The 102,133-nt window shown below is 49.1% G+C and overlaps 3 protein-coding genes across 5 annotated transcripts; 2 read left to right on the top strand and 1 right to left on the bottom strand.

Moving 5' to 3' along the window:
* Window positions 1-1,387: 1,387 nt before the first annotated feature.
* On the top strand, window positions 1,388-12,918 carry SNIP1 (Smad nuclear interacting protein 1). The gene is made up of 4 exons (XM_030325771.1): window positions 1,388-1,666; window positions 2,922-3,024; window positions 9,896-10,494; window positions 11,427-12,918. The coding sequence occupies exons 1-4, from the start codon at window positions 1,434-1,436 to the stop codon at window positions 11,689-11,691; spliced, it is 1,200 nt and encodes a 399-aa protein (XP_030181631.1). The 5' UTR covers window positions 1,388-1,433; the 3' UTR covers window positions 11,692-12,918.
* A 6,402-nt stretch (window positions 12,919-19,320) lies between these two features.
* MEAF6 (MYST/Esa1 associated factor 6) lies at window positions 19,321-47,582 on the top strand. Of its 3 annotated transcripts, none has more exons than XR_003970867.1 (8): window positions 19,321-19,428; window positions 20,639-20,754; window positions 23,569-23,656; window positions 23,806-23,851; window positions 40,126-40,318; window positions 44,697-44,754; window positions 45,378-45,411; window positions 45,997-47,582. XR_003970867.1 is itself a non-coding variant. In XM_030325471.1 (8 exons), exons 1-8 carry the CDS (start codon window positions 19,339-19,341, stop codon window positions 46,003-46,005), a joined length of 606 nt encoding a protein of 201 aa, XP_030181331.1. In that variant the 5' UTR covers window positions 19,321-19,338; the 3' UTR covers window positions 46,006-47,582. The 3 variants fall into 3 exon arrangements, 2 of the variants coding, with proteins under 2 accessions (XP_030181331.1, XP_030181332.1); XM_030325471.1 differs by lacking the exon at window positions 44,697-44,754 and adding an exon at window positions 44,562-44,591; XM_030325472.1 differs by lacking the exon at window positions 44,697-44,754.
* Window positions 47,583-55,193: 7,611 nt separating this feature from the next.
* Window positions 55,194-64,202, bottom strand: ZC3H12A (zinc finger CCCH-type containing 12A). Its single transcript, XM_030325786.1, has 6 exons — window positions 64,094-64,202; window positions 62,770-63,241; window positions 58,219-58,358; window positions 57,499-57,733; window positions 56,944-57,050; window positions 55,194-56,765 (listed from the first exon to the last, which is right to left on the bottom strand). Exons 2-6 carry the CDS (start codon window positions 63,159-63,161, stop codon window positions 55,891-55,893), a joined length of 1,749 nt encoding a protein of 582 aa, XP_030181646.1. The 5' UTR covers window positions 63,162-63,241; window positions 64,094-64,202; the 3' UTR covers window positions 55,194-55,890.
* Between the last annotated feature and the right edge of the window lie 37,931 nt (window positions 64,203-102,133).

Raw genomic sequence — 102,133 nt, 5'->3', positions numbered from 1 at the left:
ACCCTCTCAGCCCCCCAATTTTGTCATCTGCAAAATGGGAGTCATGTGACTCCTGAGTGAAGGGTTCAGGAGATTTCCAGAGGAAGCCATCTAGTGGGCCCAAGTTTTATTTATTTATTTAATTTTTTTTTAATGTTTATTTATTTCTTTTTTTTTTTAATTTTTTTTTCAACGTTTTTATTTATTTTTGGGACAGAGAGAGACAGAGCATGAACGGGGGAGGGGCAGAGAGAGAGGGAGACACAGAATCGAAACAGGCTCCAGGCTCCGAGCCATCCGCCCAGAACCTGACGCGGGGCTCGAACTCACGGACCGCGAGATCGTGACCTGGCTGAAGTCGGACGCTTAACCGACTGCGCCACCCAGGCGCCCCAAATGTTTATTTATTTCTGAGACAGAGAGAGAGCATGAGTGGGGAAGGGGCAGAGAGAGAGGGAGACACAGAATCAGAAGCAGGCTCCAGGCTCTGAGCTGGCAGCACAGAGCCCCACGCAGGGCTCGAACTCACAAACCGTGAGATCATGACCTGAGCCACCCAGGCGCCCCTAGTGGGGCCAAGTTTAAGAGACTCTTAAAAACAGAACAAACTGAGGATTGATGGGGGGGGGGGGTGATGGGTATTGAGGAGGGCATCTTTTGGGATGAGCTCTGGGTGTTGTATGGAAACCAATTTGACAATAAATTTCATATTAAAAAAACTAAAAAAATATAATAAAAAAAATAAATAAGTATTTCTTTTGCGGGGACGCCTGGATGGCTCAGTGAGTGGGGTGGAGCGTGTGACTTCTGATCGCGGGGTTGAGTTCGAGCCCCACCATTGGGTGTAGAGATTACTTGAAAAAAAATTTTTTTTAAGTATTTGTTTTTAACTAAATGGAGAAATGACAACATAACAGAAAGTTCAAGAACAGAGGGGTAAATACTAATGATTTGCCCACTGGCTGCCAGCTGCGACTGCATTTCCGTCTCTTTTTAAGTTCGTGTTTCCAAAGATAAACCTAATCACAGTTTGCGCACAATTTTTTATCCCGTTTCATTCGTTGAACAAGTCAGGGATTCCTGTCTGTCACAGTGTGTAAATAGCATTGCGAATGGCGACAGACCACCGATCGGCTGGCTAAACAGTTTCCTCCTGGTGGGCATTCAGATTGCCTCCGTGTTTAGTAATTACTAATAATGCCGCCACAAACAGCTTCGAGAGTAGTTTTTCTCCAGAAGTTTGCTTTTGACACCTTAAAACTCCCGCCAACGGGACCGGGCCCGTACAGCCCCGCCCTCCGCTGAAGAGTCGCGATCACGTGCTTAGCTCTCCGCCGCGAGGGTTTCTGGGAGAACACGGACCCGGAAGCGGAAGTCCAGGGGTCACCCGTCATTTCCTTTAGTGAGAGGAGCGCAACGGCTCTCTTTTTCCTTGGCTCGGCTGATATCTCAGCATGAAGGAGGTAAAGAGCGAGCGGGAGCGAGGGAGCCGACGGAGGCACCGCGACGGGGACATGGTGGCGGCGGCGGCGGCGGTGGTGGTGAAGGTGAAGCAGGAGCGCCTCAGCCCGGAAGCCGCGCCTCCCGCCCACCGCCGCCCAGATTCCTCTGGCGGTAGCGCGTCCCCGCCGGCCGGCGAGCCGGGCCGCCCTGGTCACCGAGGGAACCGAGCCCGAGGAGGTAGCCGGTAAGTGGGAAGGCGCCCGGGACGGACTTGGGTCGGGCTCATTGAAAAAGGACAGGGCTAGCTTGAGAAACACACCTTGAATGCTGAGCGCAGCAGCTTGGATTTAATCCTAAGGTGGTGGAAGTGACCCGGTCGTGCTTGTGCTAAAGAATGTTTACTCCGGTACGTGTCACTTGCGTTAAGCGCCTGATGCCTAATGGGCAGGATCCCCACCCCGTCCTTCATCCCTGTGCCCAGCACGTGTCCGAGTACGGCCCAGCAGATAGCATTGATCAAGTTGAAATAAAAGATTTGCCCCATCTGTCTACAAATGGAGTGCTGTCGTTGGCTTTCCACTGATCTGCCTCCAGATGTTTCCCGTCGAGAGCCTAAGCGACCTACCTGGTAGAGGTTTAGAAGAAAAATGGTCTCTTGATAGACCCGTTGATTTATTCCTTCAACATAGTTTTTACTGCCTGTTAAAGACTGCCCTGGGTACTGGGGCCTCAAAGGTGAAGGAGATGGGCCGTGTCTGCCCTGGCGAAATTGATGTGCTCTCGCCTTGAGACAAAGTAACAGAAAATAGTGTCAGTTAGTAACCAGTGTTAGGAAGAGGTTAAAACAGGAATGGGATAGAGCTTGAAGGCAAGTGAGAGAAGGCCTCTCTGAAAAGGTGCCATTTGAGTTGAGACCCAAATAAGAATAATCTAGTCTTGTAAAGATCCAGGCTGAGGAGACCCTACGTGCCAAGAACCTGAAGCAGAATGAACGTGATTGTTCTAGAAATAGAAAAAAGAGCACAAACCGTCTGGTGATCAAGGAGAGTGTGGTAGGAGTGAGGTGGGAGAGGGAGGAGATAGAGCCAGGGACTTGCTGACGGGTGGAGGTGATTGTGGGGGGGGGGGGGTAGGGAGCCGCTGGTGGTGACAGTAAAGAGAGTCAAGGGTGTCTTCTGGGTGTTTGGCTTGAGGAGCAGGGTGCATGGTGGTGCCAGTTACTGAGATGGCAGAGACTGAGGGAGGAAAGGGTGTCGAGGGGTTGGGACGCAAGGATTATGCTCTGTGAGGACGTTCAGCAGGCAGCTGTGTATGTGGGTCTGGAACGCCAGGAAGACGTCAAGGCTTGGAGAGTGGAGCCCCTGCCTCCTTTAGTGTGAAAAGCAGAGGCGTTCACAAATGTGCTGTTTGTGTTAGTAGGTAAGCTTGATACTTGAAGTGAATTTATATGGGGGAAGGGAAATTGAGATAAAACCCTGTGTGTGCCATGCTCTGAAAAGGTCCCCAGCCAAAAAGAAAAACAAGTCCTCAGGGAGAAGAAGCAAGTCTCCACGAAGTAAGAGAAGCCGAAGCCCTCACCACTCGACAGTCAAAGTGAAGCAGGTAAGTGCGCTGAGATGTTTTGCTACTAGGTGCAAATCTAGAGCCTCTTCCCATCATAACTACAGAGTGCTTTGTATGTGTTTTACCTGTACCTGTGATGGGCTTTTCTAGAAACTGGGTTTTTGTGCTTGTTTTCTGCTGGTTTATTAAGCTAAACTTTTTTGTTTTAAGATCCTTGTTGATTCACATTCAGTTGTAAAAAAGGAAACGCAGAGGTGCTCTCTACCTTGTTACTCCCGCTGGCACCGTCTTACGGAATTCTGGTACAGTGTCACAAGGAGAATGTTGACGTTGCTGTGGTCCAGACGCGAAACATTTCCGTCACCACAACGACCCATCCTGTTGTCCTTTTATAGTCCCGCCCACATCCCTCCCACCCTTAGCCCTCAAGTCCTGGCAACTTCTCATCTGTTCTCCAGTGTTGTCACTTCAAGAGCGTTATGTAAATGGAGTCATACGCATCACCTTTAGGGATTGGCTCTTTTCACTCAGCACGGTTCTTCTTCTTCTTCAGAGATCCGTTCAGGTTGTTGTATCTGTCGGTAGTTCGTTCCTCTTTGTTGCTGAGTGACACTCAGTGGTGTGGGTTTAACCATTTGCCCACTAAAGAACATCGAGGTTGTTTGCAGTTTGGGGCTATTACATAGAAGGTTGTGATGGCACATTTGTGTACGGGTTTTTGTGTGGACATGTCTTCATTTCTCTGGGATCAATGCCCACGAGTGCAGTTGTTAGATTGTAAGGTCGTTGCCAGACCGTGTTCCAGAGTGTCTGGCTGCATTAGTTTGCTGGGGCTCCCATAACAAAACACCGCAGGCTGGATGCTTGAAGCAACAGAAGTGAATTTTCTCATAGCTCTGGAGGCTAAAAGTCCAAGTTCAAGGTGTCAACAGGTTTGCTTTCTCCAGAGGCCTCTTTCCTTGGCTTGCAAATGGCTGCCTTCTTGGCTGTGTCCTCACATGGGCTTTCCGCTGTGGGCTCATCCCTGGTGTCTTCTCTTCGTGTAAGCATAGCAGTCATATTGGATTAGGGCTTTGCTGGCATTTTAACTTAACCATGTCTTTAAAGACCTTATCTCAAAAAAAGAAAAAGAAAGAGAGAGAGAGAGAAAGAGAGAAAAGAAAGAAAGAAAGAAAGAAAGAAAGAAAGAAAGAAAGAAAGAAAGAAAGAAAGAAAAAAAGAAAGAGAAAGAAGAGAAACAAAGAAAGAAAACAAGAAATTCCACAAAAATGGTTACATTCAGAGGATGGGGTTGGGACTCGACATGATGCATCTTGGGGGTACACGATTCAGTCCATGACCGTGGCCGTGCTGCTTCACGTCCCACCGGTACTGTGCGTGACCCACTTTCTCTGCATCCTCCCTGCTGCATTCTCAGCACGTGGTGTTGACGGTGTTTTTGTTTCAGCCATTCCAGCAGCCGTATAACGATATCTCATTGCGATTTTAATTTGCATTTCCTTGATGGCTAACGATGCTGAACATCGTTTCATGTGTTCATTTGTCATCTGTATATCCTGTCTGGTGAAATGTCCCTTCGTGGCTTTTGCCTGTTTTTTAGTTGGTATATTTGCTTCCTTACTGGTGAGTTTGTAGACTTCTTTGTATATTCTAGATACTAGGCCTTTTTGGGTATGTGATTGGCAAATACTTCCCTTCAGTCTTGTATCTTGTCTTTTTCTTCACACAGCAGGGTTTTTCTCAGAGCAAAAATGTTAAATTGTCATGAAGTTCAGCTTGTCAGCTTTTACTTTTTATGTTTTATGGATCGTGCTTTTGGCGTCATGTCTAAGAACTTTATGCCTCGCTCTGGATCCCGAAGACGTGTTTTTTTCCCTACAAGTTTTACATTTAAGTTCATGATTTGAGTTTGTTTTGATATAAGGTGCAAGGCCTGGGTTGAGGTTCATTTTTTGTCTTGCCTTCCTTGAATTGCTTTTGTTCCTTAATCAGTTGGGGGTATGTGCATGGATTTATTTCTGATTCTGTGTTCTGTTCCACTGATCTCTCTCATTCTGCCAATACCACACAGTCTTGATTATTGTCACTATATAGTAAGTTTTGAAATTGGGTAGATGGATTCCTCTTTGTTTGTTCTTCTTAAAAATGGCTTAGCTTTACTAGTTCCTTTGTCTTTCCGTATAAATTTTAGAACAATCTTGTCTGTGTCTAAAAAAAAAATCTTGCTAGGATTTGGATAGAAATCACATGAAGCTGTATTTTGGGAAGAATTGGCTTTTTACTAGATTGACTCTTCCAATCCATGAACACTGTACGTGTCATTTGTTTGGATTTTTTTTTTAATTCTTTTAAAGTATGTATGTATGTATTTATTTTGAGAGAGAGCGCATGCATGCACGTGCACATTGCACGAGCGGGGGTAGGGGAGAGAGGGTAGAGGAGAGAATCCCAAGCAGGCCCCACACTCAGCACGGAGCCCGACTCAGGGCTCAATCTCACAAACTGTGAGATCGTGACCTGGGCCGAAACCAAGAGTCATGTGCTCAACGGACTGAGCCACCCAGGTGCCCCTATTTAGATCTTTGATTTATTTCTTCCATGTTTATAATTTTCAGCATTCAAATTCTACGTAAATTTTGTTAGATTACACAAAGTTTTTTCTTTGGTGGAGTGATGGTGAGTGATACTTTAAACTGCAGTCCACATGTTCTGTTCGTTGCTAATATATAGAAATATAATGAGTTTTTGGGGTGCCTGTTTGGGATTCTCTCTCTCTGCCCCGCCCCCTGTTCACGTTGTGCTCTAGTGTTCTCTCTCTTTCTCAAAATAAATAAACTTGAAAAACATGTATGTGTAATTGATTTTTGTGTTTTTGTTATATCCTGTGACCTCATTGAACTCAACTTCTTTATTCCAGGAGGACTTTTTTGTAGATTCTTGGGTTTTTTTTTTTTTATATAGACCATCATATCTTCATATAGAGGCAGTTTTATTTGTTCCTTTACAATCTGTATGTGTTTTATTTCCTTGTCTTGCCTTATTGCATTAGCTAGGACTTCCAGCACTATGTCGAATGAGAGTAGTGAGAGCATACATTCTTGCTTTGCCCTCAATCTTGAGAGACAAGCATTCAGTCTTTTTATAAAGAAATTCTGTTAACAGCATGCTAATAGGCATTAAGAAAATGTATTTTCGTGTTGGGGCACCTGGGTGGCTCAGTTGGTTAAGCGGCCGACTTCGGCTCAGGTCATGATCTTGCGGTCCGTGAGTTCGAGCCCCGCGTCGGGCTCTGGGCTGACAGCTCAGAGCCTGGAGCCTGTTTCAGATTCTGTGCCTCCCTCTCTCTGACCCTCCCCTGTTCATGCTCTGTCTCTCCCTGTCTCAAAAATAAATAAAACGTTAAAAAAAAATTTTTAAAAAAATGTATTTTCGTGTTAATTTGACAGGCTATGGGTCAGCTTTCTGCTACCTTAAAGATATAAAGCCAGGCAGCCTTGATGGTCTGCATATAAATTGATCAGGCCCTGCCCTAGCTGTCTCAGGATACAGCCACGAGAACCACACCACCCATACTAGGCCTGTCAAACCACTTGTACTTTTTCAGGTTTTTGTTTTTTTCAGTGCACAACTGGCAGCCCTTTACCTGTGGTTTCTAAATGAACATTTTACAATAAGTCCTGAGACTTTCATTTATTTTTTATTGTTTTAATGTTTTTTATTTATTTTTGAGAGAAAGAACGTGAGGGGGGAAGGGGTGGAGAGAGAGAGGGAGACAGAATCCGAAGCAGGCTCCAGGCTCTGAGCTGTCAGCACAGATCCTGACGTGGGGCTTGAACCCATGAACCGTGAGATCATGACCTGAGCTGAAGTAGGACACTCAACCGACTGAGCCACCCAGGTTCCCCAAATCCTGAGACTTTTAGAATGGAACTTTGCTGGGGCACCTGGGTGGCTCAGCCAGTTAAGCGTCCGACTTTGGCTCCTGTCACGATCTCACAGCTCATGAGTTTGGGCCCGTGTAGGGCTCTGTGCTGACAGCTCAGAGCTGGAGCCTGCTTCTGATTCTGTGTCTCCATCTCTCTCTGCCCCTCCCCTGCTCATTCTCTCTCTCTCTCCCTCTCAAAAATACATAAAAACATTTAGAATGGAACTTTTCTGTGCTTATTGTTTTTGAAGTATCTTTATTTGCTTATCTGTGCTAACTTCCCTCCTGACCTTAAATTATCTCTTTAAAAGCTAATTTCTGTGTATTAATCAGCTGGAAACTTGGAAGTGACTTTCAAGCAAAAGGGCTTGACAGTTGAAACTAAATGACTTTCACATGGGTTAATCCTAAGGCGGAATGCACACAGCCTGTGACTTAGGCATGACTTGTGCTTGCAGGTATTCTTTTCTCCACCACTGAACGACCATTTAATAAATAAATTTATCGATTGCATGCTCATTGTAAGAACGCCCAAGTATGTAAAATGAAAGGTGAGAGTATGGCATACGTAATGTGTGGTTACTTCTCCTGTTATCCCCAATTGCAGCCCCCAACAGAAAAATCACCTGAGTCCCCAGAGGCAACCATTTTATTTCTTACTTATTTTATTTTCATTTTTTAACTTTTTAAATGTTTATTTAGTTTTGAGAGAGAGAGAGAGACAGACAGAGCGTGATCTGGGGAGGGGCAGAGAGGGGGGGGGGGGGGGAGACACAGAATTAGAAGCAGATTCAAGGCTGTGAGCTGTTAGCACAGAGCCCGACATGGGGCTCAAACTCCCGAACTGTGAGATCATGACCTGAGCCAAAGTTGGATGCTTAACTGACTGAGCTACCCAGGTGCCCCAGAGGCAACCGTTTTAATAGTTTGGTATTTATTCTTCAAGACTCCATTACTTTTTTCTTTTATGTTTTAGTATGTGTCTTAACATGCAGTTGTTTGGGGGAGGGGCATAGAGGATCAGAAGTGGGCTCTGTACAGACAGCAGAGAACCCGACATGGGGGCTTGAACTCATGAACAACGAGATCATGACTTAAGCTGAAGTCAGACACTCAGCTGACTGAGCCACCCAGGTGCTCCCATAGAGTTTTTTTGTCTTTTGTTTTCATGTTTATTTTTGAGAGAGAGAGAGAGAGAGAGAGAGAGAGAGAGTGTGTGTGTGTGTGTGTGTGTGTGTGTGTTTGAGCGGGAGAGGGGCAGAGAAAGAGGGAGACACAGAACCCGAAGCAGGCTCCAAGCTCTGAGCTCTCAGCGTAGAGCCCAGTGCGGGGCTCAAACCCATGGACTGCAAATTCATGACCTGACCCCAAGTGGGACGAAGTTGGATCATGAACTGACTGAGCCACCCAGGCACCCCGCACAATTTTTAATTAAAAAATGGAACCATATTATATATACTATACTGCTTATCAATAATTGAAATTTTAGTTATTTTGTATTATCTGGTTATGTAATTTGTCATATTTTTTTCTTTAGTTTTTGCTAATTTTGCTTGGTCCACACGTGTTTGAAATGAAGACTGAGAATTAGTCATTGGAATAGTGCTTGTATACAGCCTTATGGGAATTAGAATTCACAGGAGGTGGGGGTGATGACCCAGAGTCTGTGGCTTGTTGTGACTCATTTAATCAGGGATAAAGGACATAATGAGATTAGTCCTGGCAAATGTACTCAAGGTAAGTGGTGGTGGCAAGCTTGTGAATATCTTAAGGTAGGAGGGATAGGCATTGGAAACCCCCTCTTGATGCTTGTCTTGGAGGCTAAAAAGTCTCAAAAACCAGAGTCCTGCTCGGAGTAAGCAGGCCCACTCTTGAGAGTGGGCGGCCAGGAGAAGGCCTTGGGAGCCTGGGAGGCAGTGAGAACTCAGTGCTCAGGTGTACCTTTTTACCCTTTCCGGGTGGGGTAGCCTTGCTTATAGTGTGCGGGGCTCTGTCTTGAACTCTGATGCTTTGGTTATTAGTAAGGATAAGCTTGTTATATTCACGTGTTCATTAGATACTTATTTGTTATGAAAATTACGTGTTAATATCTTTTGCCTATTTTTTTCTGTTGAATTATTTGTGTTACTGATTTATTTTTATTTTATTTTTTTTAAATTTTTTTTTTTTCAACGTTTATTTATTTTTGGGACAGAGAGAGACAGAGCATGAACGGGGGAGGGGCAGAGAGAGGGAGACACAGAATCGGAAACAGGCTCCAGGCTCTGAGCCATCAGCCCAGAGCCTGACGCGGGGCTCAAACTCACGGACCGCGAGATCGTGACCTGGCTGAAGTCGGACGCTTAACCGACTGCGCCACCCAGGCGCCCCCTGATTTATTTTTTTAATGATATATTAATAGATGTTATATGTTTCAAACAGTTTATATCAGGCTGATTTTCAATACTGAGTCTTTTTCAAGAAACCGTGGTGTTTCTTCATTTTTTCAGGTTTTTAAAAACCATCTATCAGTAAATTTTTATAGGTTTCTTTTTACATGCCTTGCATATTTCTTAAATGTATTCCTGAGTATTGAATATTTTTTATTATTGTTGAAATGAGATCTTTTAAAATTATAATTACTTTTTTCTCATTTTTGACACAAGAGGAAACTGGCTTTCTTTCTTCACATGTTTATCTTGTACATGACTACTTAACTGTCTCTGTTAGTTGTATTTTCTGTATGTGCTTCCTTACAAGTTTGCCAATAGCTCCATTTATTTCTAGGGCTCTGAACTTGGGCTTGCAGTGTTAGAGCTGTAGTTGGTGACAGCATGGAAATAGTCTGTGTAGCCTTGCAAGGGAACATAACCACCGCTGCCCACCTTATTTCTGTGGGACATTTTGCTCTGAGTGCCAAAGTCCAAATCACAAATGGCTTTTTGAATGCATCTTGTTCACAGGTTGTGGGCTGCCTTTAATTTACTGGATCTTTTTGAATTTCAGGAACGCGAGGATCATCCCCGGAGAGGACGGGAAGATCGGCAGCACAGGGAACCATCAGGCCAGGAACACAGGCGAGCTAGGAATAGCGACCGTGACAGACACAGGGGCCATTCCCACCAGAGGAGAAGCTCTAATGAGAGGCCTGGGAGTGGGCAGGCTCAGGGACGGGACCGAGACATTCAGAATCTCCAGGCTCAGGACGCAGAGCGGGAGTTTTACAATGCCCGACGACGGGAGAATCGCCAGAAGAACGAAGTTAGTGCCGGCGGTAATGAGCCTCAGGAGTTGGCTCCCCGACCTGGTGGCAACAGTAAGGACAAAGAGGCGCCCGCTAAAGAAAAGCCAAGCTTTGAACTTTCTGGGGCACTTCTTGAGGATACCAACACTTTCCGGGGTGTCGTCATTAAATACAGTGAGCCCCCAGAAGCACGGATCCCCAAAAAACGGTGGCGCCTCTACCCCTTTAAAAATGATGAGGTGCTTCCCGTCATGTACATCCATCGGCAGAGCGCCTACCTCCTGGGCCGGCACCGCCGCATAGCGGACATCCCAATTGATCATCCCTCCTGCTCAAAGCAGCACGCGGTCTTTCAGTATCGGTGAGTGTTTGTAGGAAGAACCAGGAGTGTGGGTAGACGCCGACAGTGTGAGGATTACTAACATTTGTGTACACGTGCTTGCGGCAGAATGCCACACGCCTCGGATCTAATCTTTGTCTTAGATTATGAGAATGTGTGTGGCATCTGTGTTAGCCGCGTCTGTATTTGGCAGTTTGTGGAGTGCGTCTGTTACCGTTTGGTGCTCGTGACAATCCTGTGAGGAGGACAGGTCACACATCAATATCCCCATTTGACAGGTGTGAAGACTGAAGGTCAGCTTCAGAGTTAGCGCCCTTGATGCTGGAGTCAAAATGCACTGCTTTATTCCCGTTGGGACAGGAGATAAGATAGGTTGAAACATGGGTGAAAGAAGCATCGTAATTATAAACAGCACAAAAGTGTTTCTTCTTTTTCTTGTTCTTTTTTAATTTTTTAACATTTATTTATTTTTGAGAGAGAGAGAAAACGAGCAGGGGAGGGGCAGAGAGGGAGACACAGAAACCGAAGCAGGCTCCAGGCTCTGAGCTATTGGCACAGAGCCTGACACAGGGCTCGAACCCATGGACCATGAGATCATGACCGGAGTCAAAGTCGGATGCCCAACCGACTGAGCCACCCAGGCGCCCCTAAAAGTGTTTTTTCTTAATCACAACAAGAGGTCTTGGATTCTGATGTTAAACTTTCGATCTGCCATGAATTTCCCGGTCCACTCCCTCAGCAACCAGTTCCCACCTTTTCTACTAAGTATATTTATTAACTTGCTCGTAATTTCAAAATCCAGGGCCATACCATCCCCTTGATTTCCTGGAGTTGACTCGAACTGTGTTCAAGCCAGGTAATTGACATCCTGTGTGTAGGCTGTGTTAGGAAAATAACGGGAGGGCCTCGAGACGGGATTTTGCTCACAGGTTTCTCTCTTTTATCTCTGCTAGGCTTGTGGAATATACCCGTGCTGATGGTACAGTTGGCCGAAGGGTGAGGCCCTACATCATTGACCTTGGCTCAGGCAATGGAACATTCTTGAATAACAAGCGCATTGAGCCACAGAGATACTATGAACTAAAGGAAAAGGACGTACTTAAATTTGGGTTCAGCAGCAGAGAGTATGTCCTGCTTCACGAGTCCTCTGACACCTCCGAAGTAGACAGGAAAGAAGATGAGGATGACGAGGAGGAGGAGGAAGTATCTGACAGCTAGCAAACTAAGAACCAACCCAAACTCTGGAGAGACCTCTTCTTTCTTTGAAGGTTTTGGGATTGACTCAGAGAGTACAAGGGTGCTCTCTGTAATGCCTCTTATTGCCTTAAGTCTTTCCTCTGTTGCTGACCAGCGTATGTTCTAGTATAAGAAAACTGACCTATGTTTGGTTGAACTTTTTCCTGTGGCACATCAGCCACTCGCCTATGGGCATTTGTTTTCAGAACAGTCTCACCAACACATCGTGTTTCAGTAGAAGCATTGTGGCTTTAGTTGGTGCTTCCAGAACTGCTGCCTAGGAGACTATAAACCCTTGGATAAAGGGGAACTGTGGCTTGTTCTCTTTGTACAGTTACTTTATTTATATAGCTGTTAAGCTTCGTGGACTGGGTTTGTTTTTGTTTTGGGGGCAACCCCCTGAACAGAGAATCTTACTAAGCTTTGGTTGTCACCAAAACAGCCTCCAGTATATACCAAAGCTTTGACCTGGTTGAGCTCTTGAGTCACAGAAGTTGATTTTTGCACTTCATTTTGGGGGGGAGGGGTGGGAATGTACCACATGACCTCATTATTGATTATTGGACTTGAACAGATGCTTTATGGAACCTGCTTCAGCATGGACTGTATAGGAAGGTCCTGGCTTCTGCCAGTGGGTGCGGATGTAATGTCACAAGAAGCTGAACTGGAGCATAGATCTGTTTCTTGTGAAGAGTTCTGATTTCTCCATAGAGCATGTACAGAACAATTTTGATCATCTGTTCAACTTTGCATTTTCATTCAAATGTTATCTCCTTCCTTCTTTGCAAAACAGTGTCAGTTTCATAGCAGGGTCCTTGCTTTATTCTAACAACATATGTATATGTCTAAAGGAGGTTGTGTAGTTTACACATTTCATCTTTTCAAAAACTGTTCAGAGAGGTTGTATTTATCTTCCCAAGGCCAGAAAGCAAGGGAATTGCCCTGTTTCCTAATTTTCCACCAGAGGAATATGTGTAAGTAGCAGAGTCCTAACTACTTGCATATATCGTGTGTTTGTGCGTATGTGTGTATATATAACATTGCGTGTGAAAGAGCTGCATATTGATTTTCATATGGGAATGTTTTGTGACGTAAATGTAATACTACATTATAGGCAAAGGCCTCCCTGCATTTGAAGAGCAGGTTTTCATTTATATGTATTTTTGGGATAAAAAAATAATAATAATAAAATTTGTAAATACAGCCCCATTTCAAAAGGTTATCCTTTCCTAGCAGAGAGGGCCTTGTGTTTATAGGGCCATTGGCAGCTACGGGAATCTTAGTATTTGTGAGGTAAAAATAGCTAGTTGCAGGGGCTGACTTGGGAGGGGCAGGGGTGACACCAGGAAGAATGAACTTGGGACCAGCAGCAGCTCTGCAAGCCAGACCCTCACATGTCAGCGAGTGAGTGCTAGTCCTGTTGAAGCAGCAGTGTTTTCTGAATTGGCAGTGAAGGGGTTTTCCTTTCCAGAACAGTCCGTTGGGGCAGGTTATACATAGCAGGCCTTGCCCCAGTTGACCCCTGTCCCTGCTCTGTTGCCCTCAGGTGGTCACCTGGTGGGAGAAAGGAGCGGCAATGCAACTTGGTGCTGCCGTCTGCCTTCCTCTTTGAAAAGTATGATGTTGTTAGATTGTCTTCTTCACCATTGTTTTTCCGTTGAGGTCCCACCTACCCATGTGGACTTGGGGCTAAGTGCTGACTAGTGTGGAGGAGGGACAGCTGACTAACATTTATGCAAAAGAAAGGAGATGTTCCCTTTAAAGAGTGAATACGAAAGGAGGTCAGTTAGATGTAGGGAAGCTCTAACAACCAAAGAGCAGTTAGCATTCCCTCTGCCATGTGCTCCACCCTGGCCCCTGGCCATGGTAACTGCTACCTTCCCAACTTTCCTATCTGCCATAGACCCCTAATTGCACCTGTGCCCGTCTCAAAGGTAGGTTTTGTTTTGATGGATCCAAACTGATGGCTTTCTCTTGCTGGGATTAGGCAATAACCTGGCCTCTAGGGCCTCCTGTTCAGTTTGTGCTCCTACTACTGCTTCTAGGTAGCCTTGGGCTTCGCTGGAAACACCATCATGCTGGGCAACATGATAGATGGCCACTTTGCCTATGTTCTTCAAGAAAGGGTCCCAATTGTGAAGTAAACTTGCTTTAGCAGAGGAATAACTTTTCTGCATTCAGAGATTCTTGATGCCAAATATCTGGGCATCCTTTTGAATTTTAATTCCTTTAAGCCTGGGTGGCTTAGTTGGTTGTCTGACTCTTGATTTTGGCTCTGATCATGATCCCAGGGTCATGGGCTTGAGCCCCATGTCAGGCTCCACACTCAGTGTGGAGCCTGCCTGGGATTTTCTCTCTCTCTCAATCTCTCTCTCTTCCACTGCCCCTCTCCCCAGCGTGCTCTCTTCCCTCTCTAAAAATATACATGTATATTTTTTATCTCCCTCTCTCTCTCTTTCTGTCTCTCTCAAGAGACCCGGCCCATCTCTAAAACCAGATATCACCAGCGGACTTCTCATTTGAAGTTGACATAATCCTAAAGCTTTCCTCTTGCAACTTCTTTATTCTCCACCTTGGCTGCAAATCATCGCTGTCAAAATCAAGCCATCTGCAAAACAGCCCTTTGTTTCTGAGCCCCTCCCCTAAATCCTCTCTGATGATCTACAGTTCTGCTGTGGTGTAGGACAGAATCTGCAGATTTTCCCCATCAAGCCTCTCCCTAGGCCCCTAGTTCCCTATTAGTACATGGACAAAGGACCCCTTGCTCGTTGAGTGCACCTGGTGATGTAGCTTTCAAATACTTTGATTGTAACCTGGTGATAAGTAAAAGTAATCAATTCAGATAACTGGAGTTGTATTCTTGTATGGAGTATGCCAGTATACAATAGAGCTTGATTTTAAAAGGCTTACAACTGAAATACAGATTTCAGGTTGATAATTATTTGATACGGTGCACAGATGGTTATATTTTTTAACATCCTCCCCGTTGTGGAAATTAGTTGTGGTGTGGATGTGGGGAATGCGATGAGATGATGGCATGTTAGTGAAAGCCTAAGCGGGGCACGCATACAGCACGCCAGCAGTGCCTGCTTGTGTGATGGCGTTCTGAGCCCACAACATTCCTGCGTTTGTGCGTTTGTACAGGGGAGAAGCCTGCTTGACTTAAATTAAAGCTTTGCAAGGTAAAGCTTCATCTGGTCTCGGGTAAAGTTTCCATTTGTCAAATGGGAAACAATTGGAAAAGACCGTTGATTTGCTCACATTTACTCCAAAGTTGAAGTGAGTTAATCCAACAAACAATTGCATAAGCATACTATGCTAACAGTTGGTTTACAGTTGTGAATTAGAAACGGCAGTCATTTGGAGGTGGGCTGTACCTTGTGGGAGACTTGGCATTTGAGGTGTGCCTTAGAGCACAGGTTGATTTGGAACCCAGTAGTAGAGGTGGCATTGTTTCAGACCGAGCAGTCCAGGGGACAGCAGGACTGGAGCGGAGTATGTAGAAGGAGTCCTGTAAAATGAACCTGTTTACCTGAAGTCCCACAGCCAGGCAGGCAGGGGTAGAGCTAGGATAAGAAATCACCTCCGTCCTGGTTCAGTGGTCATTTTCTCTAGACTGTTCCTCCTGCCTCCCTAACAGTGCTTAGTAGATGGATTTGGAAAAGACAACTGGTTTATTAGGCTGCTTGATTCGTAGTGGGTTCAAAGATACCACAGTGGATGAGCCTTTCAGGGGTAGAGAGTGGCTCAGGAAAATCTTAACCTCACCACGTCAGAGCTGCTCAGAAATCCTCATGTTCATTCATAAAAATATACAGACATTCAATAATCAGGTGCCTAACAAGTGCCATGAGCCGATACTTCAATAAGGAGCACTTTCTATGTACAAGGCACAATTTTAACCATTTTCATAAGCATTAACACATACACTGACATCCTATAACCCTGTGATGCAGGCTTGTGTTATCCTATTTTGCAGATGCAAAAACTGAAGCACAAAGAGGTTAAGGTCGCACTGGGATTCAAACCCAATCTGGTTCCAGGTGCCACACTCTTAGCCACTGTGATACACTGCCTTTTGAATAGTTGTGAAATGTATAAAGTCTGGCCATTGCAGAGCAACATAACCAGCAGCTACAGGCTACTAGATAGGAGAAAATTGGGGATTGTGGAAGCATAGTGGAATGGGATTTAACAAAGCCCTGGGAGTCAGGGAGGTATGAGCAGTTAGCCAGAAGAGGTCAGTGGGGTTGAGGAGAGAAAGGAGTATTTCTAGGCAGACAGACTGGCACTTAGAACTGCCTGAGGTTATAAACTAATGAGGTTTTGGAAGCATTCAAAGTTCAATAGAGGAAACAGATTTCTGGTGTCTGTTCATGATGAACTAAGTTGTTTGTTTGTTCTTTAACTCTCCTGCTGCAAGAAGCCGAAACTTCTGGATAAAATATAAGCAAAAAAATTTCTGAAAGCATCCAGGAATGGACAAATTAGTAAAAATGTTTTCAGGCCGAAAGTGAAGAAAAACAAGAGTCCAGGGAAAAATGGAGCACAGGTGCCTGGAAACCACATTTGATCTAAAGGCAAAACACATTTGATTTCAGCAAATCAGACCTTACCCTAGGTTGAATGGGACAGAATCAAAATCCAGAGCCCACATACAATGGATAGACTGTTAGAAGATGTTTCCCCCAAAAAGCTGGCATGCCAAAGGGCTATCCTTGTCACAGTAAAAGAGGTGATCAGAAATCAAATCCTCCCAGGGACTTGCAGCCTGAGAGCTCAGAAAAATTCAAGCCTTGAACTTGGTTTAAGATGACCCTGTACTATTGATGCCTTCCGGTGTATGATAGAAGAAATGAAATTACTTTTTGGAGGAAGGGATTTTTTTCTTTATCTCCCCTCCCGTTCTTTCCACACTCTTTTCCTGCGGAGACAGAATTACTTTTTTAAAGCATAAAAGAAAAGGTACTGTAGGTGAGAACCAACAGGAATAACAAACTGGTTCTCAAAAGATTTTAGATACTTGATTTAAGATACTATAAAATGTTCATGGTTACTGTTTTCAAAGAAACAAATGGTAACTTGCAAATTCAGGGAATAAGAAATGGCAAAAAGTGAAGTGGAAAATTTTTGAAAGACCAACCAAAACTTTTAGAAATGAGAAATACAATCTGGAAACCCATCAGTGGATGGCTTTAACAGAAGCTTCAGGGAGAATTAGTGAACTGGAAGATAGAAATTATCCAGGCATATAAATTTAACAAATCACATGGGCCAATATCTCAAAAACTGTAAATTACCAAAATTCACCTGATATGAAATAGAGCATCTGAGGGGCGCCTGGGTGGCTCAGTCGGTTAAGCCACCGACTTCGGCTCAGGTCATGATCTCGCGGTCCGTGAGTTCAAGCCCCACGTCGGGCTCTGTGCTGACAGCTCAGAGCCTGGAGCCTGTTTCAGATTCTGTGTCTCCCTCTCTCTGACCCTCCCCCGTTCATGCTCTGTCTCTCTCTGTCTCAAAAATAAATAAACGTTAAAAAAAAAAATTTCAGAAATAGAACATCTGAATAGTCCTATAACTATTTAAGAAACTGAATTTATAATTTAAAAAGTTTCCAAAGAAAAATCCAGGCCTAGATGGTGATGGTTTCACTGAAGACATCTATCAAATTTTAAGAAGAATTAGCACCATTCTATACCATCTCTGCCAGAAATTAGAATATCAGGCAATACCTTCTTAACTCATTTAATGAGGACAGTATTACTTCGCTATTGAAGCCAGATAGGAGATACCAAAAAGGAAGAGAGAGAGGCAGAGAAAAAGAAAAAGAAAAAAAAAAAAAACCCTACAGACTATTCTCCCATAAATTTAGCCATAAAAATCCTGGATGTTCTATTAGCAAATTGAATCCAGCATACATAAAAAGAACTATACAACATGGCCAAGTGAGGTTTATTCCACGTATGCAAGACGGGTTCAACATACAGAAATAAATCTATATAATCCACTATCCCAAGAGGCTAGAGGAAGAAAATCATGATCATGTCAATTGGACGTAGAAAAAAGCATTTGACAAAATTCAATACCCGTTCGTGATAAAACTATCAGTAAACCAGGAGTAGAGGGGGAACTGTCTCAATAAAGAGCTTCTACAAAAATCCTACAGCTAATGTACTTAATGGTGAAAGACTGAATACTTTCCTCCTAAAATAGGGAATGAGTCAAGGATGTCCACTATGACCACTCTGGAAGTCATACTTCCACAACTGGAAGTCCTACCTAGCACAGTAAGACAAGAAAAAGAAAGAAAAAAGCATACAAATTGGGAAGGGAAAAATAAAAGCCCTTATTTGCTGATGAAATGATTGTCTATGTAAAAAATCCTAAGGAATCTACAATAAAACCCTCCTAGAATTAATAGGGGAGTCTGACAAGATTTCAGGTTACAAGATCAACACACAAAAGAAATTATGCATAATGCAGCAGAGAAAAAAGATGGGGAAAAACACAGTGGGTTAACAAAAATAAAGCATTATTAGGTTTAATCCGAGTTCCAGAAGGAGAGGAAAATGAGGCAGAGGAATATCTGAAGAAAACGAGCTGAGAATTTCCCAGAACTAGTGGAAGATACCAATCCACACAGACTGTAGACACCCAAAGACTCCCCCCCACCCCCCCAAAATCCCATTCATGATAGTGTAATTGCAGAACCTTGAAAAATGGGGAGAGTGGAGGCTGGTGAAGTAAGCAAGGGCCAAAGGAAAACAAAGTTAACGATACTGGAATTAATGATAAAAACGAGTATTTGCATTATCGTTGTTACTTGCCAAGCCCCTACGTGAAGGGATTTACTTCTCCCGTCAAGGGTACTGGGTAGGTACTATTATTACCTCCATTTTACAGATGAGGGATTTTGACTAGCGAAATGTAGTTACTTGCCCCAAATGGCACAGCTTATCAATGGTAGAGGCAGGATTCTGAACGAGGTAGTTCTGGCTTTGGCTTGTGATCTTAACCACTACACAAACTGGTCTCTCTAAAGGGCAACGGGAAGCCATTGAAAGATTTTAACCAGGGGAGTGACACCACACCTGCTTTCCAAACGCTGATCCCCTCGGCACCACTGTGGATAAGGATCAGAGAGCTAAGGGTGGAAACAGGAGGCTGTGGGGATAATGGGGCCAAACACAGGGCCTGGACGAGGGCGAGGTGGCAGACAAAGCAAGTGAGCTGCTGGCTCTTCCGGCGGCGAGTCCTCAGGACTCCGGGTTTTGCATGGGAGAGGACAGCGACGATGGTATTCACGTTTCCCACTTGGGCAGTTCGGCGGACAGTGAAAGTCATTCACTGAGGTGACTTGCCAGGAGTCTGGTTTTGGACAAAGTGAATTTGTGGTGTCTGTGACGCCCCGCCGGCCACCGAGGGGGTCAAGAGCGGCTAGGACCCAGAGCAAGGCCCACCGCCGTCTCGCCCAGGCGGGGCGCGCGCGAACCCGAGGCCCCCGACGCGGCGCGCCGCGCGGCTCCGGAAACCGCGCGCGCAGGCGCAGTGCGGCGCGGGCGCCCCCTGGCGGGCGGCGGCGCGCAGGGACCGCCCCCCGCCTGGCGCCGCCGCCCGCCTCAGCCCAACATGGCGATGCACAACAAGGCGGCGCCGCCGCAGATCCCGGACACCCGGCGGGAACTGGCGGAGCTCGTGAAGCGGAAGCAGGAGCTGGCGGTGAGAGAGCGACAGCGGGGGCGCCCGGTGGGGGCCCCGCGCCTGCCGCCGCCTCCTAGGGCCCCGCCCGATCGCTCCAGGCCGTTACTCCCCGGGCGCAACGCGGCGCCCGGGAGCCCGGCGGCCTGAGGCCGGCTGCGCGTCCTGCGGCCCGCCGGTGCCTCGGCTTCTCTGCTGCGCGGCTCGAGAGTCGGGAGCTGGGGCCGGGGGGCGGGGCAAGGAGCAGAGAGGGGGAGGGGGCCGGGACAGGCGGGGACGTGGAGGCGGGAAGGCACCTGAGCATGGGGGGCTTCAGTGTGGGAGCTCGAGAAAGGTGTCTGTGAGCTTTGGGGTTGGGAGCGGTTGTGTCCTTGGCCTTTGCGGGGTGGGTGAGGGCAGCAGGTCCGTGTTCTTTGAGGGGTGGGGTCGGGCGTGTCGGGGGGGCCGTAGGAGACCGGTTCGGGCTTGCCAGTGGCTTGGAGGGGGTGGCGTAGAGGCGAGTGTGGGAGGGGGACACGGTCATCCAGTCTGGCCTTTGGAGGATGGAGGGGCGCATGTCCTTTTGAGGATTAGGAGATCCGTTGGATGGGGTTTTTGATGGGCATGGCTGTGATGTTTTGGGGGAACATCCAGAAGCTGACAGGCGAGGGGAAGGGATTCAGCCCAGGTAATTGAGAACTGTGATATGCACCCTGGGTCCTATCCACCCTTGGTGGCCACCCCCTCCCCCGTGTTTTGGCTTGGGCACCGGGGAGGGCCATCTCACCTGAAGCTGCCCTTCCAGGTTTCCATGGCAACTGACAGCCCAGGGCCGGCCTTCTTTCTGAGCCCGCGGGGAGGGGAGCGAGTTGGCGCTGGAAGGCTGCTCACCCTTTCCTCTCTTCAGTAGCAATACCTTTGCGCGTGGGGGTGGAGACTGCCCGCGTTCTGCCTGAGCGGGGGTTCTTGACAACTGGGTTTCCATGAACCCTCTGAAGAATCTGCAAAATTTTGTGCATTTTCCTGGAGACAGGCTGTATCCCTTCCCTTCTGTTCTCCAAGGGTTCCAACAAGACAGGTCTAGATTGTCTTAATCTAAAACAGCTTTCCTCTCCCCATGTCATGTCTTTCCACCAGGGCTTAGCGTAATGGAGCTTGAGTGTCTAAGGCTAGTGTCAGAGAATTTGATTCTGTCGGAGTTAATGTTTGCATTTAAAAGGCATTATCCGTTTCCTTGTTTTTCCTCTCCCAGGAAACACTGGCAAACTTGGAAAGACAGATCTATGCTTTTGAAGGAAGCTACCTGGAAGACACTCAGATGTATGGCAATATTATTCGTGGCTGGGATCGGTACCTGACCAACCAAAAGTGAGTGTCAGAAGCCTGTGGTGTTTGTATGGTGCTCTAGTAATATTTGCGTTTGGGGCTATATGTGTTCTTGGTAGCAACTTTGCAGGGAGGCGGTAGCAAAGTGCTGGTGTGGAAGGCAGTCTGGGGTTGAACTTAGACTTTGGCTCGGTCACTTCCTCACTGAGTAATTGTAGACAAATCCTACGTCTGGGAAATAGGGAAAACCTGCTAAGCTTTTTGAAAATTTTCAGATTTGAAATATTTCAATTTTTTAATGTTTTTTTTTTTTAACCTTTTTTTTAAATTTATTTTTGAGACAGAGAGAGACAGAGCATGAACGGGGGAGGGGCAGAGAGAGAGGGAGACACAGAATCAGAAGCAGGCTCCAGGCTCTGAGCCATCAGCCCAGAGCCCGACGCGGGGCTCGAACTCACGGACCGCGAGATCGTGACCTGAGCTGAAGTCGGACGCTCAACCGACTGAGCCACCCAGGCGCCCCTAATGTTTATTTTTGAGACAGAGAGACAGATCGTGAGTGGGAGAAGGGCAGAGAGAGAGGGAGACACAGAATCCGAGGCAGGCTCCAGGCCCTGAGCTGTTAGCACAGAGCCCGACACGGGGCTTGAACTCACAAACCATGAGATCATGGCCTGAGCCGAAGTTGGATGCTTAACTGACTGAGCCACCCGGGCACCCCGATTTGAAATATTTCAAATTGAAATAGAACTGTGCACACTTGATATCCCTCACGTTCATTCATCACTTGTTAACATGTTGCCACCTTTGCCTCTCTCTTTTTTTTCTGATGCGTGTAAACATACACAAACCTATATCTTTATACTTAAAAGTTTTAAAAGTCTTGATATAATTACAGGCACATGGGAAGTTGCAGAAATATTAGAGAGGTCCGTGTACTCTTCACCCACTTTTCCCCAATGGTTGGGTTTTATGTAACTACAGCACAATAGCAAAACCAGGAAATGCACATTGGTACAACGTGTATGTGTAATTCCATCACTGTGTGTAGATTCCTGTAACCACCACTGCAGTCGAGATACAGAAGTATTTCATCGCTGGGAAGCTCTCCCTCCTGCTACCCCTTTATAGTTCCATCTTCCCTTTCCCCCATACTTTTTGTTGTTGTTAGCCATTCAAGCGGATATCATGACACTGTACCCCTAATTATGTCAGCAATTACCTCCTAAGAATATTTTTCTTACCTAACCACAGTTAACCACACATAGAAAATTAGCATTACATTAATAGTATCATCCCCTACAGCCTTTATTCACATTCTCCTAATTGTTCCCAGCATGCTTGGCTGCCCTTGTTTTGATCCAGGCAGTTTTCGTGTATTGTATTTGGCTGTTATGTCTCTTTAGTCTCTTGATAATAGGACAGTCTCCCACCCTTGTTAGTGGTGAAGTTGTTGTTGATGACACTGTCTTGCAGACTGTCCCAGTTCCAGATTTTTCTTTTCGTGACCTCATGAGGGAGCCGTTAGACGTTTCTGGCGAAAATGATTTGTGTGCCTCGTGTGTCATTTACCTCTGTTATATTGGGAGGCACATGATGTCAGATTGCCCCATTATTGGTACTGTTAAGTTTGAGCATCTGATTTCTCTGTTGTTAAAAATTTGTTTTTTCTTGGGGCGCCTGCGTGGCTCACTCGGTTGAGCGTCCGACTTCGGCTCAGGTCATGATCTCACAGCTTGTGGGTTCGAGCCCCACGTCGGGCTCTGTGCTGACAGCTCGGAGCCTGGAGCCTGCTTCGGATTCCGTGTCTCCCTCTCTCTCTGCCCCTGACCCCTCACATTCTGTCTCTGTCTCTCAACAATAAATAAACATTAAAAAAAATGTTTTTTTAATTTATTTTTCTCTCTGTAATTCGTAAGTAGTTTGGAGATTGTACTTGTACACGGTGTGAATATATTGCGATCCTCCACATTTTTATTCAGCAATGTTAGTATCTTTTGTTGATTTTTACTTGAATCACTTAACAGACTGCTGATTCTAATTTTATTCTTTGTGTACATGGCTTACTGGCATTTGGAAAGATGAATCTTCCCTTCTTATCTTCTCTCCCTTTCATTCTGTATCTCCAGACCTCTCTCTTTAGTATCACTACAGACCCATGGATTAAAACAACAACAAAAAAATCAGCGTATTGGAATTAGTACTGTCACTTTTGCATTGTAGAGGCTTTTTTTTTTAAATATAAACTTATTGAAATATATACAGAGGATTGCACACATCATACATACACAGCTTAGTGACTTTTCACAAAGCAAACACACCCACCATTATCCTCTTTGATGCTTAGTTTGTCCCAAATGTGGCCAGCGGGAACCTCCTCATGCTGATGCCTTTGTCCTTTCGACATGACCCTATCAGTCCTTGAGCATTTTGGTTCTTTTCTGTCCCAGTGTGGTGTCTCAGACTCACCTTTTCCTTATCCCAGAACTGGTACCAGCCCTTTCTTTAAGGAACCCTGGTCTGTTCTTCAGTTTTTAAAAATTAAGCTTATCTGACAGAAACATTTCATATCACTCATCTGTGCAGGTTGTTTTGAGTAAGTATTAAAGTAAATACATATTAAAATGAAAATGGTCGTGAACCACTGGAGCCTGTCCCGCGTTGGAAGCCATTGCTGTCCCTTCGGGCATTCAGGATAACGGACGTTTTGGTCCATCCACCTGGTGTGGAGGCGTTCCGTCCAGAGGCTGTCTCTCTTCTGTCTAAGAGAGACAATGAGAGAGAGAGAGTTCTTACACCTTACATCCAGGGCCGTCCCCCGCTTGCTGCTTACGAAGCTTCTTGTGTGTGTTTTAGAAACTCCAATAGCAAAAACGATCGAAGGAACCGGAAGTTTAAGGAAGCTGAGCGGCTCTTCAGTAAATCCTCAGTGACTTCAGCAGCTGTAAGTGAGGTGGGGGGACTCTTTCTGTGGCCCATTGTTGAGGGAAACCTCAGTTAAATTCCTGTGAGTTTTCCTTTTCCCTGCTGTCCGAGTGCTCTCCTGAGGGCTCTGATAATTTTTCTAGTAACGGGTGGTTTCTTGTCTTTTAGGCAGTGAGCGCGTTGGCGGGAGTTCAGGATCAGCTCATTGAAAAGAGTAAGTTTATTTATTTATTTTTTTACTGTTTTACTACTTTATTTTTAAGCTACAGGAGCCCTTGTATTTAACTCGTATCCAACTGTAGGTCTCAAGACTACATCTCTCATACTTTTGCCTCTCCTTTCTAGAAGATAAGCACCCTCTTGAGTCTCATTAATCGCGTCCTTTTGTTTATTTGTTGGCTTGTTTGTTTTTTGAGGAAGAAACTATCCTGTCCCTCCTGCCTCTTCTGTCATGCAGAGGGTGACTTCCCCTGCTCAAAGACACAAAGACAGGTCTTCCCCACTGCTAAGTGTTAGGGGAATTTTTTTTTTTTTTTAACTTAGAAAGAAAACCTTTTCTCATGGAAAATTTTGGATATATCTGATAAATCTCCATGTTCGCAATTTAATAATTCTTAGGAAAATCTGGTCGTGGGAACAGAATGTACCTGAGTGTTCTTAAATATAAAACAGAGAGTAGATAGTATTTACTTTGTGAAGAAATTGTATCATTCTCCAAACGTAAGCCATACAAGTCTAATTCTCTGCTGATGTCAAGTGATAGGATATAGATCTATACATTCATCTTTCCGAGTCAGACTCGGTGTAGCTGTATTGAACACTCTTCGGTGCACTGAATCACTCCAAAGCATAACCTGCTTTTTGTACTGTGGCTGTGTGCTTATTTCAGATGATGTATCTTGTAGGATCTGGTTCTTGTGTCTGTACTGGGCCAGTGATTTGGAGGAGAAGGGATTTTGGTAGTTTGGGAATTAGAAATACACTGTGACTTTGATTATTACCTCTGGGTCCAGATTTCTAAATATGTAGAAAATGCTAGAAAATGTCTGCGAGTCATTTCCACTCAGATTTTCAGGCTCAAACATTTTATCTAAGGTGGAACCGTTCTATTACCTTCAAAACTTGTCTGCCCAGTTTTTTTCCATTATAGTACTTCCATTCCCCCTCATTCAAAACTCTGTAGGTATCTTTGACTCCTTTCTGCCAGCCTCAACAATTATAGCAAGTCCTTTTGATTTTTCTCTTGCTATGGCTCAAATACGTTAAATCCTATTTCTTTTCAGTTAATGCCACTTCTAGGACATAGAGCTAGTGTTATCTGCTCTCTGAAGTCACAAGACTGGTTAAGGAACAGCCTGGACCCCACCGCTGTGAGCGGAGATGGAATGATTACTGACTGCTCAGTTTTCACGAGAGCCTACAATCCTCCTCCTGGCTTAGTGCGTAGTTCAGCATCTGGCCCTGTACTTCACTAGCCACACAAGTACACACCTAGGTACTCGTGAAGGAATGACGCTCAATGCCACTGCTTGCGGAAGCTTGGCTGAGACCAGCACTTACGTATTAAAGATTTTCGGAAACAGGTGCAGGCCATCCATTCCCCTGAGATCTTCCCCCTGGAACTGGGCCACGCCCCTGGGATAGATCCTGTTGGTCTTCCTTGGTCTTCCCTCTAAAGCTGCATTTGATGAATTACATTTTGGTCCCGTTAAATGTGCCACTGCATTTATTGTAATAGGATGTTGCAGATGTTTATTACCGTTACTAATTATTATGTCTTTTAGGACTAGTTGTTTTCCCCGAACAACTAGTTGGTTTTTACTGAAAATCTGATGATGGACTTGATTTGTGTAGGCACTAAAATGTTTTATTTTTTTATTTTTTTTTAACGTTTATTTATTTTTCAGAGAGGGAGACAGAGTGTAAGCAGGGGGAGGGGCAGAGAGAGAGAGAGAGAGAGGGAGACACAGAATCGGAAGCAGGCTCCAGGCTATGAGCTGTCAGCACAGAGCCCGATGCCGGGCTCGAACCCACAAACTGTGAGATCATAACTTGAGCCGAAGTCGGATGCTTAACCGACTGAGCCACCCAGGCACCCCAGGTGCTAAAATGTTTAAAGCCAAATGTGTGGTTCTCCTCTAGAAAGCAAATCCAAACCTAGACCATGTATTCTGGGAATGAATCTTTACTACTGCATCCAGCTTACGGACGTCTTCTGTCCTTCTGTGTTTTACTTGTCTCATTTTAAATTTATTGTATGGATTTTATTATACGAATCTTGGTAAGCGGCTTTGGCTTCTTTTTGGAATAGGGAATTACATAAATACTGGAGTTCATCAATTCAAATGGTCAGAGCCCCTTTATTATTTTTTTTTTAATTTTTTTTTTTCAATGTTTATTTATTTTTGGGACAGAGAGAGACAGAGCATGAACGGGGGAGGGGCAGAGAGAGAGGGAGACACAGAATCGGAAACAGGCTCCAGGCTCTGAGCCATCAGCCCAGAGCCTGACGCGGGGCTCGAACTCACGGACCTCGAGATCGTGACCTGGCTGAAGTCGGACGCTTAACCGACTGTGCCACCCAGGCGCCCCTGGTCAGAGCCCCTTTAAAGTAGTTCTGCTGTGTTCCGTCTCACCACCTGTCATTACCGTTTCCTCCTGCTAGCTATTTATTTATTTATTTATTTATTTATTTATTTATTTATTTATTTATTTTCTTAAATCTTTTTCACATTTATTTATTTTTGAGAGACAGAGTGAGACAAAGTGAGAGTGGGGGAGGGGCAGAGAGAGAGGGGGACACAGAATCTGAAGCAGGCTCCAGGCTCCGAGCTGTCGGCACAGGGCCTGACAGAATGCGGGCCCACAGAATGCGAGATCTCAAGAATGCTTGATCGTGACCTGAGCTGCAGTCGGACGCTCAACTGACTGGGCCACCCAGGCGCCCCCCTGCTATTTCTTTAAAAAAAAACTTTTTTTTCATGTTTATTTTTTTTAAGAGAGAGAGAGAGAGAGACCGAGAGACAGAGCTCAAGTGGGGGAGGGGCGGGGAGAGAGGGAGACACAGAGTCCAAAGCAGGCTCCAGGCTCCGAGCTGTCAGCACAGAGCCTGACGCGGGGCTCGAACTCATGAACCACGAGATCATAACCTGAGCCAAAGTTGGACACCTAACTGACTGAGCCACTGAGCACCCCTACTCCTGCTATTTCTTAAGAGTCTATTTCCATCTTGATTCTCTACAGTCAACTACAGTGTGTCTAAGTATGAATTTTTTAATTATCTGGCTTGGGTTTCGTTGAACTTCTTGTAGCTGTAGCTTGGTATTTTTCATCAGTTCTGGAAAATTCCCAGTATTCTTCAGATGATGCATTTGCTGCATGCTGTCTCCCCTCTCCTCTCCCACTCTACTTAACTGTATGTTAAACTTTCTCATTTTATCCTACATGGTCTTTTATTAGCTCCTCCGTGTCTTCTGTCTTTGTCTCTGGGCCGCCTGCCAGTTTACTAATTCTCCTTTCACTTGAGTCTGACTTGCTGTTAAACCTTTCCTTGATTTTTTTTTTTAATGTTTATTTATTTTTGAGACAATGCAACAGAGTGCAAGCAGCAAGGGGCAGACAGAGGGAGACACAGAATCTGAAGCGGGCTCCAGGCTCCGAGCTGTCAGCCCAGAGCCCGACGCGGGGCTTGAACCCATGATCCGTGAGATCATGACCTGAGCCGAAGTCGGATGCTTAACTGACTGAGCCACTCAGGCGCCCCAACCTTTCCTTGATTTTTAAATTTTTTATTACATTTTTAATTTCCAAAATTCCACTTAATTATTTCTAAAATCTGCTATGTAATTTTTCAGTAGTTTTCCCTGCAATTATTTTTAAACTTGTCTTTTGTTTCTTTAAGCAGAGTAAGTAAGCCTGCTTGTTGTACAAGATTCTGTTTTTAATTCTGTACATTCTGTGTTTAATGTGTAATTCTGTGGGGGCGCCTGGGTGGCTCAGTCCGTTGAACGTTTGACTCTTGATTTTGGCTCAGGTCATGATCCCAGGGTCGTGGGATCGAGCCCCACATTGGGCTTTGCACTGAGTGTAGAGCATGCATAAGATTCTCTGTCTCTCCCCCTTCCGCCCCTGCCCCACTTGTGCACGTGCATATTCTCTCTCAAAAATAAAACAATAATAACAATTTCAATCTGTGAAGTCTTTTTTAAAATTTTATTTTAATGTTTATTTATTTTTGAGAGAGAGAGAGAGAGACAGAGAGACAGAGACAGTGCAAGCAGGGGAGGGGCAGAGAGAGAGGGAGACACAGAATCTGAAGCAGGCTCCCGGCTCTTGGCTGTCAGCACAGAGCCCAATGCAGGGCTCGAACTCACGGTCCGTGAGATCATGACCTGAGCCAAAGTCGGACTTTTAACCAGCTGAGTCACGTAGCTTCCCCAACCTGTGAAGTCTTTAAAGACCTGTTTCTGTTGTAGTTTGCTTCCAAAGTCTAATTTCCCTGTGTGCTTATCTTTGACGGTGTACCGCTCACTGTAACTTAAACTATTTGTTGAGTAATTTGAGAGTGAGGGGGCGCCTGGGTGGCGCAGTCGGTTAAGCGTCCGACTTCAGCCAGGTCACGATCTCGCGGTCTGTGAGTTCGAGCCCCGTGTCAGGCTCTGGGCTGATGGCTCAGAGCCTGGAGCCTGCCTCCGATTCTGTGTCTCCCTCTCTCTCTGCCCCTCCCCTGTTAATGCTCTGTCTCTCTCTGTCCCCAAAATAAATAAACGTTGAAAAAAAAAAATTTGAGAGTGAGGATGAAGTTGTTATCTTCCAAAGATTTTGTGTTTTCTTCTGATGGGTGGCTGGATCATTTTTTTTTTTTTTTTTTTAATTTTTTTTTTTTTTCCAACGTTTATTTATTTTTGGGACAGAGAGAGACAGAGCATGAACGGGGGAGGGGCAGAGAGAGAGGGAGACACAGAATTGGAAACAGGCTCCAGGCTCTGAGCCATCAGCCCAGAGCCCAATGCGGGGCTCGAACTCCTGGACCGCGAGATCGTGACCTGGCTGAAGTCGGACGCTTAACCGACTGCGCCACCCAGGCGCCCCTGGATCACTTTAAACCAAGTTGAAGGTCCCTGAAAGAGCCAGGTGATTCAAACCAAGCTTTCGTTCCACGAGGGGAATGGTCTCCTTTGCCTTTTGCACTTCTTCCTTTGCATAGAAGCTCTCCAGTGTCTCCAGATTTCTGTATAACAGATCTTGTGGAATGACTCCTGTGTTCTTGTTTTTTGATGGTGATGAACTGAACATTTTTTCTGTCTTAGATTTTGAATTGCACATTCTTAGATCTCAAGGATTTTGGAGTTTTGTACTTTTGGCATTTTGTTTCCACACCATTCTGAAAATTTTCTTTCAAAATGCATTACTTTTGGGCTTCCTGGGTGACTCGGTTGGTTAAGCATCTGACTCGTGATTTCTGCTTAGGTCACGATCTCACAGTTTGTGAGATCAATCCCCACACTGGGCTCTGCGCTGGCATCAAGGAGCCTGCTTGGGAATTTCTCTTTCTGCCCCTCCCCCTCTTGTGTTGTCTCTCTCTCTCTCTCTCTCTCTCTCTCTCTCTCTCAAAATAAATAAACGTTTAAAAAAAAATGCATTCCTGTGGGGCGCCTGGGTGGCTCAGTTGTTTAAGCATCCGACTTTGGTTCAGGTCATGATCTTGTGGTTTGTGAGTTCTAATCCCGTGTCAGGCTCTGTGCTGACAGCTCAGAGCCTGGAGCCTGCTTCAGGTTCTGTGTCTTCTGCTTTCTCTGCCCCTACCCCGCTTGCACTCTCTCTCAAAAAAAAATAAAGAAAGAAACATTAAAAATAATAATAATAAAAAAATGCATTACTTTCTGCTTCCTTTGGCCTACCTACCCAAACTAGGATGATAGAGTGGATTAGCATGGTTCCCAAGGGGAATTTTAGGCAAATTAGCGAGGCGTTGTGTGTTTTTGTAAAAAGAATAAAGTAAAAGACAAGCAGGCAGATTTTATCCAGTTTCCTTTAAAGGATCAGCATAGTTGATACTGTTTTATCAGACTCTTCTGAAGCTTTCATCAAACCACATCTCCCCTGAGTGTTCTCATCATTCCAGTGGATAAGTAAAGGGCCGCATGAAGCATTATTTTGGGTATCTTTCTTGCCTCCTTTAAAGTTTTTGTGCTGAAAAGAAGTTTGTGCCTAGCACTATTCAGTAGGTGGTGGTGGTGTTGTTTTAATAAGTAAAGTGTCTCATTCGTAGGCTTATTACACTTAATCAAAATCTGGCATTTTTTTTTTTTTTTTTTTTTTTTTTTTTTTTTGAGAGAGAGTGAGCAGGGGCAGAGAGAGAGAGAGAGAGAGAGAGAGAGAGAGAGAGAAAGAATCTCAAGCAGGGCTCCACGCTTAGCACAGAGCCTGAGGTGGGCCTCGATCCCACAACCCTGGGCTCATGACCTGAGCTGAAATCAAGAGTCATCTAGATGCTCAATCGACTGAGCCACCCAGGCACCCCCAAATCTGGCATTCTTTACTCTAAAAACGAGTTGCCTTCTTCTGTGTCGGGGAGAAGCAAACAGGTGTCTTTTCTTGGTGACAGCACCACAGGGTTGCCTGACTGCTGCTGTACTTCGGGGTGCTCTAACCCAGCCCTTTTGGACTCACTCCTCCCCTGCTTCCGGGAGCCCAAAAAAGACCATGATTCTTACTCTGTGGTTGCACTTTGTGTTTTAGCGGTGTTCAATCTAGTCTCCCTGGCTACGGTCCCTATTATAAACCATTTGTAGCCTGATAATCCTAAAACATGGGTTTATACAGAGAACTCAGTAAACATTCACTGTTCAGTGTCACTTCTCTATTTACAAATGGCTCGATGACTTCTCCTTATGTCCTGGTAACAACTATTTTATGGCAAATTGTCTACTGTGTTAGAATTTGACTTGCCTATTTATGGATCTCAAGGATATTGAGATTGGAACACTTATTGTGTTCCAGACACTATGCAAACCCTTGCATTATCTCATTTATTCTTTAAAGCTACTTCTTGGGGATAAGTACAGATTATAGACTCCTTGAAAGTAGGGAACCTTGCTGGAACTCCAGTGTCTAGTCCAATGCCTTGTCCATAAGAGATACTCAGTATAGAGAAGCGTCCTATGTTATAGATGGAGGAACAGGGTCTGAAAGATTCAGCAACAAGTCACTATCTTAACCATCACCTCATACTGTCTCCCTAGATCAGATCCCTAAATCTGACACTCATGGCTCTTTTTTTTTTTCTTTTTTTAGGTTTATTTACTTATTTTGTGTGAGAGAGAGAGAGGCAGAGACAGAACCCCAAGCAGGCTCTGTGCTGTCAGTGCAGAGCCCAGTGTGGGGCTTGAACTCATGAACCATGAGATCATACGTAACCTGAGCCAGAACCGAGAGTTGGGTACTTAACCGACTGAGCCACCCAGGCGTCCCCCAGTCACGGCTCTTAACCTGTCTTTCCATTTCTCCTCTCATTTCTCAAGGGTCTGCTCAAGAGATACTTGATTCATTTGTCCAAAATGTACCTTATGTTTCCTCACCTCTGCACTTTTGCTTGTGCTATTTTTTGTACCTATTTTGGCTTCTCATTTTCCAAGGCCCAGTTTAAATTCCACCCCCACAGTGAAGCTTTCCCTGAACAATCCACTCTTTCTTCTCTGGCTCCCATGATACTTAATATCCAGATCAGTCCTTCGGGACATCTGTTACTCCCTGGGATGTTACCTCTTCAGAGAGGTAACACAGGTGGATTCTCCATTCATAGGGCTTTGATTTGATTTTCACTCTTTTGTATGTGTTTCCACACAGGTACTTATAGAATATGACCAACTGATCCATTTACCCAGTACTCCCGTAGCAACTGGTCCAAAATGAGTAAACAGTTGTTTTGCCCGTTAATCTCTCTTTTTTTAGACAGAGCTTCACTTCTTTTTTTTTTTTTTTTAAGTTTATTTTATTATTTATTTTGAGAGTGAAAGAGTGAGTTCAGGGGAGAGGCAGAGAGAGAGAGGAGAGAGAGAGAGACTCCCAAGCAGACTCTGCACTCACAGTGCAAAGCCCAGTGTGGGGCTCGAACCTACGAACCGTGAGATCATGACCTCAGCCATAAATAAGAGTCCGACGCTTAACTGACTGAGCCACCCAGGCGCCCCTATTAATGTCTTTTAATAGAATTGCAACATTGGCCAAATTTGCTCTAACTTGCCATTCTTTCTTGTCTCCCGCTTTTTGAGATAATCTTTCTCTCCCTGTGCCCAGCCCCTACTCAGTTAGTCCTGTGCTCCTTCTGTCATCCAGCCGTGAGCCAAAGCTTTTATGACCTCGTGGCCCAGCAACCCATTCCTGCCCTGGCCAGCACCTTTGCCATTTGCAGTTTGAGAGATGGCATTTTTTTTTTTTTCAACGTTTATTTATTTTTGGGACAGAGAGAGACAGAGCATGAACGGGGGAGGGGCAGAGAGAGAGGGAGACACAGAATTGGAAACAGGCTCCAGGCTCTGAGCCATCAGCCCAGAGCCTGACGCGGGGCTCGAACTCACGGACCGCGAGATCGTGACCTGGCTGAAGTCGGACGCTCAACCGACTGCGCCACCCAGGCGCCCCGAGAGATGGCATTTTTTACCTAAATAAAAATAGGACTGGCTCTGGAAGAAGAAGTCTGTCCTAATCATCTTTCTCCATTTTAAACTCATCTTTGTAGATTTCGTTAGATTTTTTTTTTTTAATTTTTTTTTTCAACGTTTATTTATTTTTGGGACAGAGAGAGACAGAGCATGAACGGGGGAGGGGCAGAGAGAGAGGGAGACACAGAATTGGAAACAGGCTCCAGGCTCCGAGCCATCAGCCCAGAGCCCGACGCGGGGCTCGAACTCCCGGACCGCGAGATCGTGACCTGGCTGAAGTCGGACGCTTAACCGACTGCGCCACCCAGGCGCCCCAGATTTTTTTTTTTAATTAGAAAAGTAATATATTCAACGTTTATTTATTTTTGGGACAGAGAGAGACAGAGCATGAACGGGGGAGGGGCAGAGAGAGAGGGAGACACAGAATCGGAAACAGGCTCCAGGCTCTGAGCCATCAGCCCAGAGCCTGACGCGGGGCTTGAACTCACGGACCGCAAGATCGTGACCTGGCTGAAGTCGGACGCTTAACCGACTGCGCCACCCAGGCGCCCCGAAAAGTAATATATTCAGATTGTACTAAGTCAAACTGTTTAGAGGTGAATATGAAACAGGTTAATTACCTCATGCTCTACTTCACCCCCAACTTTCTGAGGTAATCAACGTTAACAGCTTAACACTATTCCTAACACATCTGGGACACACACACACACACACACACACACACACACACACACACACAGATGCAGACTCACAGGGTTGGGGATTTTTTTTTTTAACTTGGAATTTTAACTATGTACATAAAGAGGATTTTTTTTTTAAAAGAAAAAATTGGCTCTCCCAGTGCATATTACCTGCTTTTTCCCTTAGCACATGCACTTCTGCAGGTTGAGTGTGCATAGAGCGAAACGGTAGAGTCGTGATGAAGAGCGTGGGCTTTGGAGCCAAACTGTCTTTGAGTGTGAATTCCGAATCTTCACCTTACGAGCTGTGTGACCTTGGGCAGGTTTCTTAACCTCTAGCCTCAATTCCCGTCTCTGTCAAATGGTCATCTTGGTTGTAGAGGTTTCTGTGAAGGTTGTAGATGTGATATATTTGAAGTGCGGAGGGAGTGCCTGGGTGGCTTGGTTAAGCGTCCCAATTCTCGATGTCGGCTCAGGTCATGATCTCACAGTCTGTGAGATTGAGCCCCATGTCAGACTCTGTGCTGACTCTTGTGGAGCCTGCTTGGGATTCTCTCTCTCTTTTCTCTGCCCCTCCCCACCCCCTGCTTGCTGTCTCTCTCAAAAATAAATAAATAAAGATTTAAAAAAATTTTTTTAAGTGTATAGAACAGTGCCTGGCTTCTAGTAGGGACTGTGTTAGCTATTGTTATAATCTCACCATTCTTTTTATTTATTATTATTATTATTATTATTATTACTTTAATGTTTATTTATTTTGAAGGAGAGAGAGAGCATGAGCAGGGGAGGGGCAGAGAGAGAGGGAGACAGAGAATCTGAAGACAGAGAATCTAGACTGTCAGCACAGAGCCCAACGCGGGGCTCGAACTCACGAACCATGAGATCATGACCTGAGCTGAAACCAAGAGTCCGATACTTAATTGACTGAGCCACCCAGGCAACCCTCACATTCTTTTTAAAAGCTGAAAAATACCAGGTACCTCCTCTGTGGGTGAGAATTCATATTGTCTCCATTTTCCCCCGCTAAACAAGGTTGCAGTAAACTTCCTTGTCTGCTTGCTTTTTTGTAATGGACTTTATTTCTACAGGCTAGTGCCCCAAAAGTGGCACTACTGTGTCAAAGGGTGATTTTCATGATATAGCACAGTTACTTTCTGTGGTGTGATGGGAAATATATATTTGGTGTTTGTCCCCTGTTCTGGCACACAGCTCCTAAAAGCCTTGGAATCTCCAGAGCGATAAGAATGACTAGCAGGTGGGGTGCCTGGGTGGCTCAATACGTTGAACATCCGACTTTTAATTTTGGCTCAGGTCGTGATCTCTCAGTTCATGGGATTGAGCCCCGAGTTGGGCTCTGTGCTGACAGCAGAGTCAGCTGGGGATTCTCTGTCTCCTTCCCCTTCTGTTCCTCTCCCACTTGCACATGTGTGCATGCATTCTCTCTCTCTCTCTCTCTCTCTCTCTCTCTCTGAAATAAATAAATTTTGAAAAAAAGAATGACTAGCATGCAAAAGAAATGTTTTTTAATGTTTATTTATTTATTTTTGAGAGAGAGACAGAGACAGAGCAGGGGAGGGGCAGGGAGAGAAACAGAGGTTCTGAAGTGGGCTCTGCACTGTTAGTGGAGAGCCTGATGTGGGGCTTGAACTCACAAAACTGTGAGATCGTGACCTGAGTTGAAGTTGGACACTTAACCGACGGAGCCACCCAGGTGCCCCCAAGAGAAATTTCTGTATGGCAATGAAGATGACTGATGGCTGGGGGCCCCTAGAGAGCTCCAGGATGGGGGCTTAGAACTTTAAGTTCTACCCCCAAACCTCTGAGAGAGGGGAAAGGAGAGGGGCTAGAGACTGAGTGAATCACCAGTGGCCAATGACTTAATTAATCACGACTGCGTAATGAAATCTCCATTAAACCCCTAAACGGTGGAGCTTTTCTTGGTGAATGGCAGGGTGGTAGGCCCAGAGAAGGCGTGGGTACCTTGCCCCGTGCGTCTCTTCCATTTCGCTGCTCCGGAGCTGTACCCCGTATAATAGACAACGTTAACAGTAAATAAATCACGTTCCTGAGTTTGTTTGGCTATTGTAGCAAATTATGGAAGCTGAGGGAAGGGGTTTAGGGTACCCCTGATTTATAGCCAGTTGGTCAGAAGTATGGGAGGCCTGGGAGTTGGGACTGGTGTTTGAAGTGGGGCACTCTTGTGGGATTGAGCCCTTAAGCTGTGGGTCTGCCCTAACTCTGGTAGTTAGTGTCAGAATGGAATCCAGTTGTTGGTGTCTGGAGAATCGGGGAATGGGATTTTGGTTTTGGAAAACACCCTAGACTTTCCAAAAAGAGTGTCACCATTTGCATTCCTAAAGGCATAGCTTGGGAAGGCCTGTTGTAGATACTATTGGGTAAAACTACGTGGAAAATGAGTACTTTATTTTATTTTATTTTTTTTAATTTACATCCAAGTTAGTTAGCATATAGTGTAACAATGATTTCAGGAGTAGATTCCTTAATGCCTCTTACTCATTTAGCCCATCCCCCCTCCCACAACCCCTCCAGTAACCTCTGTTTGTTCTCCATATTTAAGAGTCTCTTCTGTTTTGCCCCCTCCCTGTTTTTATATTATTTTTGCTTCCCTTCCCTTCTGTTCATCTGTTCTGTGTCTTAAAGTCCTCATGAGTGAAGTCATGATATTTGTCTTTCTCTGACTAATCTCACTTAGCATAATACCCTCTAGTTCCATCCACATAGTTGCAAATGACAAGATTTCATTCTTTTTGATTGCCGAGTAATACTCCATCGTGTGTGTATATATATATATATATATATATATATATATATACCACATCTTCTTTATCCATTCATCCGTTGGTGGATATTTGGGCTCTTTCCATCCTTTGGCTATTGTTGATAGTGCTGCTGGAAACATGGGGGTACATGTGTCCCTTTGAAACAGCACACCTGTATCCCGTGGATAAATGCCTAGTAGTGCAATTGCTGCGTCATAGGATAGTTCTATTTTTAATTTTTTGAGGAACCTCCATACTGTTTCCAGAGTGGCTGCACCAGCTTGCATTCCCACCAACAATGCAAAAGAGGTCCTCTTTCTCCGCATCCTTGCCCACATCTGTTGTTGCCCGAGTTGTTAACGTTAGCCATTCTGACAGGTGTGAGGTGGTATCTCATTGTGGTTTTGGTTTGTATTTCCCTGATGATGAGTGATGTTGAGCATCTTTTCATGTGTCAGTTGGCCATCTGGATGTCTTAAAAGTGAGTACTTTTCAACTCTTTATCAAAGTGAATTTTTGAATCTAGACCGATAAAAGACCGTAAAATGACAAACCCCTGTGTATCTAGCACATGGCCCCCAAATCATCAGAACACGGGCAGCGCCGTGTTCACACCCCCCGTACTCTCACTTCCACCCCCTGTGTTATATTGAAAATCCTAAACATCATACTATTTTTCTTGTATACATGTTTCATGGAGTTTTTTTTTAATTGTTGTAAGAACACTAAAAATGGGTTCCACAGATTTTTTTTTTTTTTTTTTAAGTAGGCTCAACGCCTAACTTGGGACTTGAACTCCAGACCTGAGAGTAAGAGTCACGTGCTCTACCAGCTGAGCCACACAGATTTTTAAGTGCCCGATACAGTATTGTTAACTACTGGTACAGTGTTGTACGGCAGATCTCTTAGAGATTCTTCGTGTTGTCTGGCTGAAACTTTCCGCTTGCCATTTCTCCTTCCCCCTGGAGGCTGCCAACATCCTGCTCTCTGCTTCTGAGTCTATTTTAGACCCCTCACCGGAATCGAATCATGCGGTGTTTGCCCTCCTGGGACTGGTTTACTTCAGTTAGCACGACGTCCTCCTAATTCATCAGCCTTGCAGCATATGTCAGGGTTTCCTTCTTTGTCTTAAGGCCAAATAATATATTCCGCTATAGGTATATACCACATTTTCTTTATCCGTTCATCTGTTGATGGACCTGAAGGTTGTTTCTACACCTTGGGTAATGTGAATGAATGCTGCAGTCGACTTGGGAGTGCAGGTGTCTCTTCAAAGTCCTGATTTCAGTTCTTTTGGTTAAGTGCCCAGAGGTAGGATTGCTGGATGATATGGTAGTTCTCTGTAAACGATAGGCTCTTAACACTATAACCACACCAAGGAAAACAAACAAGCAAACCCACAACAGAACGTGTATTAGTATTATGTTTCTTTTAATGCTGAATAATATTGCATTGTGTGGCTGTACCACATTTTATTTATGCGTTCATCAGTTAATGGTCGCTTGGCTACTGTTGAGTAACACTGCCATGAATATCCATGACAAGTTTTGTGTGAGCCTGTTTTCGTTCACACGGGACTTGTGGGACTGCCAAACTTTCCAATGTGGCTGCACCATTTTCTCTTCCCATCAGCAGTGTATGAGGGTTCCAGTTTCTCCACATCCTCACCAACACTCGTTATTGTTTATCTTCCTAGTATCTCTGTGGTTTTCATTTACACTTTCCTAATGGCTCATGACGTTGAGCATCTTTCCACGTGTTATTGACCACTGTGTATCTTCTTCTGACAAATGTGTGCAGATCCTTTGCCGATTTTTTAATTTGGCTTTTTCTCTTTTCATTAGTGGGTTCTAAGAGTTCTTATATATATTCTGGATATGAGGCCTCATCAGATTTGGTATATGTGCTTGGCTGAAGAGCCAACGGGGCGAAGCTACCAACTGCGGGACGGTGACTGAATGCCTCCAAATCCAGTGCGGAGAGCCTCTTGTCCTGGGAAACAGGGTGCAGCCAGAAAGGGGCTGCTCCCTCGCCCGTCACACGATATATGTTCATGGAGAGCCTAGAGCTAAGCCATTTGTAGACAGCCCATTTGTGGGTTGGGGTTTCGTTCCCGGCAGAGCACCTCCCTTGCTGCAATCTACTGAAAGTCAGCCCTCGGCATAAGGGTTTGTAAACAGAAGTAGAAACAAACAAAAAAAAAAGGTCTTATCACATATATGAATCGCAAATATTTCTCCCGTTCTGTGAATTGGTTTTTTTTTTACTTTCTTCAAATATTGCTTGCAGCTCAAGAGTTGTATATAATAAAACAGTATAGTTCAATTTACATTTTTTTTCCTTGTTATGCTTCCTTTTGCGGTCCTATCTGAGAAACCATTTATTTGCCTAATCAAATGAGTTCTGAGAGTTTTAGTTTTTAGCCCTTACTTACATTTAGGCCTGTGATACATTTTGAGTTAATTTTCGTGTTTGGTGTGAGACAGGGCTCCAACTTCATTCTTTCCTTCGTGGACATCCACTTGTCCCAGCATTATTTATCAGAAAGACGACGCTTTCTTCATTGAATTGTCTTGTCGCCCATGAAAATCATTGGACTGTAAATGTAAAAATGTTTGTAACTGGACTTTGAATTCTTTTGATCTGTAGGTCTCTTCTTATGCCAGTGCCCCCACAGTCGTGGTTCCTGCAGTTTGAAGTTTGTTTGCTAATTTTTACATGAAATGGGTTTCCCTGAACCTTAGAAGCACAGTTCACCAGCACGCTTTCTCTGGCTTCCTGGTTGTAGGGCTCCCTCTTCTGTTGCTCTCATGAAGTGTTCAGAAGTAGGGTTTCATGATTTCTGAGATCTGGTTCCATTTCTCCCTTCTGCTCTTTTGGGACCATCCCTTTCTTTTCTTCTTTTACCCATGGCCTACTCAATTTGAAATCCTTCCCAACAGTTTATAATACAAAGGTATAAAAAGAAGAAAACTGGGGTCTGGCTCTGCTATCCACAAGACTCCTCTTGACAGTTTTTACAAATGGATAGTGTACAAAAAATTTTAAAAAATTTAGGGGCGCCTGAGTGGCTCAGTTGGTTGAGCATCTGACTTCAGCTCAGGTCATGATCTCACGGTTTGTGGGTTCGAGCCCCACATCGGGCTCTGTGCTGACAGCTCAGAGCCTGGAGTCTGCTTTGGATTCTGTGTCTCCCTCTCTCTATGCCCCTTCCCACTTGCGCTCTGTCTGTGTGTGTCTCTCTCTCAAAAATAAATAAACATTAAAAAAAATAATAAAAAATTTAAAACAAGAAAACGTGTACATACTTAGGGTCCTTCAATAGTTGAGTAAAGTGAAAGTATTCTTCCGTCCTCATCTATTAAGGTCAAGAAATTCCTTTCAGGAAAAACCTAGGTATACATTTGCCAGAGTATATACAATTATTCTTAAAAGTATTTATTTATGGGGCACCCGGGTGGCTCAGTTGGGTAGATGTCTGACTCTTGATTTTGACTCAGGTCTTGATCTCACAGTTTGTCAGTTCGAGCCCTATATTGGGCTCTGTGCTGACAGCATGGAGCCTGCTTGGGATTTCTCTCTCCCTCTCTCTCTGTCGCATGTGTGTGTGCGCGGTCTCTCTAAATAAATAAATAAATAAATAAATAAATAAACAAACAAACAAACAAATAAATAAATGTTTTAAAGAGCATTTGTTTATGCAGAATGTTTTTTAATTTTTTATTTAATATATAAAGGATGTTTTAAAATTGGGAATATGTGTCAGCTGAAGAATATTACCACTTTATTTCTTTATAAAGTTATTTATTTTGAGAGAGAGACGTAGCTGGGGAGGGAGAGGGAGGGAGGGAGAAAGAATCCTTAGCAGGCTCCGCACTGTCAGCGCGGAGCCTGATACCAGAACCTGATGAGATCATGACCTGAGCTGAAACCAAGAGTCGGAGGCCTAACCGGCTGAGCCGCCCAGGCATCCCATGCCCCCTTTCTTGATAGACAGGATTTCTGTACAGTTTGGGGAAGGAACCCAGGCTTCTTGTATAATTATTAATCCCATTCGTGGATTCTGTGTTTAAATAACTCCTGGTTGTATGGTCCCACCTCCCAGCAGTGCTTAGAAAGGCTGCTTTTGGTTACGGTGTCTCAGAGGACTTCTAGTTCAGGAACACTGGTAACTCTGATGCCTTGAGGGTACATACCTTTTCTGTCTGCAAGTATTTTCCTGTCAGGTAAAATGCCTGGTCCTTGAGGATAGGAAATAGTCTCTTTTTCTGTGTATTAGTGCTTCGAGACATGTCTCCTGGCTGCCGGACAGACTGCCTGAGGAATGCTGACCTTGCTTCTGGGACCTGTGTTTATTCCCTCCAGGGGAGCCGGGAAGCGGGACGGAAAGTGATACTTCTCCAGACTTCCACAATCAGGAAAATGAGCCCAGCCAGGAGGACCCTGAGGATCTGGATGGATCTGTGCAGGGAGTGAAGCCTCAGAAGGCTGCTTCTTCTACTTCCTCAGGGAGTCATCACAGCAGCCATAAAAAACGAAAGAATAAAAACCGGCACAGGTCAGTGGCAGGGGCCTCCCCTCCCCGCCCGCCCCTGCCCCCCTGCCCCCCCCCCACCCCCCCAACCCCTCCGGCCTCCGTGACCATTGCTGTTAAGGGTCTGTACCAGAGTGAGAATTCTTTGGGATTGGTGCCCTCTTTGTGTTGCAGATGGGGAGAGATTGCTTTGATCCAAATGAAATAGAAGTTTTCTCCAGTGGAGGAATTGGTGGGCATTTAGAGTAACCATGAAGGAAGACATCCTTCCCACTGTTCTAGTGTAGAAGAATGGCATTCTAGGAAAACTTTGTTTAATGCGGTGAATTTGGAATCCTTTTAGAAGGGCAAAAGGGGAAGTAGAAATGGAATGTGTGTAATAGTCTTTGGAAAATGCCACGAGTACATGTCGGGAAGCTGGAAAAGTGGAGAAAGTCTTCTGCTCTTAATCCTGGTCCCTGCCTACAGTTATTCGCTTGTGGATGGAGAGAGCTGATCTGACATGCCTTTTTTCTCTTTAAATACAAGTTTTTTGATTGCTTGTGATTTGTTACATATCTCTCTAATATGCTGATTTCAGATATCAGAGAGGAGTAGTATAAAGTCTGTAAGATATGAGAGTGCCTTTCTAGATAATGTATGTCCACTGTGTATGTGGGGTGGGGGTTGTCTTTTGGTTTAGGTATCCACAGGCTGGCTTTTGTCCTGCTCCTCTTGGGAGCCTGCATATATGTGTGTGTGTGGATGTATACATAGATAGATAGATAGATAGATAGATGTGTGTGTATGTATATATATATATATATATATATATATACATATATACACACATATATATGTATGTATATATACGTATGTATGTATATATGTATGTATATACATATATGTACATATATATGTATGTATATATATATACACACACACACACATACATATATATGTGTGTGTGTGTGTGTGTGTATATATATTTAATGTTTTTATTTATTTTTGAGAGACAGAGACAGAGTACGAGTAGGGGAAGAGCAGAGAGAGAGGAAGACACAGAATCTGAAGCAGCTCCAGGCTCTGAGCTGTCAGCACAGAGCCCGACTCAGGGCTGGAACTCATGGGATCATGACCTGAAGGGAAGTGGACCGCTTAACTGGCTGAGCCACCCAGGCGCCCCAGGAGGCTGCACATTGAGAGGAAAGGGGAAGGGCAAGGAGGGCGGAGCTCCCTGTGCTCCAGTGTGCTTCTGGGCTGGCTTGTTCCACAGACGTGTAGGATGTTCCTTCACACGCACCCAAGGCATTCACGTTGTTAGCTTCGTGGTTATGGCACATGGGGATAATGTAGAATGAACTTAAACTGGTTTAAGCCTCCTAGGCATCAATAGATTCTTTAATTCTTTTAAAAATTTTTCTTGTCAATGGTGGTGGTGGTTTTTAGACTGCAGAAATAGTATTTCCTCCAAATGGTGACTCAAGACTGCTGCTCAGCACTTTCCTGCAAACCAAAAATCACTATGTCAATCTCGTAACTGCAGTAACAAATAGCAAAAATTGCTTATCTTTTTTTGTGTGTAGGTTATAGGCTATATAATCACTGTGGTAGGACTAATGCTAACTGATCACAAACAGTAGCAGGGAACCATGATCTTTTTTTTCTTTTTTTTAAGAGAGCACGTGAGTGGGGGAGGGGTGGAACAAGGGGCAGGGGGAGAGAGAGTGAGAATCTTAAGCAGGCTCCACACTCAGTGCAGAGCCTGATGCGGGGTGTGATCCCATGTCCCTGGGATCATGACCTGAGCAGAAATCAAGAGTCAGGCGTTCAACCAACTGAGCCACCCGGGCCGCCCCTCACCCCCCGAACGATGCTCAAAATATTTTTTTAAATTGTCGAGATAATTGTCATGCTCTGTGTTGCTTTTACTAAATTTACTCCAGTGTCATTTTAAAGTAATTACTCTTTTCCTATTTCACAGTGTCCTGAGTAGGGGGAACATTCCTTGAAAGTTTCTGGATGTTTCTTCCATTTGTGGTACAGTAGATAGCTACTGTTTATTATAGGTAATCCTTCCCTTTGAAAAAAAAATTTTTTTTAATGTTTTATTTATTTTTGAGACAGAGAGAGACAGAGCATGAGCAGGGGAGGGGCAGAGAGAGAGGGAGACACAGAATCCGAAGCAGGCTCCAGGCTCCGAGCCAACAGCCCAGAGCCTAACGCGGGGCTTGAACTCATGAACCGTGAGATCATGACCTGAGCCGAAGTCGGATGCTTAACCGACTGGTGCCCCAATCCTTCCCTTTTTTTAATGCCGTGATCAGCTGACCGATAAAAGGGAATTAATCATGAACTTAACTTTCCTCCTGCAGGCTTCTAGTACTAGTAGATTTCCATAGAAACAGCATTTCTTCCTGCCATTTTTATAAATACTAGGATTTATAAAGATCTTCGATGTTAGTTATTGCTTTCACAAATGACATTTTCTGTCTGGAAAGCTGGAGCCTTTTGTCACCCCCTGGTGTGGTATCTGGCCGGCCTCCTCCCTTTGGCTGTAGGCGCTTACCTGCCCCAAGGGAGAAGAGTGGAGCTGATTTGCCTTCTTTCTGTGTAAACAGGTTCAGTGCACTGCAGTGGCATCTCAGTGGCCAGTTAAAGTTCTCAGATTTCTGCCATCTTTGGTCAGGAAGTGTCCAGACCCCTTGCCCCCTTGCCCCCTGACTGATGTCTCTCCTAGTGGGCACAGGGCTGGGGCTGGAGTGCTTTTTGTTTGTACACATTTGAACGTTTGCACCCCGAACGGTACTTGTATCTCCCCCGCAATGTGCCACCCCCCCCCCCACCTATTTAGATGAAGTCAGTTGTAAATTATTTCAGCAAATGCCTGAGTACCCACTGTGTGCCAGGCCCTATTTATTGCTGAGTAAAGCAAAGTGGAAATAAATATGGAACTTGAGCAAAAAGGAATAACTTTTGGATTTGTCCTCCTTAGGAATATGAACGTTTATCAAATAATGTTTAGCATTCACAGATGATCACCCTGTTCTGAATTCTTATATTTTACAGGGTATCTGAACAATAAGTCCCAGCGGCTGTAAGGAAGAAAGTTGCAATAATAACTTACAGCTGTTCTTACAGGTCTTTACTAATATACAAAACCCTAGAATTCTTCCAGATAGCTTGCGAAGTTTTCATTAGGTGGGTGCAGTCTACTTTAATTTGCGAACAAAATTAAGTTAGGCCGAGAGTTAGGTTGTTGATAGTTCCTGGTTGGTACACCGTGTACCCTTTCCCAGATGCCGTAAGTGACACGGTTGCATAAGGGATACTGAAGTTATGTTTTCTTCCAGCTTCACTCTTGCAAACATGGGCTAGGAGGAAAATACAGCATTTTGCATATTGTTCCAGCACCTACCTACGGTGTAAAAGGTGTTACAACAGCCAAGGAGCCGGTGTCATGCTCAGGGTTCATGTTTGCCTTGGAGGTCTGCCTGGACTGTGGTCTGTTAGCAGCGATGGCCTACACAGCCTCCTCCCCTTCACCATTCCCTTGCAGATCCCCGAGGCTTGGGGGCTTGGGGAGATCGGCTCTCCTTTGTTTTAGTAGGGGGGGCCGTCGGTTTGGGTGTTCGAAGTCCTGGCCCTGACAGGAACAGTTAGCTGTCATCGCCAGTTCAGGGGCAAAGTGACTTGCCTCTGCAGTTTCTGGAGCAGGCCTAGCACTGAGGTGATTCGTTTGACCCTGGGCCTCTAGGATGAATGCTGTAGAAAGAGGACCGTGTTCCCCAGACATGCCTCCAACATAGAACTTGAGTTCAAAGTTGCAAAATGCTTTCTTTTTAAAAATGTATGATGTTTTTATCTCTTATGTTGGTCAAAGTATATTGTGCTGAATTGTTAGTACTGTCTTCGAAGCACCTTTTTCATTGTATGACTAAACCCTTCTTTCTCTATTTCTTCTAATGCCCTATTTATATTCTTCATGACAATTAAATATTTTACAAGTTCTAACTCTGAGTCTGGCAGCTAATAGAGGGCCTGCAGTGACCTCGTTTCCTAATGAAATAACTTTTCCTTTCATAGTCTGCTCTGATACAAAATCCAGGAGGGAAGGGACTCTCCCAACCACAAAATCTTGGGTGCTTTGATGTTTGAAACTTTATCGCTTAAGATTCTGAAAGCTGATTTTGTTTCTACAAATCTTGCTAGGGTGGCTAATCGACTAATTTATTCAATTAGTATATTAATTTCTATTGCTTTCTTCCTTTCAAATGCTGCCCCTCAGCCCGTCTGGCATGTTTGATTATGACTTTGAGTAAGTTTGATTTGAATTAGTATTTGTGCTGTGTTGTTTAGTGTGTAGAGACCGATATGCCTTTTTGAGACCTTTCTAACCCATAGTTTATCTGTTCAATTGTAGGTATGTATATTAGGTTAGGCTGGGAAGTTTTTTTTAAAAACAGAAAAACGTGATGGAGGTAACATTTTATTTAATAACTTAAGCAAAATTAAGTAAACTTCACTCTTATGCATTTTAATTTCTTTAAAAGTAGATAACCTTTACTTTTAATTCACATTTAAATTGATTTTCTGGCTTTGCTTCGTAAGGAGATTAATAGTTTAAGATCTTGATATTTTGCTTTGGAAAGACTTAAAAATTGAAATTTGTTTAATTTCTTTTGTGTTTCCTGTCCAGAAATACAAACTCCTAGTCTCTTTCCTGTTCTTAATCATTATGTGTCTCAGTGATTATCAGTGATAGAGTTACAGAGCTAACACATTAACGTAGAGCATGCCCTCTTAATCCAATCTCTTTAACGCCTAGTTCTGAATAGTTTTAAAATGATACGGCTTTCGTAACTGCTGTATATTTCTTTTTGTCATCTAAGTCTGCCTTGCGGCAAGAGTATCTGCTTATGTTTTTAAATACTTGCTCAATAATATCTGGGTAAACAACTAAATGTGACATAGTCTAATGAAGAATGTGGATTTTACTTAACCAAATAGTCTTTGTTATAGCTTGTGCCCTATGCAGTAGCTGATTCCTGGCCCCTTTTTCTGTAAATTAAAATGCAAATATCTTTTATCTTTTCTATCACAGGATTGATCTGAAGTTAAACAAAAAACCACGAGCTGTAAGTATCAGCCAGACCATTTCAGAGAGACTGGTGATTTTGTAGATGATTAGAACCATGTGTTTGTCCTCAGAGCCCGAGTGCTCCCGCATGAGCGCGCTCGCTCTCTCTCTCTCTCTCTCTCTCTCTCTCTCTCTCTCTGTCTCTTGTCTCTCTTGTCTCTCTCGGGTTGCAGCTCTCATTTTGAAGGCCGGGGTGTCCATTTGGGTACACTTCAACTTGTAGGTGTTACTTTCTTTTGTATTTTGGGTAGAGAAAGGGGTCACACATTTTTCCTGAAGAAAAAGTCCCTTTGATTAAAGAATGAATTACTACTAGGATTTTTTTTTTTTTTCTTTCTTTCTCTGATTGGTGAGCTCAGGGGGCCTGATAAGGGCAGCATTGATGTTTCGGTCCCTCTCTGGACTTGGAAGACAGGCCATTTTCAGATGTGAAGTGTTGTCTGTTACATTTGAAGTAGAATATTTGGCTACAGAGCAACCCCCTAGCAGGGTTCTTTATGGGTGAGGTTTTTTTTTTTTTCCCCCTAGGTTCAAACTGATGTTCTACTGAGAGTAAGTTGGGACTTTGTTTTTCTCTCTTTAGGACTATTAGAAGACTCATTAGTGCAGAAGCTTCCAGGCTATAGAGCCCTGCTTCCCTCCTCCGACCTCACAAAGATAAATATCCCTCACCTGAGCGTGCGGCCACCCACCTCTGCTTTCCCAGACCCAGTGCCTGTGACTCTGAATAGTTTATTCTGAACCGTGGTGACAAGTCATTTCTGTAAGACCACATTGGATCATTTACTTTGTGTCATTTTTGGTAACAGAACAGCAAGAAGACCAAGACGTGGTTACAATTCCAGCAAGTTGCTAACTGTGCGTTTTTCCCTTCTTGGAATGAGTGTCTCCCCCCCCCCCCCCCCCCCCCCCCCCCCGCAAACTGGCTGGCACCAGCTTCTTCGTCTGTGATACCCATTGAGACATGTTCTCCGGTTTTGTTTTATGCCGAAAGTAGAACATAGGTCACATTTCAGAGGGAGGCTGTAAATATCTGGCATTTTCCTATTTTGTTTGTGTTTTATTATTTTTCTATTGTTTTTACCATCTTCTTTTCTTTTGGGACTTTTTGTAATGCCGTTGTACAGCTCATACCTTCCTGCTGGCATATCTGATCGTCCGCTTCGCGCAGTTGCCACTATTTTTAACAGAGAATGATCTGGTTTACCGTAAATAAGATGGGAAACGCGGCTCTGTGTTTTTGTTTTTTTTTTTGCAGGGGAAAGGTAAAGAGTGTTTATTTAATAATTACCTATCTTAAATCTTTCTGCGTTGGAAGCAGTTTCATGTTCAAGGAACAGGAAAAGCTGAAAGACCTAAGTTTAAATCAATCCTTTTAAAATATTTTTATTCTTTTATATAAATAAAATTTCACAGGTGTTGACTTCTCATGCTTTACTTTTAAACCTGAGATTGTTTTTTCACTTATTTTATTTATTCATATCATGCCTGATGGAAATTTCTTTCATTCTCCATTTTTCTCTCTTTGCTGGTATCTGCCTGATTAAACGTTGCTCTAAAAATCATTAAGGCATATGGAAAGGCTCTCAGTTGCACCCAAAGCCAGTAACGTATGGAGTTCTTGAGCAGAGTGAAAGATAGGATCCGCGAGAGCCAGCGATGCCCGGCAGACCCCCTTCCTCACCGGGCCGGCCGGGCTGAGGATCTTGCCGATTTGTTGAACTGTCACCTGCCTCTTGAGTGGTGCTCTACCTCGGCTGCTCACTGGAATCACCTGGAGAGCTTAAAGACCTACCGATGCCTGGGCCCTCCCCCCACCAGAGACTCTAACTGGGGTACAGTCTAGTTTTGGGGATTTCCTTCCAAAGAGTTCCTGGGATTCTGATAAGAAGCCAGGTTGCGAACCACTGCATTAGGAGTGTTTGATTGAAATCCTATGTTGCGAATCATTCTGTGGGATAAGATTTGGGGCCCCACCTTTCCTTTGATGCTGTTTAGTCATAGTCCTTGATTTATGCCCATATCTTTGTTAGAAAAAATATGTTCCATTGTGATAATATTGGTAGAGCTGAATACGGATGGCATCTGTTATCAGAATGAGTCTACCTTGTCGGATGTGCAAACGCTTTCAGTCTTGTTCTCAAATAAACTTTTTTTTTTTTTTTTTGACTCTGTGGCTAATTAGATGTCTTTGGCTATGTCTTTGGTAAGAGGACTCCGGTGTCTGCATTTTTAAGAAAATAGTTTCTTATATTTAGATTGTTAAAAAGAAAGAAACAACTGTAAAACTGAAAACGATGGGAACCAGAAGCTTTCTCTGTCCTTCTTTGTCAGTTTTTCCCTTTCCTGGAAGAGAGGAGTGGGGGTTCCTACAGTTTCCATGATCCCAAGGAAAAGCACAGAACAAACCTGAAAATATTTCTGACTCTCTGACATTTGCTGGAGATCTAGTCGGATTGAGCTTAAAAAGATGTATTATTTAAAAGCATACTTGGGGCGCCTGGGTGGCCCAGTCGGTTAGGCCTCCGGCTTCGGCTCAGGTCATGATCTCACAGTTTGTGGGTTCGAGCCCCGCATCAGGCTCTGTGCTGACAGCTCGGAGCCTGGAGCCTGCTTCGGATTCTGTGCCTCCCTAACCCTCCACTCGCCCTCTCTCTCTTTCTCTCAAAAATAAGTCAACAGTTAAAATTAAAAAAAAATAATAAGTAAATAAATAAAAGCATACCCCTTTATGTGAATACACATGTGTGTGTATAATCATGGTTAGAAGTAGGCTGCTTGCTTTATACTTCTTTTCTCTATAAAGTTTTAATCATTGATTAGGGGACCTGCCAGTTGTCCTGAAAGCTGGCCACAGACCGAAGATATTTACATCCCGAGAGACTGCTTGTGTCTTTAGATTGGGGAGGTTTAGGAAAGAAACCCAAGAGATCCCACTTACCGTGCTTGTGATGTTTGTAACTTTGCTTATTGACTAAGTTTGTCCACAAACATCCACTGGGCCGATGACCTCGGAACCGGAACAGCTGCCAGGAGCCCTGAGAGGGGCTTCCTTCCGGACAGGTCTTCACCGGGTTACTTGGGTTTGGAATGGTATTTTGCTTTAGGCCTTTAGCCTTCTCGTGTCCACATCGGGAAGAGATTGTCCTTCGCTCCTTTTGGTAGTTATGAGACATTTTAAAACACCCAGGCACTGGGTAGTTGTATTTTGTGTCTTCTCCTGGAAGGGAGGTGTCTGTACAGAGCTCCCTAGGGAGTCTCAAGTATGCTCTTCCAGGGGCTGAGGAAATAGTTTGTTGAAACTCAAAATGTTCTCGGGGAGCCTGGGTGGCTCAGTCGGTTGAGCGTCGGACTTCAGCTCAGGTCATGATCTCACAGTTCGTGAGTTCGAGCCCCATGTCGGGCTCTGTGCTGACAGCTTGGAGCCTGGAGCCTGCTTCAGATTCTGTGCCTCCCTCTCTCTCTGCCCCAACCCACTCGCATTCTGTCTCTTTCTTTCTCAAAAACAAATAAACGTTAAAAAAAATTAAAAAAAAAAAAAAAAAGAAAGAAGAAACTCAAAATGTTCTCAATAGCATCTGACCCTACAAAGTTGAAGATGGAGAGCAGGGACAACCCACCAAGTGAAAGATCGGAAGCTCTTCTGGGGGAGGGGCCGAGGGAAGCGCCGTAAGTTTGGATCCGGCCCGTACAAGCTGGGCATAGGTTTTTCAGAGCTGCTGTACGTGTCTTGGGTGCCTTTCCAGTGCTTGCACAAATTGAGCCTTGGGGTGCTCTAGAATACTCTGTTAAGTAGTCTATAGAGAGTATTGTTGATATCTCAACCTATGCGGTGAATAAGGGCATTGAAATAAATATTAAAATGGCCAAACTTTGAAAGGAGTAAATACGCTGTTTTGAAACGCGCTGTGACCTAGTTGTTGTGCTTTTATTCCTGACTGCTGTGCCCCTCAGCCTCACTCCAAATGACTGAGGCATTAATTACTACATGTAGAAGTTCACCTCTGAAGCCCGACTCCAGGGCCACTGCCCTGGCGCAGTGTGGAGAGAGAGAGAGCAAGCGGCCTTATGCTTCTTTGTACACAGTGACTTCTCCCAGATCGGTGGCCTCCTCAGTGCCCGGGGAAGGTGGTGTGCGTGGAAGACGCGGACAGAGTCGGAAGGAATTGGGAGTCTCATTCCTGTGTTAATGTAAATGTTCTCGTGTCTGAATTTTCTAAATGGGAAGCTTCATGATTTGAAACCGCTTTCACTTTGCTTCAAAAACTGCTTCTGCAGGGGCGCCTGGGTCGGCTCAGTCGGCTGGGCGGCTGACTTCAGCTCAGGTCGTGATCTCGGGGTTCGTTGGTTCGAGCCGCACGTCGGGCTCTGTGCTGACAGCTGGGAGCGGGGAGCCTGCTTCGGATCCTGTGTCTCCCTCTCTCTCCCCCCTCCCCCACTTGCACTCTTTCTCCCTCTCTCAAAAAGAAATAAAACGTTGAAAAAAGTTAAGAAAAAAGAAATTGCTTCTGCAGAGTGAAGGTTCTCATTGCTAAGACAGCCGGTGGTATGGATTTTGATCCCCACTTCAGCTCAGGGTGGTGGTCCCCAGGAAGGAGGGTATGGAGGATGGCTCATGGCAGGTGGGAAGAACATATCGGGCCTTCGATTTGTATCCATTTTCTGGCTCAGCCTGTTTTGGTTCTCTGAATGTGTTGTGATACAGTCTCTGTAAATACTCATTAGTACATGTAGATAATTCACAAATGTTCAGTTGAACCGCAAGCAGTCGCTGGCATTCAACCGTTTTGATCTTCAGAATGGGCAGTTGTCATGTTTTAACAACACGCACACGTTGTGCTCTAAGTGTTGACTGTTCGTGTACTAGAATAAACTTTAGAGGAACCCCCCCCCCCCCGCCCCGCCCCGGCCAAAATAACCCTCTTCAGATCCCCACCCCCACCCCCATAACTTACTTCTGTACCTTCCTCAGGCTTTAAAATATTTCATTTGAATAAGTAACACATGCAAACGACATACATTCAAATAGGGCTGGAGTAGGGTCAAGGAAGGAAAAAAGTCAGTCCACCTGTCCCTCAGCGACTAGTTGTCCTTCCCAGAGGCCGTTCATTGCGTGTCCTCCCAAAGGAGTTTATCCTCACGCACGCAAGTGGTTTTTACAAAAATGGTGGCGTACGTTTTTGATCTAGTAACCCAGCTTGGAAAGTGTTCTGTAAATGCAGCCGCCTCACTTCTGTCGGCTACTTCACATTCCTTTATATGCTTACACCAAAATTTATGTAACGGGTCTTCTGATGGCGTGAATGCTGTTTTCCCTCTTTGGCCATTTCGGGCAGTATCATGGCGCCTTAGCTTTGCAAATAGGATTCTTAGCAGTGGGATTGCTGAGCTGTAGAGAATGTACCAAGGGGTTAGAACACGGATCTCACTGTGATTTTTATCGCCCCAATCACTTTTGAAATGTGAATGCTTTGTTTTTCTCCCTTTCCTTATTCCTCCAGTTCCTGAGGATTTTTCTTGGGTTATTTGTTACCCATAGCAGTTGGAATTTTCTGGAGCTTCCCGTTTTGTAGAAGGCGTGACCATGACGTCTGGTGCCGCTTTGCCAGGTGGAGCTGCAGACGCCATTAAGAATTCCCATTTTGGGGGCACCTGGCTGGCTTAGTTGGTAGAACTGACTTTCGATCTCAGGGTCATGAGTTCAAGCCCCACATTGGGCGTAGAGCTTACATTAAAAAAAAAAAAAAAAAAAGAGGGACACCTGGGTGGCTCAGTCAGTTGAGCGTCTAACTTCAGGTCATGATCTCACGGTTCGTGAGTTCGAGCCTCACATCTGGCTCACTGCCGTCTGTCAGCGCAGAGCCCGCTTAGGATCCTCTGTCCCCCTCTCTCTGCCCCTCCCCCACTTGCGTTCTCCCAAAAATAAGTGTTACCAAAAAAAAAAAAAAAAGTATTAAAAAAAAAAAGAATTCCCATTTTTGCCTTAGCACTCTCCATATTATTCTCTTTAAATTCTTGTTTTCAGATCCTATTGGAGATGCTTGTCTCCTGGCATTTCGTTCAGGCCAGTGCTGGTGGCTGGGAGGGCTGAGCCGCCCCCTGCTGCACAGACAGTCATACCAGGAGGCGCCAGCAGGTGGCAGGCAGAGCACCATAAGCACCCCTGGCCTTCAGTGGGGCTCTTCTCTGGACGGCAGCCAGAATCTGAGCCGCTGGACCCTTCCCAGACCCAGCAACATGCCGGAGTCAGTGTGGGTTGCTATGGGTTGCCTGATCCTTTTCTTCCACCTTTGCAGCCATTTCTTACATGGGCAGACAACTTGAGATGGCCAGCAGCTGCCTTGAGATGGGCTCCAGGAAGCCACATCCTAGGACGACAGCCTGAGGCCTCCTCCCCATCCAGGAACTAGCTGGAAGGATTTACATATCCTGGCCTGGGATGGCTCGAGTTTCCTTAATTGCAGGGCTTTCCTTCCTGTCTTTTTCAGCCAAATCTCCCACACCCTTCCCTTGAACAAGGAGGTCCCCTGAACAGGCACTTACTCACTGCTCTTAACTCCACCCACTCTGCTCTGGTCTAGGGGGAAGAAAATGAGCCAGAGATTTGAGAAGCCCCAGAGAAAGAGTGCTAGGATCCTGAGACCGCCTTGTTTGGGGGCAGGAGCCCCCAGGGGACCAGGAGCCCCCAAGGGACCAGCCGGGCCTGGGGCTTGGGCTGGTGGCTCCACCACCCTCCCCACACCCACCTCCTAGATTTGTGTTTCACTGGGTCCCAGTTTCTCTGATGGAGGCCTGCCCACCCCCTCCTTCTGGGCCGGGGGCCCTGCCCTTCTCTGTAGGGGAGGGGACATGAGGGAAGGAAGTGGCAACTGCATGGTCAGCGGTGGCCTCTTCTCAGCCACTGCCCCACGCCACCCTGAGGGAGACCAACAATGTTCCAGGTGCTAGCAGTCTCGGGGGTGGGCGGCCTGGGAGAACCAGCTACTCCCCTGGAGCCTCAGAGCTCTCCTGCTCCTGGTTGAAGTTCCCCAGCTCTTCGGGGACCACTGGGTGTTCCTCAGGCTAACAAAGTGGGATGGGGGCAGAGTGGGCAGGGACTCTCATCCGTTGGGGGCCAGATCATTCTCTGCCAGGGAGGCCAAGGTTTCTGGAGTCACCCTGTGCCCCCAGCAGGGTTAACCCGCATTGAGACAGCTGGCAAGGAGACTCAGGGCCTGGCCCCTGCTGGTAAGAGCCCCAGGGTGAGGTGGGGGATGTGTGGGAGGGGGTTCGGGAAGGGCTGGCAGGAGGCCATGCACCGGGAGCTCCCCAGGATCATTTCCCAACAGGGCAAGGATTTGCATACTCACTGGTTTCCCCACCAGCTTCTCAGCTTCTAGAACCAGGAAGGCAGAGGAGGAAAGGGCACGCGGGGCAGCCACCTGAGTCTGATCCTCTCCACGCCTCGGTGGCTTGAACTTCTGTCTCAGGATCAGTTCCTGCCCTGGCACCCTCTCCTTCCCACGAGCCTGTGGGAACCTTACAACTCTTTTGTGAGGCAAGCCAGGGAGCTGAGGGAAGTGAGCGGCCCAGGGCCACACGGCCAGGACTTTTCCCTCTCAGGCTGGCACCACACCAACTGAGGTATCCTCTTGTCAGTCTAGAGAGATGCAGGGATCCTTGTGTCCCTTTTACAGGTGGGAACACTGAGGCCTTGTGAGGAAAGGTGCCTCAGCGGGCAGGGCAGGAGGTGGCGTGGAGCTTTGCAGTGACAGCCCAAGTCATGGGAAAGAAACATCCTGGGCATCGGGCCTGGCCGCCAGATTGAGAAAGAGGCCCTGGGGGCGCCTGGGTGGCGCAGTCGGTTAAGCGTCCGACTTCAGCCAGGTCACAATCTCGCGGTCCGTGAGTTCGAGCCCCGCGTCAGGCTCTGTGCTGACGGCTCAGAACCTGGAGCCTGTTTCCGATTCTGTGTCTCCCTCTCTCTCTGCCCCTCGCCCATTCATGCTCTGTCTCTCTCTGTCCCAAAAATAAAATAAACGTTGAAAAAAAAAAAAATTAAGAGAAAGAGGCCCTGGACAGGGCAGCTCCAAGCCCCGGATGGCTGGCACAGCCAAGCTGGGTGCAAGTGCAGGCCGTCAGGGCCCTGGACTGACTCAACCCTCGCCGGAGCCCAGACTCGGCTGGCACCTGCCTCATGGGCTCTGCTGTCCTTGTTGGTGCCGGTCAACGAGCCAGCAGGGCCAGGCACAGCCTCTAGACATTAGCCACCCCCGGTCTAGCCCCGTTGCCTGCTGCCACCGGCCTGTAGGACCCTTCCCCCATCCCTCAAAACACAAGCAGCAGCTTCCTGTTCCATACAAAGCAACAGAGGCCCACAAAAAAGCCTTTTATCTGGAATACAGTACTTGATGGGAAGAAAGTATTTTATAAATAAGGCAATGACATTTCTTTGTGCGGATAAAACCTTCGAAGGAGGCTGGAAGCAATGGGCACGGGGCGCCTTGAAGAGCAGGTGTGGAGGCTTCGAGATAATGTTTGCTGAGATCCTTCCCACCTTGCGCCTGGGTTCCTGCCCAGTGCAGGCTTCTAAAGAACGTTCAGGGTGAAGAACGAAGCGGGGGCCTAATGTGCAGGGAGATCGCCAGTGTGGCATTTTCCTCCACTTGCTGCACAGCTGTTCTGTGCTAGAACAGTTTCTAAAAAAAATACAGATACTATAAAAGCTTCATAAACAATAAGTACAAATTAGGTGAGATGTTCAAATATAGAATTATTAAAACTGTATTTTTCCATTTTGCCCTGTTGATGGTGTTTGGGGATGATTTGACAGCCCCACTTTTCACTTAAATATTTAACATTCCGGGTGCCTGGGTGGCTCAGTCGGTTAAGCGTCCAACTTCAGCTCAGGTCATGATGTCACGGCCCGTGGGTTCAAGCCCTGCATCGGGGCTCTCTGCTGACAGCTCAGAGCCCAGAGCCTGTTTCAGATTCTGTGTCGCTTTCTCTGCCCCTCCTCCACTGGCGCTCTCACTCTCTCAAAAATAAACTAAAAATTTTTTAAAAACATAAAATATTTAACATTTGTATCTCATTTATCCATCTGGGGGAGAAAAAAAAGAAAAAATTTATATATTCCTGGCTGACGTCCTTCTCGGGGCAGATAAGGTTGAGATGGTGAGGTGAACACAGCCCACAGAGAACGCCACCAGAGGCTCTTTAATGAGCACTTACTATGTGCCAGGCATTGGGTCACGCACTCAACAAACATGCTCTTGTGTACCCCCTACAATCCTGTCAGGTAGGTACATTATCGCCACTTCACAGATGAGGAAATGGGAGACCCAGAGTGGGGTGGTCACTGCCCCAGGTGACATAATTGGGGTGGCAAAGCCAGTTCTTGAGTTTAGGACCAGGACCCCTAACCTCCCGCCTGGAGGTTAGCCTGGCACCGCCTCTCCAGGCTGCCCCCCAGGCGCCCCTGCTCCGCTGTGCAGCTCGGCCTCTAGAACACCGCAGTGTCTGGGAAGATGGTGCCTGAGCCGAGCACCCAAGGGCTTCCCCATCCCCTTCTCTCCCAAACTCTCCTGGAAGCCCTATTCTCAGCCAGATAGTTTTCTGCCCTGAGCTCCGGTCCCAGCACAGAAAAGGGGAACAGCCCAATCCTGTGTCCCCCCACCGCCTTCTCTCAGTAAAGGAAGCCTCCGCCCCCAGGGGGCTGAGCACTTTGGTGCCCACCTGCCGACCTCCGTTGCCCAAAGGCCGGCTCAACCCCCGGGGTACAACAAAGACCAGCATCTCTTAAAGGGGCTCACATTGTACTTTATTGACGTGTTAAGGGAGCGCAAGGACTTCCACTTAAAGTAGTTAACATGACACCTGTACACACACAAATACGTGTCCCCACCCTCGGGGAAGGGCGAGAGAGGACTCAGTATAGAAGGAAGGGAAGAGGGGGTGGGGACAGAGGGCCCTTGGCCCGCTCCCCCCACCCCACCCCCCGCGGGGGCAAGGACGCTGCAAACAGAGTGGGTCAGAAGGTGGGTTATTAAGAAGCATCTTGCTTACTAACATGAGGCCCGGTGCCCTGCGAGAGCACTGATGAGGCCTCATTGGCGTACAGGAGGGGCCCTTGGAGGGCAGGCACACAGTGCCTAACTAGCCAGCCGAGGCCGGCATCCCAGGGGTGGGGCGGAGGTGGGGGGTCGTGCGCAGGGCCCCCAGCCCAGGCCTCTGCTCCCCACCACCTCCCTCCCCGCCCTCTGAGAGAAAGGAGGGTTTGGGCTTCAGCCACGGACTGACGCCTTTACGGCGGCGTCTCCTTAAACTACAGATACAATGTGCATCAACAGGGTGATCGTTCCTGCCCCACTCGGCAGCCGGCTCCAGGTGCCGGGTGGGCCAGGACCAATCCTACAGTATCTTTGGTTTGTGGGTTCCCTTCCCTACTTTACTCCTCCCTCTGTCCAGCCTTAGGGCCGGCAGCCGCACGGCTGGGTCACTCGCTGGGGTGCCCGGGCTGGTAAGAAAGGATCTCGGCAGCCAGCCGCTGGGGGTCCAGGAGCTGAGGGAAGCGCCCCATCACGGCCTCCACCAGGTGCGGGGGAAACACCCCGCACAGCTTGATGTACACACTGGCTCGCTCCTTGGCTAGGCTCCCCGCCCCGGCCCACGGGCCCCGGTCGGCCCCGGGGCCTGGCACCTGCCGCTCCGGCAGGACTGGGGTGGGTGGGGGCAGCTGGTACGGCTCAGACCAATACTCTCGGGGTGGAAAGGCAGCTGGCGGCGGGGCATAGTCAGCAGGGACACTGAAGTGGCCGGCACCCATGGCCCGTCCAAAAGTAGGGAAGGCTGGAGCGGCCGGGAGCTCGGCCCCGTAGGGGCCGTAGCCAGCATAAGGGCCCCGAGGCGGGCCGGGTTCTCCAGGGCCTCCTCCTCGGACCCCCCACAGTTCTGACATCTGGCTCTCCAGGGAGCCGATGCCCGAGTCCAGGCACTCTTGGGAGTTGTACGGGAGAGAATCCAGCGTCTGTGGGAACCAGTCTGTGGGCCCAAAGTTGCTGCCGCTGCGCCCGCTAGGTGGGAGGCTCCTGCCCGCTGGGGCGAAGGTCTGTGTCAGACCCTCTCGGTGCGGCCCTGGCGATGCCCGGGCTCCCAGCTTCTTCCCATCTAGGCTGCCCTGCTCATGCTCTGCCGGCAGAGAGCCGGGCTGGGATGAAGGTGAAGGCCGCCGGCCACTCTTCTCCTTGCTCGGGGCCCTAGGGAGTGAGAGGAGGGCACTGGCACGGAGCTCATCAGCCACAGAGCGCTGGGGGCGGCTGGGCCGCTCTGGGTGGAAGAACCGGCATTTGATCCCATAGGTGCATTTCCTCCCTGGAAGAGAATAAGGGGGTCTCTAAGCAAGGGGTTCCAGAACCAGGGCTGGGAGGGGGAAAGGTGGGGCACAGGAAACGTGGGGCTGGGTGGTCTCGGAGAGGAAGCACTCGGGGGCCCAGGCTGCCTTGGATGAGAGAGGAAGGGGAAGGAGTGAGGGGGCAGCTGGGTCTCTTACCATAGGGACACGGCTGCTTCCGGTGCTCAGCTGTGAGTGGCTTCTTCCGCAGGAAGTTGTCCAGGCTTGGCCCGTGACGGCCCAAGGGGTCATCGGGGGGCATGAACCTGCAGGGTAGGTGGGAGAGCAGCTCCGGAAACTGCTGTTCGTCCTGCAGGACGCCTCTGGGCCCAGGGCGGGAATGCCCCAAGGGAGGGGAGGAGGACCCCGCCAGGGCAGTTCTCTTGCTGGGCACTCCCTGAGGGCGTGGGGAGGCCAGCAACCTGAAAATCTGCAACTAAGGCTGCATCCATCCGCCGGCCTCTGGCCAGAGACCGAGTGCTGGGAACCACTGACCAGATCCTACCTATCACAGAAGCTTCGGCAACTCCACATTCAGATGCCCTGGCCTAGCCTGGCCCCTTTTACCTGGTGGTGAGTCCCCTGCACTCACTCCCAAAGCTGCCTGGATACAAGGCCGCGGCCCCAGCAGAGCTCCCCGCAACAAAGCCCCGTGCCAGAGGACACGTCCGGCTTCTCCCCCGGGACCCCGGGGCCCGGGAGCCAGGAACGTACTTGTCGTTGACGAAGGAGTACATGAGCAACCGCTCCTCGATGAAGCGCTTCCACTCCTGCCGCTCGCCCTGGAGGTCCCGGTACGTGTCATTGGAGACCACGACGCCGTCGGACTCAAAAGCCAGCTTCACGATGAAGCGGTCGTCATAGCACACCACGCGCTTGCCGCCCACCCGGCGCGACGGGGTGAACACCAGGATCTTCTTCTTCTCCAGTTCCCTCAGGATGTGCTGGTCTGGGAGGCAGTGGCAGCGCAGGTCAGAGCCCCATCTGGACCCAGAGCCTCTGGGTGGCCAGGCACAGGAGCTCCGAACTCCAGGTACACCAAGGCAGGCAGGGGCAGAGGACAGCAGAAGCCAGGAAAACAAATGCTGGTCCCTGGGGCGTCTGGGTGGCTCAGTCGGTTAAGCATCCAACTTTGGTTCGGTCACAATCTCACAGTTGGTGAGTTCGAGCCCTGCGTTGGGCTCTCTGCTGTCAGCGCAGGGCCCAGAACCCACTTGGGATCCTCTGTCCCCGATCTCAGTGCCCCTCCCCGCCCCCCTCGCTCATGCTCGCTTCCTCTCTCAAAAATAAACAAACAGTAAAAAGCAAAAACAAAAACAAACCAAGCTGGTCCCTGCTTGAGGCCCAGAAGTGGTCAGTCACACCCAAACCGTCTCCCTGGGGAAAAAGCCCGGCTGGGGCAGTGCGCCCCCCCCACCCAGAGGTGCCACTCACCTGTGATGGGCACGTCAGGTCGAGGCTGCTCCTTCCTCCAGGATGGTACAAATACCGTAATGTCTGTGTGGCCCCGCTCCAGAAACCAGTTCACCGCCAGGAGGATGCCCCGGCAGGAGAACACCTCCTTATTCCCGTGGCTGGGAAGAAGAAGGGGCACAGGGTCAGCCCTGGAGGGTGGCTGGCCTGCCATCCCGAGCCGCAGGCAGGAGGGCGTGGCTCTGCGGGCCCCTGCCCTGGGCTCAGCTCACTGCCCTCTGGCCCAAGGCCTGCATTCCCTGCTGGTTCCCACAGCGTCCGGGATGGCCAGACCGGGGACTTTCCCTGAAGTTCCATCTCCCGACAGTGAGGAGACGCCCAGGAATCTGGCGGCACCCGCTTCCCATGTGGGGGAGGGTCAGGCTGCTTGCAACACACCTGGGGGTGGGGGAAAGGCTCTGGCAGCCTTCTGGTTCCCGCCCCACCCGGGGGTGCTGGGACCACGGGGACGTAGATGCACACAGGCACACTGAGTCACCACCCCTCCCTCGGCCGCTGGGCGGTGCTGCGGGTGGGGGTGGGAAGGGACGAGCCCCAGCTAACTGAAGAGAAACCAGATTGTTCTGGATTAAACACGGATTAAAGTTCAGTCCTACACAAGCCCCAGGGGCTGGGACTCAGGAGGGCGAAGGGGAAGGAGCCAGGATCCATTGTCCAACACAGGCCAGCAGTGACAGAGTGGGAGAGGCCACTGAGGAGCCTTTCAGTCTGAAAGTGAAAGGGCATTGCTTTTCCTCCCAAGACTACCAATTCCCCCAAACGCCCAGACCCGGACCGCCCTGTCCTTTCCTCACCCTTCTGGGGAGGGCACGACCTGAGGCAGAAAGACAGTCAGGAAGACACCAGGGGACTCTCTCTGTTAGCAGGGGAGCTGGAGATGGGACACTCCCTGCTGTGGTCTGATGACTGGATTTCACCCCGTCCAAATGTGGCTGGATCCAGAAGCCAGCCCTGAGGGGCTGCTAGCTTGCTCTGGCTCAGTTTCCGTATCTGTAAAATGGGCCTGGTAGCCTCCAGCCTCTGAAAGAAGGGCCCATGTCAGCAGCATAACTTTCCCGTTTGCTTGAGGCCAGAGACAGTCCAGCAAAGTGGAGGCTTCCTGGGAGGATAAGAGGAGGCCAGGGGACCCCCAGGGAACCCTGGCTGTTGTCGAAGGGCTCTAGGGCCAGGCTGGGGGCGCTGAACGGGACCAGCTGCAGCTCCCTCCTCAACAGCCCCTGCCCCTCATTCACCCCTCCGTGAACAGCTCTCAGTCTCTTACGCTTGGTGAAATTAAACAGAATAAACGTTACACAAGGGAGGCAAGGCCACAGCCAACCACATCCTGTGGGTAGCTTTGGGGTGGGTGATAGCCCCACGAGAAGATAGAGGGGCAGGTGGGGCAGCTGCAGGGCACGGAGGCTGTCTGGGGGATAGGCTGGGGCTCCCGGGTCTGAAGGTCTCCATAAATCGTAGGGGGGCAAAGTCCATCTGAAGGCAGCGCTCATCCCTGCCAGGTGGCGGGGCCTCCCCACTGCCCACCAGGCTCCTTTATAATAAAAAGTTCACATTTACTGAGGGCTGTGAGCCAGGCTCTAACCAAGTGCTTAACACTGAATTGTCAGCAAGCCTCTGAGGAGGGTGCTATCATCAAAGGCCCCTTTCCCCTTCATTCAGATGAGAAAACTGGTCTACAGAGCACAGAAGTTGTGGCAATGGTAAAACAGAGACGCGAGCCCCAGGCTTGTGCTCATAACCACCACGGGTGCTGATGCTCAGACAGGTACAAAGTACCAGCCCTGGCCTTGGGGCAGATGGCGGTCAGCAGGCACCAAGCTCCTACTGGGGGCCAGGTGAGGCCCGCACCTTCTGTCTTCATCCTTAACAAAGCCACAATGAAGGAAACCCAGGCTCTGCGACTCACCCAAGGTTCCCTAGCTGGTGGTCGGAGACAGAACTTGAACCCACATCTGGGGCTACTGGCTTGCTGTTCTAGTCCCTTAACAGCAAGACCTGAAGTTTATCTAGCAGAAGGAAAAGCCCTCAAATTTAAGTCTGAACAAGGCGCTAAGAGGTAGGGGCAGGCTGGGAACAAGAGACAAGAGTGCAGCGGGCAAACTCCTGCTCTTTGGGACCCGTGTGAAACGGCACTGCCTCGGAGAAGCCTCCCTGACCTTCCAGTATGGCTTAGGTCCCTGGTTTGTCTTCATGATGCCCCTCCCTGGGCCTTCTGCTGTCTCCGCATTGGGAACGTGATCATCCCCTGGCTCGGCTCCCTGGCTCAGGTAAGCAGTCAGCACATGCACCCACTGACCTGCTTCTGTACACACGTACGTACGTGCACATGGCCCATCCGAGGCCAGCATCTGCCAGCCCTAGGACTTCATGGGATGCCACAGCTTTCAAGGACAGAGTACTGCCTCTGGGCATCAAAAGCCTGAGCTGGGGACAAGTCTGCCCACAGCTGTCCTAGCCCTGAAAGCACTCCTGAGGCAGGTAGGGAGAGCCTTGCTCTTGGCAGGAGTAGAGCCCATGATGTAGTCCCTCAAGTCAAGCCAGGCCAGGAGTGCCTCCCTAGAGCTAACTTTAGTCCCTCTTGTTGCAATGGAGGAAGCTGTGCTGGCACAGGAAAACCAGACATCCTCCCTCCCCCACCGCAGTCCCGTTCGCCCAGAAGGTGAGGGGACTGGCTAAGATGTGTGAGGATGTAGGGACTCGGGCTCAGCTGCTCCCACCCTAGGATAGAGGGCAGGGCTAGGCCAGGCTACCCAGGTAAAGAGATCTGCCTGGGCTGGGCCCAGCTACAAGAGAAAAATTCCCTTAGAAGGAAACAGAGGTGAATTTCCCCACGATTTGCATACGGTGGGGGCTGGTCTGTCTGCCCTTGGGGGGGAGGGGGCGGCAGGGCAGGAACCCAGCAGCAGCTGAGACAGGAAGTTTGAGGCAGGAATTCCCCTCCTGCTACAGCCCCAGCTCAGAAACCCCCAAGGCGGTGCCTCTCCGGCCCAGCTCCTCTCGGGGCCACCCCCTCCTCCCGCCCAGGCCCCTCCTCCTCCTGCCTGGATACAAACACACAGAGCACATGGCTGCCCCTGGGGAGGGAGGGGGTGGGAAGACAGTCCTTGGCAGGCAGCCTTAGCTTGGTGCAGCCCACCCAAGCCTCCAGGGGAAGAAGTCACAGACCTATGCAGCTCCTCGCCCAGCCACAGGCTGCTGGAGCCTGAGAAGGGACCCCCTAATGCTCAAAGCACAGACTGTAACCAGCTGCCGCTAGCCGTGTGGCAGCCAGCTCTACCCAACCTCCCACCTAGGCTCAGCCCATTTCCGAGACGGGAAGACTGATCCAAAGGTGGCTAGAACAGGCCACCTGCATCCGTACTGAGCTGGGCCAGGACCAGCCCTACAGCTGACTTGGCCCAGCTGGGCTGGGAGTGGGAGGGGCTCTGGGTACTGAAGCCTTAGGCAGCCCACCTGGGAGACCCCTCTGGCACCAAAGAACCCTCTCCAGGCCCCACCCTGAGTCTGGGGTCTCCCTCTCCACGCCCATTGGAACTTTTCCTGGTGAACGATCCACCCAGCCCTGACTCAGCAACCACTTTGGAAGGACCGGGAGAAAGCAGGGCCAGAGGGAGCAGCCTGGATTGAAAGCAGGCTTGTGCTCCGTGGGGTCAGTGACAGCCGTGGCCCCTGCCTTCACCTGCCCCCATTCCCTGTGACAGTCTTTGTGGAGAGGGGACTGTTACTGGGATGGAGTCCTGGCTTTGGCCCTGGGGCCCAGGTGCCTCATTTGTAGCAGAGGCAACCCAAGTCACAGCTGACCTGCCCACACCCCCCATGTAAGCCAGATCCTTGAGGTCACTCTTGGTCACAGCGACAAAGGCCTCAGTACCTGGGCCTGCTTCCTTGGGGGTCCAGGTCTGGGACAACAAGGCCTCAGAGGCCCCAGACCCTAAGTAACAGCAGTAAGAACAACTACAGCTTACTGAGCTTCCATCTCTCTCCAGGCTCTGTGCCGCCCCTCCTCACAAATGTCACCTGAGCAGGGGTTGGCTGGGTCTTACTGATGAGCAGAGAAAGCTCACGGACATCAAGTGACTGGCTCCTACACGGAGGAGCTGGCCCCACGGTCTACTCCCCTTACACCAAGCTGCCTGATGTCACAGGAGAGGAACTGAGATTGAGTGCTGGCCTTCAGGGAGAGACATAGTGCATGAGGTGAACTCCAGAGACACAAGGGCTTAAGTTCGAATCCGTGCTCTACCACTTACCAATACTGAGCCCATGAGCACGTCTTTGAGCCTCTGTTCTCATCCCGAAAACATTCCTAACAGACCCACTTCCAAGACGCCGTAAGGATTAAGGGAGTCTCTTGGCACATCGTAGAGCCTCAATAAAAGGCCTTCCCTTCCTCTAGACGGGTCTGTGAAAACAGGTCACACTCCTTCCTGAAGGCCTCTTTACCACAGGTGTAGAGACACATGGCCACCATTCCCAGCCACAGGCCCTGGTCTTAGCCCCAGAAATGACACGTACCTCATGGCCACATTGCTCCCATCGATGACCACAGGCCTCAGGTCACTGCCCTCCTTGTTCTCCTCTGGGGGCGAGGGCTCCAGGGTGGGAGCCTTGGGGGTGCCCCCACCCCGGGGGACCAGGGGGAGCTGAGCAGAGGGGTCCGGGGAAGCCTGGCGCTCCCGCTCGGCTGCTGACCCATGTTTGACCAGCTCGCCCAGCACCGTGTTGGTGTCGGCCTGCACCCCCAGTTTCTGCAGGACACTGTGGATCTCAGCAGATGAGTAGCCTAGCTTCCGAAAGAAATCAACTTTCATCTGTAGCTCCACAGCCGATGCCTCCTCAGTGCTGGGCTCCTGATCCGGCCTGGGAGTACCTTGGCAGCTACGACTGTCAAGTTCCCACAGACTCATGGTGGGGCTGGCTTCCTGAGTGGACCTCTCTCCACCTGCCACTCACAGCTCACACCGATGGAAAGCACCTGTCACGGCTCCTGTAGGACAACCACAAGAATTAAAGATGGGAGTGGCTCTCTCTCCTACCCTTCTCCAGCCCCTACCCCACCCAACAGGTTGAGACCACACTGACTGGTGGCAACGGGCAAAGCCGGCCGCACGTGTCACCTCTCCTACCCTCTCGAAAGCTGTCCCAGCTAGGAGACATCATTCCCAGTATATACAGGATGAAGCTGAGCCACAGACTTCAAGAACTTGCTTAAGGTCATCCAGCTGTTAGCTGGTGGCGCAAGGACTTGAACTTACGCTGTCTGACTCCACTTCCTACCCCGCCCCTAGTCCCGTGGCAACCCAGGGGAGCCAGAAGTCCTGGGAGGCCTCGGAGGACGTCGCCGCGCCCCCACAGCTGCGGGGCGGGGCTCTCTGATGGAAACCCGAGGTTGGACGGGCGCTGGCGGGGGGGAGGGGGTACCGGGGGCTTCCCCGCTGAGGTCAGCGCCTCCGCCCGCCCCGCGCTCGGAGCCCAGGCCGAGGAGGCGCAGGGCCCGCGGCCGGACTCCCCGGCCGGGGGTGGGGGTGGGGGGGGTGGGGAAGTTTCCGAGGCGACCCACTGGCGAGAAAAGTTGCTGGGAAACTCTGGTTGGCCGCCGGGCGCGGGTGACGAGGAGGCTGTCGCGGCCCCGAGCTCCGCGGCCCCTCGGCCCCCCTCCGGACCTCAGCCCCCCTCCCCGAGGCTCCCCCCAACTTGGGCTAAGTTAGAGGGGTTCCCGGGGACCGGCAAAATCGGAGAGACCCGCCCCACGTCCCTCCCCTCCGGACCGGCCGGAGCCCTCCCCGCGCCGCCCACCCGCCCCCGGGGTCCGCGCCCCCCGCCCCGCCGCGCGCCTCACCCCGCCGAGCGCCAGCCGCGGCCCGCGGCGTCTCCATGGGGCCGAGTCCTGGGGGCGAGGCCGGTGGCGCCTTTATACGGAGAAGGCAGGTGGCGTTCGGCACCGTGACGCGGAAGCCGGGCAGGGGAGGCGGCTGCCGGCCCGGGCGGCAGGGGGCGGAGCGGCCACCGCCCCTTCCTGCTCCGCCCCCGCGGCGCCCCGCCCCGGCCTCCGGCCCCGCCCCCGCAGCCGGTGCGCGCCAGCCGGCCGGGCCCGAAGGGGGGCGGGGACGCGGGACGCCGCACGCAGGACGCGGCACTGGGCCCCCGCGGCGCCGACGTCTGCGGGACCGGAGCGCACAGCCCGCCGGCGTCCGGGAGGCGTGGGCCGAGCCAGGTGCGCGCGGACTCACCGGAGTGCGCACAGCGATGCGAGGGCCGGTACAGGTACAGCCACGCACGTTCAGACCTAGGAGCGCCCGACAAGTCCGCCCCGACCGACCGCGGGACAGTCACGGTCGCGCTGAGTGAATCAGGTACACAGAGGTTGGTGTACACAGCGTTGGAGGTAGGTCCATAATTGCAAAGACAGGCACCTTTCAGACTGAGACAGGGACAGTCAACAGGCACACCGTGACTGGAGCAGGTACACAGCGGTGGGGTCGTGGGGAGGACACTTAGCAGGATAGAAAAGTACAACCAGGAAGTACACAGTGACCGAGGCGGAAAACCAGGCAAAGAGGTACGTTTACACCAATCACCGTGTGAGCGGTCACAGAATAGTCTCTCACGGCTCACGGATGCCACCCACCCCCACCGTGAGAACGCTTTTAGGTTCGCAGGTCCACCAGTCATGGTCTCTTACTGGAGCACAGCACTTTCCACTATTAACCCATGGGCTTAGAGGAGGAAAACAGATTGCTATGCCTATTTTATCCTCGAGAAGTTCAGAAAAGGCCTAATTGCCCCATTTGGAAAGGATTGGAACTAGGGCTAGGAGCTCCCATTCCAGGGCCCCGGGTGTCATCTTTGCCACTTTCGAAATTACCAGTGACGTAGGGCAGTGGGGAGACTGGAGAGAGGATGGGGCCTGACACCTGCCCTCCGGTGTGTGTGTGTGTGTGTGTGTGTGTGTGTGTGTGTGTGAACAAAGGGAACACAGAACCCACAAGCTGGAGGACAAAGCCTCAGCAGTGCCACCAGCTTACTTTGCAGATGGGGAAACTGAGGCTTAGGGAGCCAAAGCACTCAAAACTGAGAGCTTACTGTGCCAATACTTTACTCACATTTTCTCTGCCCTATCAGAGAGGCCTGCATCCTAGAAGGTAGGTATTAGTGTTATGTACAGAAAATTTTATTGTAAAAGACACCATGTGCAGTTTAACGGCTAATAATAATTACAATCAAGCATCCATGTGTTCGCTAGCTAATTTAAAAACTAGACCCCCCCCCCAAAATAAAAAAATAAAATAAAAACTAGACCCACACCAGTACCTTTGAGACCTTCCACATGCATCCGGTGCAGCCTCCCTCCCATCCTAAAGGACCACTTTCCCGAATTTTTTTTTTTTAACGTTTATTTATTTTTGAGACAGAGGGAGACAGAGCGTGAGTGGGGAAGGGGCAGAGAGAGAGGGAGACACAGAATCTGAAGAAGTCTCCAGGCTCTGAGCTGTCAGCACAGAGCCCGAAGTGGGGCTCGAACCCACGAACCGTGAGATTATGACCTGAGCCGAAGTCGGATGCTTAACCGACTGAGCCACCCAGGCACCCCTCCCGAATTTTGCTTTAATTGTGCTAATTGTTTCCTTGGTTTTCTCTTAGTTCTGCCACCTTTGTATAAATCCCTAAATAATATATCGAGTTTGCCTTTTTTGTGTACAAATGGAATCATTCTGTGATTATGTGATTCCCCTCTTTCACACAACATTGAAGTTGGTTTTTACGTAAGATTTTATTTTTTAAGTAATCTCTATACCCAACATGGGGCTCGAGCCCACACCCTTGAGATCGAGAGTGTCATGCTCTACCCACTGAACCAGCCAGACACTCACAACATAGCATTTTTTTTTAACTTTTTGGAGAGAGAGTGCAAGTGGGGGAGAGGGGCAGAAGGGGAGAGAGAGAGAGAGAGGGAGAGAGAATCTCAAGTAGGCTCAGTGTGAAGCCCAAGGCAGGACTCCATCCATCCCACCACTCTGGGATCATGACTTGAGCTGAAATCAAGAGTCAGACACACAACCAACTGAGACACCCAGGCACCCCTAGCATTGTTGTTTGAATTTTTTTTAACGTTTATTTATTTTTGAGACACAGAGAGACAGAGCATGAATGGGGGAGGGACAGAGAGAGAGGGAGACACAGAATCGGAGGCAGGCTCCAGGCTCTGAGCCATCAGCCCAGAGCCGGACGCGGGGCTCGAACTCACGGACCACGAGATTGTGACCTGAGCTGAAGGCGGACGCTTAACCGACTGAGCCACCCAAGCACCCCTAGCATTGTTTTTTAAAATACATTTCTGTTGGGGCTCCTGGGTGGCTCAGTCGGTTAAGTGTCCGGTTAAGCGTCCGACTTCGGTTCAGGTCATGATCTCACTGCTTGTGAGTTCAAGCCCTGCGTCGGGCTCTGTGCTGTCAGGACTCTGTGCTGTCAGGACTCTGTGCTGTCAGGACTCTGTGCTGACGGCTTGGAGCCTGGAGCCTGCTTCAGATTCGGTGTCTCTGTCTTTCTCTGCCCCCCCCTCCCCCAAATAAATAAACATTAAAAAAAATACATTTCTATTGCCTATATACCTATGACTTATTTATTTTACGATTGAATAATATTCCATTTTAGGAATATACCACTAGTCGTTAATCCATTCTGTTATCGGATGTTATTTCTAGGATTCGTTATTTATTTGTTTATATAGCTGTTGCAGGGAGTGGGCTTTGGACATTGTTGTGCATGGCTTTAATGCACTTGCAGAGCTGAGGAAACAAAAAACTCAGAGATTCAGAAAAGACACGTCACTTGCCCAGGGTCACACAGCTCTCTTTGAGGCAGCGAGCCTCCACTGCCTGCTGGTTTTAGGAGGCCACAGAAGACTCAGGGCCCAGGCGGAGGGAGTGTGCATTTGTACCCGGTCCCTGAAGCTGTTCCCCTGGGCTTGCCTGACCTTGCCTACCCAAGTCTCTGTTTTGTTGCCCATCAACTTTAAAGATCCCAAAGTGTTCCCTCCTATGCCCCCCATGCACAACCCCAGGGGCTGGCCACCAGCCGAGGAGAGAGGGAAAACGAGGCCACTGGGGCCCACAGCTGGTCTCAGCTGTTCCACTGAGCGTTGTGTATGCTGTGGCCCTAATCTTAATTGTTTTAATTAAAAACATTTTTTTAATGTGTTACTATGTTTTCTTTTTTATATACGTTTTTTAATGTTTATTTATTTTAGAGAGAGAGAGAGAGGGAGACACAGAATCTGAAGCAGGCTCCAGGCTCTGAGCTGTCAGCACAGAGCCCGATATGGAGCTCGAACTCGTGACCCATGAAATCATGCCCTGAGCCATAGTCGGATCCTCAATCGACTGAGCCACCCAGGTGCCCCTGTACCCCTAATCTTCACAGCAGCCCTTTTATAGGTAAGAAAAACTCAGTGACATTCGGCGTTTATTCATTGTAGTAAGTACCTGTAAGATAGTAAAAATATTGGGGCGCCTGGGTGGCGCAGTCGGTTGAGCGTCCGACTTCAGCCAGGTCACGATCTCGCAGTCCGTGGGTTCGAGCCCCGCATCAGGGTCTGGGCTGATGGCTCAGAGCCTGGAGCCTGTTTCCGATTCTGTGTCTCCCTCTCTCTCTCTGCCCCTCCCCCGTTCATGCTCTGTCTCTCTCTGTCCCAAAAATAAATAAACGTTGAAAAAAAAAAAAAAAGATAGTAAAAATATTAAGAAACAAGTCCAGGTTAACAACCGTCACGATGATAAGTCAACCACAACAATAATGCCTCACATTTATGGACTACTCTCTAGGCCACGGGCCCTGTGCCAGCCCTTTACATCTGCCTCTTCCTTGGCTGGGAGTGCCCTCCCCTCCTTCCCTCCGGACTGCTGCCTGGCCAATTCCATTCATCTTTTTGATGATGTCACCTCCTCTGTGAGGCCTGCCTGAGACTCTTCAAATGCTACTTTCCTTCCTCCCCAGGGCTCCCCCAGCACTGGGCCTGTGTCCCTACGTGCAGCATTGATTGCCTGCCTGGGACCTCCTCTGGGAGGTCCAGCGCTGGGCCAGTTGTAGCCGGCACGACTGGGTGATGAGTCACGCAGCTAATCCCCTCCCAAAGTGAGCCGTGAGCTGAAGTCTCGCCCTCTTCCGGCTCATGAAAGCTGCTCTTTCCCCGAGAAGCTGACTCTTCTGCAGAACCCAGGGCTGCTCTGGGGAACCCCTGCTCCACTTACGGCTGGATTTTGCAAACCTTGGCCCTAATTCCCAGGAACACTCTGGATGTAATGGTGCCCTGCCCACATTTGTCTGTCTTGGTGGCTGGGCTTGCCAGCTTCCTTCCTGGAGCCTGCCTGCACCTGGCCAGCCTGGGTGAGGTCTGCAGAGGTCCAGGACTGCTTATCCCCTTGGCGGGGGATGGGGGACCTGGAGAGAGAAAGGATCCAGGAATTACCTTGGCCTTTGATAGCTCCTCTGGGCAGCTCAGACTGGGGAGGACCCAGGAGCCAGGTCACCTCTGTAGGAAGGGTGACCCAAGCTTTAGCAGAACACAGAGGTTAAATTCATCAAGGACTCCTGGAAGTGGAGAGAAGATGACAGGTCCCTCCCCTGTTTCTATGCTCCTAGTATACTTTTTTAAGTTATTTATGTACATATGTATGTATGTATGTATGTATGAGAAAGAGCAGAGGAGGGGCAGAGAGCGGGAGAGAGAGAATCCCAAGCGAGTTCTATGCTGTCAGTGCAGAGCCGGACTCTGAGGCAGGGCTTGATCCCATGAACCGTGAGATCATGACCTGAGCTGAAATCAAGAGTTGGATGCTGAACCGACTGAGCCACCCAGGTGGCCCAAGTTATTCACATATTTATTTTAAGTAGTCTCTACATGGGGCTTGAACTCACGACCCCGAGATCAAGAGTCACATGCTCCTCTGACTGAGCCAGCCAGGCACCCCATCTCCCAGTATATTGTAAAAAGACATCACAGTAGGGCTGCAAAAAAATTAAGGTGTGTTTTAAGCAGTAATTGAACAAGATAACTTTTTTTCATCATGTATTCAAATGCAGTGCGATGTATTTGGACCACTGACAAGATAGTAATTGCAGAATTAGTTAAAAAAAATTTTTTTAATGTTTTTATTTTGCTTTTGAGAGAGAGACAGAGTGAGAGCAGGGGAGGGGCAGAGAGAGAGGGAGACACAGAATCTGAAGCAGGCTCCAGGCTCTGAACTATCAGTGCAGAGCCCGACGTGGGGCTTGAACTCACAGGCTGCGAGATCGTCACCTGAGCCGAAGTTGGACGCCCAACCGACTGAGCCACCCAGGCGCCCCCCAATTTTTTTTTAATGTTTATTTATTTTTGAGAGGGACAGCACAAGCAAGGGACGAGCAGAGAGAGAGAATCTCAAGCGGGCTCCACACTGTCAGCATAGAGCACGACGCGGGGCTCGAACTCACAACTGTGAGATCATGACCTGAGATGAGGTCGGACGCTTCGCTGACTGAACCACCCAGGCACCCCATGGAGGATTCGTTTTAAAAATATACTATTTCTTTGGAGCAATGGCTGATTGTTGGGCTGGGAGAGGGAAAAGGTGAGCCTGGAACATCTGGAGGCACCAGAATTGGAAAGTACTCAAAACACAAAAGAATGAGCTGTGTCAGAGGGACCCAGGAGCCCAATCACTCCAGTGGCCCAAATTGCAAATATTAGAGCAATAAATAACGGAGAGAGTATTGGATTATTACCCAAAAGTATAGAATACACATCCATGAGTCCACACTGGTAGAAATAAATTATTGAATAGATAGCTAACTGGGAAAGAAGAAATAAATTTTCCTTCCCAAAGAATTCCAACTAATCTATGTAGATTCTCCCCTCCAAGAGATGGAACCTAACTACCCCTCCCCTTCCCTGGACCGTGCACTGGACATTCGACTAGCTTCTCAACTACAGAGCGGAAAATGGGAAAATAGTAACTTTGCAATGGAGAATGCTGGCCGACACCACCTTGGCCAAGTGATCAAGGTTAACGTCACCAGCAGTGAGTGGACTGGATGCCGTGTACTCCTGATATCATGCGATGAGAAGGGCATGTCACTTCTGTGGTTTTCTTCCCCCAAACCCATGACTCTGGAGAACACCTCTGACGGACGCCAGTTGAAGGACATTTTATAAAACACTTGACCAGGACTCCTCAAAACAGGGTTATAAAAAGCATGGAAAGACAGAAACAGTCACAGACCAGAGAGCGCTCGGAAATGTGCTGACTGGATAGTTTTTTTTTTTTTTTTTAAGTTTATTTATTTTTTGAGAGAGAGAGCACGTGAGCAGGGGAGAGCCAGAGAGAAGGAATCCCAAGCAGGCTGAGCACCATCAGCAGGGAGCCCAAAGTGGGGCTCAAACTCACAACCCCGAGATCAAGTGTTCCATGCTCTACAGACTGAACCAGCCAGGCACCCCAGTGTTGTTTTGTTTTAGCTTTGACAAACATGCCACTGAGGTGTGAGACGATAATATTAGGAAAACTGACACTGGGTAAGGGGTATATGGGAACTCTACACTCTTTGCAGCTCTTCTGTAAATCTCACATTAATTACAAAAATAAAAAGTTTATTTTAAAAAATCCCTGTATATATAACTTCATGGGCCTTATAGGTGGTGTATTTTGGCAAGGAGGCTGATGTCTTTGTTCGTTTCTTTTTGTTTATTTTTGAGAGAGAGAGAGCGCACGCGCGCGCACAAGTTGGGGAGGGGCAGAGAGAGGGGGGGACAGAGGATCCAAAGCAGGAAGTAGGCTCCATGCTGACAGCAGCAGGCAGCCCCATGAAGGGCTTGAATTCACAAACCGAGTCAAGAGATCATGGCCTGAGCTGAAGTCCCACGCTCAACTGACTGAGCCACCCTGGCGCCCCTGTGTTTGTTCGTTTCTATGGGTTTGTATGTATACTGTGCCTGAGTGTAATTCCGTTTGGAGATAGCATCCAAAGTCCACACTTGGGGCCTTTGGTCTATGGGGCCCTGGCCAGATGGCCCTCCTGCCTCCCCTCCTCCCTAGACCGCCCCCCTCTCAGTTACCCCTGTTCCCTCTTTTCTGAACCGTGAATGCTCACATTCTGCATGGTTAGAGCTGGAAAGCCCCAGAGAGACTTACTAGCCTGGAGCCCTTGTTTTATGGATGAGGAGATTGACAGGGAAAGGGACCTGCCCCCAGCCGCACAGCAAGTTAATTTGGGCAAAACTGAGAAGGGGACTGGCCAGGCTTTCTCCATCCCAGGCACCCCTGGCCTCATTCGCCACAGACCCACACGAGTGCTCGGAAGTACCAGTGACTCACTTAGGGACTAGGTCCGGGGAGTGCCTAACACCAAGGAATGGTTGAATCTCAAGTGTCTGTTAAAGGGGGTGGGTGCGGCGGAAGTTTTCCCCACCGTGCACCCCCTTAACCAGCGAACCCCACCTGGTTTTGAAGATTCAAGAAGACATGGGGTCTGAAGGTGGGCAGAAGGCTGAGTCGACCTGCCCCTGCCCCAGAGCTGCACTGAAGGCGCCAGAAAGAATTCTGTAAAGCCCTACGGGGTTAGGTCCCCAGTTCCGGGTTGAACACTCCTATTCTGTACTGGGGGAGAGGCGTCTGGATGGATCAGTCAGTTAAGCCCCTGACTTCGGCTCGAGTCTGTGGGTTCGAGCCCTATGTCGAGGTCTGTGCTGACAGCTCGGAGCCTGGAGCCTGCTTGGGATTCTGTGTCTGGCTCTCTGCCCCTCCCCCACCCACACTCTGTTTCTCTCTCTCTCTCAAAGAAAGAAAGAAACATTAAAAAATTTTTTCTATAGTGGCAGACACAACTTTGCTGATCTCGGAGCTGCCAGAGAGGCCCCTGGGCTTCCTTAGGATCTGGAGGGCAGGGGCTGGGCCAAGGCGACCTTGCTGCTGAGAGTGTGCTGGGGTGGATGCTCACGTCTCTGTCCTGGGAAGGGAAGGGGTCTGTCCCTGTCCCTGGGCCCCCACTGCCCCCCACACTGTGTTCCCACACTTAATTGTAATGGTCTGGGGCATCACCGTCTCCCCACCTGACTGTGGCTCCCTGGGACACGATTTGGCCCAGATGTTGGCAAATGCATGGTGAGTCAATGGACGAGTGAGCCCCAGTGGTTCCAGGGATGTTTGGCCGTGGGCATCTCTGTCGTACCCTGTTTGCCCAGTGCAGCTGATCGGTGTTACCTTGTGTCTGAACAGGGCAGTCGTAGGCCTGGGAACGGGAGAGCTGGAGGTTCACCTGGGGTCCCCAACTGAGCCATTTGTGAAGGCTCAGATGGGGACGGAGAACTGGAAGCTGGACACGGGTGAACTTGCATCTAGGCCAGGTCTAACCACAGAGTAGGGAGCTTGCTGCTAGCTGGGCTGACGTCAGCTCACATGGTTAGGTGGCCGCCCACAGATGGGGTTGCCATCTTGACCCAACTCACAAGATCCCAGAGGTCACTAGTGAGTAGCTCACATGCCACTCGGAAGTGGCGATGGGCCGCTTGAGGTCTCACTGACTGCTAAACATGCAGCAGGAAGCTTGCTCGTAGGTTCCACAGCACCCTTGCCTGATTCCCCTGCTAACAGTACTGGGAATTTCCCAGCCATGTGATATGGCTGGAAATGACCCCATTCCAAGGGCGGGGCCTAACTGGCTTAAGCAAGTCAGAATAATCTCATCCTCCAGGCTATAGCAATTGGTCAGGAAAAGGCACATGACCCAAATCAGGCCAATCAGGGTAAACTGAGTCTCAATTCTGGGTCTTGTCTTTGAGTTAACCGGGAAGCAAGCTGTCTGATTTTTGCCAATCACAAATGAGTAAAGCAGGTAGTGCCGGGAGCTTCTGGAAGCCACCCTGTGACACATCATAGGAGGCAGAGCCAAGAGACTGGAAGAACGTAGGTCCTTGGTAACAGCTGCTGGATCAAGCCTTGCCTGAAGCCATTACCAGTTCTAGGCCTTTCAGCTGTGTAAGCACATAATTCTTCCAACTGAAAATATCCTTTATTATGGTGGCAGCAATCATTTAATAATTATTAAGCTTGTCATAACTACCTAAATATAGCTTAGGGGATAAAATCTTATACAATATGAGGTCTGTGGGGGATGTCTGGAAATAATAAAACAGACTCTTAGTGGTGAAAAGGCCAGCAAGCTGCTGATCTAGTTCAGAGTCTGCTGTTTGGCACCCGGTAAGACCCAGAGAAGTCATAAGATTTGCTTGAGGTTTTATAGCTGCTCAGTAGGGCCTCCTGGCTCTCAGTCCACTCATTCTTGATGTGTAATGACGATAATTGGGGTGCTTGAATTTCTCTGCATTTTCTGTGAAATCATCACTACCTGTTTTTCTCTCTTGTCGGTTTTTCCACGAGGCAGAGAAAGAATGGCAATAGGTCCTCTTCATTTTGCAAATAGGGAGGCAGAGGCCCAGAGACGCTTAAAGATTTGCTAAGATCACACAGAAAAGTCTGGAGGCAAAATGACCTGAATGTCACTTAAAGTTCAGCTCCCTCCACCTCTGCCTCCATTAGGGTAGCAGTAAAGATTAGGGGCATGGCGGGGGTGGGGGGGGCCTTCTTCTGGCCTTTCTTCTTAGTTGCCAAGTGATTACAGAGGACTTTGAGTTGTACAGGCCAAGGAAGTGATTGCAGGCCCTGGCAGATGGTCCTTCCCCACAGTCTTAGGAAGACCAAAGGTATGAGGCTTAGAGAAAACTTAGGCCAGCGCCTCCAAAAGGGAGGAGGTCAACCTAGAGAGAGAGGAAGCTGTATGTATGAGAGTCTGGCCTCACAATCCATGTGGCCCCAGCTCTCACACCTAGCTTCCCCTACCCAAAAGGCTTTCATGGCTCCGCAACGTTTTCAGTAGTCATGGGATTGATATGCACAGCTGCACAGGTGGTGCACTGCACAATTTGGCTTATAATCCGAATGGCGCCCCCTGGAGTTGTGCATTTCACAGCGTGTGCAACCATACACGGTGAGCCTAGGTTTCAATTCTCAACATGTTTGAACCCTTAAACTGGTTTAATAGCAATAAATGACCTTGAAAACACTTTTTTGAATAAAAAATTCATTTCGTCTTTTTCACAAGATAGAGAAGATATTTGGAGAAAATTCATTTTATTTTACATTAGTCTGATCCCAAAGACTGTATTAAAAAGGTCATATAGGGGCACCTGGGTGGCTTAGTTGGTTAAGCATCCGGTTGTGGTCATGATCTTGAAGTTCACGGGTTCGAGCCCTGTATCAGGCTCTGTGCTGACAGCTTGGAGCCTGGAGCCTGCTTCAGATTTTGTGTCTCCCTCTCTCTCTGCCCCTCCCCAGCTCAGGCTCTGTCTCTCTCTCAAAAATAAATATTTTTTTAAAGTTCATATCAATTAAGATTTCTTTTTTTTTTTTTTAATTTTTTTAATGTGTATTTATTTTTAAAGGAGAGAGAGCATGAGCGGGGGGAGAGACAGAGAGAAGGAGACAAAGAATCCAAAGAACACTCCAGGCTCTGAGCTATCAGAGGGCCCAGGCACCCCCAATTATGATTTCTTATTGTGTTAAAGTGACTTTTGACCCTTTTCTATTTAGTAAATAATGCCCACTGTTAAAAGAATTTAAATTAATTTTATGAAGAAAAGTAAGACTTCTAGACAAATGAATTAAACATATTTTGTCACACTTGGTTTGAGGACTGAATATATGCTGAAATTATCCTCATAGACAGAAATTTACATGCTGAATTAAAAAAATAGATATACTCTGCTTTCACTACATGTGCGTTTAGAATTCTTGCATTCTGTGCCTCATTTCTGTGATTTATTTAGTTATTTTAAAAACAAATTTTGTGCTTTGATTCTAAAAGAAGAGATAAGAGAAGAGATATGATCTCCTCAAATAACCCATTTCAGGGACGAATAGCTGTTATTTCCAAAAGATGAAAAGCTAAAATGGCTATATTTTCTCTTCTTAGTCTGTTTTTTCTGAAGTACTAAAGCCATTTTGACATTACACATAAGATTTTTTTTTTTTTCCCGAACAGGTAATACATAATGTAAAAGGTTCAAAAGGTACAGGTGTGTTTATAGTAGAGCCAAAACCTCCTTTTCTTGGTCCTTAAAGTGATTTGGTTCTCTAAGAACAACAGAAGTCAGCAGCTTCTTATATGTCTTCATAGACAGCATCAATGCATCTACAAGCAAATATTTGTGCATATACCGTATATCCTGCTAGCTTTCTCGGTATTTTTACAGAAATGAGGCCCTCTCTACAACCAACAGCACCTTGCTTTTGCTCACTTCATAATAAACCTTTGAGATAATTCCAACAGGTTACGCCGCCTCATTACTGAAAAACATTCGGCTGAAAAATATTACGTTTGTAGGGGTGTCTCATAATTTGTTAGGCAGTTTTTGGCAGACATCTAGGCGTTCCTAATCGTTAGCGATTACAAATACTGCAGTGTGGACCCCCGTCTGCTCAGCACTTTGCTTCTGTGCAAGTATATAGCGGGATAAATTCATCTCGTGGCAGGGCGCCTGGGTGGCTCAGTCGGTCAAGCGTCCGACTTCAGCTCAGGTCATGATCTCACGGTCCGTGGGCTTGAGCCCCGCATCAGGTTCTATGCCGACGCTCTGTCTCTGTCTTTCAAAAATAAATAAACATTAAGAAAATTTTTTAAAATTATCTTGTTGCGTCAAAGCGTGTCTTAGTTTGCAAAGTCCTACACGCTGGACGGCTACACAATAGAAATGCCTTACTTCACACCTCAGGAGGTTGGAAAGTCTGAGATCAAGGTGTGGGGCCGGGGGCTGTGAGGGTAAATCTGGCTTACTGGCAGTCTGCTGGCAATTTTTAGTGTTTCTTAGCTTATAGAAGCATCACCTCATCTCCTCGTCGATGTTTGCACGGCATTCTCTCTGTGCGTGTCTGTGTCCAAATCCCCTCTTTTTTTTCTTTTTAATGTTTTTTTTTTAATTTATTTTCGAGGGAGAGACAGATTGAGCAGGGGAGGGGCAGAGACAGAGAGGGAGACACAGCATCTGAAGCAGGCTCCGGGCTCTGAGCCGTCAGCACAGAGCCCAAAGCGGGGCTCGAACTCGTGAACCGCGGGATCATGACCATGAGTCATAACCGACTGAGCCACCCAGGCGCCCCTGAATTTCCTCTTTTAGTAAGGATACCAGTCATACTGGATCAGGGCCCCACCCCACTCCAGTATGACCCCATTGTAACCTATTACATCTGGAATGACCCTATTTCCAAATAAAGTTACATTCTGGGGTACTGAGGGCTAGGACTTCGACATTGGAGTTTGGGTGGGGAAGGCAAACACGCTTCAACCCATAACAAAGGGGATGTGAGCATTTACCTTTCAATGTGTTGCTCAATTGCACTTCATAGGAATTGTACATTACCTTCCTTCCCCCCAGCAATGATGAAAATGGTCTGTGTCACATTTCTTCGCCAGCAGAGTGAGGCATCAGACATTTTAGTCTCTGCCAGTCCAGTAGATGAAAAGTGGCATCTCATTTTAGCCCCACTTGCATTTTGCTTAGTGTAAGTGAGGATAAGGGTTCTTTCTTCTTACACTTAAGACAGATTTGCATTATTTTGGTGCCCAGTTGTCTACATCCTTTGCGTGTTTTCCTACTAGATTATTTTGGTCTTTTATCCTTATTGATTTGTAGGAGCTCTTTAAAGACAAGGGAAATTAACTCTTTGTGATGTATTTCACATATCTTCTTTTCCTCTTAAGTTGTTATTCGACTTTGTGCATAAGGGTTGTTTTCTTTTCTTTTCTTTTTTCTTTACCAGGAAAAAAATTTTCAATTTAATGCAAACAGATCATTTTCTTTTATGGTTTTGGGGATTTCTGTGATACTTAGGAAGGCCTTCTCTAAGATAATGACACAAATGCTCCCATATTTTCCCCTAACACACGGTTTAATTTTTTTATGTATAGTTTTTTTTTAATCCCTTGGAACATAATTTCGGCATAGGTGTAAGGTCAGGACCCGATCTAGTCATCCTGGTGGGTCCTTGGTGGTCCCAACAGCATTTATCAATAACGTGTGAAAACGGTAAGCAGATATAAGCGGTGTGTAGGTAGGCAGAATTTACAGAAATATTTTCATTAAAAAGTTGTCCTATCTGGGGCACCTGGCTGGCTCAGTTGGTGGAGCATGTGACTCTTGATCTCAGGATTGTGGGTTCGAGCCCCATCTTGGGTGTATAGACTTCTCAAAGATAAAATCTTAAAAAAATAAAGTCCCAATTGTATTTCGGCATTATTTTTTATCAAAAAGAAGTTTTGTCTTTAACCAATGGTCCATTGTGGGTGTAGACTAAGACTTTGTTATTATAATAAAAGTAATTCAAAACAGTTTTATAGGCAAAGCTACCCCAGAGGCCAGCAGTATTCAGCCATGATAAAAAGACTGAAGAACTGTGAATGCTCACTTGGTAAGCAGTCAAATAGGGGCCTCTGGGTGACTCAGTTGGTTAAGCAGCTGACTTCGGCTCAAATCATGATCTCACGGTTCATGAGTTTGAACCCAGCATCAGGCTCTGTGCTAACAGTGAGGAGCCTGCTTTGGACCCTCTGCCTCCCCCTCTCTCTGCCCCTCTCCAGCTCTCTCTCTCTCTCAAAAATAAATATTTTAAAAATTAATAAATAAGTATTAATTGATTGCAGTGTAGAAATAGAGGCAAATGCTAGTACTGCCTTTACTTATTTATTATTTAAAAATTAAAAAAAATTTTTTTAATGTTTATTTACTTTTGAGAGAGACAGAGACAGAATGTGAGGGGGTTAGGGGCAGAGAGAGAGGGAGACACAGATCTGAAGCAGGATCCAGGCTCCGAGCTGTCAGCACAGAGCCCGACGTGGGGCTCGAACTCACAAGCTGTGAGATCATGACCTGAGCCGAAGTCGGCTGCTCAACCGACCGAGCCACCCAGCCCCCCTTAAAGTTTTTAATCTGCCTTGCTCCGAAGAAAAATCAGGCATGAGGGGAGGGAAGGGGTCCATTTTTCTGGGGTCATTATTTGTCTCTGATGATCTGTTTGCACACACATGCACACGCATGTCATGGTTGAGGCACCTGGCGTTCTTTCTGAAGCCCCTGTAAACCTTCCTCTCTCCACGGCTTCTGACCCGTGCGTGGGACTTGGGGGTCTTTGAGGGGTGCCCAAGGAATGCTGTTTAGCAGCTTGTAAGAAGACTGCTCTTAGAGGGCCCGATTCTAGGCCATACTGAAGATACTGCTTGCTCTCTGAGGGGGACAGTGAACCATTGTGGCTAAAAGCACAGATTCGGTGCCAGGCAGAACTGGGTTCGAATCCTGAAAGTCCCTGTTTTCCTCATATACAGAATGAGGAGGATGATAATTCCTCTCTCAGAGAATTGATGTAAGGAATTAAATGTCATGATGTTAGCACAGTGTCTGCACGAGCTCTATTCATAGAGCTAATCACTTATCACTTTTGTTCATTACCAGATAGGGAAACTGAGGTCTCACAGAGACTGTGGCCGGCTGGGTCAAGATCACCACGCAACATATTTACCTGGAGTGAAGGAACAGAAGGCTTGCTTATTCATTTTGCAGAAGGACCTAAACCTAGATGCAGTGGCTGGTATTTTAAGTGACCAAAGCAGGGTTCAAAAGCACCTGAAGCAGATGAAATGATAGACTAACTCCCCCTAAAGTAAAATGGAACAGGCATGGATGGAAAGCGAAAAGATTTTTCATGCAAAAGATTTTGGCTGAAGGTTCAGTATAATCCCACGATAAACGGCTGCCCCAAACTAATGGGATCTCAGGCTGCATCTATAGAGGTATAGGCTTGTGGATAAGGGAGGTGATAGCTAGAGGGTTGTGTTCAATTCTGGTCGCCATACTTCTGAGGGGAGAAGGAGAGACTATAGAGTCCAGTCTGTGGAGGGCAAAGGATAGAGAACTGGGGGCACTGATCTTGGAGACAAGATCTAGGAGCAGAAGCAAAAGTATAGCCCTGCCTGTCTCCAGGGCAGAATGAGAATCAACTCTGTGATAGGGTCAAGAGCGGGTGTGCAAGTCAAGTGAGGGAAGGGTTCCTGCTTTGAGCTCTCAGATAGTTTCAAGCAAAAACACTGGGCCTTCCTCCTTGGCTCTATATACACATCGTAGGATCAAGAAATGTGTAATCCATTTTTCCCCTATTTTAAGGTGTCTTTCAAAAAATTAAAAAAAATTTTTCTTTAATGTTTATTTATTTTTGAGACAGAGAGAGACAGAGCATGAGCAGGGGAGGGGCGGAGCGAGAGAGGGAGACACAGAATCCCAAGCAGGCTCCAGGCTCTGAGCTGTCAGCACAGAGCCGGACTCCGGGCTGGAACTCACAAACTGTGAGATCATGACCTGAGCCGAAGTGGGATGCTTAACCGGCTGAGCCACCCAGGCGCCCCTTAAGGTATCTTTAAAAACAAATCTTAATGGGGCGCCTGGGTGGCGCAGTCGGTTAAGCGTCAGACTTCAGCCAGGTCACGATCTCGCGGTCCGTGAGTTCGAGCCCCGTGTCGGGCTCTGGGCTGATGGCTCAGAGCCTGGAGCCTGTTTCCGATTCTGTGTCTCCCTCTCTCTCTGCCCCTCCCCCGTTCATGCTCTGTCTCTCTCTGTCCCAAAAATAAATTTAAAAAAAACGTTGAAAAAAAAATAAAAAAAAAAATCTTACTGAAGTTGGGACTGTCCTACAATCCATATGTATATTTAATGCATCCTTCTTTCCTGAGAAGTTGTTATTCGAGCATTTTTGAATCGGCACAGTGTACCATTGGGAAAGTTTCTCGACAATGTGTATTTCATCAGAAATCTACCTAAACAAATATTTGAAAGAAACAAAACAACCCCAACATTCTCTTCTTTGTGATTCTATTGAATCCATCAGCAGGTGACATTGCACCTTGTCTCTGGCGTCCTGGCAGCTGAAGTGGAATAGAGACAGGCTATTAAATCGGTTTTAAAACATTCAGAACATCGGGTTCTTGGCTGGGAGGGGGAAAAATACCCCACTTATCACGAGATGTTACTCCTTCAAAGGAGAGCCCTGCTCCATAAAGAGAATTTGGAGGGAGGCTTTTGTTCTGCGGGGACAACATCTGGATTTGAATGCCCATCCTCAAAAGGAGATTTCCCGTAATGGACGGAACTCAAAACCACTCAGAGCCCAAGGACCCGCGAGTTTGCAAAAGCAGACACTTCCCGCGCCGCCGAGGGCCCTCGTTTCCTCGCAGGCGTGCTGGCAGGTCGTTGCTGGGCTCGCAGGAGGGCAGCTACCCTTCCTGCTGAAAGCCTCCCCACCCCACTCCGGGGACCGGGGGCCTGAATTCATCTAGAAACGTGTGTGGTTTCAGGAGGCTCTTATGATAAAGCTGCCAAGGAGATCCTGCCATGAAAGAGTGTTTAGAGACGGGAAGAAGGAAGCTAGGCCAAGGCCGTGGGCTCTGGCCGCGGGGTTTGTAACGGGTGCTGCGTGGAGCCCGGCCACCTGCGCACCGTGCCGGGTTCCAACCCCCTGGCGTGCCGGTCCCTTCCCGCGTGACCTTGGGCGAGTTGTGTAACCTCTGGGCCCCGCGACTCTCCTTCCTGGAGGCCGGGGCTTGCTGGGACGAAGCCCCTTGAAGGGCTGACATCAGGGACCACGCGTCTTGGCCGGCGATGCTCCCTTTTCCGAGTCCTGGCGGGCGCGGGGCTGTGTCGCCCACCCCCACCGCCCCCCCGACCCGACCCAGTGGCCTAGCTCCTCGAGCATCTGTCCCGCTGCCCCGGTCCCCGCGCTCCCAGGGCCCGCCAGACCCTCGCTGGCTCCCAGCTCTGCGGCCCCGGTCCTCCGGTGGCACGGGCCGTGGACTGGCCTGTGGCGCCCCCTCCTGGTGACCGCAGGGAGGCCGGGCGCCCGGGACGCCAGGCCTCTCGTCTCTGAACCAGAGAAGTCCTTTCTGGTGTCTAACCTGGATCTCCCCCGGGGCCCTTAGAAGACCGATGGGGCAGCCGAGGGTAGCTTGCTCTCCCCTCTGCCTTAGAAAATCAGGTCAGGACGGGCAGGGTAAGGAACCAGGCCCAGAGTCATTGCCGCCCTCATCCTGCGGGCTCATCTTCCTCCGTCCCTCAGCTGGCCTCTTCTCTGGACGGCTCCTGATTCCCCATGAGAGGTCACACTGTCCCCTCCATGCTCCCACCACTCACATTCTGGAATGGTGGCTCCATGTCTGTCCTCGGCGCAGGGCTGCGAGCCCCCAGCCTGGCTTTCTCCCCAGCACCAGGCACGCTGCCTGGCACGTCAGTGGTGTTCAGGGCGTGGTTGGTGACTCCAGTTGACTTGGGAAGGTGTCCCAGGTCTTCCTTGGTTTTAGGAAGGGTCTGGGCAGGCCGAGAAGGAGGCCAAGCCCTGAGGCTTGACCGATGAGGGACCTGGGCCGTCCCTCTCTAGCGTCCCGGGCCCCTCAGGCTCTGACCTCCCAGGCAGGGTTACCCCTCCCTCCATTCAGACAGCCGCTCACTCAAGGCTGGCCCATGTATGGACCCCTCCTCATCCAACTCGGCCTCTGATTACCCACCCTGGGCCCATCCATCCAGCGTGGCTGCCCTGCTTAACCCTCCTGGGCTCTGACACCCACTCCAGGCTTCCCTGCGCGTGGGCGCCCCCTCAGCCCATTTGCACGCCGACACCTCCCTTTGGTACAGGCTGCCGGTTTGTAACAGATGCTCCCTCACCCTGCAGGGGCTCTGATGCCTGTGCCAAGCTGCCTCCCACGTGGATCCCTCCTCACCTTACTCTGAAACCCTGCTTGTCCTTTCTGCACCCGGCCTCCCTGCAAGTAGGTGTCTCCCTTGTTCTGCTGTACTTAAGGGCTTTAGGATGGGTGGGGGAGGGAGGAAGGAGGAAGGAAGGAAGGAAAGGAGGAAGGGAGGGAAGGTGGAAGGGAAGGAAGGAGGGAAGGGAGGGAGGGAATGTAGGAAGGGAGGGGGAGAGGGAGAGAAGGTAGGAGGGAAGGAAGGGAGGAGAGAAGGAAGGAAGGGAGGGAGGGAGGGAGGGAAAGAGGGAGGGAGGGAGGGAGGAAGGGGAGGAACAGAGCAGTGTTTTTGAAAACAACATTTTAACCGTGGAAACTTTTGTGCAAGCAATTATCTTGGATTATGTAAAATAGAAGATGCTCTGGTTGAAGAGAGAGGGAGGGAGGGAGGGAGGGATAGAGAAAGATGGGGGAAGAGAGAGGGAGAAAAGAACAGAGAAGGGGAGAGCAGGAGGAAGGGGGAGAGAGAGAGAGAGCTTTCGAGTATACCTGGAACCCTGCCCACTTGGCCCCACTGTCTCAGAACCGTCATTAAGTGCTAGGGGTTCCTTGGTGTACAGTTTGGGAACCACTGGAAAAAAAATCTGCCAAGAAGAAATGATACCGCTCTGCGGGCACTAAGGTGTCCTTTCGGAGCTTTTCCGAGAAGCAGCCCTTGAGGTAGCTGGCTCATCTTCTGCCCTGAGGTTGATGGAGCTGGGGACCCGCGGTGGCTCTTGGCCAAGGAGGTGTCACTGGGGGGCCCTGGGCAGGTGTGGGGGCCTGCAGGACATCGGCTGTGAGCTACGGGGCTTGCGTGTGCTGAGGTGGGGGGCAGACCCCTTCTCCATCACGCCCCTCTGTAACTCTCTGTGTCCCCATCTCTGCTCACGTCCGGGAACAGAACCTGGGAATTCTGTTTTGCTGGCTGGAGATGTCACTCATCTGGCATCTGTTTGCTGGTTTGGTTTGATCTTTGCAACCACTGGTGAGATAATCCGCTGCCCCCACCCGCCAAGGGAAGAAGAGGAAGTTAGGGTCAGAGGTGGCGTAAACTGCCCTCTGGTGTGCAGAGAAGAGGCCAGGAGTCCCAACAGACTCCAATCCCAGCACCTTCCCTGAGCCCTGGGTCTTTCCCCAGGCCTCTCCCAGCCCCATGTGAGCCGAGTGTGAGGTTAGGGCTTCGGGTTAGGATTCAGTAGTCAGGCAGAAGATGGGGCAGGGGTCAGGGCCGTTCCCCAGCACCCTGGGGCCAGCTCTGAGGCCCATCACTGGGGTGGGGGATTTGAAATGGGATGACCATCCAGTGAGTCATCCACACTAGGGACACCTTTGAGAATGAAAGGGAGTGCCATTAATAATTATGCCGTGGCAACAGCCAAGAAATGGGTGGTAAGGTCACTCTGTTATGGAACCACCTGCCCTGCCCCTTCTCCACCTCCGCAACCACAGACCCCTGGACCCCATACGGAACAGCAGCGATTCACTGGGCAGCTGGCTGTGCTGGGCACTCTGTGAAGCTTGTTTCATTGGCTCTCCATGACAACACGTGGCGGATCCAGTTATCGTTCCCATTTTATTGACGGAGAGACTGAGACCCAGAAGACTCTTGCCCAAGAACACACAGCTGGTAGCAGTTGGTGGAGCTGGGGATTGAACCCAGGGAGACGGGCTCTCCTTGGAAGGATTATGATAAAATGTTAATGGGTTAGTTTGGACCACAAGAATCGTGCCATGGAATGGGGCTCCCCAAGCCTCGGTTCAGACCTGCCCCTAGTCTCTCTTAGCTGGCTTTAGCTTAGGGACATCATTAAAAGGACGACTTTGAGTGGTAAGGGGATGTGTGGAGAGGGAGGCAGACAGGTGCACTCAGCAGAGGGGAATGTGTTAGGAGCGTGGAGTGGAAGAGTAGCAGCAGAATGAAGATAATAAAAGCTAGCATTTATGAAGCACTCACTGCATACCGGGTTCTGTTTTAAGGGTTTCTCAACGTATCAACCTACTTCGTCCTCACCACAACTTTCTAAACTAACATGACTATTCCCACTTTACAGATGAGAACGTTGAGGTCACTTGCCCTTTCTTACAGGGCTAGTAAGTGGTAGAGTCAAGGCCACGCAGTTGGCTTACCCACCAGGCTTGTCCTGACGGAAGAGGATGCTGCTGGCCCCGGGGTGGGGGTGGGGGTGGGGGGCCGAATCCCTCCAGCTTGATTCCTCTATCACCCAGCGGGCCGATTTTCAGGGAGGCCGGAGTCCACGGTTCAGCCTTCTGGGGGCACCAGGCGAGAGCGTCCACTGACTGCCCCTTCGGCTCCCCTGTGGTCTCCCTGCAGGGGTGCGGGCCGCACGGAGGTGGGGCAGGTTCCTGCCGCCCTCCGCGGCAGCTCATTTTCATTCATTTTGTTTAAATGCTTCTCGCTCTCTGTTTTTAAATCTAATTTTTCAGCTTCTTTTTTATCTTCACTCAAGTTGCTTTAATGAAACGAAAATGTGTCTGTTTCCCTCTGCTGGAGCTGCCCGGGGAATTTCAATATAAAACAAACAAGTTGGCTTTTAAAATTAAAATTTTATGGGTGGCATTTCCTCATTTAATGGGAGGCACAAAAGGCTGGAGTAAAACCAATTAACACGGGGTTGGGACTCGGTGTTCAGCAAAATTAAACATCAGCAGCGCGGTGTGCAGGGAGCCCTTCGCGGCGGCTGGGGGAGGTGCTCAGACCGGCCGCGGTGGGCGTGGGGGAGGAGGCGGGGTACACAGCAGGTGCAGGCCTCAGGCCCCCGCCCTGCGCCCAGCACCCCAGGCCCGGGTGACCTTGGCACAGTCACCCGGCAGGCGGTTGTGGGGGTGGGCAAACAGGGGATGGCTGCTTCAGATTCCCGGCGCTCTGAACCCCGAGTTTGGGGAGACAGCCGTGCATATGGCTAAGGCCTCGGCAAGGGCCAGAATTCACTCGATAGTGCTCTTCAGGGACAGTATGAGTCCCATCCCTGAAGGCGATGGCCTGGTCTTGATCGTGGCCGTGCCCCAGGTCCCAGACGGCGCCAGGAGTGTGGTAGGTGTCCCTCCCCCCCAAATCCTCGGTGACTGAACAATGACTTTATTTGAGCAAACAAGAGTAATGGACCAGTGAATCACTCAGAGAGCTTATCAGCCAGTGCAGGGTTTTGTTGTTTTTTTTTTGGCAGAAAAGGTGCAAAATGCCACCCAAGATCCCAGGAGGGAGGGGCAGTGTCGGTGGGACCGCCCTGGGAGAGCGGCTTTGGGGACCCCGCGAGGGCGGAGCGAACAGCTCCGGGGGGGGGGGGGGGGGCGGGGAGGGCAGCCCAGGCGGGTGGGCGGGGCCGACTTAAGAGTGGGAGGAGGAGCTTCCTTATCTCCCGGTCAGTGAGGGTTGTTGGAAGTTCCAAAGCAGGTTGATACATACCGTCGGAGGTGGTTTCTGGAAAACCGATTCTGGAGGCTGGTGGGAGGGGAAGGAGGCGTCAGCTAGGTGTAGTGGCTTTAGTCCAGGCTGCGCCGAGGGCCTCAGGCTGGACGGTCCTGGTGACCTGTGGCTGCCGGGGTCCGGGAGAGAAGGCTTGGGAGTGGGTGGGGCCCTCCTCTGAGTTGGGGAGCCCCGGAGGAGGAGCAGGATGGAAGGTGAGGAATTCAGTATGGTACCCGCCCCCCCCTCCCCCATGGACCTGATTGTGCTGGGGATACAGGAGTAGATTTCACACTGACAGTCACAACGAGGTCCTGTAACTACCGGCCGGGGTCCTGCAGCCCCAGCCGGCCCCCAGGAATGCAGGGCTCGCAGCTTCAGAGAAAGGGTCTGGACTACCCTTTCTGATCCCTTTACCTCCCTCCTTCCCCCCACTGACTCTTTCTGAACCCCACTGGGGCAGCTTTCTCCCCACCTTTTCTGCCCTCTGACCCCTGACTCTAGGGAGAGGGCCACTCTGGTTACCAGAGTCCCCAGAGCAGCAGTAAGATGGGGGAAGCCACGTGCCCCACCTGCCCGGAGTCAGGAAATGGAGCTGGAAGCCACCGGGATGCTTTGTCCTCCCCAGCCAGGCCTTTGGACCCATAAATACACCCCAGAGCCCTGCAGGCCCTGGAGAGACCTCCATCTGGGGTACCGACAGTGGGTGCCAGGCTCTGGCTCTCTTGGGAGAGTGTCTTTGAGGGAACTTGAGGTCAGAGGAAGAGGCTTTGTGATGCAGGTGTGTGCTCTGAAGGGTCCCTCCAAGGTCTATCTGAGGCTCCAGGTGAGGGTCTCTTTGAGACCAATTTGAGAACCTGTCTGAGGTTTATTTGTAAGTCTCTTTGAGGGCTGTTTGAAGGCCCAAACCCTGTCTGGGATGGCCTGAGGGCCGGTAGCTTGAAACCCATAAAAACGGCCTCAGGCCACGGCTGATATTGACCCTTCTTCCTCCAACACAACAAAGAGAGTAAGTCTGGCCAAGCTTGAAGCACGTTCTTTTGGCCAGGGGGCTGTTGGAGTGGCTGGAGTCTTTCCTCCGGTGATGGATGAAGTTTTACCAAACCACAAAGCAGTTGGCCAGAGCTCCCCTGTTCCATCCCAACAACCAGTTGGCTGACCTTGACAAATCTGGCAAAGGCAACGGTTTCTGAGGACCGCACCACCTGTCCACTTCCGGGGAGAGAGACACACGATGTGCCTTATCTGAAATGGGTTTTTAGGTATGAATAGGAGTTCACCTGGTGAACGAGGGAGGGACAGTATTGACCTAGTGACACCAGTGGAGACACAGAAATGCACACCAGTTCTCTGTGGGCTAAGAGAACTGGCCACAAGTGCTTCAGTTTTCCCAGAGTCCAGAACATGCAAGAGCCAGGCATGCCCGTACCACACCAAATAACGCAAGAGAAAGAACCTTGCAAACCGTAGGGAGCTACACGAAATGAGGCATTGCTGTTAACCACCCATCTCTCTTGTTTGTTGTGGGAACCAAATGAGTCAAGATGTGTGAAGATGAATTGTAAGCTGGAAAAGTGTTTATAAAAATGTTAATGAATACATTTAGAGAGTAGGTAGACCAAGTGTGAGGATGTGGAAATGGAGTAGACAATTAAAATATCTGCTAATTTCTCTCTTGAATTCACATTTTAGGAAATGTTTATAAACTGAGCATTCTAATTACTTTTCCAAAACCCTCACACCTCTTCTCAGATGAATACACTCTAAGAATTATAGGATCTATTAAAAACATTGTCAATTTCCTGGCATTATCAGCTGGGACTCTTTATACGGCAAATTACAGAACACCCATTGCAAAGGGGCCTACCCAGTAAAAGCAAGGTAGAGTTTATGGGATTGGAAAGTCCGGGGGTAGCAGGAGCCTCGATAGGTCTGATCCAGAGTGTGTTACACCTGATGTTCAGGCCGGCTTCTCTGTGTTGGATGCCAGTGGCTCCTAGGCTGCTTCCTTCAAATTCCGGGAGAGAGACGGGGTGCCCTTTGGCCAACCATCCAACAGAATTCCCGAGCTTCACTTCTGCTTGGACCAAGTTGGGTCATGTGGGTGGGGAACATCAGGGCCTATTTGGTGTGGGTCTGGATCAAATGCCCATTCGTAAAATGATCACTGGGATACCGAGGAAGGTGGAAGGGGCGCCTACTGTACCTGGTCGCTCGGGTGGACCTCTGGGCTTCAGGTGTGCGGACCTGCAGCTGTGTTCGGTTTCTGCCCCGGTTGCTGATTCCTCATCTAAACTTTCTGTTCCTTATGGCTCCTCCCTTGCAGACATGATACTGGTCCAGGCTCCCCCCATCACCCCACACAGTTTACTCCGATCTTTTTTGTTTTGTTTTTGTTTTTAACTGCTAACTTAGTCCCTAGCCTCTTTGCTCACCAATAAATTTTTCTCGACAGCTATTCAAAAGCTCGACACGTTTAATCGTAGCAAAGAACACGTAGTACAGCCAATGTGATAAGACAGAAAACATGATTACAAAACTTAGCTGTGGGAAAATTATCATCATTTGCCAAAGACACCATTTTATCACCGGAAAACCTAATAAAATTAACTCAAGACAATTAATTATGGTTAATAAAAGAGTTTAGTAAAATGTCAGACACAAAATAATAAAAATAAGGAAAAAAGCTTCTTTCTGTAGTTAACAATAAACAGTTTTAAAATATTACAATGGGTTATCTATAGGAGGCAGTTTTTACTTTTAAAAAAAAAAGACAATGAGGAGGGGCACCTGGGTGGCTCAGTCAGTGAAGCATCTGACTCTTGATCTTGGGTTCATGAGTTCAAGGCCCCCATTGGGCTCCATGTTGGATGTGAAGCCTACTTAAAAAAAAAAAAAAAAAAAAAAGACAACGAGGAAGCTCATTTGGGGATAGTCGGTTTCTGGAGGTGTAGACACACCCATGACCTTGAATTAGATGGCTCCCCTCACACTTTTTAAGAAAATCAATGGGGCTCCTGGGTGGCGCAGTCGGTTAAACGTCAGACTTCAGCCAGGTCACAATCTCGCGGTCCGTGAGTTCGAGCCCCACGTCAGGCTCTGGGCTGATGGCTCGGAGCCTGGAGCCTGTTTCCGATTCTGTGTCTCCCTCTCTCTCTGCCCCTCTCCCGTTCATGCTCTGTCTCTCTCTGTCCCAAAAATAAATAAGAAACGTTGAAAAAAATTAAAAAAAAAAAGAAAATCAACAGGATGGGTCCTTTACATAGTAAGGCAAATATCATCCGTTTTTCTAGCAAGAGACTGAAGAGAAATCTAAGTGTAGGAAGGCAAACTGAGATGGTAAATATTCTGTTTCGTAATGACCACTTTTCAAACAAAGTTTGCTGTGGATGTGATCTGGTTTTATTGCTTGGGGTAGGAGCCCAGGAGAACAGGGATTTTCAGATGAGAGAGAGAGAGAGAGAGAGAGAGAGAGACAGATGGAGAGAGAAGGTGAGAAGGAAAGAGAGTGAGGTAGAGGGAGGGCGGGAGAGGGAGGGAAGGAGAGGGAGGGAGAGGGAGAGGGAGGGAGAGGGAGTGAGAGGGAGAGAGAGGGAGCAAGGCAGGGGAGGGGAGTCAGGAGAAGGAGCATTGAGGCAGAGAGGTGACAAGCAGTCCCAGGACTGTGTTTGGGACACAGGAGCACCTGTCCAGTTTCCCCAGATGCCAAAGTATAACTCTCAAAATGTTAAAAACATAATTCTCATGCAATACCTAGTGAACACAATCAAAATATTATTTAACCCAATGAAGAGAATCTTCCAACAAAGCTGTTTCAATGGAGGATATGGAAACTCATTTGAAAAACAATGATGGAATAAAGGTTATTAAATTAGATACCAAATTGGTTAATATGCTATAAGGCAACTGCCTCCCCCTGCCCGCCCCACAATCTTTGGTGTTATTGATTGGATGGAAATCATCTGGACCTTGTCAGTTTTCTACAAATGAATGTCTAACTCCACAGAGTGTGGGCCCTACTCAATAGGAATTAGAGTATCAAACAAAGCTGCATGCTCTAGAGTAAGCTGACTTAAAAAAAATTTTTTTTTAAATCTTTATTTTTGAGAGAGAGAGAGACAGAATATGAGTGGAGGAGGGACAGAGAGAGAGGGAGACACAGAATCCGAAGCAGGCTCCAGGCTCTGAGCTGTCAGCCCAGAGGGGGCTCAAACTCACGAACCATGAGATCATGACCTGAGCTGAACCATGAGATCATGACCTGAGCCGAAGTCGGACACTTAACCGACCGAGCCACCCAGGTGCCCCTAGAGCCAGCTGACTTTAGATGGAGGCTTGTCACTTTGCCTATTTCCAAAGTTTTGAATAGGGCTAGGGGAGAGGAACTTCACAGAGGAACATATTTTGTGCAGTTGGACCTTCAGGAGCTCAGAGTCACTATGGATGGGCCCCGAAAAGAAATACGAGCCAAACTTGGGTCCCGACAAGGTGAAGTAGGGCACATGAAGGTAGGTGTCCTTGGTGCCAGTGGCTTGGAAGGCTCCATGTGGGGCAGAGGGAGGGGAGAATATGGTCTGTACCCACCCCCGCGCCATGCTTTGGAGCATCTCTCCTTGGACTCAGAGTTGCACCCACCTTGTTACTTCCTGTTGTATTTTTCTGCCTTAAAAAATTAAATCTTTTTTTTATGGTGGTAAAATATGCATATGCATAATATAAGCAGTACCGTTTTAATAAAGTGGACAGCTCATCGTTAAGTCCATTCACAGTGTTCCACAACTATCACCACCATCCACCTCCAGAACTTTTTCAGTCTTCCCAGACTGAAACCCTGTCCCCATGAAACAACAACTCCCCAGTCCTCCCTCCTCCTACTTCCTGGCAACCACCATTCTGCTTTCTCTGAATCTGGCTACTTTAGGTACTTTGTACAAGCAGAATCATACAGTATGGGTCCTTTGGTGACTGGCTTATTCTAACTAGCATAATGTCTTTTTTTTTTTAATTCTCTTTTTTCTTTTTTCAAATTTACATCCAAATTAGTTAGCCTATAGTGCAACAATGATGTCAGGATTCCTGACATCCCCTTAGTGCCCCTGGATTCCTTAGTGCCCCTTCCCCATTTAGCCCATCCCCTTCCCACACCCCCTCCAGTAACCCTCAGTTTGTTCTCCATATTTACGAGTCTCTTCTGTTTTGTCCCCCTCCCTGAAGCTTTTATATTATTTTTGTTTCCCTTCCCTTATGTTCATCTGTTTTGCCTCTTGACGTCCTCATATGAGTGAAGTCATATGATTTTTGTCTTTCTCTGACTAATTTCACTTAGCATAATACCCTCAGTTCCATCCACATAGTTGCAAAGGGCAAGATTTCATTCTTTGTGATTGCCGAGTAATTCTCCATTGTATATATATACACCACATCTTCTGTATCCATTCATCCATCGATGGACATTTGGGCTCTTTCTATACTTTGGCTATTGTTGAAAGTGCTGCTATAAACATTTGGGTACACGTGCCCCTTCGAAACAGCACCACACCTGTATCCCATGGATAAATGCCTAGTAGTGCAATTGCTGGGTCGGAGGGTGGTTCTATTTTTAATTTTTTGAGGAACCTCCATCCTGTTTTCCAGAGTGGCTGCACCAGCCTGCATTCCCACCAACTAGCATAATGTCTTCAAGCTTCACCCATGTTGTAGTGTCTGGCAGGATATCATTCCTTTTTTTTTTTTAAGTTTATTTATTTATTTTGAGAGAGAAAGAGAGGAGTGTGAGTGGGGGAGGGGCAGAGAGAGAAGGAGAGAGAGAACCCCAAGCAGGCTCCTTGCCGCCAGCACAGAGCCCGATTTGGGGCTCGATCTGCGAGATCACGACCCAAGAGTCAGAGGCCCAACTGACTGAGCCACTCAGGCGCCCAGGAAGTCATGCCTTTTGAAGGCCAAATAATATTCCATTGTATGTATCTACCTATTATGTTTATTCTTAAAACAATTTTTTTTAACGTTTATTTATTTTTGAGACAGAGAGAGACAGAGCATGAACAGGGGAGGGGCAGAGCGAGAGAGGGAGACACAGAATCCGAAGCAGGCTCCAGGCTCTGAGCCATCAGCCCAGACAGAGCCCGACCCGGGGCTCAAACTCACGGACTGAGAGATCGTGACCTGAGTTGAAGTCGGACGCTTAACCGCCTGAGCCACCCAGGCGCCCCCTTATTATGCTTATTCTTTCGTTCATTGATGGACAGTTGGGCTACTTCTGCCTTTTGGCTATTGTGACTAATGCTGCCATGAACACTGATGCACAAACATCTGTTTAAATCCCCGCTTTCAATTAGTTTGGGTAGGTACCTAGACGTGGAATTGCTGGATCATACGATAAGCCTATGTTTGAATTTTCAAGGAGCCACCTTATGGGTTTCCCACAGCTCCAGTTTGCGTTTCTACCACCAATGCATGAGAGTTCCAATTCCTGCACATTTTTGTCAATACTTGTTATCTGGTTGTTGTTTTTAAGTAATAGCCATCCTAATGGATGTGCACTTTGAGTTTTAAAATAATTGCTGGTTGCCCTTTATTAGAAGAAAGCCCAGCTGAGAATCTCCCCGCCCCCTCTCCATTGGCCACGCCCAGAAGAAACAAGAAAGCTCACCCCTGCTGTTGCTTCTTCTCGACACACGGTGTCGCTGTTGAAGGCCAGTCCTGCACTGTTCGAAGCCCGTTGCTTATCCGCTACTTATGCTGAGGTCTCTGGTGGCTCACGTCCCTCCAGGGGGCGCCACTAGATCTTCCAGACGAAGCATAATGCCTTGGCTAAGATTAGTTTCTCAATTAGACCAGACAAATATTTCCTGGGTGCCTTACTATGTGCCAGGCATTGATGTAGGAAATCATCAGAACAAAACAGACAATGATCCCTGCCTTTCTGGCGGCTAGAGAATAAACAATGACCACAATAAACAAGTAAATTGCAAAGTGTGTTGGAAGGTGTTGAGCACAATGGGAGAATGGAAGAGTAAAAGGGGCAGGGAGGTAGGTGAGAGTTGCATCGTTGGGAAGCTATTGGGTAAAGTCCTGAAAGAGGTGAGTTGCATCTGGAGAAAGCATTCCTGAGAGATGGGGCAGCCCCAGAGCAGGAGTATGTTAGGTATGTTTGAGGTCAGAGCAAGTGGGGGTGGGGAGCAGGAGAGGAAGTGGCCTGGGAGACCATCATAAGGACTTCTGCTTTTACTGAGTGACATGGGGATACATGCAGGATTCTGAGCAGAAAAGTGATAGGATCTGGTTTATGCTTTTATTTTTTTATTACAAAATTTTTAAGTTTATTTATTTTGAAAGAGCATGAACGGGGGTGGGGGGGCGGCAGAGAGAGGGAGAGAGAGAATCCCAAGCAGACTCCACACTGTCGTGCAGAGCCCGACATAGGGCTCAAACTCACCAAACCATGAGATCATGACCTGAGCCGAAACCGAGAGTCGTACACTTAACCGACTGGGCCACCTAGGCATCCCTATTTTTTTTTTAAAGTATTTATTACTTTTTTTGGAGAGGCAATTTAAAGACTTTTTTTTTTTTTTTTTTTTTTTTTAGAGCAGGCTTAGGTTCACAGCAAAATTGACAGGCAGATACAGAGATTTCTCCTCCACCTGTTGCCCCTCTTCGTGCACAGCCTCCCCCATTATCAACGCCCCCCCCACCAGAGTGGTACATTTGTTACAATTGACGAAGCTCCACTGACACATCATTACCACCCAAAGACCATAAAAACCAGGGTTTACTCTCCGAGTACGTTCTATGGGTTCGGACAAATGTGTAATGACATGTATCCATCATTATACTGCCCTACACAGTATTTCCACCGCCCTAAGAATCCTCTGTGCTCTGTGACTTATGCTTTAAAAGATTCACTTTGGCTTGTGCGTTGAGAATAAATGGAAGGGTAGGAGGCAGGGACAGAGCAGGGAGATCAGTTAGGCTCTTGCAACAACCCGGGGTCACAGGCACCGTGGTTTACAAAAGCAGCCCAGCCCAGAGGCTGGTCCCTTCTCCAGCCTCCTCAGCACCTCCTTCTGCTCTCCCCCAGTCCTTCTTTGAAGGGAACCACTGCTGATTTGGGGCCTACTACGTGCCAGGCATCGTTTTAGGAGATCCTGCTGATCGGCTCATTTAATCTTCAAAGGCTAGTGAGGAAGGCATTGTTTCACAGACATTTCAAAAGCCCATGCTACAGATTGAATGGAGCCACCCCTGCCTCCGCCCCCCAAATTCATATGTTGAAGCTCTAAACTCCCGTGTAGTGGTATTTGGAGGTGGGGCCTTTGGGAGGTAATTAGGTTTAGCTGGGGACGTGGGGTTGGGGGCCCCATGATGGGATTGGTGCCCTTACAAGAAGAGACACCTGAGGGCTGGCTTCCTTCCCCCTCCCCCATCCCTAGCGCACTAACCAGCAAAGGGGTAGGAGCACACACAGTGAGAAGGCAGCCTTCTGCAAGCCAGATGGAGGGCTCTCCCAGGGAACTGAGTTCATCGGCACTTTGATCTTGGACTTCCCAGCCTCCAGAACTGTGAGAAGCAACTGTCTGTTGTTCAAAACACCCCCAGCTATGGTATTTTATAGCAGCCAAAGCAGATTAGGCAGCCCATTTTACAGACAAGGAAACTGAAGCTCCATGGTTTAGGTGACCCAGGCACTCAGTTGGGTGTGGCGGAGCATTGAGTCGGGCTGTGGGGACGGGAGGGAGCAGGGGCTGCAGGGGTCCTCCTTGTCGCGCGCGGCTGGGGGTCTGGCTGGGGGTTTGGCTCCGGCTTTTCCAGGCTCGCAGGGGGTTGCCTGGGGTCCCACCAAGGCCTTGTGGCCTTCCAGGCTTGCTGGGGCTTGAACTATCCAGGCTGGTGCTCCTGGAGGTGGCAGGTGGTGGGGCACCAAATGGGGAGGGGAGGGCACCCAGGGTCTGATCACGACTCCCCGGGGCCTGTTGGCTGCTCACTCTCAGAGAAGGTGGTGAAGAGGGCAGAGTGTTAATGACAGTAATTGCTTTAATTATTTTTTTTTGGTTTGGAGTCATAAAATGCAGCAGCTTGCTCAGTGCTAATCATGGTAATTAGCAAGGGCTGGGGCCGCTGCCTGGACCGCAGTTGTTAACCAGGGGGAAGCATCAGCCTGCAGACACGGAGAGAGGAATAAAAGATCAGTCCCCCTTTCTCTTCTGCCTCCCCTTCCCTCCCTTCCGGCAGCCTCCTTGGACTTTGAGCTCCTCGTCTGTCCCTGCTTTTGCGCACTTCCTTCCTCTCCCTCTGCTCTGCCCCCTTCCAAGGAAGGCCTCCTGGAGGCCACCCAGAGACCACAGGGAGGGGTGGTGGCTGTGGCTGGTCTCAGGTTTGAGGGGGGGGGGGCGGGTAGCAGCTGTCTGGGGAAAAGGGGAGAGTTCAGCTACAAGCAGGGTTCTGTGCCTGCTCTGGGCACACCCCTACATCGCTCCTCCGGGTCTGGGCATCTTCGGATCGTCTGCTTCGGACGAGGCACCTTGACCCTTACAGATGAGCCAGGAGAGAGAGCAGAGCTGCATCCTTGAAGGAAGCTGGGGGAAGCTTCAGGAAGGGAAACGGGGCCACCTCCCTGCTTCCCTTACTCCTAGGCAAGCGTCACAGGCTCAGTTACCACTTCCTGAGCACCTACCATATACTGGAGGTTTAGTTGAGGGATCAGGCTCTGCCTGGGGCATCAGAGTTGCCTACCCTTGGCAAGTCAGGGAAGGCTTCCTGGAGGAGGTGGCAGGGCTGTGGAGGGGGGGGGCTGGTGGTGCTTCCACGAGGAAGCAGGGTCTGGCAGAGTGAGGGGTAGTTTCCTGGCTGAGGAGGGGGACTGTGGGAGATACAGTCTGGCATATCGCTCTGAGCTAGAATGTGAGGGACCTCAAAGACCAAAACCATGGAATCTGAGCTTGGCCTGGCCTCTGAGACCCCGTATGCATGGGGCTTGGCAAGGGGTTGGAGTCAGGAAGCTTGTTTTGTGAGGCATAAATGACACCACGTAGGTAAAGCACACGGCCCCCAGTGACAGTGAGTACTCAGTGAGGGATAGCAATGCCGATCCTGGCGATGATGACGAGGTGCCCCGTCTGGGACAGTGCCCCAGGGCCACACAGACACGTTCATGCAGGTACCGAGAGACGCGGTCAGGCACAGACACGTGAGCTACAATCACACAAAGCACAGAAGCCAATGCACAGTCACCCTCCCCCCCCGCCCCCCCAGATGCACGCAGACACACGCAATCGTGCACGCTCAGAAACTGACAAAGAGCACCTCCTCGGGCACACGCTCGCGACAACGGACCCATGGATGTGCTTCCTCTTTGAGGGGCTTGCTAAGCCAGAGGGGTGGCCCAACCCTGCGATCTTGTGACTTTGCTTCCTGGGACTGTGGCTGCAGGGCTGGGGCTGGGCCAGGGAGCCCCCCCCCCCCCCCCCCCCCCCCCCCCGGCCCCAGCTCTGTCAGAACAGAACCTTTGGTGCTGCAGCTGGACGGCCTGAGGAGCTGGCTTTTCGCAGTCAGGGGTAGCACCCAGTGCTAGCACCCACATAGCACCCAGGCCTGAGCCACTGGTGAGGCGGACACACCTGGTTTGGGGCCGGGAACCGTTTCACCCAAGCCGAGCTCTTCCCTCCTCTGAGACCAGGGTCTCAGAGTGTCCACACCCCTCCTGCAGGGGCTGAGGCAGAAGGGGCGTGAGCGCAGCGTGGAACGGATCCGCACGTGCGTGCGTGCCAAGAGCTGCCGTGGATGACAAGAGCCCCGCAGCAGGAGGGACAGTGGTTAGACCTCCAGGGGCACTTCTGGATTGTGAGGGGGCGTGAGGAACGACAGGAGCGTCGAGGCTCCCCGGGGTTGGCGAGGAAGCTGGGGGTAGGGAGAAGGAGCTGGCCGGCTGTGGGCCAGGCTCTGTGTCAGAGTGCTTACCCGTGTGAGCTCAGTCCTCCCAGCCCCCAACGGAGCAGGTGCTGTCCGCGCCCCGGTTTACAGATGTGGAGCTCAGGACCTTGTGCAGTTCACTTGGTCGAAGGCACCCAGGCAGCCGGGGCTTCGGAGTCCTGCTCCATCAAAGTCAAAGCCCTCTTCATGCCAGGCTCCGAGGGGCCGTCAGCCTTGAGGACAGTGAGAGTGACTGCTCCCTCCTTGTGCTCCTGTAGCCGGCACAGCTCTGGCAAGTCTGTGCACTAGGCCTGGATAGAAGGAAGGGAAGGAGGGAGAGAGGAAGGAAGGAAGAGGGGAAGAACAGGAAGGGAGGAAGAAAGGGAGGGAGGGAGGACAAAAGGAGGGAGGGAGAGAGGAAGGGAGGGAGGGAGAGAGGAAGGAAGGAAGGAAGAAGAGGAAGGGAGGAAAGGAGGAAGGAAGGACAGGAAGGGAGGGAGGAAGGGAGGGGGGGAGGGAAGAAGGCAGGAGGGAAAGATTAGAGGCAGGGGCTGGTCCAGAGCGTCCACGGGCATCTGGGCACCCCATCCTGCCACCGCACCCTCTCTCCACCTGTTGGGGCTCCTCCGGCTCCCGCCCCCACCCCTGGAGAACTCCAGGTCTCCCACAGCTCAGCTGCCGCCTTGTCCAATTCCATTTTCTTACCAGACAAACGAGCGGCCGGACCTGCCTTCCCGTTCACACCGACAGGCTGGTTGTCAGCTGCGGTGGCATCTGTTCTTGTCAGAAAAATTAAGAAGGAAGCGAAAGCAGCCGCAGCCCTAGAACTGCCGGCTGGAGGGAGGATGTGGGCATGACTTCTCTTGGGTCTTCTCCCAGCTTTCTCTTCCCTTAAGCGAGAAGTGTGAACAGCGTGGCCTCTGGAGCCGCCTCCTGGGCTGCGCCGCTGTGTGTTTGGGCAAAGTTGCTCAGGCCTCTCTGTGCCTCAGTCTTCCCCTCTATGAGATGGGGATAATAGCGTTGTGGCGGTTAAACGAACTGACGTGTGTAAAGCACTGGGGGCAGAATACGCACCTGGCACTTAGTAAGTGTTTCGTTAGCGTTAGTGCTGTTGTCGTTATCTTCCTTGTCCTAGACCTTGCTCCTCTGAGGAGAGGGCTCTGCCCCTCAGCGTGGTGGAACCAGAGCCGGGAACGTGCACCGTGGACCAGGCGGGTTGGAGAAGGCTTCATTCATCGTACTACAACACTTCATTGACCCCAGGCCCCTGGTCCTTGCCCTTGGGGAATCCCCCTTGTCTGGTCGGGGGGGAGGCTGACATGTGAACAGAGAATTATTTATAACGGGTAGGTAGGTATGTAATGTTCAGGAAGAAGAGGAGGAGGCAATTAATGGGTGTGGGGGGCGGTGGAGTGAGGAGGTCAGGGAAGCCTTCCTAGAGGAGGCGGCAGGAGAAGGACGTGCAGGACTAAAAGTTTGCCAGGCAGCCTGGGGGGGGGGGGGTCCTTCCAGGGAGACTGGGCAGCCGTTTTCAGGAGTCTGGGCTTTACCCTTAGGGCAGTGGGCGGATCTGGTGTATGGAGTAGGCAGCTGGAGGGAGGCGGCTCAGGCCGCTGCTGGAGGAACGGTGGGCGCGGGCGAGGACTGGAAACGCCTCCTCCCTCATTCATCTCCCAGCTGCCAGGACTGCCCCCCCCCCCGCCCCCCCAGGTCAATGGCATTAGTGGCTATCATTGCGTAGATGAACAAAAAAGGACCTTTATGATCACCCAGGTCCGAGATGGCTGGGACTGGAGAGGTGGCTGGCCCTTGGAAGGAAGGGGCAGAGCAGCAGAGGTCTGGGGACGCTTCGGGGTTCCTCTGCAGGGCTGCGCGTGCCTGGCTCGCTCCACGCGTCAGCCTGCCCTCAGCCGCGGTGGGAACAGGTCCGCCGGCAGCCGGGCTCGGCCGTCTCTGTCCAGCAGGGGGCAGTCGCAGTGCGCGGATGGGCACGCCCGCCAGCGCGACTCCGCTCTGCACCAGGGACTCCTAGAAGAGAGTCTGGGGGTGGGGGGTGGGGTGCGTCAGACCCGGGGTGTCAAGGGCTTCCTGAGGGTGGCGAAGGGCACCCTCAGGATCCCGTGTTGGGGCAGTCCTGCCGGAGAACGAGGATGCTCGCGGGACCCCAGAGGCTAGATCTGCTGCTCCAGTAAAATCTCCAACCCGGGCAGCACGTTGGCATCACCTGGGAGGGTTAAAACCCTACCCGTGCCCAGTGCCCTCCCCTCAGCAATCGGATCAGAGTCTCTGGGGGTGGGGCCCCGGGCATGAGTAATTTAGAAGTCTCTTCCGCGACCCTCGTGCCGTGCGTGTGCCCTGAACTACCCGGAGGCAACTGACGCGCCCCCTTTGCCCCCCTGTGGGGTAGCTCTGAGTCATTCACATCCTGTGACCTTGACTGTCACAGGAGGGAGTCCAGGGGCCCTCCGCTCCTGACAGGACACCTGGAAGCTGAAAGAAGGTGGTGAGCAGGGCGCCACCCGCCCAAGGGTGGGGAGTTCAGAGTGGGTTGGTGGGTGTGTGTCCGCGCGCATGCGCAAGCGTCTCGGCGCGTGCAGAGGCGTATTCTCGGCTGAAGGTTCGTGGAAATGCGTCTCTCTGGGCGTATGCAGGTCCTTCTGGGCTGTTCTGCCTGCACGCGCCCGTGCACTTTTGCCTCTGTGCTGCAGGTATGTGTCAGTACACATGAGTGTCGCTCTGTGCTTGCAGCTGTGAGCACTAGCGGCTGCTTCGGCGGCTTCGCGGGTGCCTCTGTGTACACGTGTGTCTTTGCACCCACGTGTTTGCCTCTATGTCCTTGTGTCTCTCGCGTGAGGCTGGCTCAGAGCCGGCCTGCGTGTGCTCGTGGTCTTGGCTCTTTAGGAACCAATAACGGATTTAAAGCTCTTCTGTTTGAAGGTGTTTTTCCTCCTTCTCTCCTTGCAGCCTGATCGATATGCTGTTCCCGGGCAGCCTCCCCAAAGACCACACACGGGCGGGTTCTGTGTGGACAGAGTCAAGTGCGGGCTTAGAAAAATCCACCACGGCCTCTTCAGGCACGAGGTGTTCAGTCGGCCTGCAGGTGGGCAGCTGTTCTCGCTGGCAGCCGGTGGCAGGCCCCGCGTACCCCCTGGGCATGCCGGGCCCACCGCCCCACCCCTAGGGCACCACCTAGGCACATCCCTCCCTCCTGCAGAGCCTTCAGTGACCCCTCACTGCCTACAGGATAAAGTCCAAGCTCCTGGCCCCGCATCCCAGGCCTCTGACTACTGACCTTTACCTACCTCCCTACCTCACCGCCCTCACCGCCCCCATGGCACCATGCTCAGGGCCAGCTGGCACCGTTTCCTTGGACACCGGGGCGGTATTAAGCCTCCAGCTGCCCCCTCTGCTGGGCCTCTTACCCATCTGAGCTGGTAAGGCCCAGCTCATCGCTCCCCTCCCTGGAAGCCTTCTCTGCCTTTCCCACGAGGAATGGATAGCTCTTCCCTCAGTGCTAAGCTTCAGACCACCATCGAAGGTTCTGCTCCGCATAGTATTGGTCAGCTGGGGTGTGTGTCCCCACCAAACTGCGGCCTCCTCTGGGGCTATCTCACTGGTGCCCCGGGGCCAGCCTGGTACCTCTGGGCTGGACTCCAACGTCTGGGAGAGTCACCCTGAGCAGAATCCCAGCGCCCACCCGTATTCCCGTGCACTGACGGTCAGAGGTAGTGACGTTTTCTCTCTCTTTCCTCCATTGTGGCAGGCGGCTGGCCTGAGCTTCCGTGCTCCAGGGAGGGTGGCGGGCCGGGTAGGAAGAGAGATGTGCAAGACACTTCTCTGCTGGGGTTTTGTCTGCCAAAAGCTGGAGCCTCTCCAGAGGATTAAGCTGGTTGTCTTGGGAAGGGCAGGGAGAGGGTATTGAAGAAAGAGAGAGAAAGAGATGAATTCCTCCTGACTAGAGGGAGAATCTTTATGGATTCAAGAGATTGGGACACAAGGGAATTCTGGGATCGCCCGGGCAGAGGGGACTCTTGTCTGTTCCCTGGCTTGGGGGACACAGGATGCCCAGGGGACTGTGTGGTTCCCAGCTTTTGCCGAGTGTGCTGGCGGTGCTGAAGGGGTCCGAGGGGCCAGGATAGTGGTGTCTCCACAGCATCACTGTTGAATGATGGCCACGCTGAGAGGGGCCTCCCTAGGGCCTTGGCATTACACTGCCAATTCTTAGACCCTGGGGTGTGAATGGTGCTAAGAAAAGGAAGGAGAGGGAAGCCTGGGTGGCTCATTCAGTTAAGCCTCTGACTCTTGATTTTGGCTCAGGTCATGATCTCATGGTTTTGTGGGATCAAGCCCCACTTTGGGCTTTGCGCTGACAGTACGTGGCCTGCTTGGGATTCTCTGTCTCTCTCTCTGCCCCTCCCCCACTTGCTCTCTCTTTCTCCCTCCCTCTCTCTCTCTCTCAAAGATAAATAAATAAACTTAAAAAAAAAAAGAGAATGGTGTCTTTCCTTTGATGACAACATTAAATGAGATAATCCGAGGATTAGTCAACTCTTAAAAGATTCTACAAAATACCATTCCAAGGACTCCGCGTGTAATAACGCATTTAACCCTCATAACAGCCCTGTGTGTTAGATACTATTATAATTCTCATTTGATAGAAGAGGAAACTTAGGGATTGAGTTGCTCAAGGTCTTTTAAAAAATTTTTTAAAAAATGTTTGTTTTTGAAGGAGAGGCAAAGCACGAGTCGGGGTGGGGTGGCAGAGAGAGAGGGAGACACAGAATCCGAAGCAGACTCCAGGCTCTGAGCCATCAGCACAGAGCCCGACGCGGAGCTCGAACTTATGAACTGTGAGATCATGACCTGAGCTGAAGTCGGAACTTAACCGACTGGAGTTGCTCAAGGTCTTAAACAGATACAGGTGATCTGGCCTCTGAACCCGGATCTTAACTGCTGCCCCCCTCTGCAGCAGGAAGCCAGGTCCTCAGGACATGGGAAGAGTGCAGTAAATGTCAGCACCTCACGCGGAAAACACCTACTTTCGTCAGCACTTGCCTAGGAAGCGTCACAGCGGATGGCTGCTGTCACCATGTGACCCACGATGGACCCTTACTGGACCCAGCTGGAGATTTTCTGGTCTGTGAGCAAGTCCTCAGTGGAGTACCAGTTTTCCTTTTTTTTTTTTTTTAATTTTTTTTTTAACGTTTATTTATTTTTGAGACAGAGAGAGACAGAGCATGAACGGGGGAGGGGCAGAGCGAGAGAGGGAGACACAGAATCGGAAGCAGGCTCCAGGCTCTGAGCCATCAGCCCAGAGCCGGACGTGGGGCTCGAACTCACGGACCGCGAGATCGTGACCTGAGTTGAAGTCGGACGCTTAACTGACTGAGCCACTCAGGCGCCCCTCCACCAGTTTTCATCCCCACCAGTTTTATGCCTGTCCCTTTTCTGGCATAAAAACCCCAGGATTAGGGCGCCTGGGTGGCTCCGTCAGTTAAGCGGGGGGAAGCGGTTAAATGACAGACTTTGGCTCAGGTCATGATCTCATGGTTGGTAAGTTCACGAGCCCTACATCCGGCTCACTGCTGTCGGCGCAGGGCCCCTTTCCAATCCTCTGTCCCCCTCTCTCTGCCCCTCCTCTGCTTGCGCTCTCTCAAAACTAAATAAACATTAAAAAAAAAAGAAAGAAAAAGAAAACCCTGG

Source organism: Lynx canadensis, chromosome C1 (genome assembly GCF_007474595.2).
Source record: "Lynx canadensis isolate LIC74 chromosome C1, mLynCan4.pri.v2, whole genome shotgun sequence".
Lineage (NCBI taxonomy): Eukaryota > Metazoa > Chordata > Mammalia > Carnivora > Felidae > Lynx > Lynx canadensis.
Note: the sequence above shows the minus strand (reverse complement) of the source record. Positions and strands in the feature narration are given on the sequence as shown.

Coding starts and splice junctions, on each gene's coding strand:
- SNIP1 (XM_030325771.1), top strand. CDS start 1,434: ATGAAGGAGGTAAAGAGCGAGCGGGAGCGAGGGAGCCGACGGAGGCAC. Junction 1,667..2,921: donor CGAGCCCGAGGAGGTAGCCG/GTAAGTGGGAAG, acceptor TGCTCTGAAAAG/GTCCCCAGCCAAAAAGAAAA. Junction 10,495..11,426: donor CACGCGGTCTTTCAGTATCG/GTGAGTGTTTGT, acceptor TATCTCTGCTAG/GCTTGTGGAATATACCCGTG.
- MEAF6 (XM_030325471.1), top strand. CDS start 19,339: ATGGCGATGCACAACAAGGCGGCGCCGCCGCAGATCCCGGACACCCGG. Junction 20,755..23,568: donor CGGTACCTGACCAACCAAAA/GTGAGTGTCAGA, acceptor TGTGTGTTTTAG/AAACTCCAATAGCAAAAACG. Junction 44,592..45,377: donor ATGTTTGATTATGACTTTGA/GTAAGTTTGATT, acceptor TTTCTATCACAG/GATTGATCTGAAGTTAAACA.
- ZC3H12A (XM_030325786.1), bottom strand. CDS start 63,161: ATGAGTCTGTGGGAACTTGACAGTCGTAGCTGCCAAGGTACTCCCAGG. Junction 57,051..57,498: donor TACTCCTTCGTCAACGACAA/GTACGTTCCTGG, acceptor CCTACCCTGCAG/GTTCATGCCCCCCGATGACC. Junction 56,766..56,943: donor GAAGCAGCCGTGTCCCTATG/GTAAGAGACCCA, acceptor ATTCTCTTCCAG/GGAGGAAATGCACCTATGGG.